Source organism: Gastrolobium bilobum, unplaced genomic scaffold (genome assembly GCF_033153095.1).
Source record: "Gastrolobium bilobum isolate Gb01-03AN ecotype WA unplaced genomic scaffold, APGP_CSIRO_Gbil_v1 utg23089, whole genome shotgun sequence".
In the NCBI taxonomy this organism is placed as follows: domain Eukaryota; kingdom Viridiplantae; phylum Streptophyta; class Magnoliopsida; order Fabales; family Fabaceae; genus Gastrolobium; species Gastrolobium bilobum.
Window position 1 is genome coordinate 8,441 of NW_026895806.1, and position 128,562 is coordinate 137,002.

At 33.4% G+C, this 128,562-nt stretch overlaps 8 protein-coding genes, 1 non-coding gene and 1 pseudogene across 11 annotated transcripts; 5 read left to right on the forward strand and 5 right to left on the reverse strand.

Moving 5' to 3' along the window:
- The first annotated feature begins 3,043 nt into the window (after window positions 1-3,043).
- On the forward strand, window positions 3,044-6,906 carry LOC133296099 (BTB/POZ domain-containing protein At1g03010-like). 2 transcript variants are annotated; one of them, XM_061495047.1, is made up of 4 exons: window positions 3,044-3,135; window positions 4,455-4,521; window positions 4,865-6,061; window positions 6,195-6,906. In XM_061495047.1, exons 1-4 carry the CDS (start codon window positions 3,044-3,046, stop codon window positions 6,726-6,728), a joined length of 1,890 nt encoding a protein of 629 aa, XP_061351031.1. In that variant the 3' UTR covers window positions 6,729-6,906. The 2 variants fall into 2 exon arrangements, with proteins under 2 accessions (XP_061351031.1, XP_061351032.1); XM_061495048.1 differs by lacking the exon at window positions 3,044-3,135 and adding an exon at window positions 4,205-4,354.
- Window positions 6,907-8,085: 1,179 nt separating this feature from the next.
- Window positions 8,086-8,158, forward strand: TRNAR-ACG (transfer RNA arginine (anticodon ACG)). Its single transcript has one exon. It is a non-coding gene; the product is annotated as a tRNA-Arg (tRNA).
- Window positions 8,159-8,254: 96 nt separating this feature from the next.
- LOC133296101 (serine/threonine-protein phosphatase 7 long form homolog) lies at window positions 8,255-11,785 on the forward strand. Of its 2 annotated transcripts, none has more exons than XM_061495050.1 (7): window positions 8,255-8,334; window positions 9,326-9,392; window positions 9,526-9,769; window positions 9,861-10,462; window positions 10,545-10,626; window positions 10,714-11,109; window positions 11,176-11,785. In XM_061495050.1, exons 3-7 carry the CDS (start codon window positions 9,530-9,532, stop codon window positions 11,506-11,508), a joined length of 1,653 nt encoding a protein of 550 aa, XP_061351034.1. In that variant the 5' UTR covers window positions 8,255-8,334; window positions 9,326-9,392; window positions 9,526-9,529; the 3' UTR covers window positions 11,509-11,785. The 2 variants fall into 2 exon arrangements, with proteins under 2 accessions (XP_061351034.1, XP_061351035.1); XM_061495051.1 differs by having other exon boundaries at window positions 9,544-9,769.
- Window positions 11,786-18,512: 6,727 nt separating this feature from the next.
- LOC133296090 (monothiol glutaredoxin-S6-like) lies at window positions 18,513-18,837 on the reverse strand. Its single transcript, XM_061495039.1, has one exon. It carries the CDS (start codon window positions 18,819-18,821, stop codon window positions 18,513-18,515), a length of 309 nt encoding a protein of 102 aa, XP_061351023.1. The 5' UTR covers window positions 18,822-18,837.
- Window positions 18,838-25,985: 7,148 nt separating this feature from the next.
- Window positions 25,986-26,930, forward strand: LOC133296102 (glutaredoxin-C11-like). Its single transcript, XM_061495053.1, has one exon. The coding sequence runs from the start codon at window positions 26,338-26,340 to the stop codon at window positions 26,644-26,646; it is 309 nt and encodes a 102-aa protein (XP_061351037.1). The 5' UTR covers window positions 25,986-26,337; the 3' UTR covers window positions 26,647-26,930.
- Window positions 26,931-31,926: 4,996 nt separating this feature from the next.
- On the forward strand, window positions 31,927-32,667 carry LOC133296100 (monothiol glutaredoxin-S9-like). Its single transcript, XM_061495049.1, has one exon. The coding sequence runs from the start codon at window positions 32,153-32,155 to the stop codon at window positions 32,459-32,461; it is 309 nt and encodes a 102-aa protein (XP_061351033.1). The 5' UTR covers window positions 31,927-32,152; the 3' UTR covers window positions 32,462-32,667.
- A 13,515-nt stretch (window positions 32,668-46,182) lies between these two features.
- On the reverse strand, window positions 46,183-47,538 carry LOC133296096 (aspartic proteinase CDR1-like). Its single transcript, XM_061495043.1, has one exon. The coding sequence runs from the start codon at window positions 47,536-47,538 to the stop codon at window positions 46,183-46,185; it is 1,356 nt and encodes a 451-aa protein (XP_061351027.1).
- A 5,393-nt stretch (window positions 47,539-52,931) lies between these two features.
- LOC133296094 (pentatricopeptide repeat-containing protein At1g09900-like) lies at window positions 52,932-53,993 on the reverse strand (annotated as a pseudogene).
- Window positions 53,994-67,466: 13,473 nt separating this feature from the next.
- LOC133296097 (aspartic proteinase nepenthesin-2-like) lies at window positions 67,467-68,823 on the reverse strand. The gene is made up of 2 exons (XM_061495045.1): window positions 67,755-68,823; window positions 67,467-67,678 (listed from the first exon to the last, which is right to left on the reverse strand). Exons 1-2 carry the CDS (start codon window positions 68,821-68,823, stop codon window positions 67,467-67,469), a joined length of 1,281 nt encoding a protein of 426 aa, XP_061351029.1.
- Window positions 68,824-91,074: 22,251 nt separating this feature from the next.
- On the reverse strand, window positions 91,075-94,019 carry LOC133296095 (protein TRANSPORT INHIBITOR RESPONSE 1-like). The gene is made up of 3 exons (XM_061495042.1): window positions 93,414-94,019; window positions 92,335-92,827; window positions 91,075-92,217 (listed from the first exon to the last, which is right to left on the reverse strand). Exons 1-3 carry the CDS (start codon window positions 93,881-93,883, stop codon window positions 91,420-91,422), a joined length of 1,761 nt encoding a protein of 586 aa, XP_061351026.1. The 5' UTR covers window positions 93,884-94,019; the 3' UTR covers window positions 91,075-91,419.
- Between the last annotated feature and the right edge of the window lie 34,543 nt (window positions 94,020-128,562).

Below are 128,562 nucleotides of genomic sequence, written 5' to 3' on the forward strand. Positions count from 1 at the left end.
CATCATGATTGTGGCCAGCATCTTTCCACACCTGCACTTATGATATTCATAGTATCTTTCATCCCTATGTGTGAAAAAGAAAAAAAACCTCTTTTGTTGTGCCTGTCCCATCTGTCCTCTTCCCATTTTATGGCTGCCACAGAGAAACAAAACTTTTGAGGTAATTTTTAGCTAAACCAATTATTCTTTTTTGAGTAAATACCTTTTTTGATCATCAGCAAATTTTATGATGCTCGTTTTAGTCCTTAGCAAATAAAAAGGTTCATTGTGGTCCCTAAGAAATTGAAAATGGACCCATTTTAGTCCTTTTAAGGACTAATAGGGGTCTTTTTTGAATTTGTGAGGGACCTCAATTTCGACTAAATGGGTCCATTTTGAATTTCTTAGGGACCATGATGGGCTTTTTTATTTGCTAGGGACTAAAACGGGTATCGTAAAATTTGTTGAGGACCAAAAAGGGTATTTACTCTTTTTTTTTTTTTTAAATGAAGCAAGGCCCATAATTGATTCTTCACACATCCGTTTCATAATTGATACCTAGAACTTCAATGGAATTCTTCTTTATGATAGAGCTATAAGCTATTAGCCTATTATTTTAGTTTCATCTACTTTAGCTTGAACAACAAAAGCTTCTTTTAAATTTTATTTTAAAAAAAGTAAAAATGTTTACTAGGACACCATGCATGTGTTGACATGAATGGTTATATTATTAATGGAATGCAAACTTGAAGGAAGTGGCTACATATCATATTTCCAGTTTCAGTTTAAACAAACTAGAAGAAATTAATGCAGATTTGATTCTTGTGTCTCCAGAATAGATACAAGAATCTGCTGTGCCTTATCCTGCAAAGCAAATATAGAGAATATCAAATATAGCATCAAACAAAGAAACACTTAATTAGCTGCACAAAAAGAAAAAGAAAAGAAAAGAAAAAAAGATTGGCCTAACTAAATCATAGTTGTGCTTTGGGATCTCAATCTTCAGCTTTGACACAGCTGGACCACTTTGGAGTCAGACTGTCTATAATAAGGGAGCATAATTGAATTGGCATGAAGGAAGAAAGGGTAAAAAGTTATGCACATTTAAAACTCTTTTTCTCTATGCTGCTTGGTGCTTGTAGTTCTCTTCTGTTGGATGGGAATAAATTGCAGAGTAACATAGGACCACCTGCCAACTGCACATATTTCTTTGGAAGGAAGAGCTGTAAAGCCTGTAACCTTGGTTCAGAAAAATGAATCCTTTCCAGAAACAAAATTATCAAACGCACAGGGATAGAATGAAATGAAGGGCACATGCAACTACATGAAATGTATTAAATTGCTAATTACCTACCAGACCAAACCATACAGCAAAGGAAATTGATGGCCTCATCATGATTGCCAGATGGATGCAATCTAAGATCATGATTTTTCCAATATTTTTCATATTGAGTAATTGTGATATAGCCACAATAGGATCGATGTTTTTTTTTTCTTTTTTGAGATTTCTTCACTCAAGATTCGAATTCAAAATCATTGGTTAAGTTGGAATAATCCCTTATCAATTAATTCACATGCTTACTTGTAGCAACAATGCATTCTAAATCCATAATTTCTATATAACCCAAGCAAAGGTCTCATCTTTATATCTAAGGAAGTGTTAGATCACTAAATGATGGTAGCTCATTTAGCACATGAGAGAGTTGAGCAGTTGGGGAAAATCTTGATTCTGGACTCGTCCCGAACTCCGAATTAGTCCATAGAGAACCTATAAAATTACCGGACGCGTAATCTACAAAAAAAAAAAAAAAAGTGTTAGACCACCGCGCAAAGGAGATCTCTGCTAATGGATTTAACAACCACTAGTGAATTTGACTTTAAATCTTAATTCCTCCATGAATAATAGGTAAAGTAATAACATTCAAAATATAATAATAAATTTGGCACCAGATATTAACTCAAAATCTAAAAGATATTGAATTTACGGGTCTTTTTCAATTATAAGATACTTATTAAGTTCATTCCTATCTTATATAGAATTTCATTAATCACTTGAATTTTCAACAAGTAGCGAAAGAAACATGTACCTATCACCAATTACCCCTCATTTAGCCTTCTTAATTTTCTGACTTGGACAATGCACTAAACTTAAATAGGTAGCCCATTGAGTCAGCTCTAAGTTATAGATTGTATACAAAATTAATTATTTCTTAGCCACAACGGTGTCAGAATCCTAACGAACATGACTAATTCGGTTTTAGATTTGAACCGAAAATTGTCTTTTTAAGAAATCGAACCCACTATCCTTTGAAGAGATCAAATCCTAAGATTTAATTGGATCGTTACTAGACCAACAACTCTTCGGCAGATAATTGTGGTTTAGGTTTGCAAAATAGATGCCCTACTTTCATAACACTCTGTAATAAAGGTATTGGAAATTCGCATCAGAAATTACAACGGGCTAAAATTTCCATCACTTTAGTCAGTAACTTAATACATGCATCTGACCTGATCCAATATACCATTGTTCTCATTATATCATGTAATGCAACTCATCATTACAATTTCCACTTTTATGGACTTTACACTAAATAGAGTTAATTTATGCTAATATTTATGTGTGTAGCTTTCGCTAGCCATTATTACAACTCCCAAAAGCACCACAACGCTTCCGGATTCCTGCAATTTCTTAAAACAAAAACCATGTAAAAGAAAGAAAAGTCTACTTACTCACTACCTTTCACCGAAAAGTGCAAGCACACCTGCGTTTTCCTTGACTTTAGACTAACTTCATTATAAACACTCATAAAGTATGTTTCAAAATCACCTCCATCCTTTAGCACTACGTGAATTCAAGTGACTTCCACTTCTTTACAACTTTGCACGGATATAGAAGCAAGAGGCTGAAGAAGTGGTCCTCAACACATAAGAATGACACGCATATAGTTTTCTTTTGGCTTTGATTTAAGTGGCATGGAATAGGTTGTTAACTTAGTCACTTCACTCACAGAGTGACAATTCTTAGCGGGGTGCTGAGGTATCACAATTGCCAGGTTTCGTGGAGATGGGAGTTGTCACTGTTGGAGAATTGAAGCCAAGCATTTCAGGGAAGAGGACTTTTCGTCCAAGTTCAAGCATAAGGCATGCCACTGAGTGGTAATGTTCTTTTTCTTTGAGTATGAATTTTTTTTTTCTTTTTCTTTTTTTGGTTGTCTTTAATGTTGTTTGCAATCCAACTTCTTTCCCTTTAATATCAGCTGCTAGCTTAATTTCCCAAAACCACAAATTAACCTGCAAGTAGCATTTTGATACATCAGAGTATTTTTTTTCCTTTTCTGAAGCAAAGTGAATAAATGAAATGAGGATTCAATGAAGGGGCAAGACAGTTCAAGAAATTAAAAAATGACTCACAATAAACTTTAAAAAAATAAATCTTTTCTTTTTCTTCCCATGTAGAGTCATTTTCAAATACCTACAAGTAGATTTGATCACATCTTTGGAATCAAGTGCTAGCTCCAAGGTTAATTGTCACAAGTTTCATTTTGTGGGTATAATGTCCCTTTCCTTTAGGATTCTGAAAGTTCAGTTTTTGAGAAGGAACACCAGCTGGGAAACTTGTCGTCATGCCAGTGAGTTAGTTCACAACTTCTGTATGTATTCCTTCAAATCCCAATCTTCCACAACTTCTCATCTGATTTGATCACAAATCACAGCCAATGCATATTTATGATAGAAAGCAACACTTTCAGCCTTCATGGTACAGTTTAAACGCTTAGATTGACATATAAAGCTAACCTTGACCTTGATGTAGTCCTATACTCACCAGACAACAGCATGGTGCTGCATGGTGAATGTCCAAATCTCATTTGTCTTCTATGAAAACACCAAGTAATGTTTGTCTGTCAATTATTCTCGTTCTTTGATTATCTTTAGACCCTCTTAAGGCTATTTTTGGAAGTTTTGAATGAGTACGGAGATGCTGTAATAAGAGTTCACCGACTTTGGGAAAACCTTTTGGCTGCACATGTCACAAAAACGCCTTAAACATTATCCTGACAATACTTGTGTGGCTCAAATGGTTTCCCTTTCTTACCTTTTTGTCAATGATTTGGATTAATGGGTTCCACTACAGTTGCATAACAAATCCTGGAACATTCAATTGGACTTAAAACTCGTGTAACAAAATTTTCCGAGGTACTGATACAGTAGTCCCACTCAAATTCTGTATTTATTGAGTTGGGGCCATTCTCATCTCCATACTCAATTTTGGAAGATTACCTTGTCTTTCGGTCTGTGGTGTGCAAAGCACATACATTGAACATCATCTTGTACATTTAAATTGCAAATACATGCTGCAGCAAAAGACTCTTCCAAGGTCTCTGGTAATTTCATTTTGGTAATATGTTGTTGCTTTATATTGAAATTTCCATGTCTCCACCATGCAATTGTTCAGCTAGGATTTTTGTATATTATAGGCCCATATCTGATGTCTCGAGTGATCTTACCATCGAAGTAGGAGCTTCAAGCTTTGCACTACACAAGGTAAAGAAACAAGCTTTCTTTCTGATAAGTTACCGCATATTCATCATAGTGTTCTTTGACACTCGTAGTCGTTAATTATAAATAAATGACATTTTTCTGTGTATAATATACCAACTACATATATGAATATTGATTGTTTATGCATGAGTAACATCTTTGAAGAGAATATCAAGTTCAACAGTAGTACACTAGACATTAAAAGGTAGTTGTAAAATCATGAACATAAATGCTCTATGCTTTATGCATCAGTTTGAAAAGAAAAAAACAATAAAAAGAAATGAAAAGGAGAGAAAGGCAATATTGCCAAGTCCTAAGTTTTTAGCAATTTTTTTTTGTTCTACAGTTTCCTCTAGTTTCTCGAAGTGGAAGAATTCGGAAAATGCTGTTAGAAGCAAAAGATTCAAAAGCTTCACGCGTAAGTCTCTCAACCGTGCCAGGTGGTGCAGAGGCATTTGAGATGGCTGCAAAATTCTGTTATGGAATTAATGTTGAGTTCACCCTCTCCAATGTTGCTATGCTAAGATGTGTAGCCCATTTTCTGCAAATGACAGAAGAGTTCGCAGAGAAAAACTTGGAGACAAGAGCTGAAGCATATCTAAAGGAGACAGTGCTCCCAAATATATCAAGCACAATATCTGTTCTCCATCGTTGTGAAACTCTTCTTCCCATTTCAGAAGAGATTAACCTTGTTAGCAGGCTAATCAATGCAATTGCAAATAATGCTTGCAAAGAGCAGCTCACAACTGGTTTGCAAAAACTGGACCACAACTTCCCTTCTAAAACCATGTCAAACTTGGAACCAGAAACACCCTCAGAATGGTGGGGGAAGTCTCTCAATGTTCTTAATCTAGATTTCTTCCAAAGAGTTTTAACTGCTGTGAAGTCAAAGGGACTAAAACAAGACATGATCAGCAAAATTTTGATAAACTATGCACATAATTCTCTTCAAGGGATGGTTCTTAGGGACCCCCCAACAGTCAAGGGAAGTTTACTCGACTTAGAATTGCAGAAGAAACAAAGGGTCATTGTTGAAGCCATAGCTGGCTTACTACCAACTCAATCAAGGAAAAGCCCGGTTCCAATGGCATTTCTCTCAAGTTTGTTGAAAGTTGCAATAGCAGCATCAGCATCTACTTCTTGTAGATCTGATTTAGAGAGAAGGATTGGTCTACAACTTGACCAAGCAATTCTTGAAGACATCCTAATTCCAACAAATTCACATCAAAATAACCACAGCACTATTTATGACACAGATTCAATCTTGAGGATTTTTTCCATTTTTCTGAACTTGGATGAGGAGGATGAGGATGATAGCCGCTTGAGAGATGAAAGTGAAATGGTTTATAACTTTGAAAGCCCCGGATCTCCCAAACAAAGCTCAATTCTGAAGGTATCCAAATTGTTGGACAACTATCTTGCTGAAGTAGCACTAGACTCAAACTTGTTGCCATCAAAGTTCATTTCACTTGCTGAACTACTTCCAGATCATGCACGCATTGTAAGTGATGGACTCTATAGAGCAGCTGATATCTTCCTTAAGGTGAGAATTTCTTCTCCCTTTCACTAATATTCCATTGCAAGTCTTAATTTCTTCTAAAGTTTACTATTATATATTGTTACTTCTAGTTAACAATTTGTTGGTTTTAATTTTCTACTTGTGTAATGTCATATAGGTTCATCCAAACATAAAGGACTCAGAGCGCTACCGCCTCTGCAAAACCATTGATTGCCAGAAACTTTCTCAAGAAGCATGCAGCCATGCAGCACAAAATGAAAGGTTACCAGTGCAGATGGCAGTGCAAGTTCTTTACTTTGAACAAATAAGGCTACGCAATGCTATGAATGGGGGACATAACCAATTCTTCTTTGGGGGACTTAATGGTCAATTCCCTCAACGTTCAGGGAGTGGTGCAGGAAGTGGAGCCATTTCCCCAAGAGATAACTATGCATCAGTAAGAAGGGAGAACCGAGAGCTGAAGCTTGAAGTGGCAAGAATGAGAATGAGACTCACTGACTTGGAGAAAGATCATGTTTCTATGAAGCAAGAGCTTGTAAGGTCACATCCTGCAAACAAGCTATTAAAATCATTCACCAAAAAACTAAGCAAGCTCAATGCACTATTTCGGATAAACAGTATTAAGCCAAATGGTGCTAGTTCTGAGAGTCGGTTCCCTTTTCCAAAGAGAAGGCGTCACTCAGTTTCATGACTACAAAATGTGTAACATTATATATATCAGCACAATGTATAGTATGTATGGTGGTGCATGGCGTGATCGTGTCTATTTTTTTCAGTCCATAGTTTTTTTTTTTTGAGTTCTGCTCCTCGATTGCTGTGTTCCATAATGGTATCATTACCCAAACTTTGGCTGGACTATAATATAAATGAGGAGGAATATCTAAGTTGTTAGATGTCACTTTTATTTAGTGGCTTACATGATTATTAATAAATTACAATTGTTAAATACAAGTAGCACTTTAGTGTAAAAATTATTATCTTACACTAATGTAAGTGATCCTATTCCATATATACATGTAGCCAAACATTTCAGGACCAGAGAACAGTTCTGTGACATCAAACTTTTGGGTTGCTTTCTCAGTGAGCTGCTGCAATTTTCATTCTCTTCCATCCCCTCAAACATTCCTGCAAAATGTATGTTACATGAATTAAAAAAATCACATCCCCTGTTACATATTTGTTTCCCCTATCCTTCCCTTTGAAAAATAACACCTTGACAAATAAAATTAATAACTAAGAAGTAAAATATTAGCATTGGTTTTCTTTATAAATGTTGTTTTATAACTAAAAGACATGACTTCATGCTGTAGAGTTTAGGGACACCATGAAGCATACATGGTTAAGTAGTCTAATAAATTGCTTTGAGAAGGACTTTATATGAGTATAAAGGGCAAGCAAAATATAAAGAAATGAAAATAAGTGATGGATTTAGATTTATATTATGTTTGAATAAAATAGTAATTACTTTGTCAATTTCACATTACCTATGCTTTCTAATAATTTATCATATTTCTAATTAATATATATATATATATATATATATATGAAAAAAGTATTTATCCAGATCACTGGAAATAAAGTTATCTCCAGTGAATCCAAAACGGTGTCGTTTTGAGATTGTAAAATTAAAAAATTATAATAATAAAGACTAATATAACTTTGCAATAAATTAGAATTTCAAAAGCATATTGATTTTCTCCATAAAATAATGTCATTTTGGGTTCACAGGAGATAACTTATCTTCATTAACTGAAGAAATCATTTACCTTATATATAGGGAAAAACTATTCTCATAATTAATTTTTTTTCTTACACACCCTTCATTAATTGTGTAGCTTTTTTCTTTATTTTTTTAGGTAGTGAGGCTCACATATTTATTTCTATAATATAAGATAACTTATCTTTTTTAACATGATATTAATAACACCCGTATATATATATATATATTAAAAATCAGAGTAGGACTTATTGCAAAATGTATATGTGGACGGTGTGGTTTACGAATTTCCCGTATTTAATTAAATTCGTACGATAATCAAATCAAAAGCGACTCCGTGGCCCAATGGATAAGGCGCTGGTCTACGGAACCAGAGATTCTGGGTTCGATCCCCAGCGGAGTCGATTTTTGCAAAACATTATTATATTTTCCCTTTTTCCGAGGCTCCATTCGACGTCGTATAAATACAATGCTTGCTGTAGCTTCGGAGAACCAGACGGCGCGTTTTGGGAGACTGATCTAGGGCTCGGACCACAGCGTAGGAGATGACGGTGTCATTTGCAGAGTAATAATCAGTCAGGTGAACTCCTAACTTAATCTTTCTCCCTTCTCAATCCTCATTTCATCTGGGACCTCATAAAGATTCCTTCTTGCCATTTGGGTATGTCTGAGTCTGACATTTTGTATATGCTATATACCCTCTCCCCCAATAGCATGTCTTTTGTTAAATATTATGACTGAACCTGCTAGAGGACTAAAGGTAGCTTAGCGTTCTATTCAATTGATTGGATAACTTAACCCCTCTCACCCTTGAGAGATTTTGAACTTTGGATCCCAACCCATTTGGAACCACCACTGTCTTATTATTGTTGTATAATGCTATTTGAGATGAGATATTGAGCCTTTTTGGTTTTCTTCATGAATTGTTATTGAGATTTTCAATGTTGTGACTGAATGATGATATATATAGATGATAAGTCGGCATAAACATGAGTTAAATATTCAACATTGGGAAACATGGCATTCATTATGTATTGTTTACTACATTGACGATATGGTGAGACTGAGAAATGGTTTCTTTTATACTGAATTGAACTCATATACTCATTGCAAGTAACCATGACGCGAATCGTTGTTGTTGCTTTGCTCTCAAAGTTCGTGTAATCCATGGATGTTTAATGTAGTGTTTGGCAATTGGCAATTGGCATTGGCCTTAGGTTTTATTATTTTATAGAATATTCGTAGAATACTTTACAAGATGAACATAAAGCCTTGCTATAAGCATAAGAATAATTATTTTTTTCAAGCTCAGTTATTATTGGCATATACTTTTGGAGAAATTATTGTAGATCAGAAATGCTAGTGCTAGAGCGAGGTCAGCTCTTGGCATCACAGTGGGGACTATGGATTCCTTGACATCACAGTGGGGACTATTGTAGATCAAACGTGATGTGTATATTTATTTATTTATTTTTTCTTTTCAGTGTCCCTCTGATCCTAGGGCTTTTGACTGCAATGATGTAATTTTTTAAATAAAATACCGAAATAATGCAAAAGTGAAATATTTGCAGGCCCCTTCTCCTACCCGAGTCGTGGAGATACCCAGGAGACCTGACTTGCCCCAAAGGGGTAATTAAGGTGACGGAATCCAAAAAAATTAATATACAACTAGGATTCATCATACTTTTTGAATTATTAAAATATTTAAAGACATTTAAATTAATATTATTTTTTTGGTGTTATTGTTATCTGATTATTTATTTATAATTAGTGTCATGGATCGTGGCAGTATTAGTCCTGGACCGAGGGTGTACGATGTTTTGTCTCTTGACACACAAGAATCTCACGTCTCGCAAGCTGTGTGGAACACTGAATATAAAAGGGTTCTTAAAGTTAGACGAGCGACACAAGGTTTAGATGCCGACCCACATTCCCCCGATAATATTCCAGAGCCGGTTTTGGATCACTTGAGGTGTGCTGGCTTTTATCATGTTGCACGGATGCGTCATTTGCCGGTTTGTTTTTTAAATAATTTGATTATTTTACCATGTTTAGTTGATTATAAATTTAAAATGCTAAGGCAAATTTGTTTTTATTCTATTTGAGATTGATCATGCATTGATTAGCGCTCTTGTGGAGAGATGGCGCCCAGAGACCCATACATTTCATATGCCACAGGGTGAGTGCACCATTACATTGCAGGACGTGGCAGCCATACTAGGTTTGCCCACTGATGGCCCACCCGTTATAGGCAGGACGTTTGCTCCTTGGCTAGACGTGATTAAGGAGATGTTACATGTGGCTCCATTACCACAGGAGCTAGAGGGAGGCAATGTCCGCATGACATTTTTAGATCGTCATTATGGTCATTGGGTACAACACAAGGGTGATCCAAAGCAGGAGCTACTATACACACGCGCATATCTATTACGCCTTATTGGTGGTTTCTTATTATGTGACAAGTCATCGAACAAGGTGCCTGTACGATATATTGAATTCTTGGGAAACTTCGAGGTGACTGCCACATATAGTTGGGGTTCCGCTGTGCTTGCTCACCTGTTTAGGGAGCTATGTCAGGCGACTAATCCTGCTCAGAAGGAAATGAGTGGTTGCTCTACATTGCTGCAGTTATGGGCTTGGACCAGATTCCCGCCTATCTCACCCGGTGTTCCACCTGTGGCTGATCCTGCAGACCATTATGGTCGGAGGTATGATAACATTGCATGATATTTGCAATACTGTGACTTCATTGTTCTACTGTTGATATTAGTATTGACTTGTTTTTCTTAGGTTTAATTTTCTGCCCAAACGTATCGCCCCTAATGATCTGAATCATTATCGGTTCACACTAGATACGATGGGTCGAGAGGAGGTAACTTTAATTGCTATAGAGATAAAAGTTATTTTATCTATTAATACACTCCATATTAACATTATTATTATTTTATTTTTTAAACAGATTGTATGGCAGCCTTACATTGGTTACCATTTTCTCGGTGCATCTGTTGAGACTCAGAGGTTGTGGAGGGTGGTCACACCGATTATATGTTTTCATATTGTCGAGATGCACCAAGCAGATCGAGTTATGCGCCAGTTTGGGATGGAGCAGCCAATCCCAGTCGCTCCTTATCTACTACATGGTGTACATGACCTTACCCTTCGAGGTAAGACGGCTGAAGATTGGTCAGTCAAGTTGAGATTATATATAGAGCGGTGGGAAACGCGCCACACACGGTTTGTGGAGGGCACTGATGGAGGGGATGTTTACTTGTCACCAAATTCAGAGTATATGATTTGGTATAAGAATATTACCAGGCGATATATGACTTTGAAGGCGGCCCATATTGGACACGTGGTAAGTTGTGATTATGTTATTATTGTCTTTTTTATTACTATTCTAAATTTGACTTCAATTGTGTAGGTTGATGGATTGGAGATGGCATGGTGGATGGCTATTGATGCACCACGGGAGGACCTCCAAGCGGAGTTGGGGCGATTGATTTTTATGTTTAGGGAGTGGCAGCGGATTGCTGAGCCTGGATCTGCAGCGTGTCCTAGTCAGGTCATTCAGGAGCCAGAGCCGCATGTGGAGGTACCTCCCCGTGCTAGAGAGGGTCACGGACTTGGTAGACGTCGTCCACGCATTCCTGCACAGTTTGTTAATATTCCACAACCTGGACCACGTGGGGCAGGGATATACAGACCACCACTATATCCTTCTGGTGAGCCACACCCCTTTGTATATCCACCATAGATGTAATAGCTGCAGATGCAGCAACCTCGGGCTTTTGGATATCTACCCGAAATGCACATGACTCAGCCTTTTGGGTATATCCACCGAGCCAACAGACCCATACCCAGAGCTAGCCGCCATTATTATGACTTATTGTTGATTGCATTGTGATGATTGGCCCGGATAATGGGATAAAATTAAACACAAACACATCAACAGTACATTAACAACTAGTGAATATGCATTGTTCTTCAACTCATCAACCATAATGGTGAAGTTTTGGTGAATTTTCTTCTTCAACTCATCAACTATAATGTCGCATGTGATACGCATTGTTCTTTAATCACATTTGAGCTCCAAATCATAAAGGTCTTGAGCTTTTCTATCATTGTAGTAGAAAAGTGCATGAATGTAGGTACAAAAAACGGGATAAGATGGAGCCACGTGTTAGGTGAATCAGACAGCCTCAATCGAGCTAGGTGGCACAATTCATCAAATTGTATGCCTAACCCATGCACGACCAAGTCATGCATCCTCCCTATGCACATCTTCAATGTGGAATGTGCACAACTCCTTTGTGCGACTTAAATGCATTCACCCCTGTGCATGTTTTCATCATTATTTTGCTTTTATATTAATTTAGTAGTTTATTTCAAAAATTACTTTCATCAGGTCAAAAAACCCTATTGTACGATATGTCATTATATTATGCCTATTTTTTTTTTATGCATATTTTATCTATTCTTCTTCAACACCGTTACATCACAATCTCAAAGAGAAGAGATAAAGGATGAAGGTCAATTGAAATAGTGATCTAACAGTGTTGAAGAAAAATAGGTAAAGTAGACCTGAAAAAAAAGATAGGTATAATATCTTATCCCATATATTATATATATAAGGAGGCTATGCTATTGGCTGCTGTAAGACAGATAAACCCGTGCTTGGTACTCTGCAATCACTTTATTATTAGGGCATCTTTGTATAGAAACAGGTGACTGACTTCTTAATTAGACCACCAGGTAACAATTTTTATTTTTATTTTTCATGCATTGGGCAAATTGAACAGTCCTACTAAATTGTATGAAATTTTAGTGATTTTTATTTATTCATTTAAATATTACAATCTAGGAACTCTTGAGGATGAAATTACTAATTCAAACCCAATGAGTGTAGCTCAGTTGGCAACACAGGTTAAGTAGAGTGAGGAGAGATTCTGAGTTCGATTTCCACCAAATATATATATATATTTTTTGGGGGGGTGGGGTGTTCAGGAAAGAAATTACTAATTCAAAAACTTAACCCACAAAATTAATTAATAGTGCATACTAATCAATCACTTTTTCATATTTCAAATTAACAAGCTGTTTGGCTATATTTTCTTACTCTTTAATTTTTTTGAGCTCTAGGTGATTAACTTGTTCTAGGGTCAAGTTGGCTTTATTGGTTTGGTTCAAAATATTAGGCTTGAACTTGAATCGTGATACCTATGTTTAATATATTTATTGAGTACAACTGAAATACAAATAATTTTATAATAGAATAATCTCTTTAGATTTATGTGAATTATATGCAATCTTTATGTTATTTTGCACTATTTTTATTTATTTATTTTATTCTATACAGAGAGGGTGTCAACACTCGCACATCAAATTAAATTGTTCATCCGAATTCCGGATGCCACATTTTTATGAAAATCACAACATATTAAATGAGCCTTGCATTGATAATATGTGCATGCCATGGCCATGTCTGGTTTAGGCTTGATTTGCATTATACAAAAGTAAGAGTGCAGTTCTGCACCAGAAAATGAAGCGTACAAGTAGACTAGAAGCAGCTCTATTACTATACATTTTCATAGATGTCATGGCCAGGAATTGCAATAGTAATATCATCAGCTTTAAGAAGATTAGAACCTCTTGTTTGATCCTCTGAGGTGAGTTTGGATTGCATGGCTATCGACCCCTGATAAATATAGCTCTAGCCCTTAAGCAACTGGGCAAGCTTGTTTTGGACGTTGAGGCTCATGACTTCATTAGCACCACCTATCAATTGCTGTCCTATGAACACTGCTGGTACGCTTGGGTGGCAACCTCAATAACTGTAGGATTGGCACCAAAGCTGCATATGAGAGCCTTCACAGAATGGCTTATGCAACAAGTGCTCTTGCTGAAGATCACCACTGGCTGTGGCTTGTCAGCAGGAGCAGGCAACGTTGCCACCAAATCCATTGTTAGAATATTTGACTAATTAGTAAGAGTAAAGAGTTGGTTAACAATGGGACTTGAAGAATGTTCTTTGTTTTGCTTTGCTGAACTTGAGCTCCAGGGAAGGTCTATTTATAGTAGCTTCAGCCTTAAGTTGGTTTATTTCTGGTAACCGAGTCTGGATAGTTGTACATGTAGGATAAACATCTCAAAAAGAATAAGCGTTCTAAAAGTTATGTCTTCGGTGGATTCCCAATATTCCCTTTGTGATTGCTTGATAGTAACCACCCATATGCTTTTCCAGAGCGAATGAAGAGTAACATATTGGTGCCTCATTGTATCCAACCCAGGATATTGGCTATGTTAAGCTTAGCTGTCATTTGCAATTGCCAATTTGTCATGGAATATTTCTAAATTTAATTGCGAATTGCATTGTGAAAATCATCTCAGGATAAGGATTATCATCTCAAACTTAATTAATCACTGGCATATTGTTAAATTAAGTGCAGGAAAATCTAGTACCCCTTCTCTATTTTTTCCTCATTGTTTTCCATGACAGAATTCTGCGCTGTCTATTGTTTTGAACAATGGCAGCAAGTAGCAACTTCTCATCTCAAGATTAGCATCAAGTTCAAATCCCAAATACCAAAAGCTGAGGTTAAAAGATGATAAAAGAGATATTGGGGTGGGTGATGCTGATTTAACGGTAATCTATGCCTAACAGCATTTGCTTGTTTTAGTTAATCTGGCCCTTTGATATCATGATACTCTACACAAGGACCGTATAGAAAAAGGGGAGCATAATAAGCTACCCTTGGATACCCACAGAATTTTCCATTTTTCACACATTGTGTTATAGCATATGAATTTTATAAGGGAAGATGCTGAGAAGATACTCTGTGCTTAGAGCATATGAATTTTATTATAACAGTCGAAACCTTAGCACAAGCCCAGCGTTTTTCTTTCAATGTACATTTCTATGGACATTCATTTACTATTTATGCATCAAATAGAAGGTTTTTATATTATGTGCTGCAAATACAATTGTCAAAAGTGTTGTTCAATTGGATGTTTGATTGTTTGTAGGGTTTTATTATTTGCTTCCTCGGTTATCTTAGAAAATTATATAAAGATCCATAGCCCTTTCTTCGGCATCTTTTGTTCACTGGTGTAATGAGAAACTTATAGAGGAAGCTTTTATCTTATACAAAAGTCTAATAAAGAGAGTTCAAAATCTATTTTACTGGTAACTCTGTTCAATGTTCTTAATAATGCAAAAATGCAAAAACTCAAAAAAGGAAATATCAAAGTTTGATTAGGAAAAGAAAATGCAAAAAAATGTCTGTAGAGCTTATGCCTGTTGGTGATTTTTTACATTGGTTAATGTTAAAAATGCCATCAGTTAACTATAACGTTAAATGGACTAACGCTTGATTTAGGGTAAGGTAGGAGAGGTCATCTACAAAATGTCAGCAAATGTTGTCATTATTTCTGCTGTATTTGTCAATGGGGGAATACAGAAAACAAGAAGTGATTCCTTTGCTATTTGATTGCACTTAAAAAGGTGGGGAAAAAAAATGAGAGTTTATCATCTCGATTTAGATTTTCATCCAATCGGATATTACTTTTCTTTCTCAGGCACTCCATTGCCAGATAACGTTAAATTTACTTTGTCATATGTGGACATTATTCGTATTCTTGTAGCTACAGAATTTTCCACTTGGCTGCAATTTGGAAAAGCAACCTTGTGGCTCTTGGTCCCAAATTGTTTGGCTTAAACCATGTTCCACAATTCGAATAAGGGGTTTGATTTTCTCATGTTGAATGAGAATTAAATTCTCATGTTGTATAGATAAAAAGCATGTGGGATCCATGTGTTAGAAAAAATTATATGTAGGACTCATGTCAGCACGAAAATCGAAGGGTGTGTAGAAAAATTTTAATTCTCGTTGAATGAGAATTATAAAACCCTTCGAATAAACGTCTCAAAGATAAAACAAAGGGTCACTTGATCCTGATCATTTTGTCATTTTGACTATCCAAGTGGTTATCTGCAGATTACAGTAACTGAAAGCTGCATAAGCATCAAATCACGACATTATCTTTTCTTTTATCTTGAATAGTATTTTAGACTATGCTTGGCAGTACAGAATAGAATTTATATAGTGAAAATGGAGATGGGAATGAAGTGAAATATGAACTTTATTTCAATCAGTATGTGAACCACAGTGGTTTTTTCGCAACCATTGCTAATTGGAGTATAAGGGTAAGATATAAAAAAATGTATCTCTTCTGCAATATCATCCTATGCTTATTTGAAGGGGTAAAATTTTTGTGAATAAATATTTAGTACTCTCATCGTATATACATCGCACCGGTAAAAGTGTGACACATCAATTGACAAATTTTTTTTTTTTAAAAAAAGAAAAACAAACTCTAATGTTATAACTATATATTCCCCGGAATACATAGTTATAATATTACCGTCGCACCCGGTGCTTAATGTGATGATAGTACAAAAAATTTGTTCAATTTTTGAAAGAAAATTACTTCACACTTGCTAAAATAAAAATGTAAGAAGGTTAAAACTAGAGTATAAATTTTACACTCTTACCACATAAATTTTGATCACTCTTATAGAATAAAAGGGAGTTGTAAGCATTTTCACCATTTACAATGCAACAATAGATAAAAATCAAAATCCCAATTTTCACTTATTTATTTTTGGCATTTACATATTCTATCCACTAAAACGAGTATAGCCTCAATCTATGTAGCACCGATACGACACGCGACACGTGACACGACACGACACTCCGACACGTCAATCTTAAAAAATTATGAATTTCGACACGTTGGGACACGTTTTAATATTAAATAATATTTTTAATTTATATAGTGTATATTTCATTTAATATCTAATAATTTAACAAAAAAATGAAACTAAATTAATAATACCCATTAACACGTTATAAAGATGGAAGCTTTAATAAAAAAAATAAAAACTGGGATGAGAGAGAGATATAATATCAGATATAAAGATCAAATCATATTAGAAAGAGAGATCAGAGACAGTACAACAAGAGCGTGATAGGAATTGACAACAATGATGCTCAGATGATCTCTTATCTACTTAAGGGAAAAAAAGACAAAAACATAAAATTGATATGATCAGGTGGAAACTTTATTAATATATTTTAATTTTAAAAAAAAAAAATTTAAAAAATAATTACGAAAATGTCATTTGACCGTGTCGGACACGGTCAAATTCGCGTGTCGGAATGGTCAACATGTCGGAAAAAGTTGACCGCATGTCCGATACCGTGTCAAAGCGTGTCGCCGTGTCGGAGCGTGTCAGACACGACTCTCCCTATTTTTCCAAGTATCCGTGCTTCCTTGGCCTCAATCATAACACATGAATGATTTATCTCCTTTCATAAGTAAAACATTTTATCAAAGACAAGATTGAAATGATACCCGTCAGTGCACTTTTTTCAATCTTTTCTCCTACAAAACAAGCATCCATTATATTTTCCAAAAAAAAAAAAACAAGCATCCATTAGTTTTTCTTCATTGTCAAGGAACTAATTCTTTCAAACGTTTAAATTGTTAGGAGAACACATGCCTTTCACAACATGGTCCGAAATCCTACTTTAAGAGAATGGGGCGGTGAGGACTAAATTCCTAATCACTTTGCAATAAAGGCTCCAGTAAACAAAATCATCCCACCAAAATATTTAAGCTAGGTGTTAGGTGAACATAAATGGTTTTGATGCTTTGTTCATTTTCTCTCTGGGTCATTAGTTCATTGAAGAACTTTAATGCACAGGTTTCGTTCATCATGCGTCCATATTTAGTTTGAACAACTGCGATATCATCATTCAAGAAGGAAAGAGATAGTTTAAAATAGGAAATGGATCCTGTTTATGTGTATCCTTTTCTTCTTAGACATTAATAAATTTTGAAAGAGATAAACACACACAACATTTTCAGATGACTTAGACATGTGAAAATCTAAAACGAGGAGATCAATTCCTCGTGAGGATATGCTATTTATTGTTGCACAAAAATACATGTAAACATGATGCAGTTTGGTATGCAAATATGCAATCCATTACCCATTTAAGCAGTTTCTTTTTTTTGACTGATATATTAAACCTAATTAGAAAGCCACCGATTCATGTGTGAAAACAACCTCTTTGAAAAATGTAATTGTAAAGGTTATGTATAATCGACCCTTACCCCTGCACTCACAAAGTTGGGGAGTCTCATGCACTAGGTTTACTCATTGTCCTTTCAAAAAAATCACAATTTCAACTATCATAGCATAAAGGACATTTCAGTCATAGTAAAAAACTGCATATTGCTCAGCATTCTCAAGTTAGAAGAGCATCGACGTTATAACTTATAAAGAAGGTAATATTTACAAACTCAATTATATATTCCGGAGAATACACACCAAAATGTTTGTAAACATAACTTTTCCCGTAACTTATAGAACTTTTGATTTGTACTATAGCTGTCAGCTGAGTTTGAGATGAAGTTTCAGAAAGCACTTATTGTGGACGTCATTATATTTCTATTTAAGACACATCAATACATAATGATATTAAGCTCTCTGACATGACATGCATCCGCTACTAGAAGAAAAAAAAGAAAAAAAAAAAAAAAGGGTAAAGTTTAAGCTGTCTAATAGATGGACCACTGTGACTTCATTTTAATCACAGAAATATCCATATGTGACCTATGGTATGTATAACTAGATATCTAGACTTCAAAATCTTTATTCAACTATGACATTTAACTGTTCTTACTTTTGCATCAAATCCATATAGCTCTGGCATTCATCAGCAGTGGTACTAACTCGTTCCGCAGATGGAGGGTCATGATTCTCTTAGAGTCACCAATGAAATTTCCACCTATAAAAACAGCTGGTACACTTGGTTGGCACCCCATTTGAAGCAGTACCCTTTCAATATGCTGCCCATTTGTCACTTTATCAAGCTCAATAACAGTGAGGTTTGCCCCAAAGCTACGTATCAGTGACATGATGGAGTGGCTCAAGCAACAAGTGCTTTTGCTGAATATCACCACAGGCTTTCCAGTTACCATGCTATTGATCATGTCCATGATTAGCTAGAATATTTATACCTGAAGCAATGCAATGTAATGGAGCTTATGAGGAGTTTTGAGCTTGGCTATGTGGAAACTGAATTCCCTTCAAGGGATATATATAAGCTGATTCATAGTCATAATAGGAAGAGAATATAACTATCTCTTTGGACTGCATTGCACGTGTTGTATTGATAACAAGTTGCCTATATGTTAAGGTAAATGTAATGAATCAATGACATTCTGTTTTATTGGAATTTAGATTTTGATAAGATCTGTAAACGGTTTGATAAGAAGAATAGAATATATGGTAAAAGCGGTTAAGAGAGAAATAGAAATGGAATGAGAATATACTGCAAAAGTGGTGGAGGAGCTTGTCAAGGACACTGATAAAGAAGCTCAAGACGGTTTCCAGCGTACGGGCATGGATTACATATTAAGGTTGATAGATATGATCTGTCACTCTCTCAATATTGCAATTTAGATTTTGTACGCTGAAGTTCAACTTTAACCCTTTTCAAGATGCAAAGGAGAGCTTATATTCCTCTAGTTATTAAACATGTGAAAAATATGGAGTTCTATGTGGTTAGATTATGGTCAGTATACTAATTTGAATTGATCACAATGATACAATGTGCAAATCAATGTCAATGGATTCTGTGAGCAGAATCTGAGTATTTAATTTTCCACATTGCCTTGTATCTTCACCTCTGATCCTGTAATCCATTGATATAGATCCAGAGGTAGAAAAATTCTATCAATAATATTATGTTTTTTTCTATAAACGATTAGCAAGTATGTAAGACTTAATGCGCCCATATAAACAATGAGAGCTGATTTCAATGATTTTATGGAGAGCATTTCATCAGGAGTTTCCTTCTTCTTTTCAGATTCTTTGTCTAAAATTACTTGTTCACGTGTCTTCTCCTCAACTTCTTGGGTGTCCTCCATTTTAGCAACCTTATAATCAAGTAAAAATGTGAACACCTTTTACTGATAAGAAGTCATAAACAATTCAATTAACAATACTAAATAGAAAAAGCGGTAGGCTTAACTTACGAAAATACGAGCTAACTTTTTTTCTTTAATCTTTTTTACATGATATATCACATTGCATACTTCTTCTAGTTTAATTTTTATTTGATGGAGACGAAAATCGGATAGAGTGACGTCTGAGAATCGAAAAAAAGGGGATTTGTAAATTCGACTCTCAAGATATCCTGATAAACAGTTTATATAATATATGATTTCAGAAATACCAGATATCTATATAGGACCATATACCTATCCATGGGTGCATGCACAACTTGGCTCTGTGCCACTATGTCTAACAACATGAATATCCAACATGAAATCATATGACTGAATACTACATCATAAGCAAAAAATTAAAATATTACTATTTTAATAAATAATAACGAATATGTAGATGTTTCGAAACTATTTACGGATCTATTGCACTCATTCACGCCCAAATTAGGCGTGACTAGGGGTGAAAGTGAGCTAGGCTGGGCCAAGCTTTGCTCCGAAAAGCTCAAACCTACGTTAAAAAATTTCAATTTGGCCTGGCCCAAGCCTATTACGAGTCTAGCTGTTAGCCTGACTTGGCCCGTTTATAAAAAAATCAAATGACCTGGCCTAGCCCATTAGCCTATTAATTTTTAACTTTCAAACAGAACCATGAATCCATTTTATAAAATACTCAAATTCTATTGTTAAACCAAAAATCATAATTTCAACGTCCAAACAGAATCATGAATAACAACAAAACTCATACAATCTGCATTTAAGTCACTTTCAAAAGCAAAATGCTCAAATTAAATAACATATATTTCATCAGATCCAACAAACAAATCTATACTATGTAAATTAAAATAATTACAAACACATAATGATGCTTGTAGTAAGTATAACCTCTCCCAAAAACCTTGTAATATATTCATATACACAATTTAACATGCTGAGATGTTGGTTCCTCCTACATAAGAAATAAAGTTAGATTTCTATTAAAATATAATCGAATATAATTAAGTTATAAATAATTACAATTGATTAAATTTATATCTTTTTTTTTTCTTCAAGGAATATTCATTCTATTTTATTTTATTTAAAATAAATAGTACAATATAGGCCAGCATGTAGGCTTATAGGCCAGACCTTGTGAAAGTGGGCCTACGGCCTTTTTATTAAACAAGCTTTTTCAAGGCCCAAGTTCAGCCTATTTTACGAAATATACTAGGTCAGGTCTGGCCTGATGTAGGCCGAGACGTAGGCCCCTGTAGGCCGGTCTGGCCCAGTTTCACCCCTAGGCGTGACCATTCACGCCTAAGTTAAGCTTGACTCCGAAGGAATTCACGCCTAATTTAGGCGTGACTCGTCTGATATTGACACGTGGCACAAAAAACTCAACTTACAAATCGTAAAACTTTGGAAAGTCATAACTTTTGACTCATGTATCCAAATCAGGTAATTTTTTTTGATTCCACAAAACTTTTCGAGATCTACGCAATGACTTCTCATTTAACATATTTTATCTCTCACAAAACAATTCAAATTTGCAATGAGTGTCTTTTCGTCGACAAACAAATGTATCTTTTTATCCTAACGAATGTGTTGTTTCATCCCAATGGACGTGTTGTTCCATCCTTGAATGAGTGTCTTTTTGTGTCCAACGGATGTGTTATTTCGTCATCGAATAGGTGCCTTTTGAAACATGACCTTACGTTTTCTATATATAGACCCTGACTCATTCAGAAAATTTATTCAATTTTCTGCACTATTACTCTACCGGACTTTTCCTTCATCCGGTTTTGCATACTTCCTTCTATTTTTTCGGTGTAATTCCTCTGGCATCTTGTTGTGTTCGTTCGGGCTGTTGATTGGTAGTGCCACCAATTTTCAGACGCAATCCGTTCTGTCCTGGAAGACAAGTGTCCATCAACCTTCAGCATCAGTGAGGGGACAAATTGTCTTAAGGAGACACATTGTCTTAAGGAGACACATTTTGTGGGCTCGGATTTTTCATTGTTCTGCATACATTAATCATTATGTTCCATTGTCTGATATCAAGTAAGTCTGTTCTAATTTCCTTATTCACTGTGTTTGATAATTCTGATCATCTTCTCTTTACATGGGTTCAAACCTGTTAGTGATATAATATCACATGTCTTCAAATAAAAGATAATACATAAGTCCACCTACCTGTGTTGGAAATTCCATAAAACTTAATTATTTATTAATTAAATGGTGACGGTGAAGATCAAACCTGTGACACCAAGGTTCAGATATCCAAACTGCTAACTCATGCTAATTTATATCCAAACTTGACTAAATATTCCAATTTAGAGCTTTGATTAATTTTAGGGCTATGTTTGTATCATGCTGCAGCAAACAACCACAATTTTCCTGCAGACTAAGCAAGGAAGAGACAGAATGTGAGATGACAAAAGTAAAAAAAAAAATTGTGGAGGTAGCTACAGTAACTTTCCAGCAACATTATTTTTACATTTCCCTTATTTTTAAAGAATACAATATCGTATAAATCCTGAAACTCCGTATATCTCTTCACCTTTTCATCCTGAAACTTTGCTATTAATGTTGATATTTTAATGTGACAATGGCTTGAGGATATTTTCTCCCATTTCCTGTACACTTCATTCATTCTGTATACATTTCAACATTATATTATGAGTTCCTTTTTTTTATATTATAGAAGAATTATTTCTTCTACTATAGATCTTGATGGCCCCATCACTCATTAAAAAAAATATATTATACACAATTCGATATCTACTAATAGAAGAAAGAATTCTCTTACAACATGTAAATTCTTTTCCTCTTATATTTATTACTCACATTCATTGATAGAATCCACCGCCAAGGGCATCCCGCTCTCTTTCGTGTTTCATTTATCCTCCTGACTTTGTTTTGTACTTCGACTCATGAAATCTAACTTTGATCATTTTTTTTTCTCGAAAGAAAATGAAGGAATATGTTGCTTTCTGAAGTGTGATTTTAGAAGCTTTAAGGTCCATGTGGTTTTAGAGTTGGTTGACCTGTATAATTTACTTTCTTACTTCATCATTGTTATTTTGTTTATTAGTATATCTCTTTTAATTGGGTTATTGATATTATATTTTCTTAATTGTTGATCTTGCCTTTTTTTAAAATAAATAAATAAATAAACATATGGTTGAAAATTAGTTTGTTTTAGTTAAAGGATTAAATATGACAGAATATCTTGTTAATCTTGAAATCTTGTTTGTGGTCATCTACAACTTCTTGGTCATCCAAATTTTTAATACTAATTTTTAGTTTATTTTAAAAATTAATTTATTTTAATTAGAAAATTAGCTAATTAATAATATTGGTTGAAGTAATAGATAATTTACTCTTCTTAATTAGACATTTTGAATTCAAATTTTGAGAACGAAAAAGAAAATGATATTGGGAGAATTATCTTGAAAATTAAAAAAAAATTAATATTGATAAAACTGTCTCTATGTAAATAAATAATTAGAATTTAGGATACCAAAAAAAAAATAGAATTTATACAATTTATATAAATTTAAGATAGATACGGTCTTAATTCGACAATTAGTTAGGTCATGACTGAATCAAAACTAAATTTAAAAGACTAGCCCATATAAATATTGAATTAGAATTGAGTTGTGTTATCATTATTGAATGAATCTATTTTAAGGGAACCAAAATGAGAGTAGAAAGCCAATGAAAATGGGCACAATTGGTTAATGATTAGGCTCATATCCTACAAGGGTGAGTTTGAATATTTGGTCGATATAAAGATTTTGTTGGTGGATTATCTATAAAGAATAATAGGATGAGGAATTCATTCAATTTTTATGTTTATGTTATAAGTGATAACAATATTTTAATTTATGTTTTTTTTTTTAAAATTAAACAAGCATGGCTTAGCCCTAACGTAGGCCAATCAAAGTTTTGGGCTTAGCTATTCTTCCTAGTGCAGGCTAATTTTTTTTCGGATTGGAAAAAAACCATTTGACCCAAAATGGTTTTAGGGTTGAGCAAATGGACAAGATGGGCTGAGCCGCTTTTTGATACCTTTATTTTAGTGAAGTGGAATAGAGATTCCACATCTTTTGTGATAGAATGATAATTCTTGTGATTGTAGGAATGTGGCTTATCCCCATCCCTCACTTAACCAAACATGGAAATGGTTCGTGGTCATCCTGTCGCTTATTCCCATCCCCTCACCTAACCAAACATGGAAATTGATCCATTGCATCCTACTATACTCTTTCTTTTCTTTTTTGATACAGTGCATCCTACTATGATCTTAAATTACACCTTCTAGCAAATTCTTACCCTCAAGTTGACATTCTATTCCCCTTAGTTGATATCAGCAAATAAATTTGATTTGTCTAAATAAAGTGACGCACTTTAGAGAAACAAAAGTGCTGATTTAGTTATGATTATTATAAATTGCATGCGCACGTATAACTGAAGATAAAGTTGTTAAAAAAATACTTCATTAGTTTTTTAATAAATACTTATAATTATGTATGCAACCTATTTACAAATTTTCAAGGTAAGGTTGAGTAAAAAATTATTAATGAGAAGTGATTTTTAGTTATAATTATGTACATTTTGAAGTACATTAATAACTACTAAGCAAAAGAAATAATGACAAAAGAATCCTAAGTCTTTTGGATATGAAACAAGGATTCTCCCAAAGTAAACATGATCACTCAAAACAACCAACCAGCCAAGGAATTTATACCCTAGGAAATTGAAATCTTTCAAGAAATCAAACAGTACTAACAGCATTGTTATTTTCATGACATCCTCTCCACTGTGCCTACGGTTTTTAAGAGTTAAGGATCCCATCCTTAACCGAAAGGGCCATACACAAATAGGATTTTCGGACGGTGGCACTGCTTTTGTATTCCATGAATCTGATGCGGGGACCAAAGAAAGTGGAAAGGAATTGGATAAACACTTATCTTTCTCCACATCAGCCTCGCAACTAAGCATCATATATACATAACCAAATACAACATGTTACAGAAGAGGGTAAGAGATGATAAAAACATATCAAGTCAATAGACAGAGGAATCGGTTAAAATCTAAATTAGTATCACCAATGTTATTAAATTCGGCTGGATTATTGACTTTATTGAAGTACAAAGTCACTTGTTCAACCACGTGATTTGGTAAGTATATATAAATTTATAATTTATATTAAAAAACTATAAATATACTCAAATGTTTGTAAAAAAATTATACCCAAATATTTTAATATGAAAAGCAATAAATTACACATCATTGTCCATCAAAAGATCAATCAAACATATAATACTTGTGATACTGGTGTTTCAGATTTAGTATATACATCTCTAACTATAAATCAAATTAAAATTCGCTATATATTGCATAACCAAGATAATAATTAGTATTATAAGTATATAACTTATATAACTCAATAAGAAATAAATAACTAAAATATTTCAAAAGAAAACAAACTATTAGTGTGTGAGTGAAAAAAAAGAAAAGCATCAATTGACGAGAATAAATCATTTATGAAACAGGCCAGGTCACCGGTTGAACTGACTGGGTCACCGAATTTTACAAAATTCATCCAGGTCACACCAGTTCCATTATATGGCCGGTCTAATATGAAAACCGGATGAATTGTATAACTCGTTCACCAGTTTTCTTTATAACATTGACTAGCACTATCATTTTCCTTTTTGTTTTATTAATTTTTTTCCCCTTTCATTTCTTATCCCCTTAATTTCTTTTTATCTTTCTTTTTAGATAATTATGGGCAGGTAAGTTTTGCCATGCCAGTGGTACATGGTTGCCTTTGTGAATAGCCATGCATATGACACTTGGAACTGTTTCTGATCCTCTGACTTTGCATAAAAATATTAATTCTAATTGGATATATGATTCCATTCTTTTGACATATTCTGTGCTGACAACGCAACATTGTTTTGTGCCATCTGCCTCTGAGAAGTTTGCATAAATCAACATTAGAATAATGTGATTGATGCTGCGGACCATGGCCCAAAGAGAGTTTTTTTCGGTTAGTAAACTATACACATTGTTCTTATTCCTGCATTGATTGCTCGTACGGACACCTCAAGTTATTTGAATTATCATTTACAGTGTGATGCCAAATGCAACTTGTTCATGTCGATCACCATCGATCAAATGATCAGGGAGCATTTTTCTTATCCAATTATCTAAAGGAACATTTCGTTTTTTCTTTTCTTTTTTTTTCCCTTTCCTATCCATTTAACTATAATTAATTTGATTTTCAGCTTTTCTAGATTATACAATTAAGTCCACTATCCTCACCAACCACTATAAATAAGAGGTGACAAAATCAAAGTCCACCAGGGAAAACAAAGCCTTAGAGAACAATTACACAAGCTTTCCAACACTCATATCTTTTTCAACAACCAAGCTTTCTTCAAAACCATTGAAATTTTTCTAGCATCCTACTATTCCAAGCTCTTATATTGAAGCCAAGGGAACACTTGAAGTAATGGATAGAGTAAAGGATTTAGCATCAAAGAAGGCTGCTGTTATATTTACTAAGAGTTCATGTTGCATGTGCCACAGCATCACACAACTCTTCTATGAGCTTGGAGCAAGCCCTGCGGTGCATGAGCTTGACAAAGATGCTTATGGAAGGGAAATGGAGTGGGCTTTAAGGAGTCTGGGATGTAACCCTTCAGTTCCAGCAGTGTTCATTGGTGGAAAATTTGTAGGCTCATCAAAAGATGTTATATCCCTCCATGTTGATGGCTCTCTGAAACAAATGCTCATAGCTGCAAGGGCCATATGGTTTTAGTCAATTAAGTACACTCGAAGAAGCTCCATATATAGCATTAGTATGCATTAAGGAGCTCTGATACGGTTTGCAGACAAATGTTAAGTCAGGGACACCCCTTGTTTTTCTTGAGTGTCCTCTTTAGATTGTATGAAAGAAAGTCTACACAAAAAGTAGTCTTGCTTTTTTTGGTATTTTCTTGTAAGGTTGGCTAACTATAGCTAATGTCTACCAAGTTATGTGAAACTTAATCATACGAGAGAAAACAGCTCTACTTTAGTTAATGCAGCTTTAAACTTTAATTATGGGATTTATCTTTAATTTTCGAAATTAATACTTTGAAGAAAACATGCTTCAATTACAATCTTAATTTATCCAAGCTCATCGTACTAAAATATTCCTCCCATTTTCTATTGGATAATATGTAGTCATTGATTCAATCGATTCAAGCAAATTTGACATAGAATATTAATGTCTCTGCTGGGTATAATCTTTTTATGAATAACAAAAGTTTCCCATCAAAATCACATCCCACTTACACAAGAAGGTTTGGCTTAACTAATAACACGAGCAGCAGAATATTTGAATCAGGTTGATCACCGGAAGTCCAAGCACTTGGCCCATTTTTTTAGTATTTATTTTTTTTGTAGAAATTGGCCCAAGTTTAATTGAATATAACTTTTGATTGAGGAAGCCTCAAATGAGTCCACTCTCGTGGCAACTTAGAACATGATCGATGTCGTTTTGACCCCAAAAATCGACATTTTGACATGTTTTGGGCCATTTTCTATTTTTTGTCTTATAGTTTGTAATTGCAGCACAAACTGAGGTTAGTTGCCTTTATATTCTGTCTGTTTAGAACATCTTGATCATTCCAGTTTGAATAAAAATTATCAAAATTTCTTCAACCTTTGTGTTATTCATTTTCATACATACTCGTTATGTCATTAGTTTACATACATAGTTGACCTTCTGCTTATAACAACAGCATAACATGGGTCTAAATTTAAGAATTTCCATTAGTAGGTAATGTAGTTTCTCTATATATAAATCTTTACTTGAGATTAGTTGTTTATCCAAATCTTGAAATTAGGAAAGCCTGCCATCATCCTAAACTTTAATTTTTTACCAAAAAAATAAAAATAAAAACTCTCACCTACTTATTGAAAAGGAATTAATCCCCTTCGTCATGAAAGCCAAATATAGAAATAATACCACTATTATTCAAGTGTCTATAAGTAATAGGGTATTATATCCCTCGTGTTGTAGGAACCAATGTTGTTGTCATGTTAAAAAAAAGATAAGATATATATAATATTAAAATAGTGATAGGACACTTTATTCAATTAATTGATTTGTTCTTTACTTAACATGATAAAACTTTGGGTTTTATAATTCTCATTCAACATGAGAATTCAAATTTTCCTACACACCCTTCGATTTTCGTGCTGACATGGGTCCTACATATAATTTTTTCTAACACATGAGTTTCACATACTTTTTATCTCTACAACATAAGATTTCAACTCTCATTTAACATAAGAATTATAAAACCCTAAAACTTTTGGTTCGTAAAACATGATGGATGCATTTCCCTGAGTAATAACGGGGTGTTTATTCTAAACCACTCAATTTGGGCACCTGGTGCAAGGTACAATATTTAAACTTTGTAGTCACGACATGCATGGCACCATGCGCATCACTCTAGGTTATGTAGCGATATTTAAACTTTGTAGTCACGACATGCATGGCACCATGCTTGAGTTTAAGACAAAAAGGTAATGCTAGCACTTTTATGCCTCGCTATTATTCCTCCATATCCACGTTGATAGATTTATTATTCTTTGGATCATATATATAATTATAAAACACCAAAATAATATGATATTAAATTTGTGATTGAACGTATCTTGGACCAGGAAACTACATGTTAGGATCTTCTTTTCTATCCCCTATTTCAAAAGTGACAGCATTTTTGCTATGGGAGTACAATGGCGCATGATGGGGCTAATATAAACAGACTAAAATAGGGAGTTAACAAAATCCTAATCAAGAGCGTGTCTGATGAACCCACCCATCACAGAAGTTCAATCAGACATTAATGTCTACACTGTGGTTAGGAGTGTTCGCGGTCTGGATTGGATCGATTTTGAAAATAAAATCATCCAATCCAATTCCTTTAGTTTGATCATTTAATCATCCACTCGTTTGAATTTTTTTTAAATCCACTCCAATTTTATTCTATTTAGATTGGATCAGTTTTCGATTTTACAAAAAGTCTAAAATTTTAGTCACACAAATCACTAGCTATATAAAAAACAAAGTCATTCAAAGTTATAAACCACTGAAAAATTCAAGTCTTCAAACTAAAACAAATGAAGAGTTAAAATAGATTAATAGACAGCAAAAAATTAAAACAAGATAGTTTGCTATTAATAACATCCAAGATTCCAAGTCTACAAAATAACAAGATTTCAAGTCACCATATTTCAAAAATAATAAATACATAATATATTGGGTCGGTTTTCACCAAACAAACCGAAAACCGATCTAATCCAATTAAAATATGCAGATTTTTTTTCGATTTTGGTTATTCGGTATCCGATTTTTTGGTTTGGTCTCTATGGTTTGAATCGATTGATGAACACTCCTAACTGTGGCACTGTACTGCCCAACTAAGCCTGATATCCGTAGATGCCAAAAGCTTATAACTCATCATAATCACAACAAATTTATCTTAACAGGTTAAATTGAAATATCCATTAACCCTAACCCAATAATTTAAAATATACAAAAATATTAATTAATATTGCACACATATAAAAAATTTCTAACACATATGTCATGATAATTTTCTTTGATAGGCACTGTTTTCTAAAATAACTTATGTGCATGAGCACTGGGTGCAGTTAAGTATGCACAGTGATGAATATTAATCCTTGTGCTCAATCTTTATATATAATACATACATATTTATTACAATCAGCTAATGTCTTTCTGCTGGTGTATATATATATATATATATATATATATATATATATATATATATATATATATATAGAGAAAAATATTTCTTAAACAGTTTAAAATATATTTATTTCCATCCATATCAAAATTACATCATTTTATTTATTTATTTATTTATATTAATTGATTTACCTTTAAATAACTATAATTTCCTTTTCCTCTCTCTTTCTTTATCATCATTAATTCATCTTTGTACAATTATGATTAAGTAGTTAAAGATAAAATTATATCAAACATCTTGAGAAACGCCAAGCCCGTGTACACCCTGTGAACATTTGATGTTGTGTGCTGTTACACTTGTAACGGCACACAGTTCTTTTGTGTGCTTGCTAAATGAACATATGATGTTGTGTGCAGTTACACTGGTAACTTATGATGCACGGACAATGACACGGGACACGGGACACGACACTACATGCCGACACATTAATTTTAAAAAATGGCATATTTGACACATTGGAACACGTTTTGATATTAAATAATATTTTTAATATATATAATATAATTTATATTTAATAGATATAACAGTCCATAATAAGTCATATAACCAATTAAATATTCAAATTTCATAACATAAATATAAACAAAAATAATTTTTCATACCTTGTTAATTTTTCATGTCAAATTTCATAACAAAAAAATTGATTTATAAATGATTTTTTTGTTATTTTTAGATAATAAAATAAAATTAAAGACTAAAAAAAACGTGTCCGAGCGTTGACCACGTGTCGAAAAAAATTGACTGTGTCGAAAAAACGTGACGGAGCGTGTCGAATAGTTGACCACGTATCAAAAAAATATTGGTCATTTGTCGGACGCGTTTTAGAGCGTGTTCGTGTCGGACACGTATCCGACACACACAATTAACAAAAATACACGAGTTCGTGTTTCAGAGCCGGTAACGATACATAGAGTTCTTTTGTGTGCCTTCTAAATAAAAGAAATTTATTTTCTTTTATTCTCAAAAGGGAAAAGGCTTTTCACTCTAACACTATTCTTAGAGAAATATAAAATTATTGAGATAACCTTGTTCAATAACTTAAACTTTTGAGTTGAAATAGTTTTTTAATAATATTAGAGTTTCGGTGTTACGGACTTGATCTTCTCCGTCTCCTATTTAATTAATAATTAATTAAGTTTAGTGAAATTTTTTAACATGAGTTTGTGCATTGTCCATATTTCAAATTTAGTGAGTTCTCGTGTGAGAGAATGTATTAGAGAAATATAAAGTTGATCAGTGGCTCTTATATAAAAAAATGTGTTAAAAAATTATAAAGCTAATGACCTTATGTGAGGGAGCATATTAAAAAAATATAAAACAATTAATCTCACCCGACAGCTAAATGGTTCTTTACACGTACACGTGTAGGTCCATCCGTGTGCTCACTTGCACGTGAGAAGTGAGAACACTATATATGCAAGTGCTGCATCTCTGTATGAGTATCGAAATTGATGGGCGCAAAACAGAGAATCCCACGAAAGCCATCTCAGTCTCAATCTTTCTTCACAAGGATTCAAAAGAGGGTGATAATAAGAATCTTCAATCTGGTATAAATTGACCAGCATCCGAGTATTAAAACTTTTGTTACCTTTTGAATTTTGAGTGAGAATTTTATATTTTTCAATTTAGTATATGTTGAGTCCCATCATTTTTCTTAAAAAAAAAATAAAAAACTTAAAAAAAATAAATTATGTGAGACAACAGGAGATGATTTTTCTCCAACAAATAGGAAAAAATCATCTCCCTTTTTCGTAAGGAGAAATTTTTTTTTTATATTGCTGGAAATTTTTCTCTTATATCACACACATAATCTTATATTGAGTCCCATCATTTTTCTTAAAAAAAAAAAATTAAAAGAAAATAGAGTGAGACAATAGGAGATGGTTTTTCTCCCATCATAAACTATGCACAAAATTTAACTAATTAATGGTCAATGGCGGTACACGCCTGACACAAACAAATTTCACTAACTTGGTCACTGGAAGATATTATTTTCATATCTGTTTGTGTTGCGGAAAGTCTTCACATTCTATGGTTATGGTGTCAGAGCCTGTCTACTAATGGAGGCATATGTACTTATATAATGTCTTACAACTTGTTCAGTCTAAAGCAGTCATACACAACAGTCCTTATATCTCCAAAGTTTGCTTTATTATATGAATTTGGGCATCTAAAAAGTATAACCTCTTTTGAATTGTGCTTTTGTTCAAAGAAATCAGTCCCTAATTCCCTATGGTGTCCCTATAAATAGTCTAGCATAACAACTCATTTCAAACAACCTCAAGCCTCATATAATTTTCTATTTCCAATTCTCCTCCTTAGACATTCAACTCCTCAGCCATTAGATTGAATTCAATCTGAAGGTTTTGGAGTTCTAATTAGTCTAAGGTGATTAATCTCCAGTCACCTCTCAAAGCTTTACATTTCTTTTTTCCAATTTGTATCTGGAACAGAATTTTTTTGGATATATATTCTAGAAGTATTTGATCAGTGATCAAGATGGAGAAGGTGATGAGGTTGGCCTCAGAAAAAGGTGTGGTGGTTTTCACCAAGAGCTCTTGTTGCCTCTGCTATGCAGTCAACATTCTATTTCAAGAACTAGGAGTGATCCCTATTGTTCATGAGATTGACAAAGACCCTGAAGGCAGGGAAATGGAGAGAGCTATAACTAGGTTGGGTTGTATAGCACCTGTCCCTGCAGTGTTCATAGGAGGGAAGCTTGTGGGATCCACCAATGAAGTCATGTCCCTCCACCTAAGTGGTTCACTGACTCCACTGCTGAAACCATATCGAGCTAATTTATCTTGAAGGCAGGGGAACACATGCAAAACACGTAACCACTACCTTATTGGAAGAATAAACAGCTGGCTCGATTCAGTATAGTAGCGAGCTTGTATTGAATAGTATATGCAGTGATGTGTGTAGTATAGTTACTAGTTTCTATCATTTGATTAGCTAGCTATAATGTAATATATAAGATAAATATTCTTAATGAAGTTTTATTTATATATATACTTCTATTGGTGTCACGTCCAAGTAAATTTTTTATGTTATTCCCATACTCCATTCGGCAAATTTTGATTATCTAAGGCTAATAATGGCAGATGATCAATGATAATACAATGTACTAGTATAAGTAGCATATCCTGAAAGTTGCACCTTTTGTACATCTCAGAAAAAGCTCCACCACCTCCCCTTTTCGCTCTTTCTCCTATCTCTTTTTAACCAGTTACCAGTATTATTCAATATGTTTGTTATATTACATGAGATATTTTATTTCTTGTAACACACAAAAATTGGATGGAATCTATTAAGAAAAAGAGAGAGAAAGAAAAAAATAGATCTCAATCATTTTTTCTGTGCATGCATGAGAGAGATAATTTTGTTTCATGTAATAGGAGAGACATATTTACCTTATTCAATAAACAACAAATCATATTCGTAACATGAAAATATCTGCAGCGGCATTCACTTTTGACTTGTGTGTCCATCTTTCCTTGCTAAAGGAAATATTCTCGAAGATCTGTTAGCTGCATCATAAATAGCATGCAAACCCATTATGGTTTTGCCTGTCTCAATCTGCTATCTGCCCATGTTATATTGCAAATTTCAAAGTTCATATTCTGTTATTTTTTGGCTGTATATCTTTTGAGCTTCTTATTGGACCATAATTTTTTTCGCACATCATCACAAAAGGTACAATAAGGTTACCTTTTACAGAATAACAGTAGAAAAATTTATATATTGTCTGCGGACGTGAAGGGAGTGAAAAAAAATAGTTTTCTAATTATAATAATATATTTTCAAGAATATATAATTATAATCATTTTTCTGTAAACAAAGATTTGCAACAACATAAGAAAAAAGAACTCATAAAAATAATAAAAAATTTGCTTGATGACTTTTGTTTTGAAAATAAATTTTAACAACTTATTAATACTCCAGCAGTGATGATAGTGGCAGTGGCTGCTCCTGCAGTGACAATGATGAGTGCGGCTCGGTGATAGTAGCTCCAGAGTTCCACAGTGGTAATTTAAAGTGAAAGTAGAGAATTCATAATAATAAGAATGAGAAAACAAAAACAATTGAAATGTATTTTGATTTTCTCTTGAAATAATATATCGAGAACAAGCTTTCAAAACAATCAGATAAATATTGTTTTGTAATTTAGTTTTTCAAAAATAATAAATTATTTGGAACCCAAATAAAAAATACCAAAAAAAGTAAGGGAAAAAATAAAATTTAAATATATATAAAACTATTCATTAAAAAATAATAATCAATTAAAAAATAAAATAAAGTGAAAATAAACATACATAAGAAAAAAAGAAAAGAATAAAAAAGTTTAAAAAAAACTAAATTAAATAATAGTAAAAAACAGAGAGATAAAATTGAAATAAAAGAGAATAAAAAAGTAAAGAAATAAATAAAGGGAGAAAGAAACATGTCATTAGATAAATGTAATTATTTTTCTAAAAATTAAAGATATTTAATAATTTTTAATTATTGTAAAAAAATTAAATGAAAAGCATTCTAAAATGGAGGGAGTATGAACTATCTGCTTACCCTAAAAAGATATAAGGTGATTTTAGAATATGTTTTTTAAACCATAAATGCGCACCGCATTAGTAATAATATTTCAAATATAATTAAAGTAGGAGACAAGATACCTCACATAATTGAAGTAGTTTACATTATTTCTCCGGTAATCTCTAAAACGATATCGTTATGAATTAATAAAGGTATTTTTATAATTTTATTTATTTTTTTATTATATGAATTTTATTGAAATACTCTTAATTAATTCTCCTAAAATTACAGAAATATCCTTTATTAATTCAAAACGATATAATTTGGGAGTTATAGGAGATAACTTATCTCAAGTGACTGGAGAAATATTTTACCCAAAAAATCAAAAAACTTATCTTGCTTTAGGAACTCTGAAGAAATTTTATACCAACATTATCATTCCTTAGGGATTTTATTAAATAGTTAACATGCGTAAACACAATATCCATACTTTTTAAATTTTCATTAAACACGGTGAAAGGAGAAGCAAAGGAGAAAATGAGCTAATAGATAAATAAAATAAATTGGGTGACAATTTTTAGTAGACCATGTTATTATAAATCTGGATTTATGGTGAGTTTTATATCTATCATTGAATTTTGTAATATGAACATATTTATTTGGGGAATATATTTATCATGTTATATCATATAATTTTATTTCATGCATACACAAAAAAGTGGATGAGACCCACTTCTTTTTTTTCTCTCTTTTTTTCAGTGGGTCTCACCTATTTATTTTTGTGTGTGCATAAAATAAAATTATCTCTTATAATATGAGAAATATATTACCCTATTTATAAGTTTACATTGTATTTTAAATATTGTCACCAGTATTATTAAGGGCATTGTTTTTCTTCTGCGGATGAAGACAATTGATTTTTCCTGTTGATAGAATACTAAACCAATGAATCACTAGTTTGTTCAATAAATTATTAACTTAACCAATTAAAGGAGGGGTTTGTCTTTTCTACGGTTAATGTAGATAAGTTATTTACATTGAGCCTAAAATGACATCGTTTTGGGACGAAAATCAAGATATTTTTGTAATTATAATTTATTTCAGGGTTATAATAGTCTTTCTCATTATAATTTTTTAATTTTTTAATTCAAAACGACGTCGTTTTTGGAATGAATATAGATAACTTATCTACATTCACTGTAAAAACGTTAAAGCCTTAAACGAGATATATGTAGAATTATATTGTAATAAATATAATAAGGGTTTAAGTTTTCTTATGTTGTAGGATTGTAGGAGAGAAAAAAAGTAGACAGAAGTTAAATGTGAATCCCATATTTTATATTAAAAAAAGAAAAGAAAAATTAATTGGTACGAAAAATGAATTTGTGTAAGAAAATAATGTAATCTCACGTGGCATGAGAGTATTATTTCCCATATAATAATAAGAGTAAGTATTGTAGATGTGTGGTAAGTGTAGCTGGCCCCATACTTAAGATATGGTTTTGATTTTTTGGAGAGTGCAACTTTTAAAAATGGGGTACACGAAAATTTTTTTCATTTATTTTGAGCCTTGGGAATAAAAATACTTACATATAGTGTTTAAGAAAACCATTTATTTTTTTATTTCAAAATATAAACCGTTTGCTATGCAAATTGATAGAAATAGAAAAACAAATATTTTGCTCCTTAATGCAAATGTCGTATAATGTGTTGTCAAGTATTAACATCAAATACACATTATTTATTATTAAATATACTCTCTCTTTCTTAATATAGAAATAATTTATGTTATTAAACATATACTTTTTTTTTTACCTAAAAACTCTTTTTTCATATATATATATATATATATATATATATATATATATATATATATATATGATAAAATCATTTCTGCAGCCGCTTTATGTATAACAACGACATGTGTATGGTTATGATTCCTCGCATTTAATGCTTTCATCCTTTATATAGTTATGATTTTCCGAATTTAATGCTTTCAAGTATATATATGACAAGTATTTAATTGCTGCACGTACAGCAGCTTAGCTGCAGAAATATAAACTCCTATATATATATATATATATATATATATATATATATATATATATAGAGGCAGGATCCTTTGACACCGGTGTCAAATTTGAAGTTTGACACCTCATCTGAGAGCCGTTAGATCAAAAAAGATCAACGACTCTGATTTGTAAGCATGTGACACAATTGATCTTTTTTGATTTAATGGATCTCATATGAGGTGTCAAACTTCAAATTTGACACCGGTGTCAAAGGATCCTACCTCATATATATATATATATATATATATATATATATATATATATATATATATATATATATATGAGGTAGGATCCTTTGACACCGGTGTCAAATTTCAATTTTGACACCTCATCTCAGAACTGTTAGATCAAACAAAATCAATGACTCTGATTTGCAAACATGTGATACCATTGATCTTTTTTGATCTAACAGCTCTGAGATGAGGTGTCAAAATTAAAATTTGACACCGGTGTCAAAAGATCCTACCTCTATATATATATATATATATATATATATATATATATATTTCTTTCTTTCTTTCTAGAAATAATGCCCATAGAATAGAATATCGTCGCCATACATCACCTAAATATCATGAACTAAATCCGTGAAATGGTGCATGAGTGGATATAAAAAGGGTAGTTATATCCGTAATTTTAGAACATATTATTTGTTTTAGGGTAATTTCATATGAACTATGAACACAAAAAGATAGTGCATTTGGAATTCATGAAAGATTTTGTAAACAATATTTCCAAAAAAAAAAAAGATTTTGTAAACAACCGTTCGTGTAAAATAGAAGTCCTGATTCAAAAAATCATGATGACAAATGCTTCTTTAAGTATTAATGGGGTTATTAATCAAGAGTGGATCTAACACATTGGCTCTAATATCAAAGTTGGGTAGATTCAAAGGGAGCTCATGGCAAATAATCGCAATTAATAAGCTAAGTTAGACTAATCATATCATGTGTATCTAACATTATATCTCAATTCAAAATATTAAGATATTGAATTTATGGGTCATATCACTCATATATGTTATGCTTAGCTTCTTCCTTTCCGGTATGGAATTTCTATTACTCACATTTGAATTCCCACAAACTTAAGCATGTGTGCAAAGCATAAGTGATGGAATAAAACTTTAGTGCAACCAATGAATTGAAAGATCCCCTATATCGATAACACACATTACAGATGAATGAGCCTAATTCGAATTATTTTGTTCTAAAGCAAAGAGATCCACAGGATTGTTTGTCCTATTCAAATATTCACGACCAAGAAGTATTGAATTCTCTTTCTTTTCGGGTAGGCCCTGAAATGAGAAGGAATGTTGGAATGCCAACAGGTGTCTATTATTGAATTCCCTCAACCCGAGAGTACAGTACCCATTTGATTTTGAAAACTCACTGAACTTCAATGCATCGCATTTATCCCAGGATACGTAAGTGGATCCTAAGATTCTGGAAGTTTACATAGAACCCGCCTACATATCCTGGGATAAATGAATGCACAAATTTTTTTTCCCAAGTGATAAGACATGTTTCTTAAGTGTAGTGGAGACATCAATACACTAAGTTTTCTCCACACTTTGAGAAATATTTTAGGGAAATATAACTATCCTGGGACCTATTGATAATTTTTTTCTCTTTTATTATATTGTAGGACCCACACCTTTATTAAGAGTATAGTTATGTTTTAAGGGGACAATAGAATCTTGAAGTTACAAAAAAAAAAAAAAAACAATGTCGTGGGTAGGGGTGTAAATGGGCAAGGCTAGCCTACAGGAACCTATAACCTAGCCTATATTAGATCAGGTTTGACCTATTACAAATAGTCATATAGAACATGTCTATGCTTTTAAAAAAATTATCTAGAAAGCAGGGCATATTTTTTTTTTATATATCGGGCCATATCATATTATTTACTTTAAATAAAATAATAAAAATAATATTTTAATAATTTTAAATAATAAAGTAATATTATTTTAATTATTTTTTAATTATTAAATATTTAATAGGCTTAAACAGATTAACAAGTATAAAGCGAAAATTTTAATATTTTAAATATAAATAAGACCAAACTTATAATTTAAGTTTACAAAGTTAACATATCACGAGAAATTTAAGATTTTTTACAGGGCAAAACCTGATCTACTTGTGGGCAGGCATTAACTTTCCAATCTTTTTGCGTTGTCCATATGTTTATAAAGGTAACAGGGATGTTCGCATCTTTTCCATATATCAGTGCTGCGATTCTTCGACTTTATACCCGAAAAGAAAGGTATTACATTCCTTGCCCCTTTTTTTTATCGTGTGTTTACTTTTATTCTCTTCTCTTTCCCCACTAACAGCAGTCAATACCGTAATGATATTTTTAGGGTATTTTAATCATAAAGTATTTTAATTTTAATTTATTAAAAATGAATTTTCTAAAAAAAAAATTGAAAGGTTAAAAACGATGAAAATACTACGAAAATATAAATAAAATAAATCAAAGATCAAAGATCAAAACAAAAATGTCATATAATAAAAATAAAAATAAAAATAAAAACTTTTAAATTTTAAAAAATTTGATGCATGGCAAGTGGAAAATTTGTATATTATAATAAATAGATGTAATTTTGTTGTTATATATATATATAAGAAAAATATTTCTTAAGTAGTTTGAGATATACTTATCTCCGTCCATCCAAAAATTATGTCAGTTTATTTATTTACTTCTTTATATTAATTCTCCTTTGAATGATTATGATTCTTTTTCTTTTTTTTCTCTTTCTTTATCACCATTGATCCATCTTTGTACGGTTATGATTTAGTAGTCGGAGATAAAGTTATTTCAAGCAACTTGAGAAATGACAAGCCATTACATATATAGAGCTTGTTTGGATTCTCTTATTTTTAAGCTAGAAGCTACTTATAAGCTAAAGCTAAAAAAAAGAACTTAAAAAAAGAAGCTAAGAACTGTTTGGAAACTACATAAAAATTTTAACTTAAAAATTACTTAAAAGCACATATTTCAGGAAAATTATCTCTCTCTCTTTTTATAACTCTTCATTTTAAAAAAAAGCACACAATTCAAAAAAAACAGATAAGATTTAAAAAAAAAAAGCTCCTCCCAGGAGCTTTTAGTTTTTAGCTTTTTTCTTCATTATAAAAAAAGAGCTTTTCGTTATAAGAGCTTTTTCCAAAACCTGTTTGGCCTAACTTATGCTTATAAGTAGCTTCTAGCTTAAAAAAAAGATGATCCAAACAGGCACATATATATGTGTGTGTGAAATATTATACTTACAACCTATTTTCGTTTAGAATCTCTTACAACCATATCTTAATCGTTAATTTTTGTCAATTAATGATTATTATTTTCATAAATCAAACTAATTAATTAATTAATAATTCGTAATAAATGATAATCATTGATTGACAGAAATCAACGATTATGATATGATTGTAAGAGTTTCTAAACGAAAATAGATTGTAAGTATAACCTATATATATATATATATATATATATATATATATATATATATATATATATATATATATATATAGTACTTATCGTTTATCAAGCTGCTTGAGATAATTTTATCTCCGGCTACTAAATCATAATCGTACAAAGATGGATCAATGATGATAAAGGAAGAGAAAGAAAAAGAGAATCATAACCATTTAAAGATGAATCCATTAATATAAAGAAATAAATAAATAAAACGACGTAGTTTTGGAGTGGCCGGAGATAAACTTATCTCGAGCTGCTTGAGAAATATTTTTCCCATATATATATATAGGGGAAGAATATTGTAACAACCAAGTTGTGTTATTACCATGTTATTATCAATAAATCTCACCGTTAGATTGATTATATTGATCAAACGATTATATTTATTTCCATCTCTGTATGATCATCATTCTCAATATTTAAAGTAAAAAATATGGGGAATCAAAATTTTATACCCCTAGTTGTCATGATTGAAAGATGAGACAAGAAGCAAAAAATAACGTAACTTGTAAATATAAAAAAAAAATTATTATTATTTAATAATATGTTATTTAGTTATTATATGGCATCTCATGTAATTGATAATATAATTAAATTCATTAAATAATGTGTTGTTAAGTTAATATAAAATTAAATATGAGTGTAATAAAAAAAATTTACCGCATCAAAATTAAACTATTAAAAAAAATTCAACTTTTTTTTTTCCTTTTTGTAAAATTAATTATGTGTAAGCCGATGGTAAGGGATCAAATCTAAGCATCCTTGCCAGCATTTTTTTATAAAATAAATCACAAATAATTTTACGGAAAATAATGTTATTCGAGTTTGAAATACCTATATTATGGTGGGGCTTGTTCTTTTAAAAAGAATTTTTTACGTTTATAAAGACTTAAACCAAAGACTTTGCTTAAATGAAATTAAGTATGTAATAGTTAAACCAATCCCCATTAATTCCTTCCCAGCATCTTCTAAATGCTTAGATTTCCAACTAGATGGGAAAAAGTTGTCAGCATGCGGTAAAAGCACAGGTCTATTTTTTCTGGGGTTCAACTTGAAGTTAGTAAGGGAACCAAAGTGGTCAACTACTGTCATTAGTGATGACAAAATATGAATTGTGTAAAAGTTAAAGAAAAGTAAAGCGTTGGTCGAGGGTAAGGGCATATCTTGCAGTTTGTAACAACTGGACCATGGAGTCATGGGTACTCTTCCACGGGACCATGTAATCACAAATAAATTGAAGCAATGGGGATATTTTAGGTTTAGCTGAGGTAATGTCTTGCGTTTCTGATTTAGTGGACACGAAAATTTTATTCCAAAGTCATTATCAGAATCTTTCTTGTTTTTGATACACTTGATCAGAACTTTTAGCCAGTTTGAGATTTGTTTTCAAAAATAATTTTTTAATTTTTAGAAAAAAAGTTTACAATTTATTTTCGTTTACAACATCTTACAATCATATTTTAATCATTAATTTTCGTCAATTAACGGTCATTATTTATTGCGAATTAATAATTAATTAATGAGTTTGACTTGCGAAAATAATAACCGTTGATTGATTGAAATCAACGGTTAAGATATAATAGTAAAAATGATAAACGAAAATAGATTGTAAGTATAACATTTCTCTTTTCGAAATACAAAAACACAAAAAACGTATATGATAAATTCTGTTTTATAAAAAAATAAAATTGAAAATTGTAACTGATTTTTTTTTTTTTTTTAGAATTAAGTTTAGAGAACATATATAAGTTATTTTTGTTTTGTGTTTTGATTTTTAACTTAAAAAATAAAATCAAAAACACATATTTTATTAATTATTCAACAAAACAATTTTAAGAAAAAAAATAAGGACACAATCGACTCTTTATTTTTGAGATGAAGATTTTTTTTATTTTTTACGACTGTAAAAAGGCGAATCAATTAAACGGAATCACTAACTGGGCCTGATAAATGCACCAATTACATCACATATTCTTCTAAATACTTGGGCTTAGTTCCCTCTTTCTTGGGTTTGTTATGTCTTGGACCCAGACGCTGTAATTGGATCGCCACAGTGACAGTAGTAGACAAAGCAGTAAACGATGGTGAACAGATTCTGATTCATGGGAGTGCGAGCACCAAAAACCATGAATTATGTGATCACTTATAAAACTGATGATGGTGAAATTAAGATCTTTATATTATTTTCAAATATTTTTTCCGCATTTTGGGTACGGCACCCAATTCAGCCATTGCTGTTCCTATGGCACCGCAGAATTTCAATACCAGAGCATCAATTTTATGTGAACACTCTTTAATCTTTTTAAAGAAAATTTTTCTTTAGTTTAGTTTCTAAGCTAGCTTGACTATTTAACTTCCAATAAAACCGCTAATACAACATTTTAACCGAGTTAACCTGAAATATAAAACATACGACTAGGTCATGGAGCTGCCCACAAATCTTGTTTTATTGTTTTTATTCCCTTCGAAATTTGGGCCGTTTGATGATATGATAGAGAGAACATGATATAACAAACTATCATATCTTGCTTTTGTCATATGTTTGGTGAAACAAAGGGATATGATAAACATATTATTTTGTAGTAAGATAAGCTATCATTAGGGAAGACTTATTTAGGAATAAATAGGATATGATAATAAATGTCACACTTTTCTCATCTCAAATATTATCATTTACACTTCTCTTATGAACTTTGTTGAGCACACCAGGATAAGCTCTTGCCACTAATCAGCTGCCATTATTGTGCCGCTAGTCATTAGCCATCTGTATCACCCATTACCACCACTACCATCCACTAAGTAGCTACCACTGTCACCATTAGCCATCACTATGAGCTACTAGCCATTACAATTGTCACCTGCTACCACAAACACTAATCACTCGTATCACTGCTACCACCACTACATCAATTACCAGAACCAGTGGCGGACGGACGTGTGTGCAAGTGCACACACAAATTTTTTGGAGAAAAATAAAAATAAAAAATATTTTGGATCATCAACAAAAATTACAGGACCCAATTTAATTTCTTAAAAAAAAGTTGACTCGTGATCTCTTTAAATTCCAAAATAGACTCACGTTAGTCCTTTTGAAGGATTAATGTAGGTCTTTTTAAATTTCGGAGGACCGTGATTTTGATTATCTGAGCCTATTTTTGAATTCTGAGGAATCACGAGTAGACTTTTTTTCCTCTAAGAGATTAAATTGAAGCCTATTATTTTTGTTGAGGACCCAAAATATTCTATTGCAACCATTTAAATTGACTCTTGATTACTTTTTTTATATTAAGTTAAAGTTTTCTTTAAAAAAATTTTCCTTTATTCTTTTATTCTATGTGTGCAGACATTAAAAAAGATTCTAGGTCCGCTATTGACCAGAACCATCGATGCTGTAGGCATTAGCCATCACCATTACCTGAACTAACCACCACCACACCCATCCCTAACCACCAAGTACCAACCATCACTGCCATCAGTCTGCCACCACAATTGCCACCACCCACCCTACTTGCCACCACCACATCAAACACCAACACCCCCACAACCACCACTACCCATCTACGGGCAACCATCACTGTCGGCGCTGCCACCACTAGCCACTATTATCGCCACCATTGTCATCAATCATTATCGACGTCGTCACCACTAGCCATTGTCACTCGCACCACTTCAATTGGCCACCCCACTACACCAGCTGCCAGTAAACATTGGCTATCAATACTGACAAACAATTTAAAACCTAATTTTCAAAAATTTATTAGGTGAGAATATATTTTTTTATTTTAAAAAATTGTGCAAGTTATTTGTGTATTTTAATATATTTTACTTAAAATTATGGTTTTTTATTTTTTTAATAATTCAAAATAAGAATTAATGTGCAAATAAGTAAAAAAAAATAGTTTAGAATTAAATTTTAAAAAATCATATAAAATTCTATTAAAGATGATATTTTTGCCTATTTATAAAATATAATAACACTATATAATTCACATAAAACAATGCATATGATAACATTATCCTATCAATTTATTCATTCAATACACATCAAACACATGATAGGATATGAACTTATCAAGCTCATTATTTTATACTCGTATCTAATCCTCTTATCATATCTATTCCTATTCTCCTGTCCACCAAAAGAGCTCATCGTGTCCTTCAAAACCCTAGTAAAAGCTACCAAATCCTTTTGATGCTACTTCTAAGTAATTGTTTTTTTATTTCTTTTCTGATAAACTATAGTCCATATTTTAGGATGTAATCACAAGCTTTCATAGGCTTCTTCTAAAATCAAAATAGTCAAATCTATATTTGTCACCATAAAATAAAGATATTTATAAGAGTTATGTTGTAGGAAAAGTGAACTGGTCATGTGTCATGTTATAGAGATTCGCTTTCCGTGCCTTAGATTTTTTCTTTTACTTCAAAAAATGTGGGGTCCACAAAATGTTGTGTGTGTAAGAAACTCTCTTTTTCCTATTGCATGATGGATGCAAACCCTTAAAATAAAAGGGAACATTTAATCTCATGTTGAAGGAGATACTCTCTCTCATGCTATAGCCCCAACATATGAAGGGCCCACCATGTGTTAAAAAAAATAAGGCATGTTTGTCATGTATCTATAACGTAAAAGGGAATAATTTTTCAAAATAAAATATATTAAATTACAATTTAAAATATAAAACAAGTTGAGTTTGGTTAATTATAGTTGACCGACTGAATACAGCCTTATCCCTTGTCTCGAAATCCTAATTAATGTGTCGAGAACTAATATAATTTTACAGAATTTACTTCTGATAAAAAATCCCTTTATCTCAAACCGTTTTTCTACTTTTTTTAGCTATTGATACCTTTATTGAGATATATCAGAAGGTGAAAAATACCACACGAAAGGATCAAATTCCTATGCATCAGTAACCTTTCTTCTTCGAGATAGATAGGTCTTGTATCAGCTGAAGCTCACTTGAATTTTGATTACTTTTTTTTTTCTTGGGGCTCGCATTTTATTACTAGTTTTTTGGTGGTTCATTTCATTACTAATTTTAGTCAGAGGCATATGTGTTGCATGTCAAGTGATTTCCGGTGGCAAGAAAGGAAGTTAAAGGCATAAGATCCGCCAGAAGGAATTACTAAGGGATCAGGTGTATATAACAATATGCAAAATATTTTTTTTTTAACATTTGATTGAAAAATATATAAATATCACTACTAGAAAAAACTTGTATAGCGACGGAATTGCTATGGAAATTCCGTCGCTAATTTCATCCTCGCTACTACTTTCCGTCACAAATTCCCTCGCAAACGATTTTGCGAGGAAATTTGCGACGGAAAGTAGTATAGAGGATGAAATTAGCGACATAATTTTCATAGCAATTCCGTCGCTATAGAGATTTTTTCTAGTAGTGTATAACAATGCGGAAATCTATATGAAAAGAGATAAAATTGTATGTAAAGTAGAATTGGTGACTTGATTTGGGAAGTTTGGTGCAAAATCTTTGAAAAAAGTGAAAAGAGCTTGTGTAAAGTAATAAAAAAATCTCTCAGAGAAATAAATTGGCTAGAGAAAAAGTTGAATAATTAATTTATTAATTGAAATATTTCTTTCATACTTTAAGATAGGAGTGTTCATTAATCGATCCAAACTAATTCAAAACCACGGTGACTGAACCAAAAAATCAATACCGAATTAACCGAAAACCGAAAAATCAAGAACCGAAAAAAAATCAAGTGCCGCTATCATGAAGATGACCTTACTTTAACCTCTGCAATCACCAAATAAAGACCTTAAGAAGCTGATGACTATAATATATATGGATTATAAGAAATCCTAGCCTTAAACTGAATGGGCTCTCCGTTTTTTGAGTTCTAATTACACATTAGACTCAATTGGACTTTAATAAAGGGGCAAAACCCGACACATTCTTCTGAAATTTCAAATATATATCACCTTAGGAGATTAATTTGTTCGGAGATTCATGAATGGTGGGTTTAATTACTATTCAGTTTGCTTATGAGTGGATGATTAATTTGTTCATCGGGTAAATAGTTTTCCAACTTTTGATCCTTGCTTATTGTCTAGGAGACTACGTTCCTCCATATATAAGAAACTGGAAAACTATTTGTTTATAAATTTTTTTTACAAATTTTTGCAAATTACACTATGTATTTTCGGAAAAACATAATGTAACATAGTGTTCTTCCGGGAGAACATATAGTATAATTTATAAGAGTTTGTAAAAAAAAAAATTGAAAATATAACCTTTCTCTAAAAAAAAATATAGAGAAAATGTTATTTGACTATCCATGAGTCAATTCTGTAAGTAAGAAGTGATAAGGAAAGCCCGAAAAATAAATATATAAAAAAACCATGTAACTACAGATATTCATTTTATTCTGTCCATTCAGAGATGGCACTTTATTGATACGGTTTACAATACTTCATACATTAGATCAACCGTTTCGGGCACAATCTTCAGGCCCGAACTGCAGCTCCTGATTTTTGGTATCAAAAATGAACTTGACATTTACCTGCTGAAATTTACCTAAAGCGGTACATCTGTCATGTGATCGAATCATGAGACAGAAGGTTTCTTCGGGTGGTTTCTTTTTGTAATCTACTACCCTATGGAAAACGCCTTCAGGAAGTACATCCAGCTGAGCACCTTTAAAATAGAAAGTGACAGTGGGTAAATCTTTGGTGTAGCCTTTTACATGATACCTTGTATAACACAAACGACCTTTTTTACCAACAGAAGGTTTGAATTCTTTAAGACTTGAAAAGTGTGACTTCACTTTCTCTTCAAGTTTTTCATATGCATCCTTGATTATCGCTGACATACTTCTACCTGAGTCTATTAAACAGCCACCCGGCTTTTTATCACTGGGAGCGGGAGCAAACACCTTTGGATCAATATCCAGTCGCTTCCCTTCAAAGCCAAGACCTTCCAAAGCCACACGGTAACCATAATCATTGCTTTTCAAGAATTTCGTGGTTCTCAAATTTGCCGGTGGCTTTATCTCTGAGCCAAACCTGAGATACATAGGTAGGGGTTTCTCCACGTAACCTACGAAACAGTATGAGAATCTTCCACCACTTATAGGCTCTAGTTTCTTCAAAATAGAATATTCTCCATAATCATCATAGATTCCGAAGCCAAATACCCCTGCCACAACATATTCATCAGAACGCGAATGCGAGTCCCGATTGTTAAGACCACACCCGAAAGTTACGCCCTTAACGGACATAACACGAGATGATGAACCAGAAGCAGAACCAGATGGGAAAGTTAAAGTCTCACTCCCAAGAACGCCTTCAGAACTGTCAAGATCAGCGTACGTTATTTTATAGGGTATCTGCTTCCTATCCTTGTCGTCAAGGAGATCGCTGTAAGATTCAGACGTGGAATTTGAAAATAATTTATCCTTCTGAGGATAGCAATGCCTACCTCTTTCATGTTTATCAGCACAACCCTCACATTGAACCCATGTGAGGGAAGAACCAGTATCCAACAGTAACAAGTACGATATGTAGGAGGGATTCCCTGGGAAGGTGCCAATACCAACCTTCACAAGCATGGCTGCATTGTTTTTCAATGGTTCAATGGGTGGAGTGATTGCGTCTGGCTGCAATGCATCTGAACCGTTGGAAAGATTATGAATTGATGATGGAGGTGATTTAATTAGAGTATATGGGTGGATCAGCTCTAATGACAAGCCATTAGAGATGCTCTGGGAAGCTAAGATTTGGCATGACAACAATGAGAGAAAAATCACACACATCATACCATTAGAGTATATAGAAGCCATTAGGTCGGTCTGTGAATAAATTTGAGTTTCATTAGCTCTTTTTATAGTTGATGATGAGCTTGGGACATAACATTATCAAGCTATAATTAATTAAATGGGATCAACCTATACCTACATTAATTAATTCTACGACGTCTTCTTCTGCCACGAATGCTCCGCTCTGTTCTATATATGTACATATATACTATTAGTGAGGCACACCAAGAATGTTCAATTCGAATAATTCCATTCTTAAACTTTGAATTGTTTAAAGTGTTACGTCATCGAAGATACGACAAAGCTATTTTTGCCTCCACCTACATTAATGTTATTTTGTTGTAGTTTTTATCTTGTCACATTGATGCACATTTCAAATCTGGGAATTTGAACTTTTGAAATTTTATTTACTAAAAACGGATATGTGAACTATAAATTAATATGATGATGACCCTTCTTTAATAAAGTTTCGATTGTGTTATGTATTAGGGAAACGGATGAATTACTCCTTTGTTATGACGTCCAATTGTATCACTATCAACTTTATTTCTTTAGCATTATTCATAAAGGGTATAAAGGGCAAAAACCCCTGTTTTTCGTTTACATTGTTACAAACAAGCTTCTTCATCATTATTTATATAAAAAAAAAAAAAAAAATCTTTGCTTTTTTCATTACTTTTGTTTGGGTCATTGCTAAGTATTGTTTAATTTCAATTATTAATTCTGCTTAGATTGTTTATGGACCTACACAACTCATTTTCATTTCTCCAATCCGGCGCAAAGTAATTATTTACAGAATGGTTACAATCTTACCACAATATAATATAGGTTTAAAGGTGAGAATTTTACCTCGTGGAAAATATGTATTTCAGTACATTTGTTTCCTCATGACGTTTTGTTTACAGTTTTATTATTTACACATTATTATTTTTTCTACTTTTTACACTTTTTGTACCGGAGAAATAAAAATGAAGATTCTTATAATATGTGTTTTAATTTTTATTTTATTATAGAAAATAGTAAGAATATTGGAAAGAAAATAATACCTGAATGACATTCTTGATTTGTTTATTAAGAGCAACCAAGCAAATCATTAGGGCTTACCTAATAATTTGTCGCTTTTCTCTTTCGACTTTTGCGTGTATTATTTAGTCTGGGTCATTAAATGAAATACTTCCAACCCCAACAACACTTATATTATAAAATCCAAACCAAATTAATGTTTAAATAATCAAATCGAATGAATTGGATCTGATAATTTTTACTTTAAAACTAATTTAATACGGACCGGGAACACTCCTAATTTCAACATATATTTTTAGGGGAAAGTTATATTGATAAAAAAAAATTCTTACAAACTTACAAACTATACTAATTTAAAGTGAGTCTCACGTTTAACTTGTATCTGGTGCATGAGATAATAATCTCATGCAACATGAGATTATTATTTTCCGTAATTTTTTGCTTAAAACCGGGTATGAGTAGTTTTCATTCTTCTTTCAACGGCTTTTTGACCCTTATGACCCTTAATAAATAATTAATTATCAATTTGCCCTTTATTTGAAATTAATTCGAAAATTTAACCCCCCTCAAAAACATAACACCAATCTGTCCATGTTTGACCGTTGACCACGAAGCCTACTCGGGTACACTCCTTCCTACCCGGGTATTTTTTGAAAAATTTTATCTACCCGGGTAGGTAGGGGTGTACCCGGGTATAGTTCTTAAATCTGAGAATTTGTTTGAATTATTTACCTGGGTAGGGAGGAGTGTACCCGGGTAGGGAGGAGTGTACCCGGGTAAAAACATAAATATATATAAATATAACATGAAAAAATACCTCTTTTTGAGTGACATTCACAGTTACTAGTTTGATTGTATCGAAGTCTTTGGATCCAAGATTTATAGGTAGACAAACAGAGTTTTGAAAATCATCAGGCTTCACCTTAAGGTCATCTGAAATAATAAAAGTTGTCCTTTCTTGAACAAACCCTTCATTTGCTGGTGAACTACGATGAAATATCTCTTGATTCATTGGTTTCCCACATATGCATCTTTTATTGCGCCCCCCCCCCCCCCCCCCCCCCCCCCCCCCGCGGGTAAAAAACTCTTGGGATGTTGAACCAGAAAATAATAATATTTGTTAATTGAAAATCAAACGTCACTAATCACTTTGACTCATCAGTGGGATTTATCCTTAGTATAATAAAATATCTCATCAATGACAGAGCCTTATGTAAGATAGCAAATTATATGGAAAAAAAAAAGTGCAATCACCTAAATTTGACGTCCCAGTGAAAAGTTACGGTCAATTTACTACGTCGAACTATTTAGCCTCGAGCAATCGGTTCAACTCTATCTTCAAAGGATTAAAAGACAATTGAGAAAATTATTTTAATCTATCATAAGCTATTTTTAATACAAAATAAATTAATCATTATATAGTAACTCACAGAACTATGTTCAATCACGTGTAGATTAATATTTCCACAGGATATAAATTTTACATTTTTTATGATTATTCATAACTTCTATTTTCGTTTTCGTATGTACGTGACTGGCTAAAAAACTAAATCAATAAAAAGATTACAAATAAATTTAAAAAAAAAACACAATAATCGGGTTACAAAAACATTACTTTAGGTGGTGACGTCGAATATTTTGTTGCGAATAAATGAGAAAGACATTATTTCTTTTTTATTTTTGCAAATAAGAAAGACACTATTTCTAGCGCCCTTTTACAAGACGAAACGTCAATAAAATTAACGTTACAATTGATGTTGGCGTGGCGGTTTGTATTAAGTTGACGTCACTTTTATCAGATTCAATGTTACGCTTAATTAGTATTAAATGTTACTTTTAAATTAGTGCAGTTTTAATGCCAGCCATCCATCCTCAAGCATGTTCCCGAATTAAAAGGAAACGAATTCCAATATTAACGTTACATCTGCATAGAAGGGCAATTGTGGTTTTCGAGATGCATGCGCTGTTCAAAGTTTTCAGAAGCTTGATGCTGAATTAAATCAGTATGTAATTTCTTTCAAGTGAAATATCGTACCCGGGTACACTCCTCCCTACTCGGGTAAATAATTCAAATAAATTCTCAGATTCAAGAACTATACCCGAGTACACCCCTACTTACCTGGGTAGATAAAAATTTTCAAAAAATACCCGGGTAGGAAAGAGTGTATGCGGGTAGGCTTCGTGGTCAACGGTCAAAAAGGAGCAGATTGATGTTATGTTTTTGAGGGGGGTTAAATTTTCGAATTAGTTTCAAATGAAGGGCAAATTGGTAATTAATTATTTATTAAGGGTCATAAGGGTCAAAAAGCCGTTGAAAGAAGAATGAAAACTACTCATACCCGGTTTTAAGTAAAAATTTACGGAAAATAATAATCTCATGTTGCATGAGATTATTATCTCATGCACCAGATACAAGTTAAACGTGAGACTCACTTTAAATTTTCTCTCTCTCCTTTAGTGTAGGAGAAAAACAGAATATAAAGTTGGCAAAGAGTATTTTGGCCTCAATCAAACTGCATTTTCATATTTTATTGATAAAGTTTGACACAGAAGGTTATGTTTATAAACTTTTATTTATAAACTATTATAAATTACGCTATGTATTTCGGATAATATACTCATGTGAGAATGTACTCAAAATACATAATATAATTTGTAACAGTTTGTAAAAAAAAATTTGTAAATATAATCCGATGTTTGACCCACTTCTTTTTGAAATAAAGTTTGATAGTTCGATGGCAGTCATATACGAAATCAGCCATTTTTGGCACAATCTTCTTGGCCGAATTGTATCTTTTTTAACCTGGTATCATATATGAATTTGAAATTGACCTAATGGGCCCCCAAAAATGTTAATTTTTTATCGGGCAAAATCAGCAAACAGAAGGGTTCTTTGCCACTATCCACCACCCTATCAAAAACGCATTCAGGACTCAAGTCTTGTTGAGCACCTCACTACTAGAAACATAGCATTTACAGGCGATACTTCTGAGGCGGTTTACATTAAACCGTCTGCAACGTACTTTTGGAGATATTTAAGCAAACAGGGGCGGTTATTATATAACCGCCTGAGAATAAGAATATTTAGGTGGTTTCGGGGGAATTTCGAAGCAGTTCATATTTGGATTATAAAAAAATACACGAGTAAAATTCGAACCCATGCTCATGATGTCCGTTGTAGTATTTTTAACCATTGTGACCAATTTTTTACTTTTACCGATTAGTTTTTAAATAGTAATAGTATTAATAAAATTGGTGAATTCTGATTCCCCTTTCTTTATTCACAAAATCAACCACTTCCCCCTTTTCACTTTACACTTTCACTTTCCCCTTCCCCATATCCCTTTTCACTTTCCCCAGTTTCACTTTCGTGGTGCTGTCATTCAACGTTGAAGATGCTTTGAGGCTGTGAACGGTGAAGAAGGCGTGCAAGGAAGCATAACCCTGCAAACTAAAACTTGGTGAGTGTTCTTCGCACAAGTAACCGCCAAGGTGGCTTCTTTACTACATCAACTTCTGTGTTTTGTTCTTTTAATCATTGATTTTTTTTTTCTTTATGTTTTCTAGCAAAGTGCATGGTGAACCGATATTTATTATATTATATTTTTTTTTATTTTTTTAATTTTTTTTGGCGCATGGTTTATGATATCAGTAGAAGGAGCACCTTTGATAGCATCAAGAGGTGGCTTGAAGAACTCGATAGTAAGTTACCTTTTTTTTTCTTCTGATTTTTCTGTTTTTGTTTTTATTTGTTTTTATGGTTTTAGAAGGTGCTGTTTATGGTTTTAATTTTTTTTTCAAGTTTTATGGTGGAATCGCCCTTCTATGTTCACCCTTTTATATTATTTTTTCGATTTTTTGTTTTGGATGTAAGTGAATTTTGTGGATGTGGGATTCTTTTTTATTATTTTTTTTTTAATTTTAGTGGGTATGGTGTTTTTGGTTCCATGACATTTTTTATCCTTTCTTTTGTTCTGATTCTGAGTAAGTGATTTTGTTGATGTGGGCTTGTATTTTTTTTTTTTTTTTACTTCTGAAACATAAACTTCATGCAATCACTTTATTCGACTCAGTTATGACATGATTTTTTTTTTTAGACTTATGGTTAAATTGGTTAAATTGTTTTTGGTTAAATTGTTTTTGGTTAAATTGTTTTGTCAATTCCCTGCGCTAGTTTAAATTATTTTGAGACTTAACAAGACACAAATGATGACCACAGAACACATGGTGAATAACTTTGCATTTCTTGCCTTTTCTCATCTTCTGCCAGTGGCTTTAGGATCATAGGAAGAAACTCAATCATGTCTCTAGTTCTTTCTTTTCATTTAGAGTTACTAATCAGCAAACATTGAATGACATCATGGCATCTTGTGACACCAAATCCAGCTACGTTTTCATTTTTCAATCAAGCTTGAGTACCTTCTTAATAATTCCAAAGACAAATCTTTTTTATTTTTCTTCTCAAGACGCTTCCTTATCTTCATGAACACAGAAAAATTAGGTTTAAGACGTTTGTCCATCATCTCATGAAGAAACTTCTGGGCATGTAGCACATTTCCTTTCTTCAAATGAAGAGTAGCAAGTAAGCTGTAGTTTGCATTGCTGGAATAGCTCTGCTTAACAGCAGAATCAACAATATACTTATGTGCTTCCTCATATTCTCCTGATTCAAAATAAGACTTAATTACCACGGCATGAGTTGGAATACAAGGTTCAATACCCTTCAAAGTCATTTTATCAAGAAACTTCAAAGCTAAATCAAACTGTTGTTGTTTACATACTAAGTTAATAAGAATATCAAAGGTACTTGCATCGGGTAAACCATAGTCTTTTTCCACAATTTCAAGCACTTGACAAGCTTCATCAAATTTACCACTCTTGCATAGACAACTGACCAACAAATTATAAGTCCTTCTGTTTGGTTCACAACCACTTCTCTTCATCTCCTTTACCAAATCTACTGCTCTTTCATAATCACCTCTCTTGCACATTGTCCTCATCAAGACATTGTAATGATTCACCTTCCTCCTGCCTGTTCCTATCAAAAACTCAGCTATCTCAATAGAACCCTTAAAACTAAACATCTCTATCAACAACTGAACTCCAGAACTTTGACATACCCCACCAACCTCATTGAGCACATCCATAATTTTCCTAACACATTCCATAGTAGAAGCCTTGTCAAAACGTAAAACCATCAAGAACCCAAATGCATTCCTTTTCAAATGCATCCCTTTATGGTTAAATTCAGTCAAAATGGGAACCATTGCCTCATAATTTCCCAATAACCCACAATTATTAACAACCAAACAACCTATCTCCGGATCACAACAAAGCTCAGGATGTGAACCTTTAAGCCAATCAAAGAACAACACTGCTGACACTCTCTCACTTGCTAATTCATGAAAAATTTAAACAACGGATGCCATAGACAAAGACACATTTATCATTTCCATTCAAAAATAAAAACATGCCAAACAATAAATTATTAAAAAATTCACAAGATTAAAAAAAAATTATTAAAAAGAGAAAGCTTGAAGAAAAATATTTCCATTAGATACCCTTTTAATTTCAATCCATTTCACTATCTGGATGAGGAAGCAACATCCATATTGTTTTGCAAACTTGAGCAAATAAAATACGGGGACATCAGTCACTAGTGATTCTTGCATTTTGAATTCCTTATACGAAAAAAGGCTAAAAATTCCAGTATGTAAAGAATAATTACCTGTTTATTTAAAGCATCTAGTGTTTCCTCATTAAGATCATTACTAGCTGTGATAGTCATCTTTCCAAAACCGGACAATCCAAATTCCTTCTCAATCGAGCAAAAGAGCTTCCTGACCTCACAAGACAAATATGCAAGGTCACCAGAGTCCAGTCTAATGCCATGAGTTTTTTGGGACCTGTTATGCACTTTTGGAAAAGATGTAAATCTGATTATAATTTTTATCATGTTCTGTTGTGTTGGTTATATTCATATTTTGTTTTAACCTTTACAGATTATTGTTCAACGCTTGAAGGTGACCAATCCTATAGTTGCTGGCAGGCTTATTTTGAGCTGAAAGATCTTGAGGTATGTTTTTCTTTCCTCAGCTTGTGGTGTGTTATTTATTTATTTTTTCCCTTGTTTGTTCTGTGATAATTCAGATCTAGTTTATAGAAAGAAATTACTTTTTTTTCTTTTTTTGTTAACCTTTTTTCTGTGTTTTGTTTATAGACTAAAATAAAGCTTTTCTGAACAAATTTATTTCTCAAATCTGTTAACTAATTAGAGGAAGAAAATTAAAGTTGAAGAAACTTCTTTCTCTGCCCTTATGGAATATTAGATGGGAAGAAACTTAAAAAATAAATAAATATTAAGCTAATAATGTCTTAGCCCAAAAAAGATAATGGAAAGATGTTTCAATGAGGAGTGAAAACATATTATATTGGTTAGCTGATAGTCTTTTTTGTTGCAATTCTTCTCGCATGATATGTTTTGCATCCTCCTATGTTACAAGCCAATAGTTCCTTCTTTTCTTGTCTTCCTATAGAATCGCTTCACTTCAGTGTTGTTGAACCTTGACTGAATTGGCTGGTCCATTTCAGTCTCTTAGTCCTCATCATGTTCATTCAATTTCACTACTTCATAATGAATACACTCTCATGAATTACCTAGTCCATTTCAGTCTTAGTCCTCATCATGAATTGGCTGGTTAGATTAAAAAGAATCTCCTTCTTGAAGATATACACTCTCATGGAGTAGAATGTAATGCGAAAAACATTTTCTAGAAGTAACAAACAAGTTACTTCTTGGGCAGCAAAATGCATGCTGCATTAGATTATGCCCATATGTACTTACTTCTGCTTTAGATTAGGTTAGTCCTTTCTACTGCTATATTAGAGTCGGCAGTGGTGTTTTGTGGGTAATCAAAACACTAAATGGTGAACTTAAGAATATTGTGTAGTTGTGAAATTAATAGAAGTTGGATCTGATGAAACGTTTGGCAAATTCTAACGAAGTTGTCATCATTTTTCAGAGCAAATGGATAAGACATGGATTATGAAACCGCAGAATACAATTGAATATGAACAAGGAGTTGTATACTTATGCTCCTTTGCTTAAACATGTTGTATATGATCATTGTAAAGAGTTGTATACTGATTTTTAAGTTAGGATATCTATTTTGATGATACTTACTAAGAGTATGTTGGAACCCTATAGAGTTGTATACTGATTGTATAAGCTAGATCATTGTTTTTAGATAAGGCCTATATGTTGGAACCCTATGGGTTTGCCACTGAAACTTCTTCTCGGTTTGAGTTTTCTTTTCTTATCCATTGCTTCAATGTTAGTTTCTTTCTGCAGCAACCATTTTTTTCTCGTTAGTCACAAATACAAGACTATAATACTTCCCATTTATGTAGCCACTTGCTGGCCTGTGTCGTTCTATGCCATAGCACAGTTTCCACTATACATTAATCTTTTAACAGCTATTTTAAGTAAGGTGCCAGTGGCCATTGTTAGATTCATTTATTAAACATATTATGAGATTTGACAAAGCTTTTGATTTGTTGTATTTTCCTTGTGCGGTTGAGTTTGCTTTTAAGCGGAGAGGTTTCTGCAATATCGTTTTTAGATAGGAGAACGTATGGTGAGATGAGAATGAAATTCTTTTATGCAGGAACTTTCTTTGCCGCTGTTTCTGTTTCCGATGTTAATGCAAGAAATTCTTTTATTTGAACTTTCTTTGTTACTTGTGTGTAAAACTTGTAAATTCAGTATGTCTCATTTATTCTTTTTTTCTTTTGCATTAGGCTGCAAACTTGGGATCTCCGGGACTCAGAAGATCCTCTAATGGTAGTTATGACCCACATTGTGAATAACCAAATGCATCACCTCTTGCTCAACCTCCACCACCAGCACCAGAATCTTAAATTTTAAGTTAGGATATCTATTTATCTGTCAATCCATGTTTGGACACTTTTTGCTTTCTGGATATAATCTAGCTACATGACATTTGTGCATGGATTTCTTCCATGAATGGTTGTTAGTTTTCTGGATTTTTAAGTGTTAACATTTCTAGTTAAGTACCTAGGTTATGGTTGTTGAATATGCACTGTTAGCTAAGGTTGTTAGGTTATTACTCCTTCAATGAATGTATGCATATTTACATTCTCGTTTATTAATGGATATGTTTTGCTCTTATTCTTAAAATTTTAATTACTTTTTTTTGGAGATTGTAAATTTAACTGTAGAATAGTTAACCTTAACCAAAATAAAAAATGATGTAAAAAAGAAAAAAATTATTGAAAATAATTTTTACATACAAAATAAATTAGTATTTTTTTATAAACAAATTTATAAATTATTTTAAAAGAAATATATTTTCTAAAAAGGTCCAAAAAATTACTGAAAAATGAATTTTTAAAATAAATCGACGAAAATAACTGCTTATTAACGAAATCGCAAGAGAAAGAATTTTGAAATTTAAAGTTTTAAAAAAATGTCTGTAAGACCGCCTCGAATTGTTAATTGGAGGCAGTTTTAAAAATCGCCTTTGAATGCTTGACCAGTATATATGGATGATAATTCAGGCGTTTCCACCCATCACAGTGACCGTCGAAGTTTACCTCAAGCGGTTGGTCCAGCAGTTTAGTCTAACCGTCGGAGGATGACACTGTGACTGAGTTATCTCCGACTGTTGAGTAACCGTCGACTTGATCAAACAGAGGCGGTTTAAACCGCCTAAGATTGGTAAAATAACCGCCTCTGAATGCTCTACTTCTGGTAGTGTTCAAAGTAGAAGGTGACACTGGGTAAGAAGTTGTACTTTCGTACTTTGTTCCCTCTATAACAAAGTACGAAAGTACAACATCTTACCAAGAATCTGGTATGGCCAAATAAACCGCGGGCTCAGCTTCCTCACTCCAAGTGCCCGTCCAACAACGGTGACAAGTGAAAGTCTCACAAACACGTGCTCACCCTCACTGAACTTCAGTGGACGATGCTTGACATCGTAGTAACTCTTCTGGCGATTCTGCGCCTGCTTCAGCTTTTCCCTGATCATCTGGATCTGCAGGGTGGTATCTTGGACAAAGTCCAAGCCAAAAAACTCTTTATCTCCAACCTCAGACCAGCAGGTAGGTGTACGACACCTACTACCGTACAACGCCTCGTAGGGTGCCATGCCCAGGCTAGCATGGAAACTGTTGTTATACGAAAATTCCACCAATGGAAGGTACCTATCCCATCCCGAGCCCTGCTCCAACGTGCAAGCCCGCAACATGTCCTCCAAGGTCTGGATAGTCCGCTCAGTATGACCGTCATTCTGAGGGTGATAGGCTGTACTCAGTCTCAACTGCGTACCAAAAGCTCCCTGCAGCGCCTCCCAGAACCGAGATGTGAACTTTGGATCCCTATCACTGATGATACTCTCGGGCACCCCGTGAAGCCTCACGATCTCGCGAACATACAGTTTGGCCAACTGCTCTATAGAGAAGCTTACCTTCACTGGAAGAAAATGGGCAGACTTCGTCAGTCTGTCCACAATGACCCATATAGAGTCACAGCCAACCTGAGTCTTCGGCAAACCCACAACGAAATCTATGGAAATGCTCTCCCATTTCCATTCCGAAATCTCATGAGGTTGATCTTCACTTTCTTACAAATCAAACACTTGGACACATACACAGCTATGTCATTCTTCATTCCTGGCCACCAGAAATTTCTCTTCAAGTCTTTATACATCTTCGTAGCACCAGGGTGAACAGTAAACTATCCCTTATGGGCCCCCACATAACCTCTTCGGTCAAAGGACCTCGAGGAATCACAACCCTCTTCCGAAACAGCAGAAGTCCATCCTTCTTCCAAGACACACCGTCTTGGTTCTTGACGTAGTCGAGACACTCTCTCTGCACTTGCGCCTCGTGGATCTTCTCCATAAGCTCTTTCCTGACACTCATAGTCTCCATCTCGAGAAGTGCACCCCCAAATAAGGAAGTCACCTTCAGATCTCGAAACTTCTCTATGACGTTGAAGTCGTCCATCATCAAACTGGATAAACTTACGAATTTTTGGCTCAGAGCATCAGCTACCACATTGGCCTTGCTAGGATGGTACTTCAACTCAAAGTCGTAGTCCTTCAGATCCATCTCCTTTGCCTCATGTTCAGCTCCTTCTGATCAAACAGATACTTCAAGCTGTTGTGGTCACTGAACACCGCAAACTGCATACCGAACAGGTAATGCCTCCAAATCTTGAAAGCAAACACAATCGCAGCCAACTCCAAATCATGAGTCGGGTAGTTCTCCTGATGAGGCTTCAACTGCCTCAAAGCAAAAGCAACAGCTCTACCAGACTGCATCAACACACAGCCCAGCCCCTTTCCAGAAGCATCACAGTAAAGCTCAAACTGCTCCTCAGGATCAGGAAGGATCAACACAGGCAAAGTAGTCAATCTCTCCTTCAACTCCTGAAAGCACGCCTTACGCTCGTGAGTCCACACAAATGGAGTCTCCTTTCGGGTAAGGCGAGTCAAAGGGAGAACCATCGTGGAGAAACCCTTGATGATCCTCCGATAGTAACCTGCCAAACCTAGAAAGCTCCTCACTTCCGTAACTGTCTTGGGCCTCTCCCAATCCAGCACGGCCTCAATCTTGTTGGGATCCACTGCAACTCCATCTGCTGAAATCACATGCCCCAGAAACTTGACTGATTTGAGCCAAAACTCACACTTAGAAGGTTTAGCATAGAGCTTTTTCTCCTTCAGCACTTGTAGAATAATCCTCATATGCTCTGCATGCTCCTCCTCAGTCTTGGAGTAAATCAGAATGTCGTCAATGAAGACAATCACAAACTGATCCAGATACGGCTGGAAAATCCTGCTCATGTAATCCATGAAGACTGCCGGCGCATTGGTGAGTCCAAACGGGATCACCAAATACTCAAAATGACCGTATCTCGAACGAAACGCGGTCTTCGGGACATCCTCCGGCCTCACCCGAATCTGATGGTATCCGGACCGGAGATCAATCTTAGAATACACACAAGCGCCCCTGAGCTGATCCAACAGATCATCAATCCGAGGAAGGGGATACTTGTTCTTGATCGTCACCTTGTTCAACTGTCGGTAGTCGGTGCACAATCGTATTGTCCTGTCCTTCTTCTTCGCAATGGTGACCGGTGCTCCCCAAGGAGACACACTCGGTCGAATGAAATCTTTCGCCGAAAGATCCTCAATATGCTTCTTAAGCTTAGCCATCTCCTGTGGCGACATCCGATATGGAGCTAAAGAAATCGGCCCCACACCAGGAAACAAATCAAGAATAATCTTCAAGTTGGCCATCAGCAATCCTATCAGATCTACCGAGAACTCACGGCCGTCCCACTGAAACGCTACATCGCGATGAACAGTGGTAGAATCACATATTTCTCCGGTGGCGGTAGTCACCCGCAACGGTGGAGAAAGCACAGCACTGGGCAACTCAAGCCCCAAAGCAATCGGGGTAGCAACAAACGAATGCGTAGCCCCAGAATCAAATATAACATCAACAAAAGAATCACCAATAGACACAGTACCTCTGACAAGGTTCGGAGCGCGGCCCGACTGCTGCCTATCCAAGGTGTAAACACGCCCAATAGAAGGTGGCACCGAAGGTGCCGAAGTAGATGCCATCGGAACCATCTGCAAGGGAACTGCAAGAACAGCTGCAGCTCTCGCCGTTGATGACGGAAGGTCTCTAGAGAAGTGGCCCTCCTTGCCACACTGGAAACAGATCAGCTGACCCGAAGCACAACGACCAGCATGCTCCTTTCCGCACCCCGCACATCTCGGAGTGGAATGAGGCCTAGCAGAACTCCCCTGCTGTGAAGCAGCCCTCTTGAATTGACCAGGCGCCTGCCTAGTCGCCAACTGTTTACCTTTGCCTTTCCCAGCAAACTTCATGTCCTTCCAAGAAGTAGGAGAAGGAGTGGAACTACCAGTTCCCTTGGTCTCATCAACCTTGGTCCTCTTGGCCTTGCTCGCAATGCAAAAATTCTCAATATCCTTACACTGCTGAACCAGTGTACCAAAATCCCTCGAAGCAGCTCCAGCAATATGCTCAGCAATCACCTCACTAAGTCCTCTGCGGAACTTAGCAGCCAGAAACGTCAGAGTAGGAGGAACCATTCGGAAGTGCGCAAACTTCACAACTCATTAAACTTAGCCAGGTACTCGTCAACAAACATCGAGCCCTGAACCAATCTATCAAATTCCCCCTGTTTCCTCTCCTGCGCATCGTAGGAAAAGTATCTGCCCAAAAAGCACTCCTCGAAGAATGGCCACGCATGACACGACCCTGCATCTCAAAGGCACGAGAGGTGTTCGTCCACCACTCATGGGCATCGCCCTACAGCATGTAAGTCGAGAACATCAACTTCTGTGGGTCTGTACACTGCATGACCCGCAATAGGATCCAAAGACCTTTTAAACACAGGTGGCTTATGCTTCCTGAAATCATTCAGCCGGCGGTTTATCACATCACGATCCTCAGCATGCCCTACAAGGGGCTCCATCATCTCAGCGACATGAGTAGCACTGCCAATGTGACTCTGGCTCTCCTCCTGAACACTAGGTGGAGGCGGCGGCGGCGGTGGCGGAAACTAGCCTACAGCAGGACCAGCCCTCATCTCCTCCAACATGACTCTCATCATCGTCATGTTCGCCATCCGGTTCGCCTCACGAACCTCAGCTGCGGCTATCGGGTTCGCCTCGCGAACAACGTCCATCATTGTTGCGTTGGCCAATCTAGTGGCCTCTTGATCGGCTAACCTAGCCGCCTGCATCTCAGCCAATGCAGTCAGGATAGGATCGGCTTGATCCTCAGAAGTCTCTCGTGTTCTCCCGGATCTTACCATGACTCTGCACAAGTTACACAAATTATGAGTTGATCAGGCCCACACAATGTGATTACATATGCATTATCATAATAAAACTCGACGGAGTAAACACACAAGACAGACAACTAAACGTCCTAGCTATTGCAATATATACAGACTTTTTCCTCGAACCATTGCTCTGATACCATAAATGTAACACCTCGTATATATCCGGTAATGTTATCATACTATTGTATTAAGCTGCGCTTAATTAAAAATGCGGAATATCTTTTTCTTTTCAGTTATGAAATCATTATCATTACCAACTTGCTTATTAATCAGTTAATAAAACATCGCTGTATGTAATTGCAATAAAACAGCTAACTGAAATACACCATAACATAAATAATATAAGTATATCTCTAGTCACGGAACTACAACATGTAGACCGGACCAACTAGCATTTTATACAACTCAACTCAAAAGCACTAACAACATAGTGGCATGGACAACTCCCATGCTCACCCAAATAAGGCAACAAAGCCCAACATAAGTCTCAACTCAAATCATAAAGAGCAGAAAACATAAACAGCATAAATATCATAATCAGCTAAGCTCTGGACTCCTGCCGCCAGAGGCATCAGTCCCCATACTACCTGAATCTGAAACAAGCATTCCCCAAACGTGGGGTAAGATCTCTAAACCAGAAATCTCAGTAAGACAGTGAGTCGTCAAGGATCCTCCACCCCAAGCTCACTTACATGTGCAATAAAAGTTCAAAAGCAGTTTATCATCATCAGTTCTAAAATCAGTGCAATGCAGCAGATAATCAGGTCTTGTGTGTCAATACTATTCTACTGGCTAGAGAAATGCAGGATTTATATACGTCTAATACCCACAAATAGTGCAAGATACTACTTGCATCCACCCCGGAGCACCGTCTTGTATGACGCCACATACTCAGGCTTACCGTCAAGATGGAACAACACATGCATATTAAAAGCCATTAACACATAAAGCTCAACAGCAATTCATATATATCAAAGCATGTAACACAACATGCATATAATCATACCCCCATGGGACATGGTGGAACCACAACATGGCTAAACCAAGGACACGAAAGCTTACCTTGTAAACTAGCTATCCAATACCAAGAGTCCACAGGCTCAAAGTCCAAACACAGCAGAAACACAATCTGTTATGGACCAATACTATATTAATAATTATGCACCACAAGCATACAACTTATAGACAACGCTTTTACTTTACGCTTTACGTCTTAAGGCTCCATACCAAGCCATAAGCCCTTAATCACTTGATTCTGACTTAGTTCATTAATTACAGAAGTTCAAATTCAAAAATCTAGGGTCCACAAACCCCCAATAGCCTACTGTATGAATAGTACAGCTATTGTTCTTCGAAATCCCAGAATATCCGGATATTCCTCGGGGGCATATCCGGATATTCAATATCCGGATATCTCACAGGCAATATCCGGATATCAATATTCGGATATCCAGATCCCCATATTCGGATATCAATATCCGGATATCCATATCCGGATATCAATATCCGGATATTTCACGGGCAAATATCTGAATATTTCGCAACAGAATGCAGTTTTTGCATTTCGCGAAGATATCCTTCCAAGGTTCCATTTTTAACACTTAAACACGTTAAAACATGCATTTTTATACCCTCTTAGGTTTACATACCAGTTGGTTACTTGTTTAACCCATTAACATGCAAAGACATCACCTTTAAACCATTAAAACTCATGATCAAGGTAAGGAACATACCCAAGGCTTCAAAAAGAGGCAAAGGGTTGCTCTTGGAGCTCACAACAACTCCAAATGTTCTGACTTTACGCAAGAACGAAAATGGCAACACAAGCTATGCCCTTTCTTCACAAAGAAGGCTTCTTCTTGCACCTCAAAATACCAAGACCAAGGCTCCCACAACCCACCAAGTAAGTCAGCCCCCCTCAACAACTCAAACAGTGGCTGAACAACAAGAACACAGCTCACTCCCACTCTCACAAGGATCTTTCTCACAAGCACCAAGTGTTTAGTGAAGAGAAAAGGAAGAAAAGGGTTCACAAGGCTCACAAAAAGGATGAAGTAGCCATGGAATAGAGCAAGGAGAAACTGGTTAGCCTCCAAGTCACGTAGCAAATGAGTGGCACCTAGGGTTGAGCGCCAACTAAGGCTTATATAGTCACTTAACCAATTAACACACAATATTAACTTTAATTGCTACGCTTAGTATTTTAATCCCAAACTTTGGAATCTGAATCTACTCATTTTTCTAAGATTTTTCATATTTTTATTTTATTTTTCGGAGCACCTTTCTGGTACGCACTTTTACCAAGCCGGTATCAGTTCAGACACCAATTCTCATTATTTTAACTTGAAAATTGTTTCACAAGTCCTATATATGATTCCCATAATACATAATCATTTTTCATAATTTTCCGGGATACTTTTCCGGTACACATTTATACCGACTAGCATAACCAGCATCTGCATTTTTCTTCCGAAAAGCGACTTTCAGCATTATTACTCACTAATTATAATTATTAAATCCTCATAATAATTATTAGGGTCAATTATGAAATCATTTCCTAATTTACATAATTAATCAATTAAATTCCTTAATTAACGGTGCGGGTTCTTACAATTGCCCTCAAAATCCTCGATATGTGTTTCTTGTAGGAAATTATAACAGGAAAAATCAATATTCAAATTCCTACAATCAAAGATGAAGGAATAATAACAACTTTCCTTATTCTCAAGGGCAACAGCAAGGATAAAGCTATGCTCCAGCACAGCAGATGCAAAGGCCACCATTCCAACAACAGCACCAACAAACTAGACAGCAATCTGATAACTCTAGTTCGTTGGAGAATATGCTGAAGGACTTCATGGCAAGGAATCATGCCATTGTTCAGAGTCAATCAGCATCAATAAAGAACTTGGAGAATCAAGTAGGGCAGTTAGCTGATGCCATGAGAAGTAGTCCTATAGGCACACTGCCTAGCAACACTGAAAATCCAAGAAGAGAAGGAAGTGAGCAGATCAAGGCTATAGCATTGAGGAGTGGAAAGGCAGTAGATGAACCAGACCATATTAAAGACTACCACAAGATGAAGGAGTTAGAGGGCCAGAATGCAAGAGAGAAGGTTGTTGTGGAAGAAGATGTGGGAGAGCAACAGGTTGACAATCAGACCAAAAATCCAGAACAGAATGCTACAGCAAAGAAGCAACATAGTCAGCCTGCTGACAAAGCAAGTAGACCACCACCTCCTTTTCCTCAGAGGCTTCATAAGCAGCAATTGGGACTTTTATGCAAAGATCTAAAGCATTCATTCTTTTGTTTAATTGCCTCTTGCACATCTTCATTCCACCATCATGTTTCTTTTGTATGGAATACACATTTCTTTTGCATTTAAGATTAAAAAATAAAATGATTTTTTTTAAAAATTCACTTATTTTTATCAAGAAAATAAATTCAATTCAATTCAAATCGAATATTATTTTATTTTATCTATTTTTACCCTATCGTTATAAAATTATCTAAAGAAAGTAAATATCTTATTTTGATAATACACATTTAATTTATCTTAAATAATATTTTAAATTTCAAATATATTTAAAAATAAGATAATTTATAAATTAATTTCAGAATAAATAATTTGAAATATTTTTTAAACCATAAATACATTACATGAGGATATAAAATAAAAAAAGAGAGAAAATATATTTTTAAAAATATTTATTTTTTAAACCACAAGTGTCTAAGTGAAAATTTTTGTAATCACAAGGGGTCCAAGTGAAATTTGAAACCATATGGGGTTAAATGATAAAATATCCCAGCACAGTAGGTCTAAGTGATAACTTTAAAACCGCAGGGGTTCAAATGATAAATCACAAAATCACAGTGGGTGAAAATGAAGTTTTTTCTAATAAATATTATTAATAGGCTTAACAATTTCTCATGAAGAAAGTAATGGCAAACATTAAAATAGTCTGTAAAAAATTTAATTGCAAATATCTTTTTGCGATGCAAGAACTGTATGGTCACTGGTCAATAAATGGTCATTCATTTTTATAGTGATTAAATTTTAATAATTTATTTTTTACAGAATCATATATGCCATTTTTTTATTTTTTTATCAAAATTTAAAATTTAAATTCTTTTATATTAATTATACATATTTTTGAAAAATTAATTTTTTTATCTTATTATTTATAATTTGATATTTTTTTAAATTGATTATACATACAAATTTAAAACGTTTACGTTAAATTTTAAAAAAAATACTCGTACGAATTTTTTCTTTTTTTAATTATATTTTAAGTCAAATTTTTAATTAATTTTCTTTTAAAGTATAAATATCTCAATTCTTATTTTTTCATTTAATTTCCAAATTTAAATTAGTTTGGATAATGAATTGGAGTATACGATAATTGGAATTTTGGATTTTATTTAAAAAAATTAACGATTTTATTTATTTATTTTTAGGAAGGAGTGGTTTTTTTATAAAGTACAAACAAACATTTGATTTCTTTTTGGTACAAACAAAAAATTTATTTTACTAATTGGTTTTGGAGAATATCAAAAGATTTTGACGACAATCAATTGGTAAAGATGAAAAGTCAAAAGGGCAATATTTAACATAATTTCCTATATCGTGAATTAATAACTAGAAATCATTACTTAAAGAATGTGAGTAGCTTTCTATGTATCTTTCCCACTATTTTCTGATATGTTAGAAAAAAGTACAATATTTAATATTTTTGCAGCGAAAAAAAAGATATATATATATATATATATATATATATATATATATATATATATACACACACACACACGTGAAATATATTTAAATTTTTATAAATTTTTTTTTGTGGAATCTATACTTTTCTCCTTTAAATTCTAATTGAGTTTTGGTGAAAAATTAATTGATTAATAAATGGTATTTTATGATGTGTTGTTATGTCTGATTCTTTAATCAGTCTTTTAAAATTCCTTTCACGATATGATTTCTGACATTTACGGAGACTTTTAAATTACTATTCCTTTAATTTCAATAAATTTTGCATTTAAATGGAATTTGCATGGCGACTAGTCAGTGGTTCAACCCAATAATATAATCATATCGTTATACGAAATTAATTTTAACTCAAAGAGTTTAATTTTATATTACAGATGATTTTTAATATAACTACAAAACTAATAAATTAAAAAAATACTGATAAAATAAAGTAATTATTAAATTAAACTGAGTAAATACAATTAAAATTTAATAAATAGATGTCGATTAAGATTTGAAATTTGATAACATTAATTTTAATATTATATTCAAAAGATTTATTTTATAAATACATAGATGCAAATCATTTACATGTAGAAAATATACCAATATTGTACTAATATATATATATATATATATATATATATATATATATATATATATATATATATATATATATATGGGGCATGATATTCTTACACCGGTGTAAGAGTTAGAAGTCTTACACTCAATCTTAACCATTGATCCACTTGAATCTAATGGCTCAAATTACTAAAAAAATAGAGCTCTTGAATATAAGTGGGATCAACAGACAAGATTGAGAGTGTAACTTACACTGATGTAAAATGATCCTGAACCTATATATATATATATATATATATATATATATATATATATATATATATATATATATATACCAATAAAGTATTACTTTCAATCAATAGTAAAGTATTAAATCATTAATATATTTCCAAATGTACAATTAAATAATAAAGTACTGAAGAATGATGATTAATTCGCTCATCGGGTAAATAGTTTTCCAACTTTTGATCCTTGCTTATCGTCTAGGACACTCAGTTACGTTCCTCCATATATAAGAAAATAACAGGGAAATGTTATTTGACTATCCGTGAGTCAATTCTCTAAGTAAGTAGTGATAAAGAAAGCCCGGAAATAAATATATATGTAAAACAACACATATTCATTTTATTCTGTCCATTCAGATGGCACTTTATTGATACGGCTTACAATACTTTATATATTAGATCAACCGTTTTGGGCACAATCTTCGGGCCCGAACTGCAGCTCCTGCTTTTTGGTATCGTAAATGAACTTGACATTTACCTGCTGAAAATTACCTAAAATGGTAGATTTGTCATCTGATTGAATCATGAGACAGAAGGTTTCTTCGGGTGGTTTCTTTTGGTTATCTACTTCCCTAAGGAAAACGCCTTCAGGATGTACATCCAGCTGAGCACCTTTAAAATAGAAAGTGACCGTGGGTAAAATTTTTGGTGTAGCCTTTTACTTGATACCTTGTATAACACAAACAACCATCGTTATCAACATAACTGATGAATTCTTTAAGACTTGAGAAGTGTGACCTCACTTTCTCTTCAAGTTTTTCATATGCATCCTTGATTATGTATGACATAGTACTACCTGAGTCTATTACACACCCACCCGGCTTTTCATCACTGGGAGCGGGAGCAAACACCTTTGGATCAATATCCAGTCGCTTCCCTTCAAAGCCGAGACCTTCCAAAGCCACACGGTAACCATGATAATTACTTTTCAAGAATTTCGTGGTTCTCAAATTTGCCGGTGGCTTTATCTCTGAGCCAAACCTAAGATACATAGGTGTGGGTTTCTCCACGTAACCTACGAAACAGTATGAGAATCTTCCACCACTTATAGGCTCTAGTTTCTTCCAGATAGAATATTTTCCATAACCATCATAGATTCCTAAGCCAAATGCCCCTGCAACAACATATATTCTTTTAAACCGATCATCACCATTCCGGTCCCAATTGTTAAGACCACACCCGAAAGTTACGTCCTTAACGGATTCAACGCGGGAAGATGAACTAGAACCAGTTGGGAAAGTGAAAGTCTCAATCGCAAGAACGCCTGTAGAATTGTCACCATCAGCGTACGTTATTGTATAGGGCACCTGCTTCTTATACTTGTCGTCAAGGAGATCGCGGTAAGATTTAGACGTGGAATTTGAAAATAATTTATTCTTTTGAGGGTAGCAATGCCGCCTATCTGATCTTTTACTTTTATGAGCACAACCCTCACATTGAACCCATGTGAGGGAAGAGCCAGTATCCAACACCAACAAGTACGACATGTAAGAGGGATTCCCTGTGAAGGTGCCAATACCAACCTTCACAAGCATGAATGCGTTGTATTTTGGTACAATGGGTGGAGTGATTGCGTCTGGCTGCAAAGCATCTGAACCGTTGGAAAGATTATGAATTGATGATGGAGGTGATTTAATTAGAGTATATGGGTGGATCAGCTCTAGTGACAAGCCATTAGAGCTACTCTGGGAAGCTAAGATTTGGCATGACAACAATGAGAGAAAAATCATACACATCATTGAAGATATGGAAGCCATTAGGTAGGTCTGTGAATAAATTTGAGTTTCATTAGCTCTTTTTATAGTTGATGATGAGCTTGGGACATAACATTATGAAGCTATAATTAATTAAATGGGATCAACCTACATTAATTAATTCTACGACGTCTTCTTCTGCCATGAATGCTCCGCTCTGTTCTATAGATGTGCATATATACTATTAGTGAGGCATACCGAGATTAATGTTCAATTCGAATAATTCCATTCTTCAACTTTGAATTGTTTAAAGTGTTACGTCATCGAAGGTACGACAAAGCTATTTTGGCTCCACCTACATCAATGTTACTCTCTGTGTTTTAGGCTCATAGCCATATCTAATTAAATTATTTGGTTTCTAAAAAATAAAAAAATAGCTTGATTTTAAAATCATTTTAAAAAACAGGTTTTATGGAAAAGAATAAAATATTTATTTATATATATTCTAAAGCAAAACCATTTGTTGACAAGTTTAATGACGTGTCACTTTCTCATGCTTCTCCACTTTGTATTCACACTACATAAACTTAAATTTTTTTCTCTTACAGAAACATTTTAAATTAGAATTGTTATTAATTCTTTTTTGTGAAAATAGCGCAACTTTTATTGCAATTCACTTTTTGAATACAACAAAATCCCACGACTTCTGCATTAGAAAATGTTGGGCCTATTCATTTTGCCGCGTTCAAGAAAGACCTTTATTCAATTGAATGATACTTCTCAAATAATGCATTGATTTTTTGTATAAATAAGGAAGTGTTGCTTCTTCTTTTTGTCTTGCCTGCTGTTTTTTTTTTCGTTCATGTGTGTAGGGACTGTTGTATTGGTATAATTTTTGGTTTCTTTATTAATAAACACTATGAATTCATTTTCATTTTTTTATACTAATACGTATTTATGTTTGCATCAATTCAATAGGGTTTGTGAAATTGTTTGTGTTACATTATTGAGGTTTCGTGGTGTTACATTGAGTTTTCGTGGTGTTATTAAATTTCTGATGTTGAGAAATATAGTTCCACATTAGTTGTATGGGCAACTAATGTGAGGTTTATAAGGCCTTGGGCACTCCTACCCTTTGAGCTAGTTTTTGGGGTGGTGACCTCAAGGTTCTTAACATGGTATCAGAGCGTTCGAAATCTCACCGCCTCCCACTTTCTGGCTTGTATGTTGTTCACCCTTCAAACCCTGAGTGCTCTCGTGTGAGGGGGCGTGTTGAGAAATATAATCTCACTTGGTTGTATGGACAACTAATGTGATGTTTATAAGGCCTTGGGCACTTCCACCCTTTGAACTAGCTTTTGGGGTGGTGACCTCAAGATTCTTAACATGCGACATATTTTTTATTACATCTGTATGTAGGGTTGTCTTTTGGAGCAATATAGTGAAAAACACATACGTTTTTGCAGAATGAGGTTGCTTCTCTCTAGGTGAGGTGACACGGGACTAGATTTGGTTGACAAAATTTCCTCATTATGTTATAAGTTTTTATTTTTTTTTTCATCAGAAATATTGGTTGTTGTTTTTCTTCATATAAATCGATTAAGGGTAGTAAATGTCATTACTACACTTTTATTGTTCTTGGAGCTTTCTAAAAATTCAACAGAGCTGGAATCACATACTCAGTCTCATTTGTTATTTCTTTTAGATTGTACTTTTAAAAACGTTTGAAAATAATTTTTCCTCTCAGAAAAAAGCATCTTTGGATGCTGAGGAGCAGGTTACGTGCTGGTGAACTACAAAATCAAGTTATAGTTATGTATGAATAGTGGATGTATCATGTAAATAATAATAATTCTTTCGTGCATACTTTGAAGTTCTTTATGCAGGTGGACAAGAAGGTAAAAATTATTGTAATTTTATCCATGTGAATTATGTGTTGAAAGAAGAATGAAAACTACCCATACCCAGTTTTAAACAAAAATTTAAATACCAGGAAACAGGATATAAAGTTGGCAAGCAGTATTTTGGGCTTAATCAAACTGCATTTTCATATTTTATTGATAAAATTTGACACTGAGGGTTATGTATACAAATTTATTCTTTAGAAACTATTACAAATTATACTATATACTTCGGGTAGTATATTCACCTGAGATTATACTCTTGGGGTACATAAAATAATTTGTAAGGGTTTGTAAATAAAAAGTTTATAAATATAATCTATCACAAGTTTGACACACTTCTTTTAAAATAAAGTTTGATACTTTGATGTCAGTCCTATACGAAATCAGCCATTTTTGGCACTGGGCCGAATTGTATCTTTTTTAACCTGGTATCATATATAAACTTGAAATTGACTTGATGATAAGCCCGAAAATGTTAAAAAAATTTATCAGGCAAAATCAGCAAACAGAAGCATTCTTTTGCCACTATCCACCACCCTATAAAAAAACGCAGCATTCAGGACTCAAATCCAGTTGAGCACCTTCAAAGTAGGTGACACTGAGTAAGAAGTTGTACTTTCGTACTCTCTCCCTTCTATAACACAAATTATCTATGACGGTTTCTCTCCTGAATTCTCGATGCTTTGAAAAGGAAATCATTAATTTTTTGATTAGTTCATCACATGCACCCTTGATTAAGTGTACGTGAAACTGCTGATCCCAAGTCCACAAGACCACAACACACCCACCCGCGATTAGTCACTGCTTGATTAATATTAATTCGTTCCCCCGCAACGCTTGAAATAATTCCATAGTTTGCAAATTCCTTCGTTGCTTTATGTCTGAGCCGAACCTCAGCAACATACGCGTATATGTTGCTGCAATCTCGACTATATGTCCTGCTGTTATCAACTATGTTCTCTATTCCAGTATTTTCATCCTTCACCACTCCAATTTTGGATTGTTTAAAGGGCTACGTATCCTATGCCAAATACGCGTATGCCCCACTTACACCAAGTAATGTGGCATTAATCCAGTCACAATACAGCATCTTGCCGTAAAGTGCTATATAATTACTAAATTTGTATACAATCGGGTTACCATTTTGCTCAGTTATTTGCAATATCACAATCTTATTGCATCTGTGTACATTCAAAGTTGGGAACTCTGATTTATTGATTTTTTTTATATTTGAACTATGAATACGATTATTTTCTAAAAATATGTTTTATTTATATTATTAATTAGCAAACGAATTAGCTTCTCATCTATACTTGTTAAGATGTATAGCTTTCTACTTCAAACTATTTTTTCCTGAGCATTTTAAGTTTAAACTTATTACTTCTTGCTTTTCTTTGTCTATTTCTGATGATGTGCTATTAGGCTCATTTGTCATCAGAGAGAATTTTTAAGTCGAATATTTCCATTAATTCTTCTGCTTCATACATATATATATATATATATATATATATAGGGATAGGATCAACTTACACCGGTGTAAGAATAATAAATTTTACACCAAATCTTAACCGTTGATTTCCGTGCATCTAATGGTTGAGATTTATTGGGAATTAAAAATTAATTAATGAGTGGAATCTAATAAATTTTAACCGTTAGATGCACAAAATCAATGGTTAAGATTTGGTGTAAGACTTTTTATTCTTACACCGGTGTAAGATGATCCTGCCCCATATATATATATATATATATATGGGATATGATCAACTTACACCGGTGTAAGAATAATAAATCTTACACCAAATCTTAAAAATTGATTTCCGTGCATCCAATGGTTGAGATTTATTGGGAATTAAAAAATTAATTAATGAGTGAGACCTAATAAATCTTAACCGTTAGATGTAGAAAATCAATGATTAAGATTTGGTGTAAGATTTATTATTCTTACACCGGTGTAAGATGATCTTGTCCCTATATATATATATATATATATATATATATATATATATATATATGTTTAATTAATATTGTTGAAAGAGCTACACAATTCTTTATATTTCACCGTATTGCCATGCTTGGTTACAGTGTTACTTTAGATATATGTTGGTCCATCGAAGTTAGTTTCTAGAATGCATGTTTAGTAATTCTAAGTTTCTCAAGGTTATGTGCATGTGCGATTTGATGACTTTATCTTTGGCATTTGCACAGAATTCGGTGCTAATAATAATCCTCTGAATTTATGATTGAGGTTTGCTTCTTAATATCTTGGGCTAATTTATTTTGTTGTATGAGTGGATACTATCGGGTTAAAATTTCACGTTATCTATTTATGTGAAATTTTTGTATCTAATTTTTTTTTGTATAAATAAGGAAGTGTTGCTTCTTCTTTTTGTCTTGCCTGCTGTTTTTTTTTTCGTTCATGTGTGTAGGGACTGTTGTATTGGTATAATTTTTGGTTTCTTTATTAATAAACACTATGAATTCATTTTCATTTTTTTATACTAATACGTATTTATGTTTGCATCAATTCAATAGGGTTTGTGAAATTGTTTGTGTTACATTATTGAGGTTTCGTGGTGTTACATTGAGTTTTCGTGGTGTTATTAAATTTCTGATGTTGAGAAATATAGTTCCACATTAGTTGTATGGGCAACTAATGTGAGGTTTATAAGGCCTTGGGCACTCCTACCCTTTGAGCTAGTTTTTGGGGTGGTGACCTCAAGGTTCTTAACATGGTATCAGAGCGTTCGAAATCTCACCGCCTCCCACTTTCTGGCTTGTATGTTGTTCACCCTTCAAACCCTGAGTGCTCTCGTGTGAGGGGGCGTGTTGAGAAATATAGTCTCACATTGGTTGTATGGACAACTAATGTGATGTTTATAAGGCCTTGGGCACTTCCACCCTTTGAACTAGCTTTTGGGGTGGTGACCTCAAGATTCTTAACATGCGACATATTTTTTATTACATCTGTATGTAGGGTTGTCTTTTGGAGCAATATAGTGAAGAACACATACGTTTTTGAAGAATGAGGTTGCTTCTCTCTAGGTGAGGTAACACGGGACTAGATTTGGTTGACAAAATTTCCTCATTATGTTATAAGTTTTTATTTTTTTTTTCATCAGAAATATTGGTTGTTGTTTTTCTTCATATAAATCGATTAAGGGTAGTAAATGTCATTACTACACTTTTATTGTTCTTGGAGCTTTCTAAAAATTCAACAGAGCTGGAATCACATACTCAGTCTCATTTGTTATTTCTTTTAGATTGTACTTTTAAAAACGTTTGAAAATAATTTTTCCTCTCAGAAAAAAGCATCTTTGGATGCTGAGGAGCAGGTTACGTGCTGGTGAACTACAAAATCAAGTTATAGTTATGTATGAATAGTGGATGTATCATGTAAATAATAATAATTCTTTCGTGCATACTTTGAAGTTCTTTATGCAGGTGGACAAGCTTAAAAAGGAACTAGAAACACAAAACAAAGAAAAAGCGAACTGGGAAACACTGACAGCTGAGTTAGAGAAAAAGATTCAACACTTGAATTCAAAATTAGAGGATGTAAGTTTTACATTTGGCTAGATTGTTCAAATCCGGCTTAAATTATATCCCAAGTTTGTTGACTTTGGAAGTAGTTACACACACGCACACACAAATATCCATACACTCACTGTTGCAAAAATATTATTTTTTATATGTATTTGTTCTTTTTCAATAATACTTATGTTGAGTTATATTTTCCTTTCCCCTCAATGGGTGCAAAACCGAAGGAGTCACGTGCTAACAATCTCGGTCTCTATGCAGCTCTAGATGAAGCTACTAAGGGGCGTTTGGTTTCATGTTTTTTGAGATTTTTCTAGGTTACTGAAGTTTGGTTTTTATAAAACCAATGTTTAGTTCAACAGCTTTTGACCAAAATCCATCTATGTGAAATGCATGGCTTTTTGATAAATATAGTAATTTGTACTGTTTAGAAACTCGATTTGAGGGTGATTTTTTGAGTAAATTCGGGTAAAGCACTGTTAACACACTTTTTGTCATATATTTCCATGGTAAAATTTTATCAAACCAAACTACTCTTTTTTAACTTCCTCATCTATTCAACTTTCCCTATGGATACCTAGTAATTACATTTCTCTAGTATTCTTAAAATTTATCTTCAACCAAACGTCCAATAAGAAATATTTTAGGCAACAAACTGTGAACTTTTATCCACCTCATTTTTTTGAATCAATTTTTTATTATTCTTATTTGCATAAGGTGTTTGATTTCGATTTGTTATTTGTCATTTCAATTGCATATGTTTCAAAATCAAAGACCTCAAAGTGAGCTTTGAATTTTTTTCTCGCGTTTTGAGCATGTTGTAAGTAATTCATTTGGAAAGCCACTTAGGCATGCCTTCTCAATCTACGGAATCTTTCGTAGTTTTTTATTGTACATCCAAATATACAAGAGATTCATTATATTTATTTTACTAATAATAATTGCTAATCTTTTTCATTATATTTTTTTATAAGTTTAATAAGATTAAAACTAAAATGATACATCGCTTAATTTTTTTAGAGTCGTTTATAATATGTTCCTCTTGTCTTACACTACAATTCGAGACGGTTCCTATTATGATTAATTAATTTTTTGGGAACCATAAAAAAATCAAATTTAAAGTTGTAGTTTACTTGGACTTTTGGATAAGATCAAGTGTTTATTAGTATCAGTTTAATTAATATCAATTATGCGGGTTGTTGGTCCATAAATTATTGATTTATTTTCAGGGAAAAGTCCATTGCATTGGCTTGTGCAGTAGTATCTAACAATATTATTATTATTTTTTTGGAAATATTTCAAGATTCATTACTTCGCAACTAATCCGATTCGGGATTAAGTGTTTCTAACAATATTAATTTTAGTAGTTCGTTATACTTACAAAGATGCCAAGGAAAATGATACACATCAATCAAGCTTAACCGTTTGTGTTTTTCTTTCTTTGCCATTTACTACATAAATCTTAACTTTGTTCCGTATTCTTACATACGTCATGTGTGTAACTAAATAATTTTATTACCTGGTACAATTGTCCCCGTTAAATATTATGCTCACTGAGTCTTGAATATAAATGATTGAAAGTTTAAGAATCTAAATAATTAATATATATATCTATATATAAGTGTTCTCACTTAAATTTATAACAATGTTAAGAACTTGAATCCGTGAAATACGAAGAGTCTTACGTTAATTATTGACTTTAGAAAAAGAAAAAAAAAATCAATGATTCAACTTTTATATATGGAGAATACAAATCAAACCAAGTCAATTTGATTACTGTCTTTTCGTATTCTTCACCCAATTAATGCTACCATTAATAAAGTGGTATTTTTAAAAAAAAATCAATTTCCAAAAATATAGAAAAATAAATAAATTATTCTAGCATTACTCCCTCCCATCCAAGCACACCTTCGCAGCCAAATTGCATTTATGCATCAATAAATTATTATTATGTGATGGAATATAAATGTGAAATTGTTAATGCTATTAATGAAAAATTGCTTATTTTCGATTATCATTGGAAATGCTGCATTTGCCAATCCTTATATTATGTTGCCAGTTGCCACCGTAAGTAAAAATTGCTTTACATTCTTCAAGAACGAAACAAACTAAGAAGAATTTTTTAACATGCAAAATTTATTGTTGTATTTATTAATATGATTTTTTTAAATATCATTTGTAATTACAAGCAATCAAAGATTTATGATTATGAAAACATTCAAACTGTGGTTGCCAACTATATCATTTGGTATATTTGTGCTTTTTTTAAAAAAAATAAGTTATTAGGCAAAGATAACACTTACGAAAAATTCCAAATGACACGTTGAATAGAAATTGTAAAGACATCAGTGAAGCGTCATTTTAAATGGTATTTGATTAGGCAAAGATAATATTTATGAAAATTTATGTACAGATTTAATGGAATATGTATAGACATAAATCAAACGACATTAATAGTTATAAATATCTTTGATTGTCGTTGCCACCATAAAACATAATTGCTATTGCCACGATAATTGTTTTTTCTGATTCTTAATCTGGAATAACGCTCATCAGATTCAATGTGATCTTAAATTGTAAAACACAGATTAAATAAACATATTCAATGTAATTTTAAAATGAATCTAAAGGAACAGGTTGGAAAACAAAAATAGATTTTTAAACAACTGTGTTGTTTATAAATTTATATTATAAATTTTAAAAGAAAAAAATTAAACAAATAGAATTAATGGAATTTGTAAATATAAATTAAAAAAATAGACTGAATGGCATTTGAAAAAGGCAAAGATAACACTTGCTATTCGTTTGGATTTAATGAAAACAAAAATTTAATGGTCAGATGTACAATTTGAATGGAATAGAAATGTGAAATTATTGATGCTATTAATGAAAAGTTGCTTATTTTTGTTTATCGTTAGAAATGCTGCATTTGCCAATTCTCATATTTGAGTTGACACCATAAGTGGAAATTGTTTTACATTCTGGAAAAACGAAACCACCTAATGAGAATTTTTTAACATGCAAAATTTATTGTTGAATTTATTAATATAATTTTTTTAAATATCATATGTAATTACAAGCAACCAAAGTTTATGATTACGAGAACAAACAAAATGTGGTTGCCAACTGAATCATTTGGTATTTGTGATTAGAAATACAGATGAACAAATAACATTAAATATAATTTTAAGAGGCATAAATAACTGTTGCAGTTGAATGCTTATTTAAAAAAACATTGCATGCGCTTTTTGGATAATGAATTGGAGTATACGATAATTGGAATTTTGGATTTTATTTAAAAAAATTAACGATTTTATTTATTTATTTTTAAGAAGGAGTGGTTTTTTTATAAAGTACAAACAAACATTTGATTTCTTTTTGGTACAAACAAAAAATTTATTTTACTAATTGGTTTTGGAGAATATCAAAAGATTTTGACGACAATCAATTGGTAAAGATGAAAAGTCAAAAGGGCAATATTTAACATAATTTCCTATATCGTGAATTAATAACTAGAAATCATTACTTAAAGAATGTGAGTAGCTTTCTATGTATCTTTCCCACTATTTTCTGATATGTTAGAAAAAAGTACAATATTTAATATTTTTGCAGCGAAAAAAAAGATATATATATATATATATATATGAAATAAATTTAAATTTAACATAAAATTATAGATTAAAATAATTAAAATTATAAAAATTATAAATCATTAAGCATATTAATAATATTTATTATTAGTCACGAGGGCAAGAACTATGGCTCATTTTTTATCATTTCTATTGGGTAAGACAATATGCATCTCATCACTGTTGTTGCAGTATGCATTGCTGTATATGAATATAACTTATTATTGATTGAGCGTATCAAATGCTGGTAATTGTTCTGGATAGTATTGAGCGCAAGAATTTTTTCTCATTTTTTGATGATTTCTCTTTAGTAGGACAATCTGCATCTCTTCACTTTTGTTGCTGTATACATTGTTATATATGAAATTAATCAAATATTGAGTACAAAACTATATTTTATTTTCAAAATAATTGATGTTTCTTAATTGTAGAGTTTTGTTTGTGGTTAATACTCACAAAGTTCTATGTGATAATTGTTGTAACTTTTTAACCTCCCAGAGTAGCACAAAATACTGACACGGTTTTCTCTTTTAGAGATTAATCAACTATGACCGCCGACAAAAAATTTGATTTTTTTTTCGTGCATCGCACGAGTAATGCAATTTCAAAACCATTTTAATAACCGGTTTTTATGGATTGAATTAGTTTGGTTCCATATTTAGTTCAATTAATTTGGATCTTTTGCATAACTTAGCCATATCTTATTGCTAAATGTTCCAACTTTCTAGTCTTACCTTCATCTCAGTTCCTCCAAAACAAAACAAAATAACAAGAAGGTAAAAATTATTGTAATTTTATCCATGTGAATTATGTGTTGAAAGAAGAATGAAAACTACCCATACCCAGTTTTAAACAAAAATTTAAATACCAGGAAACAGGATATAAAGTTGGCAAGCAGTATTTTGGGCTTAATCAAACTGCATTTTCATATTTTATTGATAAAATTTGACACTGAGGGTTATGTATACAAATTTATTCTTTAGAAACTATTACAAATTATACTATATACTTCGGGTAGTATATTCACCTGAGATTATACTCTTGGGGTACATAAAATAATTTGTAAGGGTTTGTAAATAAAAAGTTTATAAATATAATCTATCACAAGTTTGACACACTTCTTTTAAAATAAAGTTTGATACTTTGATGTCAGTCCTATACGAAATCAGCCATTTTTGGCACTGGGCCGAATTGTATCTTTTTTAACCTGGTATCATATATAAACTTGAAATTGACTTGATGATAAGCCCGAAAATGTTAAAAAAATTTATCAGGCAAAATCAGCAAACAGAAGCATTCTTTTGCCACTATCCACCACCCTATAAAAAAACGCAGCATTCAGGACTCACTTTCGTACTCTCTCCCTTCTATAACACAAATTATCTATGACGGTTTCTCTCCTGAATTCTCGATGCTTTGAAAAGGAAATCATTAATTTTTTGATTAGTTCATCACATGCACCCTTGATTAAGTGTACGTGAAACTGCTGATCCCAAGTCCACAAGACCACAACACACCCACCCGCGATTAGTCACTGCTTGATTAATATTAATTCGTTCCCCCGCAACGCTTGAAATAATTCCATAGTTTGCAAATTCCTTCGTTGCTTTATGTCTGAGCCGAACCTCAGCAACATACGCGTATATGTTGCTGCAATCTCGACTATATGTCCTGCTGTTATCAACTATGTTCTCTATTCCAGTATTTTCATCCTTCACCACTCCAATTTTGGATTGTTTAAAGGGCTACGTATCCTATGCCAAATACGCGTATGCCCCACTTACACCAAGTAATGTGGCATTAATCCAGTCACAATACAGCATCTTGCCGTAAAGTGCTATATAATTACTAAATTTGTATACAATCGGGTTACCATTTTGCTCAGTTATTTGCAATATCACAATCTTATTGCATCTGTGTACATTCAAAGTTGGGAACTCTGATTTATTGATTTTTTTTATATTTGAACTATGAATACGATTATTTTCTAAAAATATGTTTTATTTATATTATTAATTAGCAAACGAATTAGCTTCTCATCTATACTTGTTAAGATGTATAGCTTTCTACTTCAAACTATTTTTTCCTGAGCATTTTAAGTTTAAACTTATTACTTCTTGCTTTTCTTTGTCTATTTCTGATGATGTGCTATTAGGCTCATTTGTCATCAGAGAGAATTTTTAAGTCGAATATTTCCATTAATTCTTCTGCTTCATACATATATATATATATATATATATATATATAGGGATAGGATCAACTTACACCGGTGTAAGAATAATAAATTTTACACCAAATCTTAACCGTTGATTTCCGTGCATCTAATGGTTGAGATTTATTGGGAATTAAAAATTAATTAATGAGTGGAATCTAATAAATTTTAACCGTTAGATGCACAAAATCAATGGTTAAGATTTGGTGTAAGACTTTTTATTCTTACACCGGTGTAAGATGATCCTGCCCCATATATATATATATATATGTTTAATTAATATTGTTGAAAGAGCTACACAATTCTTTATATTTCACCGTATTGCCATGCTTGGTTACAGTGTTACTTTAAATATATGTTGGTCCATCGAAGTTAGTTTCTAGAATGCATGTTTAGTAATTCTAAGTTTCTCAAGGTTATGTGCATGTGCGATTTGATGACTTTATCTTTGGCATTTGCACAGAATTCGGTGCTAATAATAATCCTCTGAATTTATGATTGAGGTTTGCTTCTTAATATCTTGGGCTAATTTATTTTGTTGTATGAGTGGATACTATCGGGTTAAAATTTCACGTTATCTATTTATGTGAAATTTTTGTATCTAATTTTTTTTTTACATGCATTAAATTGGAAAATTTTTGATTTTTGTTTTTATCTCCATAATTAATAACCCGACCTATTTTATTAAATGATTTTTGTTTATTTCATTTACAATACTTAAACGGATAAGACTAGAGAAACTCATGAATGATGAAACACGAGATCCGGCTTAAATCGGGGGTTTCGTTTTATAGAAAAAAAAAAGAGAGAAGCGGAGAGAGATTTTCTTTTTGGTAAACAGAGAGATTTTAATCGTGGATGAAAAAATAAGAAACATAATTTTATCGAATTTATAATTTATTACGTATATCCATGTACTTTTTTTTTGGTATCCACGTATATCCATGTACTTTACTAAAATATTAATACCTGATTTTTTTATTAATATATGATTAAAATATTTTACTTTTCTTCTAAAGTAATCTGCAACAATAAAAATCCAAATTGAAGTAAATATAAAGATTCGGTTCAATTTCAATGTTCTTAACACATAAGGAAAATAAAATTAATTAAGTAGAACAACATCACCTTTATCTCCAACTAGGTGGCAAAAGAATCCAAATAAAAAATATGAAAATAAATTGAGGGGGGAAATGATAAAAATAAAATTAAAAAAATATAAATAATGCTACAAATGAAAATATAGCAATAAATAATTAAAAAGAAAAAATAAATAAATATATTTTAAATTAATTATTATTTCAACACAAAATTAAAAAAAAAAATTATCCTAATAGCTGTCATTCAAATTGCGACCTTTCATAGTTTTATAAATATGAAAGGATTTAAAAAATAAAAATTAGTAACTTTTTCAGTTCATTTTCTTCCATCTTTCGTACCAACTTGTGTGTGATTATTCAACCATTCTATTGAATTGAATGGGTTCTTAGTTCTTACTATAATAGTTCCCGTCTATAGAAAGAAAAGTAATATGTCTTATCCTATAAAATAATTATCCATATTGTTTATAGACACCAAAGAGAAGACAAATTATCTTCAAAAAAATAGTCTTAGTTCGGATTTGTTTGCTTATTATTTATATTTTATGATCTTGGGTATGTGATTTGTGTTTTCTTACTTGCTTTTATTATTTAATTTTTACATTTATAATTCCAAGATAATGTTATAAACATATATTTTCACTCCGTAATTTTGACATTTTTTTTCCATCAACAGCTTCAAGACATGATGCCATTTAGGACCCAAGCAAAGCTTTAGATTTCTACTCAATTTCTAATTATTAATTTTATCTAGCAACACAAGATTTTTTATTAAAAATTAGGGGAAGGTTTTATTTATAACCTATTTTCGTTTACAACTTCTTACAACCATATCTTAACCGTTGATTTCCGTCAATCAACGGTTAAGATTTTGAAAATTAAATTAATTATTAATTCGCAATAAATAATAACTGTAGATTGGCGAAAAGCAACGGTTAAGGTATGATTATAAGAGATTGTAAACAAAATTATATTGTAAATATAACATTCCCCTAAAAATTAATTTGAAAATAAAATATTAATGAGCAGAGACATTTTAATTATTGGTTTTAAAAATTATTATGAAAGTTGTAAGTTTTATTGTTTAATATAATAATTTAATTTAATGCAAATAAAAAAGCGGTCCATCGGATATGCTTTAAAGGCAGAAAAGGATGTGGGCCGTAGAGACATTTTTTGAAAAAAAATGGAACCCACGAATTAAAAAAAAAATAAAGAAAAAAAAGTCATGAAACTAAATTTTACTAGTCACACTTAGTTTACAGAAGATAAACATTTTTGCAGTTAAGGTAGAAATATTTTTTCCATTAAAAAGTTATTGAGAGAATAAAAAATATAATTTTAATGAATAAAAAAGGTTTTGATCATAATCTACTCATTAATTCTTCATTAGTTTATTTTGATCTTAAAATTTTATTAAATAGTTTATTTTGATATGTTTTTAATTATCTTAAAAAAATGATATTCAAATATTCTTTAAATATTTATTTTTAATTATTTGAACATCATATTTTAAAAGTATTTTTCAATCAAACTTATGTCAAAATTTATTGAAAAAAATTTCTTTAACATTATCATTTTTTTTTTTGGTACACAGCATTTTAATTTATCTGAACATCATCAATCTTAAATGTTTGTGATATTGAAATACTGTTTACAAATATTTTTATATTTTTAAAATTTAATAACCTTATCAAATATTGTATTACAACTTTCAATAGTCAATACAGATTTATGTATTTTCAATAATAATATTTTTAATGAATTATTAGAGTAAATAATCAAAACATCTCTCATTATTAATATTCTTTTCAATATTTTTTTCTCCTTGAAAATATCATTTTTTTTTTCTCTTCGTGCGTTAATCAACTGAGCCTTTAGATAAGATTAAAATAAAAAATAAGATAGTGAATGTAAATACAAAGACTCCTTCTTGAACAAATGGATCTCCTGCCTTAACTAAAAAATATCATTTACTTCATCTATCGTTACTAGGAAACATTTACTCTTGGGAAGGTAATTGAGAAGGTTAAATATTTATTTTCTTGGGTAGTTATGGGCTTATATATAGTTATGGCCTATGGGTCTGTTTGATTGTGTTCAATAATTGGGTGAAATAGATCTCACTAAATACTTACTTTAGAAACAGTTTTACTTTAAAATAAATTTTTTCCGTTTATTTATATTAGTTCATTAACCGTTGAGAAAACCAATTGCAGTTTAGCACTTCCCTTATAGTTAAATATAATTTGGAGAAATTAAATTCTAGGTCTTTATTTATAGTTAACTATATCCATTTAATTTCATAATAAATTTTTTGGGAAAAATTTTAAAAGTGTTTAAACTCAGAAAAGTAAATTTCACATTTTTTAAAAAAAAAAAAACTTAGTTTAATTAAATACATTTTATTAATTTAAGTGGACGCAACAAAACGATTTAGAAAATAAAATAAAAAGTTTGAATGAATAAGTGTTAATCTTATAAAAGCAACTCAGTTTTTTTTTTTAAGAAAAAAATGGTGCCTAAGAAAGATTGAGTTGGTATTTTGAGATATATAGTCCCACATTGGTTGTATGTGCAACTAATGTGAAGTTTATAAGGCCTTGAGTACTCCCACTGTATCCCAAGGTTCTTTATTGTTAGTTTATACATTGAGATATTCATGTGAGAAAGGTGCATTATTTAGGGCCATACCATTACAGGTCCAAATACCTCTCATTTAGGGCCTCATTTTCTTTGAGCCAGCAGAGGGGGAAATCTTCAAGCACAAGCATGCATGTCACTTACATTCTTAGCCTGCAAATTAGAGTTTGCAATTATTGGTTTCCCTTTTACTCAATTGTCGAGCTCAACTCCATATTTTGATTCCTCCGACAGAGAAATCAGTTGTGGAGGTGCTGATGCCTCAGTTTTCAATTATGGATATATCTTTATCTTATATGCTTTACACCTTAATAAAATTATGATGATCGGCATATAGCTTAAAAACTTGTACCATTTCTCCAAATTCGTAAATTACTCTCTTGATTGTGTATATTCCTAGGTATGTTCACAGTTCAGAATGAGAATGAAACTAAAGAGGATAAGGACATGGGTAAGAGGAGGAGGAAGAAGAAGAAAAATAGTTCTTAGTTTGAAAGAGTTATACAAGAACAAGCATGAGGAGAAAGAGAAAGAAAAAAAATGATGGAGAGAGAAGAAATTATTAGAGTAAAGAGCATCTTTTGGAGACAATTTGAGGTTCAAATAAAATCTCAAATGATAAGAAATCTTGATTCACTGAGGAAGAAAAGAAGGTAGTTGCAGAGAATATCCCTTTTCTTAAATTTTATCGGCATGGTAATTTTCTTCACTTAGGATAAGCTTGATCAATTCAGTGCTCTAGCATTAGTAGAACAGTTACTGAGAAACCATTCCATGTGCTGCTTAGCGGTGTAGAAGTAGTGATTAGGTGTGATTAAGATTAAAACATATGATTTATTTAAGTGGTCATATTTCTTTTAAATAAATTTACATTTTAACCATCTGTGTAAAATGTAAGATTCAATGATCAAGACTCACTCCTCTCCACAATAAACATTTTTATCACTATGTATATGGGGGTCAACAATAGACTTTTAGATAATTGTTTTTTTTCTTATAAAAAAGTTTGATAAATATTCACTGGTGTCTGAAATTCCTATAGACCTAACTAATTCAATTTTGGGTCTGTGTCTCTTTACTTTCTCTAAAAATTGCAATTCTTAGCATTTGAGCCCACCATCTTTTAAACAGTTCAAATTTTGGGGTCTGATCTGATTAAATTGCTACTAATAAATCAACAACTCTCGAATAAAATCTGTTTGTTTTTAAATATGGGTTTTGCTTGTGCAAGAATAATGTCATCCGGAAGATTTTTTTTTTTTTTTTGAGAATACAGTCTATTGAATATAAACTAATTTAACTGTTCAAATATTTTATGCGGTGGGGGTAGATTTTATTTAAGATCTACCAATTCAAAATTGAATTTACTGAATAAGGTAAATTAAGTTTACTCAATAACAACTTCACTGGCAGACTTTTTTTTTATGTGTTTCTAAATACTAGCAATATTTCAGTGCCATTAATTGATTACTACTGTAAAAGGTTAAAAAGATCATTTACATGTTTTAATAAAGCATGAAATCATTATAACATCTGTAAAAGCCATTCTTCTATTGCAGTCTGCAGAGATAGTGAATCCCAAGTTGGTTATAAAATATTTAGAATAGAGAAAACCACTCTTATTTTTCAGTGGTTTTGAGTTTTAAGTTCTAGATAGGCATTTGCATATTGTAACTTTACCCGGCTCAAAACTAATTAATTAAATAATCAATGGATCGGTGGAAAAGTCTGAACAAAAATATCAGGAATAGAGAAAATCAAATTGGTTGTTTCCTATCATTTTGTTGGATATATTTGACAAATCCTTAAATAAGTGAAAATTTATACAATTTAAAAAGCCACCTGTCCTCTTAATTGATAATGGATAAAATAGTGAAAGTGTAGCTATATATAAAGCAAATCAAATTAGTTGTCTCCTTAATAAAATGTTCATTTACTATATAATTTATGGAAGTCACTTAAACAAGCCAGAGGATCATTGAGCATGCAGACCATTCTTACAAACCCAACAAAAGAGAAATACGATTGAGCTAAAGCAGTGACAAGAATAAGCAATATAATCAGAGCCATGAAATTAATTCTCATTACACGAATTCCCCTCTTCATTTAATTCACTGCAAAGAACCTTACCAACAACCCAGGGAAGCGTTCACCTACTTCATTATTTTTATTTTTTTTTAAGACAAGACGGGTTAGATAACAGACAGGGGCTTGTTGGAAGTGAAGTCTAATAAGAAAATCCTTCAATAATTTGTGGCAAAATTAAATTATTTTGTTTCAAAGGTTCACTGCAATGATGTTGACTGACAAAGAGGAAAGGCAAGGCATATGATGTGATGATATGTGAATGTTGATGAATGCTAATTGCTGAAAGACTAGTGTTACTTCAACATACATGTAATGTAACCCTTCTCCTTACAGATAGTAACATCCTAACTTAACAGAACTGATTTAAATTAGTTTATTTGGACCTGTTTGGTTAGAAATCAGAACATATATATATAGCAGTCTATGCACAGGGCTTATGGGACTAATAATATTTCAACCTCTCGCACTGTGAAGAAGAGAATATGTTGTCAGCAGCACATAGGATAGAGCAATGAGCACAACTAGTCACTGAGGATCAAAGCAATGATGATGGAGTGGAATACTTGAAAATGATTTGGCTCTGCCTAATTAGAATTTCAATTCGACATGTTAAATCTCGAAAGTTTTAAAACTGTTAACTTTGAGCAGCAGAATCACTGGAACTTTTCTAATCATATATATACACAGTATCCATATGGCACTGTAGTATAAATAATAATGAGTGTGCGAAAGAACAGTAAAAAATCACAACGAATAATGATATGGAGCAGGGTTATGAGAGTGAATTTAATCATCAAAGGACCATAGTAATAAGAGAATACAAATGATGATGATCATGAACCTGAAACGTGCGGTCATCATGAACCAATGAAATGAACCCTCTTTACTGTCACACATATCTTGCCCTTTCATTTCCACCCTTTTTCTTTATTTGATTATATAGTTTTGGTCGGGGTGGGGATGTCCCTGCAATGTAATGTTACTGTCTTGCCTACTTGTCCTGCCCTGGATTATTCTTCATTTTCCTTTTCTCTTTCTTCTTATTTTCAGTTTTTTGTGCTTTTTTTTTTTTTCTTTCGTTCTCTACTTTCAATTAAATGTCATTGTTGTTCTTGCTTGTTTGTATTTATGTCATTGATGTTCTTGCATGTATTGGAGGAGGTTGTCCGAAACTACCTGATCATATTAGAGAATCCCACATTGATTAATGATGAAAACTGGATAGTTATAGAAATATTTGAACCTCAAGTCACTCCCAAATGAATCAGAATGTGAATATAGTTATAAAAGTGGGGAATATATATATAAGGTAAAAATGTTAAATGTGTTTATATAAAATGTGAGTTGTAAGAACATAAAATAATGTGTTGGATATGTCATTTAATTTGAGTTTAGTAGAAACTTACCGATTGATGATTCCTAAGTTAGTAGTACTTCATTATTATATAAAAAGAGAGTTTGAATAAGGATGAATTTGATAGTACGAGCTTAGGAACTTTCACGGTTCGTTTTTTTTTAAAAAAAAAGTATTAAAAACTTATTTTGTAAACAGTGCTTCTTGTTATATAAATTTTATATGATAAGGTAAGTTAAAACTTTAGATTAAGTTTCAAATTTTTGGTATTAAAAAAAAAAAAAAAAAAAAAGTTTCAAATTTTTGGAAGGCTCATGTATTTTGCACAGTGAAATTCTCTTAGTTAAATTTTACATAAAAGTATGATTGCGTGATATGTGTTTGGTTGGACAATAGAAAAGAATAGAAGAGTGTAAGTATTTTCTTTGATTATTACAGAGTCAGTCACTGACTCTCACAGTTGCCTACGTATCAGGCGGTGGGTGTGTCGTAGAAAATAGAGCTTGAAAGCAGAAAAAAGCAGTGGACACCATCCAATGTGACCGAATCTATCACGTGGCTCACCAGTCGAGGCTCTCCTAATCTCTTTCCCCGATAAACATTGAATGAAAAGCACATGTCACAACACCTGAGGCCATTTACCAGTACAGTTACCAGTCCTCTTTTTTGTTTTTTCAATATTCCATTTTTAAATATTCCATTTTCAAAACCTGCTTGCTCTTATACCATTTTCCATTTGGGCTTGCACCCGCGGTAAAACTTTTTCCGCGTTTGGTAGAGGAGAAATTTTTTTTTTTCGAAAATCTCAATTGTTTAAAATATAATTTTTACATTCAGATTATGATAATATTGAAAAATTAAAAATTTTAAAAAATTCAGTTTTTCAAAAATCTAAAAAAATGCCGCAAAAGTTAAAACTCCAACAAAATACATCATTGTAGTTTCCTTTATCTTATCGGACAGAATATTGTGTTTGTTTGTTACTAAATAGACCGTGAGTATTATCATATATAAGTACGAGTTTAGAGATATCTATAAAAAAAAAAAATTATTAATTCAAGGTCAATGTATTAATTATTGCGCATGAGCAATAGACTTATAGACAAATTATGAGTGTGTCTACTCATTATTGGCAGTCAAAGTAGTTAGATTAAAAAGTGTACATGCTTTAATTCTTTATTTATAGAAGAAATTATTTGTAGATTTAGAATCTTAATATGAGTGTGATTTTTTGATCCTTTGTTATGTAGGATATTGTTTGAATAGGTCTTATTCTTTATTGGATAAGTTATTGAGGTTCGATCCGGTCTATAATAATTTTTATTTATTTTTAGGGGTATCTTACTTATCTATCTTCTCTAAAATAACTTATTCCTTATTTTATAGCTAAAAAAGATGCAATATTTTCAACAGTAAGAAAATAAGTTTAATAGGTCTTAACAATTCGTATAGAATAAAACGTAGGATTGCAATTTCTCATGTTGCATAAGAAATTCAAGTTTTACTACACAGAGAAAAAGGGATGGGGCCGACCATAAAAAAATAAAAAATAAAAAATGATTGGTACAAATATCAAAGTGAGAGTCGTAGGAAAAGAGACTTCTCATGCAACATGAGAAATCTTTTTTCTTAAGATGTATTAAGATAAAAATGATGAGAATAGAGGGAAGAAATTTTACAATTTATTTTTATAACTTTTAATGATTAAACGGACAGCATTCAAATAAAATAAAAAGTATTTAACCTTTTGAGTGAGAAAAGAACTTCATTTATTATAATAGAGATTTGTGATATCATTTCAGGTTCTCGACTGGTTCCAAGGTTTATATCTTCTTCTTCTTTTCTTTTTTTCCCCTTTCTCAGGCAAGGTTGCATATCGAAGAATGTTCTGCTTTAACACTATTTCTCAAAGGGAGATTTTACCATGCACAAGTTGGTTAGAAAGAAGGATTTGAATTTAGTCACTGTCAAAGTCCGATGAAAACAACTGTTATTAAGAATATCTTAAGCCGTCCTATTGAACTGCAAAAACCTTCTCGCGTTCATTGAAAACAGTAAACTAGCCTGCTCATGTTGAAGAGTTAAAAAAAAAATTAATAAATAAAATAAGACGTTATAGCATGTCACAATTCAAGGCAAACTCGTTATTATTATTTTATTTTTTTGGTAAAGCAAACTCGTTATTTTATTAAGCGAGTTAATGCTAATAAAAAGAGCTGTTATTAATTATTATTACCCAATTTTCTATTATTCTATTATTACCATTTAATTTTTATAAAGGATGAGAAATTCTCCATATATTCTCGTAAATATAGTTTGAAAAGGTAATTAATAACACATAATCAAAAAAAAATCACATTAATTGTCCTCGGTAATTTCTTTATCTTTCATTTTTATTAAAAAAAAAAAAAGAAATCCTACATGTGTGTCTAGGGGTGTAAATGGGTTAGGACTTAGGACGACCTATAGGGGCCTGTGGCCTAGCCTATATATATTAGGTCAGACTTGACCTATTACAAATAACATAATAAAACATGCCTAGGTTTTTAAAAAAATCTATTTCGAAAATAGGCCATAGGTTTTTTTCAACATGTCGAGAATATAAGCCTACAGACTAACCTATATCATATTATTTATTTCAAATAAAATAAATAAAATTATTATTATAATAATTTTGAATAATAAAGTAATATTATTTTAGTTATTCTTTTAATTGTTGAATGTTTAATAGGGTTAAACAGGCTAACAGTCTTAGACTAAGGTTTTTATTTTTTAAATATAGGTCAGACTTGTAATTTGAGACCTACACAGACTATCAGGTCAGGTTAGTCTATTTAATCCCTATGTGTGCGTGTGTGAAAAATATATTAATTTTCGTTGATAATTAAACTTGTAAAGTAGTTATATAAAATAATTAATACATGGTCTAAGCATATTTAATATTTAAAACAATTTGAAAGTAAAAAAATTTAATAATAATTTACCTTAATCAATTCTTGTATATTACTAAAAAAAATTGAAAATCATATTAATAAAAAAATTTAAAATTGAGTCAGAATCTGAATAGTTTAAATTGCATTACCAATATAAAAATGAAAAAAATTAAGAAAAGCAAAATTAAAATGAACATACCACGTGCGTCATTAATTGTTTCTCAAATTATTTTGTATTTTTTATTGAAATACAAAATACATATCACATGCGTCATTAAGAATATCTTAATGAAAAAATTAAGAAAAGCAAAATTAAAATGAACATATCACATGCGTCTTTAATTTTGTTTCTCAAGTTGTTTCTAAAAAAACACTTACATTGTATTTTTTTTATAATATAAAGAAAAAAATTAAGAAAATCGAAATTAAGGTGAGTATTTATCAATCTATCACACGTAACAAAGGGAAAGTTTACTCCTCTCTGCTGGAATAAAGCTGTTCTACTACTGTTGTATTTAGATTCAGTACATCTTATCAATGAGAGCATTACACATCAGAGAAGAGAAAAAAAATTTGACAAAAAAAATAAATTAACTAACACGTAATATTTTCATTAATGAAATGTACTGAATATTTGATACAACAGTAGTACCAAAGATTTATTCCCACGGCTAATGCCACGAGTATCACTTCCCTTTTTTCTTTTCCACGCATAGCAGCAGTTCGCAAGTTCTTTTCCTTATTTTTATTGAAATGTCAGCAAGCCAACGACCTTTTCTCCCGTAGAGCCATTCGTTAGGGACCCAATGGCTTATTTAGTCATTCCCACTGTTTATTCCACCAAAGCATAATTACATCATACGATCAACATTGCAAATAACAAAACACGTCGCATTAGAATATGAATACGAATTTTATTCCTTTCAAAGGTTAATAATGACAATGAGTCCACCCATATATTACTAGGAAAGGCCAAGGTAACATGCATATAAATGATGCAAAAGTCCTTAAAATATTATAGTATGAAAAATAATATCACTCTTCTATCTGATGCCACATACAACGACGACAAAGTTTCACTCTTTTTATTTATCAGTGAACTGGTATTCCGTAGCTCAGCCAAAGTGTAAAATGAATAGCAATCGAGCTCAAGCCTCTTCTGTATACCCTCCTGTAACATTGAGCATGTACCTGCCATCAACAATTCCCACATAAAATGCACATTAAATTCCATGGCTCAATCCACAGCACAAAATCACTCAAGAAATCCTTAATGCAGAATCATCTTCCATTGTCCATACATAACCAGGTATGTCTAATCTAGGCCCAGAAACAGTCCTGTATATGTAAAGCTTCTCAACAGGACTACTCTCTGGCCTTGAATCTGGAGGTCCTCTTTCATCAATGACTTCAACATTAAGTCTCGGCATTTTCTGACCCAGCAGCTTACAGGCTCCAAAACTCACCGAGCAAGAGGACATCCAAAGGGATCGCATTGTCTCCAGCTTTGCAGCATTGGCCAAAAGGGCTTTGTCACCAAAGGGGCAGTCCCTGATCTCCAGCTTCCTAAGGTTGTCACAACCAGACAGCACGTGATGGAGTCCTAAATCACTATCTCCAGCAAAAGCCACAGAAAGCATCTCAAGCTTCTTCCCATAAGTCCCAATATACTCAAAAACACGGTCAGTAAGAAGCCCGGAAAGGGAAAGGCGCCGAAGATCCTTGCAATGCTCCACAATAGCTCCAAAACCAGCATCCAGCGGTTGAAGGGTAAGATAGTCAGGAGTTCTAGGCTCAATAATACATAGCCGAAAACGAGTCATATTAGGCCTGTTCCGGGCAATTGTATTTAGGGCAATATTAGACATTTGACGACAAAAATATAGAACTGACTGGAGCTTGGGGCAGCCTTCAGACACATAAACAAGGCCTTGCTCAGTCAACGCTACATTTGGTTCTATAACAAATGGGTCAGACGGAAACACCCTCAACTCCCGTAGATCCTTACACGTTGCAGCAAGCACATTAAGGCCAGCATCTTCTATGTAATCCAGCACCTATAGCAATTACCTTGATCAGCATAAGAACTTACAACTTTGGGACAGTGAACAAAGATACAAACATAAACATGAAACACCCAATAAATGGAAAAACATTAAATAAATCAGACATACCCATAACCGCTGCAAACTTTCACATTGACTAACAAGCTTGGTAAGATCGGGGCTTTGAATAGTAGCAAAACTCAAGTTTAGTGATGTCAGCCTGGAACAGATAGGATAGACAGCTGGAAGATAGGATGGGAGCACATCCCAAAAGCCAGACAAGCTCTTCAATTGCTTGCACCCAGAAAATGCTGCTGCCAGGTTAGAGAAGACCTCCGGTCGCATCTCAGTCGTGTAAGCTCCAGTGCCTAACTCAACCAGCTGAGGAGCCCCGCGAAGTAGGTTGGGTAGCCTATCAAGGGGCACAGCACGATTGAGGCATAGGGTCTGCAAGTTGGGACACCTACTAACCAGGCGCTCTAGTGCAGGCAAATTCACCTCATTGCTTAAGCAAGAGATGTTAAGGGAAACCAACGATGTATATGAATCAGGAAAATGGCTTAGCCAATGCCCACTAATTTCCTCCACTTCACTGTCCCGCAAGTCTAACTCCCTCAAATTCCTACAATTCATAAGCAGCAGACAGTAGATTTATCAATGAAATGTTAAGTTTAAGGGGCACTGCACTCCACTTCGGAAACCAGGCGTTCTATAGGTTTTTAACTAAAAATAGAATGCAGTAAATTGAACCACATCGAGCCAAATTTTGACATTATTGTCATTGACAATGACCCAATATTGACATATTTAACATTTCAGATGCACCCTGGCATAATACAAAAGATTGGACAAAAAGGAAATTAATACTTCCGTCTATTTCACCATAGACCTTCCCCAAGAAAAATTCGTCAGAAACCATAATACGATTGTTAAATTACTCTGTTTGTAAATAACACATTTATTTATTTATTTTGAAAATTTCAAAATATATTTTAATTTTTGGATTGTAATTTTTCCCATCAGAACCCCTGATTTGGGTATCATGACTCCGCAAGTACACGTGGATGCAGGCAGAAAGATAAAAAGGCATAATTTTAACACTTCATTTCACTTTGCGGTTTCAAAAAGGAGAATAAATAAGCCAAATGTGAAGATGTAGAGGAACGAAATAAGTAAATAAATAAATAAAACTAAACGAAATGGAAAACCTGCAATTGGCGGCAATGGCAGCAAGTCCATCGGTAGTGAAACCCTCACATGAAGTGAGCACGAGGACCTCGAAGTTCTTAAAGGATTTAGCGATGAGGTCCAAGTTGTCGTCGGTGATGACCATCCTCTTGAGCTTGATCTCTTGGAGCCAGGGATATGCAACGGCCATGGCCTTGATCCAAGGGCAAACGTAACCGCCCCAACCTTCGGGAACCAAATTGAAGTCCGCGAAGTGCGGCTTCCCCTTCAGGCAGATGGATCTCACCTCCGGAAACCGCTTAATCACCTTCGCCGGACTCACGGCGTAGCAGTTTCCGACGAACACCCTCCGCCTGCACCATCTCTCGATCTCGTACCACGACTTGCACACCAGCGAGATCGAGCCACGGTCCTTGTCGCAGCGAATGAATGAGAAGACGTGCTCGAGGACCTCCTCAGGGAACGAGTACGCAACTCTCAGTCTCTGCATGTGGAAGCAACGAGACGGTATCCTTTTCTCGATGAATATCGCACGAACCTTCACAGTCACTGTTTCAAAGTGAATCTCTTAGATCTGAGACGCCATTGATGAGCTTGTAGTTGTAGTTGCCAGATACACGCAGAGAGAGAGAGAGAGATTGAAGGATAGAGAGATAAGGAGTCTGTGTTTGTACCCTATGAGGTTGCAAATTAACTATAGTTAAATAGGTGGTGTGATGTGGGACTGTGCGGGGTTTTTTGTGAAGAGAATGTGATTGGCGATCATGGCGGAGACACGTGGCAATAGGCGAGTTAAAGCCGTTGGATGGGCGGTGTGATATAGTGATCTTATCCATTGAAACTTTGAGTGAAATCGACGAGAAAGAGATGGTTGTTTTTCTCGCGAGTCATGAATGGATGGATGGTGGTGTTTTGATGAGGTGTTATCATGTGTACTGGAATGGGTGTTGAAAGGAATCTCATGATTCCCCTTGCACGGCTTGATCTCAAGAGATAGATGCAAGTGGGGACCACATTTTGATCCAAACATTAAAAATGATGTTTAGAAATATTTATCTTCGTGTACATGTAAAGTATGTTATAGCAGGATTAGCACATTCAAACATAAAAGGTATATGAAAATTATGTGAGATAATTTTTGTATTTATATAGTCAATTAACAAAGTTTGAAAAATAGGAGCTAATATATGCACATGCCAAAAACATTTCTTTCAACTTGAAAGAATTCTCTCCACTTATGTAGTCCATAGATGCTCAAGACCTTGAGATTATAAATGTATTGTAACTCGAATTTCCTTAACATTTGAAAAATGTTAACTTAAGAATGTTTAATATGTAATGTGAAAATAACACTCCTTTTTGAAGGTATTAGGCGAGTGAATGAATGAATGATGTGCAGTGAAGTGAAGTGATGTGATGTGTGGAATGATGACATCATGACCGTCCAATCATAAGTGACTGTTTTCATTCTAAGAGTGAGATATGTGTTTCCACACATAGTTCAATCAAACTCGTTTACTTATGCAGTCGGCCGATCTACCCCACTTGTAGACTTGTAGTAATGACAGCATCTATTCTAAATTTATAATGATCGATTCCATTATTTACCATATGGTACGAGTATGAATGAGCCAGCTATCATACAAGTTTTGGTCTTCAAATCTTTAAATCTATCGCCATCCTCTAATGTTTGCATAATTGTGGGCGTCCTTATCCAACCAAATAGATGCAACATAATCACTCAAGCCTCCGTATTTATATATCTAGTACGAAAAATGTGAGAGCTTACGTCTCTATTTTATTTTTGTAATGGAAAAATATTGAATAACTTTCAATAGTCAAAATTTAGAAATTACTGAATAATTTAAACACATTAACTCATAAACACTACCTTTTTTTTAATACGGTATACAACATAATCCATTTTATTTGTATAACATGAACACCACCTCTTCAACAAATTAGTCATCTGCCCTAGTAGCATTATTTTGTTTTGGTATAGGAGTTTCAATATTCAGATGTCACTTTGGACGCTAATTAATTTTGGTTGAGTTATTTTTTTTCAATCAAAGAAATTCAAATTTAAAATTTAATTTAAGAAAAATTAAACTCTTATCACTCAAATAATTAAGTATTGACTTAATACTATCATATTATCGTAGCAATATTGAAAGTTTTTTTTTTTTGGTATCCTAATTAATTAATATTGAAAGGTCTTAAATTAGCACGGAACCGACAATAAATAATACAAATAGAAAAACAAATTTAGCAAAATAATCGATTAACTTTTTTTAAGGTAATACCATTCCATTAACAATTATGCATCAAGAATATAAATAAGGTTTTTAATAATTAGTGATTTTTTTTATTAATAGGCTTATACCAAGATGAACTAGCCTTTTACATGCAAAAATCAGTTCTTCAAATTGTATGAATTACAATAATAAAATCATTTATCAATCTCTTTGCATATTTTTTTATGTTGTCTTCTTGATGGAATATATGAAACTAATTATAATAGGCAGAGAATGAGTGCATTATTTTATTTTAATATTCAAAAGACATGACGACTTATTTTATTTTTCATTGTGTGTCCTTAATTTACCGAATGTTTTTGTCATTCTTTCGTATCAAAATTAAACACGTAACAAATTAACAATACATGTCATAAAATAATTAAAATAAGCTTTTGAATGGGCTGTGTCAACATTTAATTAACGTATCAAAATTAGATCGCTTTAGGGAATCAACTTTAAAACGATGTATATAGCTATTCAGTTATACTTTATCAAAGAAGAATTCAATCCCAAGTTAGCTCCAAGGAAAATGAAAATTTAAAATACTAATTATCACTACAAAAATTTAAGCATGGGGTCATATTTTTATATTGTGGCTGTCTTTGATCTTCACAAAAGACATTTATGGCATTCACTAGAACCCCCACTTTTGCATGTGTCACAACATATTTTGTGGCCTCTTTGTATGCACCACCACAATTTGTTGGAGTATTTTCTGGAGGTTCCAGGCCCCCACAAATGTTATACTTTCTGGAGATTTAAAACCCCACAAATATTGTATTATTTTCGGGAGTTTACTAACCTCCACAATATCCCCACAAAAATTATCATTTTTTGGAGAGCATTGACTGTTACAATTTATTTATTATTTTGGCAGGTTTAAACCTCCACTAAATAATAATTATCAAAATTTGAAAGGTTTATATATCATAATTTTAGAATTGGGCCCTGTCACATGATCATTTGTTAGCCAATTTATTATTTATTTGTTAGATCTTTTAACATTTCCTTGAAAATAATTACTAAATACTAATTATCCAAAAGCAACACTATAGCACACCAATCATAGTTATATTCATGCTCGCACTTGGTTAATATTTTTTTAAATAAGTAAAAATATAAATACACTCTAACACCCATATACTATAATATGAAGTTAAATTAATGTATAGCGAAACAAAAACTTACATAGTGTTCTTTTATCTAATGAAGGGCATAACAACATTCATAGTAGAATATGTCTCACTATAATTGTACACATTCATAAAAGATATAAATTTGATTCAATGTTGTGTAAACGAGAAAGATTAGGAAATTTACAATTATCCACAACAAGAACACATAAAATAAATCCATTTTAAAACTCTAAAATCCATACGAGTCTCTAATAATATATTTATTACTTTACACAATCTAAAATCATAGCAAAATATTGAATACACATAACCCAATTCAAGGGTGATTACTATCTAATGAAGACCTTCCGCGTGTTGGGATATCTTCTTCACTCTGCTCATCCTATGAAAAACTAATTTATGGTATCCTTTTAGCATGCCAAGAGAAGGAATGGTAAATGAAAATTTTAAAAATATATTAAAAGAAACCCAAATTATACATACCTTTAATTCTAATAATTCAACTACACAAGCACACTCTACTACCTCTGCTCCTACACGTTCTGAAAGACAACCTAAAAAAAGACATGTCCATGCATCAAAAAAAAGTAAATGCCTCGGAGTTTTGGTGTCGAAAAACTTAAGATACTTTGGTGTTGATTTTTAATGACTAAGTATGATTTAAAAGCACTAAATAATATTTTTTTGTTAATCAAATAATATTTTAAATTTAAACTAACTATATCTATAATTATTCATTTTACATATTAATTTTTATTTCTAAGCGTAATCTCAAGTAAGTAAAAACTTTTGGAAATGCATCAGTGTCATTGGAGGATTACGCGGCGCTGTATTTAAAGCACTAAGTTTGTTAAAATACAAAATTTTAAAATTAACAAATAATATATGATTGGAGTAAAAAAAATGTAAAAATAATGTAAAATAATATTTGTAAAATAAATGTATGATCAAATAATATTATAAAAAAATTTAGAGTACATATAAATTGATTTCTAAAAAAATTAGACTGGTGCCAAAAGAATAGAATGTTGTTCACTTTTTTAATGTTGGTAAAACCATCCAGGATGCATCCCATGTTTACGCACAGGACTAAAGTTAGCACCTGCGTGGTAATACAAAATAACTCCATTGACTTTCATCATTGTTCCTCCCCTATGAAAACGACATGGTATATTGGTGTTATGGGGTTTCACTAGCATGGGCATTATAGACTTTATATAAAAGAGATACGAGAACGAACGTCACAAGCATATAGCTGTCTCCAAATAGATAAAATAAAAAATAAAGAATTTTTACGATAATATCCGAAATTATTACATTATATAATGATATCAAGAAATATCTATTGCCACTCAAATTTTTTTATAACTTATTAAATTAATTTCTATATATATTTTTTAAATTTATTTGTTTAATTAACCAATAAGAAGATGAATATTTTAAATAAAAAAAAGTTGAATACGAAAAACGACAATAGGGAAAAAGCTTTCCTTAAAATAATAATAATGAGTTCCGCTCACAAAGGTAAATAACCGTTCCATCAATCTCACTCTTTTTCCTTTTAAGTCAAATAATTTGAATAAAACAATATAGAGCGAGCTGAGTTGTCTTGCACGTATAATTCATTTTTTTTATTCGGAAGATATCGTGATTAAGATTTAAAGATACATTAATCAATTGAGATAATTAATGGGTTTGATATTAAGCTAATGGGTTTAATATTAAGCCCACGCACGGTTCTCCGGGAATCTCTCTATCCCTCGAGTGGAATTGGCTTGGACTTTTTCGTATAACGTTGTTTAAGGTAGCTCCCATTAATTTAAAAAAATGACTCTGAAAAAAATAAATCAAAACATGTATAATAACTGTAAATAAAAGGGGGTCTAATTCAATTACTTGTACGAAATTAATTTAATTAATCTTGGATGTAAGACTTCGATTTGATGAGAGGTATTAAATAATTGCATTGGTTTGCTCATGCTCGTGTTGATTGCTTTCAATATTATTTTTTTAATGGTTTAAATGACTTAGGTTTCTTATTTTATGGTAATCCCTTCCTACACGTGAAGTGACAAAACCAAGGTCGAGGATTGGAAGGAAAATAAATAAATAAGCAAATGAAATAAATGCAAGGGGAAGAGTTGAAGAAATTAAGAATCCATGGGGAATATATCGGAATGCATGGCGGCACACATGCTGATCATATCATATATGAATGGCAAAGGCACAGCTTTGTTTGCATTACTAAGAAGTAAGGAATAGTCATATTGAACAGGAATTGGCTGCTGCTGTAACCAGCTCAATCTTGTTAACATCACTCTACCGACATAGTCTATTTAACTTTGCAGCATAATTCACAACTCATTCACTCACCTTAATTAGTTGATGTGGATGTTCAGAGAAGTTTCCTCCCCTAAGTTCAAATTCAGACCTGAACAGCCAGATCTCACAGAAAACAAGCTGAATTTGGTTTTTTGTAATATAAAATACATATTAAGGTATTGGTGAGAGTATTTTAATGCTTTGTATTATTCTCTAACACACTCTTCAAATAAAAGTTCTTTGAATTTAAGGTGTGGATATTACATAAGTTCAATTTTTTTTTCCTTTTTGGTTAACCTTATGTTTACTTAATTCCACATGTGGGGGGCAGTGAAGATCAAACTCGTGACCTTGTGGTTACCGAAACTTTGATATCATGTAAAGAATCACTTCAATCCAAAATTTTAAAATATTAGGTGAGAGTTTTTTTATTGATTTATATTACTCTCTAACAATCTAGAAATAAATAAAATGTCCAATATCCAAACAGGTTTAAATTAATATTTTCATATATAGTAACTGGGATAAATAAATCTCATGTTGTAGGAATAGCCCTCTCTCATGTTAGTCAGAGCTCGATTTCCGTGTTAATATTTTCTTTCATTTTCTTTTTTTATTTAAACTAGTAAGCCCACTTGATTGTGTGTAGAAGAAAAGCTCCTCTCATGTTGCATGAGAAAATGCAACCCCATAGTAACTACTCCTCCCAATAATTTTTCAGTCAAGTTTAGACGCATTTGTGTTATATATAACAAGTTTTTTTTTTTTTTTTTGTAAATATATATAACAAGTTTAATCTAAATAAAAAATAGATAAGTTTATGTTAAAAAAATTCTTAAATTTAGAACAAATCTGCAAAGGGAAAAACATTTATTCAAAAATTAAACTGAATCTGTCGGTTTGATAGAAAAAGCTAATGAATCGGTCAGATATACTCGAACCATCTCGTCTAAAAAATTTAACTGATTCTATAATCTATCCAAAAATAAAAGAGATTTCATAATTGTAACAACCAATTCAACCTTAAAGTAAATTATTTAGGTGAAGGTCTTGTTTATCTATGTTAATAAACTTCATAATATTTAACTATTCATTAATGTAATGGGGTGATGAGAATTGAATTCATGACAATTTGATCACAAAAACTCTAATACTATATAAAGAATTAATTTAACAAAAAAAATTAAACTGATTAGGTTAAGATCATATCAAAGATTTTTATATTATATCTTTATAACAAGAATAGAAAACGAATTCAATTAGTTGTTTTTATTTTTCCAATTAAATCAAAATATTTTTTAGCCAAACAAATAACCTAATATCAAGTTACAAAAATTCACTTATGAGATCAAATATAAATTATTGTTATTTAACTTCATATAGTTAAATTTTATCTTGCAGGATAGATAATATGATCGATTTACAATAATCTTAATATTTACCTAACTTGATTTCTTATAATCCATTTCGTTAATCTAATTAATGAAAAGTCATTAAAAAGATTTATAAATATATTTCTTACTGTTTCACTCTCAGTAATTGACAAATAATTTTTTAGACAAATAATTTTTTAGACAAACAATTTTTGTTATGTTATATAACTTTTTCTAACATTTCATTTTATCCTTTTATTTTTAGATCTAAACATGTATATCAATCAAACACACTAAATAAAATGCGAATTTTATCCTTTTATTTAGAGTTGTTTGATTCTCGGCCCTAGCTTGCTCTCATTAGGTGTGCATTGAATTTAATTTTTTTAAGAGCTAAACCGAATTGATTTAAACAGTTTGGTTCGAATTGAAAACGTTTTGGTTCGATTTGAAAACGGTTTGGTTTGGTTCAAAATCGGTTCGGATCGAACACTATTATGAGAAAAAAAAAAAAAGAGATAGAACAATTGGATTTGGTTTGAAACCGGTTCGATTCGATTCGAAAATGGTTCGGTTCGGTTCTTGAACTGATTCTTTTAAAATCGATTCGGTTCATGAACTGATTTTCAAAAACTAGTTATTTAAAGAGCAGTTCAGTTTAGTTTATAGTTCAATTCAATTTTTTAGTTCTTTTAAAGCTGTCATACCATGCCAATTGTGAAAGATCTAAATAGTGGCGGAGCCACTTGGGAGGTAGGTGGAGCCTTGGCGCCACCTAATTTTTTCAAATGGGATAGATTTTTTTAAAAAAAAGTTGATACAACCTTAATATTAGTTGAATTTTTAAAAATAATACAATATTAGCACCACTTAATTTTATTTGACCGGATTTTTGGCACTGCCTAATTTCCCCCCTGCCTCTAAGCTTCTAACCATGTGATATTGCAAAACATAATCGCTATCAAGTAAGAAGTTTAGCGAATTAAGCAATGTGGGAATTTTAGTTACCAAAAAGTTGGGATAGAGATTGCATAGCAGGTCAATTTCAAGTTAAAGACTTTTGTGAACTAGCCCATTAAATTTGCTGCTCAAATGAAAGTGAAGACAATCATGGAGACTTAGAAGCTCCTCATGGAGAGCTACATGTGTTTATTTTAAAATTTCAGACTTTTATGATCACACTTATATTTAAAAAATATATATAAAGTAATAAAAAAGTTAAAATTCATTAAAATTTGAATACAAAAAATGAATAATATTCCACTTTTTGTTAGAATATATATTCAAGTATAATGGAGTCTCGTATTAATTATTAATAAGCTAAGTAAAACCCATAAGCAGGAGAATCTATAAATTCAATACCTTGCAAATTTTTTTGAGAGATAATATTGGAAGGTATTGATCTAATTTTTATATGTTTACGTCAAGTGGCTTTTCCGTTAGTGGAACAGTCTCTATGTTCTCTCTTGCTTTTTCACATCCCATTTGACTGCGTATAATCCTTCACTTTCAAAACTCACACAAACTGAACTGTTAGAATATTTTTCATTAAGAAACCCAGTAGCGAAGGATAGTTCTCGTGAGCATGCCATGAAACAGGAGATGCAGCTAACTTTTGTTGACCTTAGGTAAAAGACAAGAATAAAAAGGAGCCATATTTAAGAGCCTATAAGTGCAGAAGATCATTGACTACTGTATTAAATGGAGTCCCACTTGAGAGAATCTTTACAAAAATTAGGTATCATTGACTGATTATTAATCATTCAAAACAAGCTTAAAGTCTCAAAAGATAAGAAGGATTAGAGTTTAGTACCATCATTTCCTTTTTCTCGTTTATCTTTTTACTTTACTGCGAAATCGATGACGATAATCTATTAGAAAAAAGCCAGAGCCTCAAGAAATTGTGAATTCAACGCAATTTCTTTTGATTAGGAGATGCCACATACGTAACCCATAATCATGTCTAGCCTTCTAGTCAACATCAAGTGTAGTACTGATTTTTCAAGAGAATAATTAACAATCGATTTGGTAATGCTTAGTGATAAAGACTTCTTAATTATTTCCCTACGTATTCTTTGGAGTTGGAGATGTTCTATAACCTAAATATAATTATTGACTTTTTTTTTTTTTTGATAAATATCAATTATTGACTTAATTTAAACTACAGTGTGCGCGAATTCGAAATATTCGAACAAATATTAGTCACACACTAAAGTGTGACTGCAATTTTTAAGAAACTAAATCAAGCTATATACAAATTCTATCAGTTCACACTTCATATCATTTTTTTAAAAAGCAAAAGTTATTAAAAAAAAACAGTCACTTTTTTTTTAAACCAAAATTTTTAGTTTAAAATAAATTAAAAATTAATATTTTTATCAAAATTCAAATTTATTCAATCTTGATATTACCATCACCACCTCTTGTCGCCACTGTTGTTGCCGTCCTCACCGTCACTATCAAATTTGGCTTTCATAATTAATTATTTTTATATGCCCCTTTTAATAATTTTATACATAAATTTTAATATTCAAATAATTTTTTAATTAAAAAATATCTTTTATATATTATATCCAAAATAATTTTAATTTTTTCAAAAAATTCTTCTAAAAAAATGATAGTTTTTTTTCAAAAATTCATCCACAGTTACTGAATAATATTTTCTTTCTTATTAGAGGAACTGAATATTAACTTTTTGTGTACTGAATGTAATTACAAGTTTATAATAAATAGTTTTTGGGTTGTAAACAAATAATAAAATGTATCTTCAGTTTATATTTTCTACATGCTCAAATATATTTATTTGGACAAGATAATGAAGCTGTGTTCGAAGATTTGAGGGTTGTTGTACGTGCTCAAATAAAATAAGAAAAGTGAACGGGCAAGAAATGAAATGTATATGAAAATAAACATACATGTAGAGTCTTACAAATAAGGATGTTCCAAAAAATCTAGGGTATCTCCTTTGATGAATGAATCAAGTGTGGCTAGATATATTTCTTGAATATTAGATAGACGGAAATCAACGGTTGAGATGGAGAGTAAGAGTTGTAAGTCTTACTCTAGAGTCAAAAGATCCCTTCTCATATATATATATATATATATATATATATATATATATATATATATATATATATATATATATATATGAGGTAGGATCATTTGACACCGGTGTCAAATTTGAAGTTTGACACCTTATCTGATAGCTGTTAGATCAAAAAAGATCAATGGTGTCACATGCTTACAAATCAGGGTCGTTGATCTTTTTTGATTTAACGGCTCTCAGATGAGGTGTCAAACTTCAAATTTGACACCGGTGTCAAAGGATCCTATTGATCTTTTTTGATCTAACGGCTCTCAGATGAGGTGTCAAACTTCAAATTTGACACCGGTGTCAAAGGATCCTATTGATCTTTTTTGATCTAACGGCTCTCAGATGAGGTGTCAAACTTCAAATTTGACACCGGTGTCAAAGGATATATATATATATATATATATATATATATATATATATATATATATATATATATATGGGTTAGGATCATTTTACACCAGTGTAAGTTACACTCTCAATCTAGACCATTGTTCTCATTTATATCCAAGGGCTTTAATTTTTTAGTAATGTGAGCCATTAGATACAAGTGGATCAATGCTCAAGATTGAGTGTAAGACTTCTAACTCTTACACTGTTGTAAGAATATCCTGCCCCTATATATATATATATATATAGGGAAAAGTATTTCTCCAATCACCTGAGATAAAGTTATCTTCGGTGAGCTCAAAACGAAGTCGTTTTGAGGTTATAAAATTGAAAAATTATAATAATAAAGACTAATATAATCCTGCAATATATTAGAATTATAAAAACACTTTAATTTTCGTCTCAAAATAACGTCATTTTGGGCTCACCGGAGAAAATTCATCTTCATTGACTGGAGAAATCATTTACCTATATATATATATATATATATATATATATATATATCAAAAAAATGTTTCTACAGTAACTGCAGATAAGTTATCTGCATTTACTCCCAAAACGACATCGTTTTGGTGTTAAAATATTAAAAAATTATAATTATAAAGACTATTATAAACTTGAAATAAATTAAAATTACAAAAACACATTGATTTTCGCCCAAAACGATGTCGTTTTGGACTCAATGCAGATAACTTATCCTCATTTTTTTGTAGAAAAAACGAATCCTATATATATATATAGGGGCTTATCGTTTCTTAAGTTACTTGAGATAACTTTATCTCCAGTTACTAAATCATAACTGTACAAAAACGGATCAATGATGATGAAGGAAGAGAGAGAAAAAGAGAATCATAACTATTCAAAGTTGAATCAATTAATATAAGGAAATAAATAAACAAAACGACGTAGTTTTTGACTAGACGGAGATAAATATATCTCAAGTCTTGAGATATATTTATCTCCGTCTAGTCAAAAACTACGTCGTTTTGTTTATTTATTTCCTTATATTAATTGATTCAACTTTGAATAGTTATGATTCTCATTTTATCCCTCTTCCTTTATTACAAGAAACTTGAAAAAGCCCATATAGGTAAAACTATTTCTCCGACTGCTGGATGTCCAGCAATAAATCTTACATATTTGATTGGTTATAATTTCCTGCATTTAATGCTTTCACCCACTTTTGTAAGAATATGATTTTTCAAATTTATTTGCTGAACGTTAAGCAGCTGGAGAAAAATAAAGCTCATATATATATATATATATATATATATATATATATATATATGGAAAAATTGAAAATTCAATGACTGGACCGTCCAGTGCACTAAGTTCTCCTGCGAGAACAAAGTGCACTAAATATTATAATGGACGGTGTTCTCCCGGGAGAACATAGTGTACTGGATCAAATTTTATATCCAGTCACTGGACACTCACTATATATATATATATATATGAAAATATTTCTCTCCTTTTACATAACATAAGATTTGATTCCTACACAGTACACATAGATCGAATTCTGTGGCAAGTTTTTATTTTTGTTTTCTAATTGATGACCCTACTTTTTTGTCTCAGTAGAAGATAATTCTTCTCTTATGTAAAAGGAGAAAAATATTTCACATATATTAAAGGTGTAAAGTGAAATTTGAAATTATTTATTTCTATTCAACTTGTTTTATCATACGGAAAACCTTGCATGAGAATTTTTAAATCCATCGCTCGTTTTTTATTCTGTCAAAATTTATATTTGAGAAATATTTATTTCACAATAAGACGTCAACAATATATGACATTAATCAACCATTGAATTTTAGTCGGACACGATTGCATATATATGCATTTGCACACGCTCTTTCTCTTTCACTTTAATGACACAGATTTATTTCCTTTTCAAGAATTGAATGGAAAACGACCAATTTTGAGCGGTTGCCGCCAATTTCCATGTGCCTCAGAATTGTATGGTAAGTGGTAACCATATAACAATATATCTTAACAAGCGTTCGTTTTTATCAGGGTTTAAAATTTTAATTGAAATGATAAATTGATTGAAATTATATATATATATATATATATATATATATATATATATATATATATATATATAATAGGGACATGATCTTTTACACCGGTGTCTAATTTTGAAGTTTGACATTAAATCATATCTGTTGATTTTCGTCAATCAACGATTATCATTTATTGGGTATCAAACTTATTAATTAATATTAATTTTCAGTAAATGATAATCGTTAATTGATGAAAATCAAATATTAGGATTTACTGTCAAATTTTAAAATTTAATATCCATATCAAAAGATCATATTCCATATATATATATATGTGTGTGGGGGAATATTACTCTCATGTTGCATGAGAATAGTTCTCTCATGCTACAAAGAGAATTCAAGTGGGGTCCACCATTAAAAAAAAAGAAAAAAAAGGAGGGGGTGCGATTTTTGAAGTGAGAGAAAATGAGACAACTATCTCATGTAAAATGAGAGTATTATTTCTCTATATATATATATATATATATATATATATATATATATATATATATATATGGTGTAAAAGTTAGATATAAGTGGAATTAGCGGACAAGATTAAGAGTGTAACTTACACTAGTGTAAAATGATCTAACCTTATATATATATATATATATATATATATATATATATATAGAGAGAGAGAGAGAGAGAGAGAGATAGATAAATGTTATATTTACAAACTTTTTGTTTACAAACTCTTACAAACTACTCTAAGTATGACCGGTCATACTTCAATCAAGAGTGTATGACTGGTCATACTTCCCCATATACTTCAATCAAGAGAAAGTTTGTAAACGGATCCTTCTATATATATGTGTGTGTGTGCGTGGAAAAAACATCTATCCTTTTAAAGGATATAATCTCTTGTACCAAAAAAGAAAGAAAGATATAATCTTATATCATTTTAGATCCTAACCGTTGATTTCCGTCCATCAACGGTTATAATCTATTGGATCAAACTTAATGGGCCAAATTTATTATTAATTAATTAATAATTTTGATCCAATAAATTATAACCGTTGATGGACGGAAATCAACGGTTAAGATCTAAAATGATAGAAGCTTATATCCTTTGAAATGACAGATGTTATTCTCTCTCTCTCTATATATATATATATATATGGGTCAGGATCGTTTTGCACTTGTGTAAGTTACATTCTTAATCTTATCCGTTAATCACAGTTATATCTAAGGGCTCAAATTTTTAGTGATGTGAGTCATTTGATACAAGTGGATCAATGGTCAAGATTGAGTGTAAGACTTCAAACTCTTACACTGGTGTAAAAATATCTTGCTTATATATATATATATATATATATAGAGGCAGATCCTTTGACACCGGTGTCAAATTTAAAGTTTGACATCTCATCTGAGAGCCGTTAGATCAAAAAAGATCAACGACTCTGATTTACAAGTATGTGACACCATTGATCTCATATATATATATATATATATATATATATATATATATATATATGTTTATATTTCTGCAGTTGCTGTACGTGCACCAATTAAATACTTGCCATATATATACTTGAAAGCATTAAATACAAGAAATCATAATCATATAAAAGATAAAAATATTAAATGTGAAAAATCATAATCATACATGTATCATTACTGTACGTAAAACAGTACAGAAATAATTATACGTAAACCATTGATGAAGAGAGGCCAAGAGAGCATTGACAAGCTCTTGTCAAATTTAATTTAACACTAGCAAGGAAAGATCTTAGAAGTCGGAAAGAGAATTTTTGGGGACCCCGTTACCCAAAACAAGAAAGAAAAGCTCTCTAAATTTAATTTAACAAAACCAGTGATGAAGAAAGGGCAAGAGAGGATTGACAAAAGCATCTGCCGCCTCTATCACCGGCCTGCACTGTCTTATCATAGGAGTGACACAACCTTTCCTTTCTATTTATTTCTTTAATTCTTTTAATAAAATGTTGATAAAAAATATGCGTATAAAAAGTATACAATTAACAATTTATATGACAAAAAATGATTTTTTATTTATTTAAATAGTTCAAAAAATATTTTTCTCTCTCACATATACATCAATTTTTGTATTTTTTTTATAAGTAAATGAATTCCACACATAACTATTTTATAGCATGAAAAAATTTATTTTTTATTACATGAAATTAATAAAGTTCTATAACATAATATCTGAAACTCTGAAAGTATTGTTTCTTCTTATAATATAAAAAGAGTATTACAGATTTGGATTTTGTCTGGTCTCAAAAAATTTCCCGTCTTAAGGAATAACTAATATAATAAATTAATAAAAGTATTTTTTTTTTTTTGGTATCCTATAATTTTTTTTTCTATCAATTTAAAGATTTGGATTGAATTAATTAATTACGTGGTATCAAAATCGATTCCTGCAACAAGCGTTCTTCTAATTAAAAATTTACTTTCCATATTTAAATCTTAAAAAAATGCATTTTTATATTGTGTGCGTATAAATTATTTTTCACATAACATTGTAAACTTTTTGATTTAATCAATTCTTTATCGTTCAAATTGTGTTTTTTGAACAAGAAACCAAAACCTCATCTCATACGGGTAGATTTAACCTGACCTGATAATTGATCATGTCGATTTTGTGTACCCAAGCTAGCCTCGACTTGTTAGGTTCTGACATATTACAAGATTGATTCTACGTTGATTCAATATTTTAACGAGTAAATATTCTTTTTGGTCCCTAGCAAATTTTACGAGGTCCGTTTTAGTCTCTAGCAAATAAAAAGGCCTATCGTGGTCTTTAAAAAATTTAAAATGGACCCATTAGAGTCCTTTTGAGGACTAATATGAGTCTTTTTTAAATTTGTGGGGGACCATAATTTCAACTGAATGAGTCCATTTTGAATATCTTTGGAACCACGATGGGCCTTTTTATTTGCTAGGGACTAAAAAGGGTATCGTGAAATTTGTTGAGGACCAAAAATGATATTTACTCTATTTTAATAAAATAAATACATTTAGATATTTTTGCATAATTAAATCAATTTTCTTAAAATTAAAAAAACTAAACTAAGTGATGTTTATATCTTTTAAAAAAAAGTTATATCAATATTTCTCAATATGTATACACATTAATATATGGAAACATGGTGTAAAACCCCGAATCAAGCTTTGTTTGGGAGTTTGGAGGAAAAAGGAAAGAAAGAAATCTGTGGTGTGTGTGTACGCACAGTGACAACATGACAGTAAGAGAGAGCGTAACGTACCTTTAGGTTTTACCTCTTATTTATAGGAGTAGAATATGGACCTTTAGTGCCTCTGATAAGAGTCCAAGCCCATTTGTCATGTTGTCGTATTAGGATCGGTATCTTTGATGATATCTTTCCATTGTTACGATTGATTTAAATCTTAGATTGCTCCTCATTGGGCCTGTCGGTCAATGGACCCCTTATATGAGGTCCATAACAGTTGCCCTTTAGCCAGGCTACCTGGGTGTTCGGGTTGCCGGGGTGAACTCCTTTGTGCATTGATTCGAGTTTCTGTTGAAAACATCCTAGTTCTCATGAACTCATCATGCATATGCTTCTTGCAGCTTTGAATTTTTCAACCGAAGACTTCATTGCCCCTTATCTTGGCGGGTTGAGCACGAACCCGGTGAGATATTGTATGCTTTCCGTGAGCCGAGTTAGGAATGAGTTTGAGTTGTTATGATCCAACTGGCGAGTTGCCCCCATGGTCATTGTTGCGAAATCGGCAAGTATATCGTTCGTTTCAAGTAATAAAGTGATAAGTAGAGTATCGTTCCCACGAGGATTAACGCACCAAGTACTAGTTTAACTATTCCCCTTAAGTTGGAAAATAAAAATTGATTTGATTTGTGAAAGTAATTTAAAAACAGAATAATAATTAAAAACAGAAAATTAAAAAAAATTAATTTCCAACGCATGCAAGAAAAGACCAAGACGCGAGAAAATATTGATGGAAATTTGTAAAAAGGATGTAGCCAGGATGCACTTCACCTCCGATCCTCCCTTATATTCCTATATTGTATTTTATAATTAATTAATTGGTTTCCTCAGACAATTCATTATTTCCCTATAAAATAGTTGAACCCTAATGTCTTAGTGATTTTAACTCTTTAATCCAATTAGAATCCTAATGTCTTAGTGATTCCTCTTGAATCAAGAATTAAGCAAATGAATTATGAGTCTGCAATCTATGTAAGCCTATGTCTAGATCATACACAAATTGTTATTCTACCCTTTTCCAGATTAAAATCTCAATATGTCTATTGTGAGTTCTAACCCTCAAAGCCCTATGATTTAGAGTGACCAATTCTAAACAGGATATGGAAAAATTAACACAGGTAGAATAAAACAAACAAACAAATTAAATTATAAAAACAATATAGAAAATATAAAGGATTCACATCGGGTCCGTGATCCCAACTACAAAAAGAAACTAGCCAGACATAGTTGGCTTAAACAAATTAAAGAAATAAAAAGTATTCATGAAAACAATAAAGAAAAAGAAGAAGAAGAAGATGAAGGATCAATGGTCTTCGTTCTTCAACTCCGTCAGAATCCTGATCTCCAGCGTGAGCCTCCAAGAATTCTCTCCAGCCAAAGATTCTTTGTCTTTGAGGTCTAAGTCTTTATTTATAGAGTTTATGCCTTGCTTAGAAATCTTGATTGAATCTTCATTGTGTATCTTGGTCCAATCTTCCTTTGATTCAGTCTGAGATAGAATAAAGATTTTCCCCTACCTCCCGCGCTACTAGCGCTAGTTTGGCGCTAATAACGTGGGAGTTTTATTCAATATATTGCAGGTTGGTGCTCCTAGTGTGGTTCCCGCGCCACTAGCGCGGTTGGCAAAATTGGCTGGCGCTACTAGCGCTAATGCTACGCTAGTAGCGTGGGAGTCTCTGTATTGAAAATTTCTTCTGGCGCTACTAGCGCGGGGCTTCAGACTTGTGCTTTCAATTTGGGCTTCTTTCCGGTCTGTTTTCCTACAAAATTAGTAGAAAATCAATGACAAGATATCTGATTAAGATTTATCAATTTAATAATAATTTTAGCCTTTTTATCCAAGATTGATCAAGATTCTTTCTCTTTTTGGCTTAAAATCATATATATGTTGGAGGCATATCAAACAATTCTCAGATTTGAACTTTGTAGTCCTCAGTAATGTACTAGATCAAAGATTTAAGCAAGGATGAATTCTGTGGAGGGAAAACATGGAACACAAATATCTTAAGAGATCAGACTGCTATGCATGTATAACTTCATTGTTGAAAAACTCTAAACAATGCTTTTCAGTTTTATCAAGAAATTAAGATCATAACTTGAATGTTCCTCACTGGATAAATATGTAACTCTCATCATTATAGTGTTTGAAGGTTTCACACTCATTACATCAGTGTAGTAGTGATTCCATAGGCTTGATCATATTCTCAAATTCCTAAAATTGAGGAACTCATTTGACATGCAAAAACTGATCAAAAGGTCTTTGATAGGTTATAACTTGGCCTGGCTTGGGGGTAAGAATCTTTTGGATAGAGGCTGGTTAATTTGAGAGACTGAAATACTGAGATTTTTGACAATACTTTCTTCTCAGTCTTTTAATTCTGCCACTTTTCATTAATTTGGGATTCTTTTCCCTTTCCACTACCTTTTTCTTTTCTCCCCTTGTTTGCAGATGTTTTTTTCTTTTCTCTTTTGAGCTGCATTTTTGCAGTATTTTTGCAGACCATTCTTCTGTTTCCTTTTTCAACTTACTTAACTTTTCTTTTGAGAAGTACCTTAACTTTTTCTTATGATCAGCATTTCAATCTCTTTCAAGGTGTGTCAATGGAGAAATGGTTAAGTAACTTTCATCAGGTTTTTGAATAAATTGGTCTAAGGCTCAAAGGGACTTAACAATGGAAAAATTCTTCTATGTAGGCTATTTGGCTCTAAGTTAACAAGAATAAACATGCCTTTATCATGTCAGTAATGCATGCAAGCTAGAGAAATAGATCAAGTTCTAGAAAACTACTACAGTGAGACCTCTCTGAAAAAGTATTTTTGTTTAGGCTCAATCCTCGCAGTTATAGTTCAAGCTAGAATCTAATTTTAAAATTTCACATCAAGCATTATCTAAGAATTTTCATCAAAACAGTTATACAAACGAGCAATCATCACTCTCAGATTATAAAAACAATTAAATGCTCCACATATATCATGCTTCTTATAATTCAATCTGATTACTTACTGAGTAGGCTTTGTAAAATCTAGGAACGCTTGTTCAAGAATTCACTATTTTTGTATTTTTTTAATTTTTCTAAAAAAATTGAAAAATTGAATAAAAATAATTGAATTAAAAATAGCAGAAATTAATAAAAAGAAAGGTTAAAGTATCTCCCCTTTTACAGAAAAATTTTCTATTAGACGTCTCTGTTGTGCAATTCCGCAGTTGGCAGTTATCGTATATGGTATGCGCCCAATTCCTAGATTTAGAATGTTGCTATCCTCAACAATAAACTAAACTAGTGAGAGAAACTACTTCTGCGCAGGTGGAACACACACACTTGTTAAACGTCAAACGAAATAATCATAAGACTCAATATGTAAAAGGAGACATAATTAAACCATAATCTAAAAATAACAAAATAAAGAAAAATACTAAAGTCAAGGTAAAGAGTGAGGACATTGGCGCTGACAGCGTGGAGTTCACTGGAAATTTTTGGGCTAGTGGCGCTGGAAGCGCTGATATCGTGTTGTTAGCGCAATTTATTCGTAATTTATGGCGCTTATAGCGCCAACTTCACGCTGTGAGCGCAGAGCTTCTGTCTTTTTTTCATTTGGTCACTAATTCACCACTTACTTGACTTGTTAAAAATAAACTATCCTAAGCAAACAAAATAATTAAATAGGAAAATTTTACTATTGGGTTGCCTCCCAATTAGCGTTTGTTTAACGTCACGAGCCTGACGTACCCCTTGTGATTATGGTGGTTGAAAGCATGTTACCATTAATGTCTCAGTCTTCTTGATCCAGAATTATGTCCTTCCACGATCATACGCATGTGGGTGAGGAGGAGGTTTCTCAAGAACTTTAAACTTAGTTTTTACAAGTTTTTCCTTGCTTTTGGGCTTTTCCATCTTAACCTTTGGCTTGCTTTCTTCATGCTGATGATGGACTTCCTTCTTACTCCCTTCCTCGACCTTCTTCTCCGCAATGTAGTTAACTTGATCTTTAGGTTGAGATGCAGGCAATGGAGCTTCATTTTTAAGTACTTTGAATGTTGCCCGCTCTCCATCCACACGCATTATCAACTCACCTTTAGGTACATCGATTAGCGCTCCTGAAGTTGCTAAGAACGGCCTCCCGAAGATCATAAGCACACTGACATCTTCATCAATGTCAAGAATAATAAAATCAACAGGAATTAGAAATTTATCTACCTTGACGAGCACATCTTCCACAATACCATGTGCTTGCTTTGTTGAGCGGTCGGCAAGTTGAACCTTCATCCTCGTTGGCTTTACTTCATTAATTCCCAGGTTTTTCATTAGGGTGAAGGGCATCACATATATGCTGGCACCAAGATCGCATAAGACTTTCTTTATAGTCGTCTTGTCGATGGCGCATGGAATACTAAAGCTCCCTGGATCCTTCAACTTTGGAGGCAAATTTTTCTGTATGATTACACTGCACTCCTCTGTTAGTGTAACAGGTTCATCCTCTGTGAGCTTCCGCTTCTTAGACAATGTCTCCTTCAGGAACTTTGCATACAAAGGCATTTTCTCCAGAGCTTCTGCAAAAGGAATGTTAATTTACAGTTTCTTAAAAATATCTAAACATTTAGACATTGCTTCCTTTGCTCTTGTTGCTTGCTCCCCATGGGATATGGAGTTTTCTCAAAACGTGAGAAATCCCATTGCTTCTTCTGAACTACAGGAGATTGCTCTTTTGCTTCTTCCTTGCCTTCTTGAGCGAGCTCATCCTTGCCTGTCGGAGTTTCCACTTTTTCTAGATCCTCACTTTTAGTAGTGATGGCATTGCAGTGCTCACTTGGATTGATTATAGTGTCACTGGGGAATGTTCCAGGACTTCTCTCAGCTAATTGTCTTGACAACTGCCCGATTTGAATTTCCAAATTTCTGATTGAAGAACCTCGATTTTTATGATGAATCCTTGTCTCGTTCATGAACGCTTCAGTTGTCTTTGTCAACTGTATCATTTCTTTCTCTAGCTCAGATGTTGGAGTTTGTGAAATTGGAGGAGGTTGTAAATATTGGTCGGATTTGTAATCTAAACCTCCCCCTTGAAATCTACTTTGGAAGTTGTTTCCTGGAGCATTGTTATGGTTTCTCTGGAAGTTCTGTTGTGGTCTTGGATCATACCAGACTCCATTAACTTGAAAGGAATCATCTCCTACAAGTGTTGGGCATTCGTTGGCCTCATGCTCTCCTTTGCAATACTCACAGTCAAACGAGTTAACTTGAGCTGTAGAAAGTTGCATCTTTTCCAACTTAGCATTCAAACTAGCTATCTGTTGAGATATGATCTTTTGTTCTGCTAGTGATGCATCATTGTTTCCCAATTCCAGAATTCCCCTTCTTAGTTGAACTGGTTGAATTGGTTGAACTGCCATTGATGCGTTCTCAGCCCTCGCCATGAAGTCGATCAGCTCTAAGTTTGAGCTGCTGTCTTCCTATGGTCCCACCGGCTGCACCATTGACAACCATTCTGGACTATGGTGTCATTCCATTATAGAAGAATCTGACCTTCTTCCCGTCTGGCAAATCATATGTGGGGCACCTTTTGATCAGTTCTTCGAATCAGTTCTTCAAATCATATGTTGAGTGAAGTTGGTGATTTCGTTCACCAACTTGTTGTATTTCTTCCTGGAGAAGTGCTCTGCGAAGAATTAGACTGTCACCTCATTCCACGTTCTGATGCTGTTGGGGGCTTGTCTATCCAACCATCCGAGAGCTTTTCCTGTTACAGTAAAAGGGAACAGTCAGAATCTAATTGCATCATCTGACACCCCGTTATGCTTGGTAGTGTCACAGATTCTCAGAAATCTGTCTATGAAGTCATGGGGGTCTTCTTAATCTTCTCCGCCAAATAGGTTTTTCTCCACCAGGGTTATCAGTGCTAGCTAGATATCAAAATTATTGGCATTGATTGGTGGTCTGATGATGCTGGAATTTGGCCTTGTGAACTGTGGAGCCAAGATAGACTCCATCAATTCCTCCTCCGGTGGTGGTAGATTATTAGCTGCAATCTCAGGTTCGGCTTTTGGCTCTGAACTCGAGGATTCCTCTATCTTCCTTAGCTTGGTTAGCTTCTGGTTCTTCTTTGCAGTCTTCTCAATTTCTGGATCAAACTGTAAAGGTTCTTTGTTAGCTTTACCTCGCATAAAAAAGAGAAATCAATTAGTAACAAAATAAAAATAAAAATAAAAATTCCAATCTCAAAGATCGAAAGTTAAGACTAATATTGGCGTAATTAATCCCCGACAACGGCGCCAAAAACTTCTTGCGAAATCGGCAAGTATACCGTTCGTTTCAAGTAATAAAGAGATAAGTAGAGTATCGTTTCCACGAGGATTAATGCATCAAGTACTAGTTTAACTATTCCCCTTAAGTTGAAAAATAAAAGTTGATTTGATTTGTGAAAGTAATTTAAAAACATAATAATATTAAAAATAGAAAATTAAAAACAATTAATTTCCAACGTATGCAAGAAAAGACCAAGAACGCGAGAAAATTGATGGAGATTTGTAAAAAGGATGTAGTCAGGATGCACTTCACCTCCGATCCTCCCTTATATTCCTATATTGTATTTTATAATTAATTAATTAGTTTGCTCAGACAATTCATTATTTTCCTCTAAAATAGTTGAACCCTAATGTCTTAGTGATTTCAACCTTTTAACCCAATTAGAATCCTAATGTCTTAGTAATTCCTCTTGAATCAAGAATTAAGCAAATGAATTATGAGTCTGCAATCTATGTAAGCCTATGTCTAGATCATACACAAATTGTTATTCTACCCTTTTCCAGATTAAAATCCCAATATGTCTATTATGAAATCTAACCCTCAAAGCCCTATGATTTAGAGTGGCCAATTCTAAACAGGATATGGAAAAATTAACACAGGTAGAATAAAACAAACTAATTAATTAAATTAAAAAAAATTATAGAAAATATAAAGGATTCACATCGGATCCGTGATCCCAACTACAAAAAGAAACTAGTCAGACATAGCTGGCTTAAACAAATTAAAGAAGTAAAAAGTATTCATGAAAACAATAAAGAAAAAGAAAAAGAAGATGAAGGATCAATGGTCTTCGTTCTTCAACTCTGTCAGAATCCTGATCTCCAGCGTGAGCCTCCAAGAATTCTCTCCAGCCAAAGATTCGTTGTCTCTGAGTTCTGAGTCTCTATTTATAGAGTTTATGCCTTGCTTAGAAATCTTGATCGAATCTTCATTGTGTATCTTGGTTCAATCTTCCTTTAATTCAGTCTGAGATAGAATAAAGATTTTCCCGTACCTCCCGCGCTACTAGAGCGGTTGGCAAAATTGGCTGGCGCTACTAGCGCTAGTGCCACGCTAGTAGCGTGGGAGTCTCTGTATTGAAAAGTTCTTCTGGCACTACTAGCGCCACACCCGTGCTAATAGCGCGGGGCTTCAGACTTGTTCTTCCAATTTGGGCTTCTTTCTGGTCTGTTTTCCTACAAAATTAGTAGAAAATAAATGACAAGATATCTGATTAAGATTTATCAATTTAATAATAATTTTAGGTCTTTTTATCCAAGATTGATCAAGATTCTTTCTCTTTTTGGCTTAAAATCATATATGTGCTGGAGGCATGTCAGTTATCATTCCTCGGACTTGGTTTAGCATCATTTTGCCGACTTTTCCATCGGTAATCATTTCATTTTGACACATGTTACTTGTCGCATTTGTTAGCGTGCTGCAGCTGTTTTGTGCCATTTTCGTAATTCGTGCGCATTTATTGAGTATGTCGTTTCAGGAGTCTAATCATTACTTTTGCGGTGTAATGACTTCAATGTCCCTGACCTTTGCAATTTGTAACCGTTGCGGTTACCATAATGGGTATATAAGCATGTGTCTTTTCTTTTCTCCCATTTTACCTTCGTCATTTTTCAGAACTTTTCTTTGCACAAGTTTCTTGAGTGCTACTGATGGGACGAAAATTCGTTCCCATCTAAGCCCGTTTTGATGGCAAAATACCATTCGTTCCCTCACCTGATGAGCAACATTTGCATTAAAAGCACATATTTTATATCTTTACTATAAAAACACAGTGGGGAACGAAATGTGACGTAATCTTTTGGGAAAATATATAAAAAGGAGAACGGATTTGGAACATTAAATACACCTGCTTCACTTACTAGTCTCTCTGGCCACTTTTCAGGAAACGGTGAAAAGAAGTTTCCAACTTAACACAAGTGGGCAGCACTCAACCAAGGAGAAATGTGCGCAGCAGGGAATAAACAGTTCCTATTGGCCGAAAAGGAAAGCAAGACATGGGGAGGTCAGAAGGAAAGACAAATCTAAACAAAAATTGTCCCATCCAGCCACGTGCGCCCCTTAAAGCACTGTTCGCACCGCCCCGTTCATGCAATCAAGAAACCGACTCCAAAAGATTTACAAGATTGCCATTCACTCTTCTGCCTGTAAATAGGACATCCCAGCACGAAGACAATGATCGAATTCCTTAAAAAGAGATCATTTAGTTTAGTTTATAGTTTTCTTTGTATTTTTGTACAGTTTTAACTTTAATTAAGTGACAACACTTCTTCTTCATCTGTATCACCCACTTGAGACTCCTCACAAGCAACAACCATATTCTCCACTTTTCATTTTATTGTAATCAATTTGTTTTCAATTAAATACAAGTGTTATTTCTCTCACTTCCACTCGTTATCTCTGAACTGAATCTCGAGTCTATGGGACTTCAGTTTGGAATAATTATATTTAAACTAATAGCCATGGGCTAAACTATCTATGGAACGAAAAAACTGCAAAGTTCTTAAAGACTTATTTTTGAAACTCTTGTATTATAGCTTTTGTGTTTCTCTGGTTAAGTGTGCTATATGCATTGTGTATCTTTGTAAATCGAACACATACTGAGAAAGGATCTTCCATAAGGAAGGGATTTCAGACAGCTTAACCAGAGGGGGAAGGCAGTCTTGTGAAAACAATATTGCTGGTTGCCTTAAGAATAAGGGACCACCTCGTTCACTCAAAGGACCTGTACCCAGTACCTGCTGGAGTCAAGGGAGCCATAGGAATATGGAAACTTGTGAACCATTTAGTCCATGAGCTGAGGAATCAGAGTTGGCAGAGAAGAGACTGGAACAAATACAAAAGTGTTGAGTCTTAAGTAGAGAAAATAATTATTTATGAATGGAGCAGCGGATCCGTTCATTCTGTTATTATTGTTTTTAAACCATCCACCATGTTGTCTCTTGACTATTGTTATTACTTTTATTTTTTATTTTTCTTCTTTGTTTAATCTTGTACCTAAAAATCTCTCATGAATATTGCTTTTCCTTCTCTCAAAAAGAAGGGCATCATACATAACAAAGCGATGAACTATTTGCTGTCAGATTGAACCTACTATCCTTGAGGAACGTTGTCAAGGTAGTAGGGAACGTTTGGCCAGATAGGTCAATTACTAACTTTTCTTTTCATTTTCATTTGTTGTAAAATAGTATAAGGCATTAATTAGAGTTCTATCCTCGTGGGAACGATAATCTGTGCATTAACATTTCCATTTATTACTTGATGCGTGCACTTGCGCACTTGGGTTGAAACTAAGAGAGCAACTGTGTTCTTTCTTAGTGAACTGAGGAACATCTTCATCATAATATATTTTTCACCCAACGGTTTTTGTTTAGGTTATAGGTGAATGATGATATTTTCAACCTTTTGACTCGCCCATAATAACACAACCTCAAAGCTTGCAAAACTAATGGGAGTAAGGCACCACACTATACACGCCCATCATATATGGGTCATGGTGGCCCGGCCCTACAAGTACTGATAGATACCTCACATTTTTTCTACATACTCGCGCTACCTCTCCAACAAATGCATGTAGACAAGAATAGCGAGAGACATTTGCTTTGTAGTTTGATTTTCATTAAATTGCGTGTTTTACGAATTGAATGGATGACTTGTGTGTACGAACCCCCAGAACGTAAGGGTTGGGTTACTCTTCGAGGTGTTTCTGGTCGAAAGCTTTTTCATGTCTATTCTCCTTTAAGAATTTCAAAGAGAAGTTCTTTAAGGTTTATGCACATCCCAGCAAGGAAGCTTGGTTTCTGATTGCTTCTGACTCGAAAGATGTAGAAGGGAGGTTTCCCTTGTATTGGTCATCTGATCACTATAATTTTGCTTCCTCGAGTTACCGTTTTAAGGAAACCGAGTTGAGCCCTGCTGATGTCGACACCCTATTCGCCATTGGGTAATACATCAGGGTTCGTGGCAATGCCAGTGTTGCATCCTTCATTTTTAAGTCTCAAGAAGAGCTTGATTCTGAAATAAGTACGTTTTTGTTTGAGCATTCACTTATATATTTACTATGTTGTGTTTTTATAACCCGGTCTCATGCTTTTTTGTTTTGCAGTTCCCGACATGGATGGTCAGCAAAACGAACAGCCTAGCTTCCTGGCTGCTCTCAGTCGGGGTAACAAAGACTCGGTTGTCGACTTGACGACCAAGAAGAGAAAGGCTCCTGATTCCAAGAACAAGAAGCTTGCTGCTACTGCTGACAAGGCTAAGGGTACCCCAGCAGATAAGGCTGATCCCATTTCTATTGGCGACAAGGCCAAGAGAACCCCCGTTGATAAGGGCGCCCCCTCCTCTCAAATTGTGACCAAGACTCCTGCTCCTCCCTCAACCACTTGGCTAGCCAAGTATGTTTTATGGCTGTCCGGAATATGTGATGAACTCCAGGATATTGTTTGTCCACCAGAGCAATTTTTTAACTCTACTCCCTTCATTGCTTCTCAGATCAAGGAGTTAGAGGATACAGAACTCGATTGAGGATGGCGACAATGGCGAGGCCTTTACTTTCCTTAAAAAACAAGTATCTTCGCACCCTCAATAAGGAAAACGCATCCAGGGAGGAAAGGGCCAAGACTGTTGCTGAGTTGGTCAAAGTGAAGGAACATTTCTCCTCCCTTAAGAAGGATAGTGACCAGATTGTTCTAGATCTGGCAAAGGTGAAGGAGGACTTCACCAATCTTCAAAGGGATAACAATAATCTTAAATTTTTGCTTGCCTCCAACTGCCAATCTTTGAAGGACTTCAAGATCATTCATGAACGTGTTGTGGCAAAGATGAAGGAAGTCGAAGATGATGCCCTGTTTTACCAAGTTGAGCTTGAGAAGTCGGTCGTTGGTTTCTTCAACAATGCCTTGAACAAAATTAAGGTTCTCAACCCAGAATTGCAATTCAACACTACTGGCTTGCATCCCAAGGCCTATATTAGCAATGGTTAAATCGTCCCCCCTCCCCCGGAGTCCCCCATTGGTGTTTGGGTGACCCAGATCGAGAATGACCGATTGGTGACACGCAGATAGAGCAGGTTTAGATCCATGCTGAATGAAAGGTCGAGATGTTGATTGAATTTGTAACTTTTCTTTTTCTCGGGCTTTTGAGCCCCTTTTTATTTTGGCATGAATATTGCCGGGTTATTATCCCGGTTTCTTTTCTTAATCTTTGACAATTCTTCATTTATTTGATGCCTTTGGATAATTTGTTCTCATCCTTGCTCTTTGCATTTCATACCTCTTTGATAACTTAGACGCATTTTTCTAAGTATTTGAGGTTTATTGGCTTGCAGAGTTACTTGAAGTATTAATGTTTACCAATACTTCTAAGGACTCAACATTTTCTTGATTTCGATAAACAAGCTTTGCATTCTTGTTATCTAGGTTTGTAACTTAGTCATTTTTCCAAGTATTTCTAACCTTATTCGAGTTCTTCCCATCTGAGATGGGTTATTTTTATAACTCAAATTTATTTTTGTAACTCGGATGTATATTCACGAGTTCCTGTGTATTAACCTGGACAAGGTCAAAGCATATTATACGGATTTCGCTTTTTGTGATTCTCCATGACACATATTTTAATTTAACTTAACACTTTGTTAAGTCAGCATTGAGGAATGTGACAGTTACCGCTAGGGGTGTTAACGAGCAGAGCCGAGCTTTGGTCTTAACGGGTCGAGCCTGTGTTCAAATGTGTCAGACTGGCCTTAGCCTGTTACCTGTTACGAATATAATATCAGCTTGTGGCCTTGCTCATTTACAAAAAACAAAAGCCTGGTTTAGCCTGTTTTAAAAAAAGAAGACAACAAAAATTTATCCAAACAAAATATACAATCAACAACACTAGTAATTCCATAAATATTCATAAATTTAATGTATATCCAAATAGCATAATATAAAATAAAATCATTCAAAAAGTATGTTTAATTAATAAAATGGGATGAAATGAATTGAGAAGAGAGAGAGGGCTATCACAAGTAGTATAAAAAATAAAAAATAAAATAAAAAAATAATATATTAGGCAAGCCTGAGAGGCTCTAAGGCCGAGCTTTTGAATTGGAGCCTGAGGCCTTTTTATTAAACGAGCTTTTATACAAGTCAAAGTCTGGGTCCAACAATCAATTTTAGACATGTAAGCTCAGGCCTTCACGAGCCGAGCCAAAGGCCCCTGGCTCGTTTAGCACCCCTAGTTACCGTCTTCCATCATAACCTGGTTTTATAACCCGATTTTATCCAAGGTAAATGCAGTATTGTCACATGTCCCACTGGGTCTTTCAACCTTAGTAAGGAGCATTTCGACTTGATCAGAGTCAGTATGACAAATTGCACTTATATATCAGAATTTATGTTGATGCATTATAGTTCAATAAGGATAAGTTTCAGAAAATAAAACTCCTCATTTATTGATATCAAATTTGCTGATTACATGAATTTTTTGGCATATTCGGCTTTAGTCAATCCCTAAAAAGGAAAATAAATAGCCTAGAAATTGAAAATACTTCAAATATTCAGAAGGTGGATCCCGGATTTAACTGTAATACATTTTTCAGTTTATTTGCATTCCAGGTTCTTTTGATTGCTTTGCCTTTCGTAGTTTCCAGGATATAGGATACTTTTTCGAGCTTTTCTTTAACTCGGTAAGAACCTTCCCAGTTTGCAGATAACATTTTTTCTTTGGCATTCTTATTGTCGATATCTGCCCTTATGAGTACCAGGTCATTTTTCTCAAACACCCTTGGTCTCACCTTTCTGTTGTATCTAGCTGCTATTAGTTGTTTGGTCATCATATCTCGACAGTGAGCTGTGACTCTAGCTTCGTCAACGAGATCTAACTCGGCTGCTAGTAGCTTGTTATTCTCCTTTTCATTTTGTTTGATAGCGTTCATCCTTCTCCAAGATGGTACCCCTATTTCCACCGGGATCAAAGCTTCACATCCATAACTCAGCTTGAAAGGGGTTTCCCTTGTTGCTATGGGTACTTGTTCTGTAGCCCCAAAGAATAAAGTATAACTGATGAACCCAGCTTTCTTTGGCATCCTTCATTTGTTTCTTAAGCCCGTCAATACTTACCTTGTTTGCAGCTTCAGCCTGCCCATTTGATTGTGGATGTTCCACAGATGCGAAATGGGTATTTGACTTTTAAGTCTTTCATCAATCTTGGAACCTTTCATCAACAAATTGAGTTCCATTATCTGTTACCACTTCGGCTGGTATTCCAAACCTGGAAACAATGTTTCTTTCAAAGAATCTTTGCACCCTGGCTGGGGTTATTGTGGTAACGGGTTTTGCTTATTTCCATTTAATGAAGTAATCTACGACCACAATTAGCCACTTCAACTGTCCTTCAGAAGCTTTGAAGGGTCCCAGCAAGTCCATTCCCCATTTGAAAAGGGTCATAGAGCCAAGATGTATTTCAACTCTTCTGGAGGTGAAAAAATTAGCCTGACATATTTCTGACAGCTGTCGCATCTTCTGACATGCTCTTTGGAGTCAGCTTCCATAGTTGGCCAATAATATCCTGCTCGAAGGGCCTTTCTAGCCAAAGCTTTAGTCCTGATGTGTTGGCCATTGATTCTTTCGTGTATCTCTGATAGAACATATTCTACTCCTTTCGAGTTCAAGCATTTCAGCATAGGGATGTGCAACCCCTTTTTATACAATTGATCATCCACTATTGCATATTAAGTTGCATCTCAGATCAGCTTCCTTGATTCCAGTGGGTCTTCAGGCAACGTTCCTCTCTCGAGGTATGTCACTATAGGTTTCCTCCAATCATTTGCCGAGGTAATTATCATCACACAACTCGACTCAGCCCTACTTTGTTGGACCACAGTCCTGTGGTTTCCTGGATTCTTAGTACTTGCCAATTTCGACAAGATGTCAGCTCGACTGTTTTCCCTTCGAGGAATATGGGTGATTTTTACCTCTTCAAACTCTGCCATTATTTCTTTGACCTTGTTTAGGTATTTCATCAGCAGAGGGACCTTGGCCTGGTACTTTCCTTCAATTTGAGAAGTTACCAGCTGGGAGTCATTGAAGATTTTAACCTTCTTAGCCCTATGTTCTTTAGCCTGCATCAATCCGGCTATTAGAACTTCATACTCTGCCTGATTGTTTGAAGTCAGGAAACCCAGGTACAAGGAGTGTTCTATTGCCACCCCTTCTGGAGTTTCGAGTATAATCACGGCTCCACTCCCTTTGTCATTGGAGGATCCATCTACGTAGACCCTCCAAACATCTTCTGCTTCTTGAATTCCCCGTGTTAACCGGGGTGAGCTCCATTATGAAGTCATCCAGAGCTTGTGACTTGATGGTTTGTCGGCTTTCATATGTTATGTCGTATTCAGAGAGCTCAATTACCCAGTTGGTCATTCTCCCAGCCAGATCAGGCTAGTGTAAGACCTGCCGTATGTGTTGATTAGTTCGAATCACTATGTGATGTCCCTGAAAATATGGCTGTAGTCTCCTCGCTGTAATCAGCAAGGTAAACGCCACTTTTTCCAGCCTCTGGTATCTTAATTTACGACCTTGTAAGCCCTACTAACAAAGTAAATTGCCTCCTGGCCTCTGGTATCTTTGATCAGGACAACGCTTATTGCTTCTTCTCTAATAGCCAAGTACATGATCAGGGTATTTCCTGATTTTGGCTTAGATAGTACTGGTGGGGCTGCCAAATATTTCTTAATTTTGTCGGACGCGGATTGAACCTGGCCTTGTGCAGCTTTTTTTTTCAACCATTTGAAGAATGGAAGGGCATTTTCAGCTGACTTAGGTGAAAACCGGGTTAAGGCAGTTAGTCTATCAGTCAGTTGCTGAACCTCCTTCTTACTTTGAGGAGCTTTCATATCAAGCACTGCTTTGCACTTGTCGGGATTTGCTTCAATTCTCCTATGGGTTAACATAAAACCCAAGAATTTTCCTGCTGAGACTCCAAATGCACATTTTACCTGGTTTAGACGAATGCGGTATTTTCTGAGCTTCTGGAATGTCTGCTCCAAATCCCGGACATGATTCGTCATATCAAATGACTTAAAAATCATGTCATCTACATATACTTCAATCTTTTTGCCGAGCTGATCCTCAAAGACCCTATTCATCATCCTCTAGTATGTAGCCCCATAATTTTTGAGCCAAAGGGCATCACGTTATAGCAATAGTTTGCCTTTTCAGCAATAAATGCTTTTTTTCTTGATCTTCTGGCTATATTGGGATCTAGTTATAACCAGAATAAGCATCCTTGAAAGATAGCAGTTGGAATCCAGCCGAGTTATCCATCAGCTGGTTTATGTTGGGCATAGGGTAAGAATCCTTCGGCCATACTTTATTCAGATCCGTGCAGACCCTCCATTTTCCATTAGGTTTTTTCACCATAACAATATTAGCAAGCCAAGTTGTATATTGAATTTTACAAATGAACCTGGCATCCAACAACTCCTTCACATGTTATTCTAAGACCTGTTTTCTTTCTGGCCCCAGTTTTCTTTTCTTTTGTGCTACTGGCGCTGATCCAGGATAAATTGCCAAATTGTGGCAGCAAAATATTGGATCAATGCCTGGAATTTCAGATGACTTCCATGCAAAGACATTTGTGTTGCTTTTGAGAATCTGAATTAATTTTTCCTTGATACAGGGATCTATGGTTTTACCAATTCGAGTAAATTGACCGGGTTTTTTTTCCCAACAGAAGGTCTTCCAATTCCCCATCTGGTTCTGGCCTGGGGATCACTTCTTCCCTCATATCCAATTCAACCACATTAACTGGTTTGCTTGAATGAAGAGGTGTTGCCTTTTTGCCGGCTTTATCCCCCAGACGAATCCGGGATGGACTCAAGTGTCCACCTTCATTTCCTGTGATAACTTGAAAGTAGCATTCTCTGGATTCTTTTTTATCTCCATGAATGGTAATGACTTCATTCTTGTTGTTTATCATCTTTATCTTTTGATGCTTAGTGGAGACTAGCATGTCTCATTTGTGTAGGGTTGGTCTCCTAAGTATAATATTATATGGAGAGGGAAAGTCGGCCACAATGAAACTTACACTCTCTGACTTGAACCCTTCTTTTGATCTCCTAGGGTTAACCTGAGGTCTATATAGCCTTTAGGAGGTGTGTTTTCTCCGTTAAAAGATGTCAGGGCGGTCTTAGAAGGCCTGAGGTCTTCTGCATCCAAGTTCATCTTTTTGAAGGCATCCCATAAGATGATGTCGGCACTGAAGCCTGCATCTATGAAGATCTTTTTAACCCGACAACTGACCAGGGTTCCAGTGATAACCAGACCATTGACGTGTCCTGGTAAGACTTCTTGCATATCCTCCCTTGTGAAGTACATTAAAGGGAGATCTGGCTTACCGGGATCCTATTTAAACTTTGGACAATCTCTGATTGAAAGTACCTCTTTCAGATACTTTCGTCTAGCACTTACTGTATCTCCCCATCCTCCAAGAGCTCCACTGATCACATTGCAATCGAACTCAGCTTTTGAGAATTCATCGTTGTTGGAATCATTTCTCTGTTTTCTATCCTCTTTCCTTTTCTTTTCGGGCATCGGGCTTCTGCTTCTCTTCAAGTTTTCGAGCTTCCTCTTACTACTTTTGGACCCCTGAGTCTTAATAACATATTGACGCAATTTCCCTTCTTTGACAAATTTTTCTACAGCATCCCTGAGATCCCAACATTGATTAGTGGTATGCCCCGGTCCATCATGGAAGGCACAATATTTGGATTTATCCAAGTCTCCTTTGTCAAATATGGACCAGGGTCTATCTTCCTTTTTCATCTCCTTCATTGCCACTTCCCTCCAAATTTGAGAGCGTAAGGCGTTCAACGGTGTCTATATTCCATACCTTCCAACCCGGTCTCTTTCATTCGGGATTCTCCCTCGGGCTTTCTTTTTATTGCTAGTTCGCTCTTTTTCTCTTGGGGCCGGGCTCCTCATTCTTTTACCCTCTTTAGCTTGCGAATTTGCTATCTTCATTTGCTCGAGTTCCAGGTACTTCTTCGAACGACTCCTGAATTCCTCCAATGTCCTCACCGGTTCTTTATAAACCGATTTGGCCAATCTAAATGATCCATCCAGGCCGGCCACAATGAGGTGGACGTGGACATTTTCCTGTAAACCCGACATTTGCAAGGCTACATCTTTAAATCGGTTGAGATACCTCTTGAAAGTTTCTCCGAGTTGTTGTCGTATCTTCCCAAGTGCGAACTCGGACTTTGGGTGTTTTTTGCTTGTTGCAAAAATTCAGCAGAAATTTCTCTTCGAATTCTTCGAAAGATCCAAAAGAGTTAGCAAGCAGGGTTGAGAACAATGCCTGTGCAGCCCCAATCATGGTTATAGCAAATATCTGGGATATGATGGGTTCATCAATTTCTCGGATATACATGTCTGTGTCGAATGCATCTATATGGATCTGTGGGTCCTGACTTTCACCATATTTCACAATCGTGCCAAATCGAAATCCTCTGGGAAAAGAGCATTCAGTATTTCACCAGTGAAGGGGCTGTTATTGTATTGCCCCATATTGTACTTTCTCCTGTAAGCACCAGGTTCCACGCGTCCCCTGACGGGTTGGGCATCTTTGTTAAGATGTGTCACTTCTCGATTCCTCCACGTATTTGCTCATATCGAAGCATTCTAGACCAGAGGTTATGTGTCTGTATTCTGGTTATTCACTCTATGGCCTCTCTGGTTTGGGCCCACAATAGTCCCAAGATTTAGCCCTGCTTGGTTTTCAGCCTATGCAATCCGGGCTTGGCCATACGAGTTATGATTCCCATTGCGACCATTAGCATCACGGCCTTGGATCCCTACTGATACAGGTCCTCCCTTCCCCAACAATCTTTGCTCCAAATTATGCATTCTCCTCAGATTTTCCTCCTGAATTCTCGTGAAATCCTCTTGTCTTTGGAGGTTGTTACGATTTTTCATATCTTCTATACGGCGAAGAATCACGGTGAACGTGCTCTGAGCAAGGTGGGAATCAGGATCTGCAGCCTGTGTAACACGAGCAGCAATATCCGCAGGGTTTTGAGGCGGATGATTATTTGGAGCTGGATCTGCAACTCGGTTGCGAGGGGTTGGCGTGGAGGCTTTGTCTGATGCATCCTTACTGACATGGACATCATCATAGTCCACCGCATTTTCCTGTTGTTGGAGAGGTTGATTCACCTCTTCCAAAATGGGACCCAGTGGCTGGTTTGGAAGTTGTGGCTGCTGGCTATTGCTCCTTGTTCGGACTGCCATCTTTAATCAGGATTATAGGAATATCAAATTTTCCAATTCTCCATAGACGACGCTGATGTTCTGTCTTGAAAACAGAGATGTCTAGTCCAATGGACTAGTACGTTGATTTTGGATCCAATGCCCTCTCCAAGGTATCTATGAAGGAGACCCTTGAGTCAAGCAGGTCATTGTGCACAACGAATGTATAACAGCTTTGCCATCGGGGGTATGTGCCACAGTGACAGCATAACAGTAAGAGAGAGAGTGTAACGTACCTTTAGGTTTTACCTTTTATTTATAGGATTTACCTGTGAGTAGTAGAATATGGACCTTTAGTGCCTCTGATAAGGGCCAAAGCCCATTTGTCATACTGTCGTATTAGGATTGGTATCCTTGATGATATCTTTCCATTGTTATGATTGATTTAAATCTTAGATTGCCCCTCATTGGGCCTGTCGGTCAATGGACCCCTTATATTGGTCCGTAACATAATCCAAGGGGAAAGAGATGGGAAGGAAGGAAAGGAAAAAGAAGGGTATTCTCTTCCCTTGTTTGGGAGATAAAAAAATGGTAAGGGAGATAAATAAAAAATTAGCGAGATATTTTTACCATTTTACCCTTATTTTAAAAAAAGTAATATAATTAGTGAGAAAAAATATTTGTTAACATTTTTTACGGAAATATTTTAATCGAAACTTTGGACAAAATTTAGATTCCGTAAAAAATTTTGAGGAATTTTCTTGGTCA

What these genes read in the sequence shown, in the direction of transcription:
- LOC133296099 (XM_061495047.1), top strand. Translation starts at nt 3,044, where the DNA reads ATGGGAGTTGTCACTGTTGGAGAATTGAAGCCAAGCATTTCAGGGAAG. An exon ending in ATAAGGCATGCCACTGAGTG is followed by an intron (nt 3,136 to 4,454) that starts GTAATGTTCTTT and finishes TGTATATTATAG; the next exon opens with GCCCATATCTGATGTCTCGA. An exon ending in CAGCTGATATCTTCCTTAAG is followed by an intron (nt 6,062 to 6,194) that starts GTGAGAATTTCT and finishes AATGTCATATAG; the next exon opens with GTTCATCCAAACATAAAGGA.
- LOC133296101 (XM_061495050.1), top strand. Translation starts at nt 9,530, where the DNA reads ATGGATCGTGGCAGTATTAGTCCTGGACCGAGGGTGTACGATGTTTTG. An exon ending in GCAGACCATTATGGTCGGAG is followed by an intron (nt 10,463 to 10,544) that starts GTATGATAACAT and finishes TGTTTTTCTTAG; the next exon opens with GTTTAATTTTCTGCCCAAAC. An exon ending in ATACGATGGGTCGAGAGGAG is followed by an intron (nt 10,627 to 10,713) that starts GTAACTTTAATT and finishes TTTTTTAAACAG; the next exon opens with ATTGTATGGCAGCCTTACAT.
- LOC133296090 (XM_061495039.1), bottom strand. Translation starts at nt 18,821, where the DNA reads ATGGACATGATCAATAGCATGGTAACTGGAAAGCCTGTGGTGATATTC.
- LOC133296102 (XM_061495053.1), top strand. Translation starts at nt 26,338, where the DNA reads ATGGATAGAGTAAAGGATTTAGCATCAAAGAAGGCTGCTGTTATATTT.
- LOC133296100 (XM_061495049.1), top strand. Translation starts at nt 32,153, where the DNA reads ATGGAGAAGGTGATGAGGTTGGCCTCAGAAAAAGGTGTGGTGGTTTTC.
- LOC133296096 (XM_061495043.1), bottom strand. Translation starts at nt 47,538, where the DNA reads ATGGCTTCTATATACTCTAATGGTATGATGTGTGTGATTTTTCTCTCA.
- LOC133296097 (XM_061495045.1), bottom strand. Translation starts at nt 68,823, where the DNA reads ATGGCTTCCATATCTTCAATGATGTGTATGATTTTTCTCTCATTGTTG. An exon ending in CAGTTATGTTGATAACGATG is followed by an intron (nt 67,679 to 67,754) that starts GTTGTTTGTGTT and finishes TCTATTTTAAAG; the next exon opens with GTGCTCAGCTGGATGTACAT.
- LOC133296095 (XM_061495042.1), bottom strand. Translation starts at nt 93,883, where the DNA reads ATGCAGAGACTGAGAGTTGCGTACTCGTTCCCTGAGGAGGTCCTCGAG. An exon ending in GCCATTGCCGCCAATTGCAG is followed by an intron (nt 92,828 to 93,413) that starts GTTTTCCATTTC and finishes TATGAATTGTAG; the next exon opens with GAATTTGAGGGAGTTAGACT. An exon ending in AAAGTTTGCAGCGGTTATGG is followed by an intron (nt 92,218 to 92,334) that starts GTATGTCTGATT and finishes TAATTGCTATAG; the next exon opens with GTGCTGGATTACATAGAAGA.